Genomic DNA, 109979 nt, shown 5'->3' on the forward strand with positions numbered 1-109979 from the left:
AGTTTGTGATGCAGTGTGCAGTGTGCTGTGCAGTGTGTGCTCAGTGTGTGGTGCAGTGTGTGCTCAGTGTGTGGTCAGTGTGTGATGCAGTGTGTGCTCAGTGTGTGGTGAAGTGTGCAGTGTGTGCTCAATGTGTGGTGCAGTGTGCAGGGTGTGCTCAGTGTGTGATGCAGTGTGTGCTCAGTGTGTGGTGCAGTGTGCAGTGTGTGCTCAGTGTGTGATGCAGTGTGTGCTCAGTGTGTGGTGCAGTGTGCAGGGTGTGCTCAGTGTGTGATGCAGTGTGTGCTCAGTGTGTGGTGCAGTGTGCAGTGTGTGCTCAGTGTGTGATGCAGTGTGCAGTGTGTGCTCAGTGTGTGATGCAGTGTGTGCTCAGTATGTGGTGCAGTGTGCAGTGTGTGCTCAGTGTGTGATGCAGTGTGTGCTCAGTGTGTGGTGCAGTGTGCAGTGTGTGCTCAGTGTGTGATGCAGTGTGTGCTCAGTGTGTGGTGCAGTGTGCAGGGTGTGCTCAGTGTGTGATGCAGTGTGTGCTCAGTGTGTGGTGCAGTGTGCAGTGTGTTCTCAGTATGTGATGCAGTGTGCAGTGTGTGCTCAGTGTGTGATGCAGTGTGTGCTCAGTGTGTGGTGCAGTGTGCAGTGTGTGCTCAATGTGTGGTGCAGTGTGCAGGGTGTGCTCAGTGTGTGATGCAGTGTGTGCTCAGTGTGTGGTGCAGTGTGCAGTGTGTGCTCAGTGTGTGATGCAGTGTGCAGTGTGTGCTCAGTGTGTGATGCAGTGTGTGCTCAGTGTGTGGTGCAGTGTGCAGGGTGTGCTCAGTGTGTGATGCAGTGTGTGCTCAGTGTGTGGTGCAGTGTGCAGTGTGTGCTCAGTGTGTGATGCAGTGTGTGCTCAATGTGTGGTGCAGTGTGCAGTGTGTGATCAGTGTGTGATGCAGTGTGCAGTGTGTGCTCAGTGTGTGATGCAGTGTGCAGTGTGTGCTCAGTGTGTGATGCAGTGTGTGCTCAGTGTGTGGTGCAGTGTGCAGTGTGTGCTCAGTGTGTGATGCAGTGTGCAGTGTGTGCTCAGTGTGTGATGCAGTGTGTGCTCAGTGTGTGGTGCAGTGTGCAGGGTGTGCTCAGTGTGTGATGCAGTGTGTGCTCAGTGTGTGGTGCAGTGTGCAGTGTGTGCTCAGTGTGTGATGCAGTGTGTGCTCAATGTGTGGTGCAGTGTGCAGTGTGTGATCAGTGTGTGATGCAGTGTGCAGTGTGTGCTCAGTGTGTGCTTGTAGTACTCGTGATAACTCAGACATGTATTTTTGGTTTCGACAGCCCAGCCTGAGACACAGTTCAGTTCTGGAACCCCAGCGGCCGGCGGTCATGGCGGAGACGCCCCATGTTGCCTGTCACAGCCTGTGCCTGGTCTCCTGGTCCAGGGCGAGGGACAGGAGGGAGCAGGAAAGAGGCTGCAGTGGGCCCTGCTGGAGCGCCCTTCATCTCCCTGTGCTGCTCCTGGTTCCTCACTTGTGTCCCTCCCTTCTTATCCCACCTCCCCCCGTCTCTTTCCTCTCCTCCTCCCTTTCCCCCTCTCCTCTCCTTCCTCTCTCCTCCCCCTCTCTCCTCTCCCCCTCTCTCTCCTTTCTCCTCACACCTCGCTCTCCTCTATCTCCTCACTCCTCTCTCCCCCTAACCTCTCTCTCCTCTCTCCCCCTCTCCTCTCTCTCCTCACTCCCCTCTCCCCCTTTCCTCTTTCTCCTCTCTCTCTCCTCTCTCCTCTCCTCACTCCTCTCTCCCCCTTTCCTCTCTCCTCTCTCTCCTCTCTCTCTCTCCTCTCCTCTCTCCTCTCTCTCCTCTCTCTCTCTCCTCTCTCTCCTCTCTCTCACAAGCACTGGTGCAGAGTCTGTGTGCTGGTGCAGTTCAGGCAGCTCACATGGCAGCACCAGTGGAAGGTGCAGTTGCACCGCTCAGTGACCCGCTCGGTTCTGGTCCGGTACCCCCGGCCGCAGCACAGCAGCTCGCACCCATCCAGCGCCGGGGACGAGCTGTTGCAGTTCCTCCCGACGGTGCCGGGCGTGCCTGTCTTCCCGTTGTAGGAGCAGAAGTTGGGTGACTTCTCGAAGTAGACCAGGTCGCGGACGGACGGCGGCTTGTGCGCGGGGTTCTCGGGCTCCAGGTGGCGGGGGTCCGCCCTCCGCGAGGCCCGGTTGCTGCCCTTGTTGCTGTAGACGACGCGCGAGGCCCCGTCGAAGCGGTCCTTCAGGAAGTCGCCCACCGCGCGGAAACTGGGCAGCCGCATCCAGCAGGTCCGCACGGTGCAGGAGCCCGACATGCCGTGACACTTGCACTCCTGCCTCATCTCCGAAAACACCGTCTGGGAGGGAGAGATGGGATCGTTACGGATTCGCTGGAAGACCAGGGGACAGGGGGCGGAGACGGGGAAAAGGGAGATGCGGGGCGGACAGCATGGTGGCGCAGTGGTCGGCATTGCTGCCTCGCAGAGCTGGGGCGCCGTCTGTGTGGAGTTTGCACGTTCTCTCTGTGTTTGTGTTGGTTTCCTCCCACAGTCCAGAGACATGCTAGCGGGTTAATTGGCTTCTGAGAAAACTGGCCCTGGTGTGAGTGTATCTGTGTGTGTCTGTGTGCCCTGTGATGGACTGGCGTCCTGTCCAGAGTGTACCCTGCCTTGTGCCCGTTGCTTGCTGGGATAGCTCCCCGCGAGCCTGAATTGGAAGGAGTGAGGAAGCAGGCGGAAGAGGGAGAGGAGGGGAGGGGACAGCTGCTCACCGTCCTGCCGGCCTCGTTGTTGTGCAGGTTGATGAGGAAGCGCAGGTCGCGCCCCCTCTCGCTGGAGTCCACGAATTCGCGCCCGAAGGCGCGCCCGAAGTCGATGTTGTCGCTGCAGCCCCCCCAGTGCCAGTCGGGCCCCCCGGGGCCGCGCCGGCGGTAGTCGCAGGTGCACGACTCGATGGAGCCCTCGGAGCAGGAGCGCGCCACCGCGTGGGTGACCCCCGCGCTCGTGATGGCGAAAACGAAGGCCGTCTCCCGGCAGCCTGCGGACAGCCACGCATGTTAATGAGTCCTGTTCAAGTCCTGTTCGTTTTTAAACCTCGAGCTACTGGCTGCCGATGAGAATACACTGAGGAAACTGGGGTTTGTTCTAGATATGAAACAATCGAGAAAGTGTGATAAAGTCTTATATTAAAGATCTCACTTTCATCTTTTGCATTTCAGCTATTTAACTCAGGTCCTTTTCATACTTTTTACACAGTGACATGCAACCCATATTTTAATTGATTTAATTCATTGACATGGGGCTTTGCATAAGTCAGTCAGTGGAGGCACTTTGAAATGAAAAACTGTCTCACTGCAGTGTGGGGCCGGTGGTGCTGGAGAACTGGAGCTGCACACCTGCAGATCTGCAGGAAGACCCCCAGCACCAGAGCCAGGACCAGGGGGAGGACCAGCACGCTCTGGCTGAGAGCATCGCAGGTGCTCAGGCCCCTGTTGTCAGGTTCTGACGTGTGTGCGTGTGTGAGGGGTAGTTACACAGCATAAAGCCTACATCTTGATGAATTCTCTGCATGTGAAACCTGTCGTGGGGAATATTTGCAGAAAACCAGAAAGTGCAGAAACAGAAAGTGACGTTTCAGAGCTACTTTAAGATGAGGACATGCCTTTGTACCCTGTATGGTAATATTTATGTTGGCCTTAAATGTTAAACTGAAATATATACTGCTCCTAAAATGTGTGCTCGATAAGCTTCCCGATAACTGACATTTATGGTAACAGAGAGCTGCTGTTAAAAGTCTACCTCCAGAGCAGGTAGGGAGAGATAATTGTACATCTCTGTTTCCTCTGGTCTCCAAAGAGTCATTGACATAACAGCTTCAAACTGCCCCCTTCAAACCTTCACTGAGCTGCGCTGGGACGTTTTGCAGGCCTGCACTACCCAGTCCAGCCACTGGTGGGCACAGCTGCACAGCAAGCCCAGATCGAATGATTGGCTGCAGACCCCCTCCCGCCCCCCTCCCGTTACTGAACTGGCGCTCTCCCAGGCGGCCCCGTGACCCGGCAGCGGGTCCCGAGCCCTGCTCCGGACACGCACCGCGGTTGACGATCTTGCCGAAGACGTTGGGGCTCTGCGTGGTGGGGCAGTTCCAGCGCCGGCTGCGGAACTGCCACTTGCACTCTTTGATGGCGGCGTGCAGCCCCCCCGCGATGGCGTGCAGCACCCCGGGGTTCTGGCGGATCAGGCGCCGTTGCCGCCGGCTCAGCAGCTGCAGGCTGGGGTCCAGGACCAGCTGCACGTTCCGGGAGTCCGTCAGCAGGTTGGCCGAAGAGGCCACGTTCACGATCCCCCTGTCAGCACGAGTACAGCAGAGCCCCGGGTCAACCAGGGGGAGAGGGAGGGAGAGAGGGGGAGAGTGAGTGTGAGGGAGTGTGAGAGTGGGAGTGGGAGTGTGAGAGTGGGAGTGTGAGAGTGAGTGTGGGAGTGGGTGGGGAGTGTGAAAGTGTGAAGGGGAGTGTGTAAGTGTGAGGAGGAGAGTGGGAGTGTGAGAGTGTGAGGGGGAGTGTAAGTGGGAGTGGGAGTGTGTGGGAGTGAGTGTGAGGGAGAGTGAGAGTATGAGGGGGGGTGTGGGAGTGTGAGGGAGTGTGAGGGAGAGTGTCAAACGGAGTGTGAGGGAGTGTGAGAGTGTGAGGGAGTGTGAGGGGGAGTGTGGGAGTGTGAGGGAGAGTGTCAGGGGGAGTGTGGGAGTGTGAGAGTGTCAGGGGGAGTGTCAAGGGGAGTGTGGGAGTGTGAGAGTGTCAGGGGGAGTGTGGGAGTGTGAGGGAGAGTGTCAAGGGGAGAGTGGGAGTGTGAGAGTGTGAGGGGGAGTGTCAGGGGTGTGTGGGAGTGTGAGAGTGTCAGGGGGAGTGTCAAGGGGAGTGTGGGAGTGTGAGAGTGTGAGGGAGAGTGTGGGAGTGTGAGGGAGAGTGTCAAGGGGAGAGTGGGAGTGTGAGAGTGTGAGGGGGAGTGTCAGGGGTGTGTGGGAGTGTGAGAGTGTGAGGGAGAGTGTCAGGGGGAGTGTGGGAGTGTGAGAGTGTGAGGGAGAGTGTCAGGGGGAGTGTGGGAGTGTGAGAGTGTGAGGGAGAGTGTCAGGGGGAGTGTGGGAGTGTGAGGGGGAGTGTGGGAGTGTGAGGAGGAGTGTGGGAGTGTGAGGGAGAGTGTCAAGGGGAGAGTGGGAGTGTGAGAGTGTGAGGGGGAGTGTGGGAGTGTCAGGGGGAGTGTGGGAGTGTAGGAATGTGAGGGAGAGTGTCAAGGGGAGAGTGGGAGTGTGAGGGAGAGTGTGAGGGGGAGTGCAGGAGTGTGAGGGAGAGTGTGAGGGGGAGTGTGGGAGTGTGAGAGTGTCAGGGGGAGTGTGGGAGTGTCAGAGTGTGAGGGGGAGTGTGGGAGTGTGAGGGGGAGTGTCAGGGGGAGTGTGGGAGTGTGAGGGTGAGTGTCAGGGGGAGTGTGGGAGTGTGGGAGTGTGAGGGAGAGTGTGAGGGGGAGTGTGGGAGTGTCAGAGTGTGAGGGGGAGTGTGGGAGTGTGAGGGAGAGTGTGAGGGGGAGTGTAGGAGTGTGAGGGAGAGTGTGAGTGGGAGTGTGGGAGTGTGAGAGTGTGAGGGGGAGTGTGGGAGTGTGGGAGTGTGAGGGAGAGTGTGAGGGGGAGTGTAGGAGTGTGAGGGAGAGTGTGAGTGGGAGTGTGGGAGTGTGAGAGTGTGAGGGGGAGTGTGGGAGTGTGAGAGTGTGAGGGGGAGTGTGGGAGTGTGAGAGTGTGAGGGGGAGTGTGGGAGTGTGAGGGGGAGTGTGACAAACTGTAATATTTAATCTGCCCCCTGTATGAAAGCCCCCAGCCCGGTAGCAGGCGTGCTGGCCTGGCTGTGCAGCAGCAGCGCTGGTAGCGAGGTCTCAGGAGACAAACATTAATAATTATCCACTCTTTTTCGGCGGCTCCTGCCAGCCCTGGCTTTCTGGGAACTTTTTCTTCTTTTTCTTGGCCATGGTGGCGGGAGTAAATGAGTCTCGCATGTCAGCTCCCTGAGCAAGTGGAAGAGTTTTAACCAGCGAGGGGCTGGGACCCTAAACTCCCAGTTATGGCACACTCTCCCTGCCAGATTAAAATGAGCACCCCCTCCGAAAACAAATTCCGAACAGTGAGCCGTTACAATTTTCATGCTGCCCAGCACCGACGCAGAGCATAGGAACTCAGCTGCTCTCCTGTTTTCTCCTGTTTTTCCTCCGTGGCCGTTGATTTTAACCTCTAATCAGTTTATCGTGGTTAATTGTGCAACGGTCTCTCGCTTCTTGTAACTTTGAATTAGTAAAAGTACCCCCGAATATGATCGGTTTACAAGCGGCGTTGTACTGAATAACCACGGCACAGCCTACGAAAAATCGAGTACAGTACTGAGCAGGCGATTTGGGTCACTGGCGCAGTTTGTCACCACCTGACCACGTTCCGTCACCCCTGCGGTGGGCTTCCTGTCGCGCGCCGCCACTGTCCCTGCAAGTCGGCAAATCGCAGGTTCTGACGCCCACATTTAGTGCGGAGGGAAGAACTTAAAACGAGTGCAATGCAATCCATCAAATAGACATACGTATACACGTGCATACACACATACTGTACTGTAGATAGGCAGACCTCCTTTGGTTTTACACAGGGCAATCAGGCTCTCACAGTGTGCAATTAAATAGGCACCGAATTCCAGAAAGCCCCGGATAAGCATAGTTTTCGTTACACAGAATTTAGATTAAGTCAAAGTGCGCAGGCATTATAACTTCATCTAAGCTGTAACGTTACGCAGTTTCACCATCCGCATAACCCCGCGAGCGACCTCGAATGGAATTGCGTTCAGCCATAAAATAAATCCGCATTTAATTTATCCCACATTGGACTGAAAAATGCTGTCCCGTGTTCAAGCCGCACTGTCGAAAGGCTGGGGCGGGGTAGGGGGGTGGGGGACAGGCGCGGCCCTTGAGCCTCACTGCACAGCTGCTGTAAATAAACACGGCTCGCGCAGGCAGACACACTCCCGTTTCCACGTGTACTACTGCCCTGCCACGCGCAACCCACTACCGCTACTATCTCTCAGAATTAGAATTGTATTACGAATCAGGCCACTTTTCGTTATTTGCTCTTTTAAAGACACCTTATATATTTATTTTTCAGCAATTTGCTATAGATAGCCGAGGGACTCCCTGATACGCGTTAAACGTCTTTTGGAATTGTCTCGATAAGTGAGAAATGCCACCGGTGTCATTATGATCGAAATGTCTTGAATGAATATTTCTCATCTGAATTTAAATACACGGCAGATTATTTTTTTTGCGGAAACAAGAGTTGAATTCGGCGCCGTAAGACCGGCTTTAACGAGGTGAAGAGGGTCTCGCCCTAGCGCGCGGCTCCGCTTGCGTCTAACCAGCGCTCCCATCGGTCCTGGTGTCCTCGCGCAGAACAGCCGCGAGGCTGCAGTTCGGTTCTGCTCAAAGCGCAGCTCGCGGCCCTCGGCGACCCTCACGCGGTGCGGCCGCGGGCGAGTCGAGACCGCTCAGCCCAGCCCGAGTCCAGCGCTGTACAAGTGCTCTACCGAGCCTAGTAGTTTCAGGCGCACTGTGTGCGTGAGGCTTTTCGCTAAGACACAGTGCCAGTGAAACAGCACAGAGATCTGCTGCCCCGAGCGCACGGGCAGGTAACGCGAGTTATTCTAAGGCACTAGCGTGGGACCTCCGAGTGAGGAAATGACCCCACTCTTGAACAAGATTCCGCGCTTCGAACAGCCTCTTAATGTGCAAATAATGGATTTGAGAAACTTCTTCAAATCAGTGGCGAACTAAAATCTTCTTTCCATTTCTTGGTCTCTTTCGTTGACCTGGGTTCCGATTAATCTTGACTTAAAACAGTGTCACTGTATTTAGTCCTAGGTGTAACTGTTACAGTAATAATAAGGTATATTAAAAAATAATTGACCATTTAATTAATGATTTGATTGTAACGCACACATAATGTCGAAATTGAGACAATTTTTTGGACAAATCAAGAGAATAAAAAATGCACTTAAGATAAATAAAATAAACACATTGCTGTTTTGTAAATTAATTTCCGCACTAATACGCTACTGTCCGCGACTAAACACAAATAGTTCTGCATTTAATACAGTTCATTTTTAAAGGGCCGGGTGCCTGAATACATACATACGTCTGCAGACAGATTATCTCCATTTCGTAAACTATACATGTGGATCTTTCCAACGGGGTGTGTTTGTGCATTAATGACTAAACCGGAGAAATAATGAAGCTCGTGACCCACTCACCACCAGCGCCCGCTGTTGTTGACCGCCTCCGTGCCGGACAGCGAGGAGACCAGGAGCGCGCACACTGCCCGCACCGCCGCGAGCAGGGCGAGCACCCGCATCGTGTCGCGGTGACCAAAAAGCTGCTCGTCGCTTTTCTCCCTTGGAAAAGGCAAGCCCAGTACAGCCTTATGATAAAGGACGGGCCACTTCTCAACAGAGAACAGCCCAGTGCCGCGCTCACAAAGTCTACAAAGTGACAGAGTCTGTGATTAAATTGGATGTTCTTCTCTTCTTCTATGATTTGTTGCTTGCTTCGAGGCTAAATGGTGCTGTTAGTCTTTGGGAAATAATGTCCATATGCTTAGTAATTTATTTTAAAGAGTTGGTTTCTCCGTTCATTGAAAACAATCGGCGTGAACAGGAGACACCCGACAGTCTCCTGACGCGTCCCAGAAAGACCTTCTCCTCCTTTCTCCCTTCCCCGGTGCTCGGTAAGGGACAGGCTCAGTCCGGAGCGACACTTGTTATGGCGAGATTCTACACCAAGGTGTCAACGCGAGCCGCAGCACCGACAGAAAGAGACACGGCTCGTCCTCCCGGTCACAGAACCTGTGTCTCTGAGCAGGTAGTTACATGCTCCGTCTGTACAGGGGGCTCTCGCGTCGCGTATTAAAATCAGCAAAAACCTCTCTGAAAAGTTTATTTCTTTTTTCACAAAAATGTTTTTTCCCCCTTTTGTTTTTTTTTTTAAATGACTTTGCGCGACGGAAAAACCCAGAGCCGGAGAAAGACTGAAGTGTCCACGGCGCGAGCGTCAGCTCGTCAGTGTCCTGCCTCGAGCGCGGACGTGCTCTCCTCGAGCGCGCTGCCTCTCTGCTGGGGTGCCTCTTTGCAGACGAGCACAATAAGCGCGTGGGACAGGCGCTCAGACTTGATCCCAGCAGTGAGTGATAGGCGACACATTCTTCACTTATTGAGCGCAACGCGGGGACTCGGTGAAAAAAAAAAGGGATTTGCTACAGCTTGCTGTCCTCTGCCTTTTTGTTCGCTCTGTTGAGTGGTAGGAGGGACAGGTTAATTCCCTTCAGAGACCGCAATAAGGACTGGAGCGGAAAGAGAGGAGCGACAGATAGGCGGAAGGTAGGAAGAGAGGCTGGGAGGAAAGAACCAGGAAAGCGGGAATGAAAAGAGCCGCTTTGCGCCAATCCTACACGTGTTCCACGGTATTTTTAGGCTGGAGGCACCACATCCAAACCGCCCTGAGGTTCTTCTCCTGTTTGCGAGGCTGCCTGCGTTACGCGCGCGCGACTCCCTCTGTCCTCTCCGTGTCCCTCGCACGCTCCTGCTCTACCTTACAGCGAATAGCAGGGGCTCCCTGAGCGTGCAGGTGGCAGATCGGGTCCGCACTGTAGCAATGGGAGTGCATTCACCCCCCACACACACACACACCCCTCCAGCCTAGAAATCTACTGTACCTCGCGCCCGGAGCGCAGCGCGCTAATCTGGAACTCCGAGCGCTGCGCTGCCTATCCAAGCGCTTCAGTCTTCCTCTAACCCCCCACCTCTTCGTACTTCGATCTCCATCGCACACAATTTACGTTCTTTCCTCCTTCTGACTCCCTGGATCTTTGCCGCGGTCCTTGAACGCGTCAGGGGCCGCGCCCGTGTGGGTCTGCCCGGGGCCGCTCAGGTGTGCTTGCTGTTAGTGTGCGCGCACACAGGTGCACGCGGGGGCACACGGCCAGATTCACACTCACTGGCATTCAAATACACGCGTGTGCACTCACATGCACACTCGTCCCTCCGTATCCCCCCACACCCAGAAGCCAAAATGTGAAAATATGACCCCGCCACACAAACCCCTCATTTGCACTGCAGTTACTGTAAACTGTACTGATGCAACTGATGCTAATTCTGCTCCTGCAAGAACCATTGCTGCTGTTGATGCTACGAGGGCTCTATTTCTGCTGATTCAACAGCTACTGCTACCACTCCTACTGCTGCCATTACTACTACTGCTACTATTTCTGCCGACTCTACTACAACTACTGCTTTACCAATACTACTTCTGCTCTGCCACTACTATTGCTCTATTTCTGCTGATTGTACTACAACTACTGCTCCACTAATACTCCTGCTACCACTACAATCACTGCTACTACTGCTGCAGCTGCCACTACTACATCCACTGCTACTGCATCTGCTGTCACCACTACTACTAGTACTGTTAGTACAACTCGTACTTTTCTGCACTACAGCTACTTTTCTATGACTGCAGCTATTAACAATGTATTATTATTAGTAATTAGTGATTAGTTATTATTAGTAGCTGGAGGTGTAGCTACTGATGCCACAGCTGCTGATACTAGTGGACCTGCTAGTGCTTTTGGACCGGTCCCGCTACAAGTTCTGCTGCTACAGGAAAAGTTCAAGCGCTGCTACTGCCCTGTTACAACTACTATTGTAACTGCCATTACTATGGCTGATACCGGCACAGTTACTGCTGCTGTTACTGCTAGTATTGCTGTTACTACAACAACTACTGATACAACTGTAATAACCAGCCATTCCAATGAACTTCTCACCCTCTTTTGAAATCAGCAAGCACACGACTTCTTAATTAGCTAAGTGATGACTTGAAACGACAAGGAGACATTTTTTCGCGGTGTGAGAAACTTGAGACGCAACATTCTGGCAAGAAAATGAATAAATTGTGCTGTTTAAATATTTTTTTAAAAAAAGCCTTCGGCACATCTGGATCACAGGCCTCCTCCCCGCCACATCTGGCCAGTGGTGCAGCAGCCCGCGCGCCAGACCGCTCCCCTCTCTTCGCGCGCCACTGTTTATTCTGCGCTTTGGAGAGCTACCCGAGCCCGCCGCGCGGACACGGACTGACAGACGGACGGACGGACAGATGGAAATGGCAACGTGGAAATTTTCCATGCAGATTCCAAACGGTCAGTCCTGTAGGAGGGCAACCAAGGTCTAACCTCAGTTACAGGTGTTTTTCTGCGGGAACTGTGATCGCTCTCAGAAATAATAATAATAATAATAATAATAATAATAATAATAATGGTGGTGGTGGTGCAGATGACGCACTTATTCAAATGACGCACGGTGCGTGACTTATTGCCTTAAATGAACTAATGATGCGCAACTCTTTATTTCGGACAGAGAGAGAAATCCGAAGCTCAAACTCACAATGTTCTCAAGAAGATTAAGGCCCACCGACCCACGGAGAGAAGGAAGTCTCGTCTTTGTCTCCCTGTTTCATGGCGGCTCTCACGGCTGCTCGCTCCTCAGTGTATCGGTTTGCAAACGGTTTTGCCGGCGCATTCATGCGGTAAGGAGCAGATTAGCCGCCAATCCTGTTAAAGGCGCCTTTTATATACAAATCAACTCCAAATCACTTTTTAAGCCACTTAGTTCTACACGCCTAGGCAGAATGCTAATGCCGTGCAGCGGGGAATGAGAGCTGAAGCGAGCAGAATTGGTTGTCAGTGTGTGTAAAGCCCTGTGAGCGGAGTGTCTTTAAACTTCATTTAATTACACATCCGCTTGGAACAGAAGCCTTGGAACATGTGTATTCATATAGTGCCCGTCTGTCTCCCTCTGTGCATCTTTCTATATCAGCGTGTCTTCTCGCTTCTCTGGTCTCCTGATTGACTGGAATTCACGGTTATTGTGTTCAATAAGGTAACATGTACGTAATACAGGTTCTGTGTCAATCGAGCGTTCTGCAAGGTTGTTCGACATTTTTAGTAACTTTCTGCTCTACTACTGCAGGCCTGCTTCGCAGAACATTGCAGCCATGCCAGATTGAAGTAGGCGCCTTCTCCCCCTAGCCCTTGACTAATATTTCAGCAGGACTTCCTCGCCCACGCTACACACTACCAGCCCACAGCATGAGCGTCTGTGTCAGGCCTTGCGCAAGGCACGGGCTTCCAGCAGTAGCGCACGGGCGCGCGCTGGCATGCCCTCAGGCGTTGTTGTGCGCTTCGTGGACACCTGTCGGTCGCGCGACAGGCCTGTCCGCTGGTTTCCTCCTGTCTGCGGGTTTCTCCTCAGACCTGCCCTGGAAGATCACCGCGCAGGACGCAACGCTCGCTTCGCCGCCCTGCTCTGAGGTTTTCGCCCTCCCGGCGATATCCGTGCGCTGTGGCCAGTTCTCCAGCTGCTGCGCTCCGCCTTTGCCGGGTTAGAGCACGGCACGGGGAAGAGGGGGCTCTCCAGTTTGTGTGGGGATTTTTTCTGGGAGTGGTGCGTGTGTGTCAGAGCCGCCTGCAGGGCGAGAAGGGGCAGCCCAGCCTAGCAAGTCCCGACACAACAGGAATTCACCCCGCCTGGGGGTCAGCCACCGAGAAAGGGGGAGAGGGAGAGGGAAGGAGCGGGACAGGTAAGCTGAGTGGGGGAGGAGAGGGGCAGAGAAGGTAAGGAAGACCTGGAGTTCGAGGGCACGGGGAATGAGGGAAGGACAGAGGTAAAATCGCGGTCGCTCAAAGCTCTGTGCACAGGTGTTCCTCCGGCTCCCTCTAGTGGCAGAACGCTGCAAACGCCAGGTCTCCCCCGTGCTCTTCAGGTCGGTTATTCTGAAGCACTTCCAATTAGGGGCTCCATGAGAAACGTCCGACTGACAGACTGACTAAAATCGTTTATTTCCTTCCTGGTTGGAGAGTGCCTTTGTGAATCCCAGACCTGGTAAGCGCATGTATGACTGGAATGCACAGATATCTTTATCTAGCAGTAGGACTGATGCTGTGTTGGTGTATCCTCCATTCTGTGCATGTTGATGTGTCACAGTTGCATCGACTCTATGCCCAGGTTGTGTTCTGGCATGCCTGTCTGAATACCTGTTGGGGCCTTTTTGGATATATAGTATTACATGTATAGATACACGTCTGTTTCACTGGTCAAAGTGACACAGTCTGTAGCTGCTAGCTGTGACTCTATGTCCTTGAGGAGGAATTAAGGCACAACGGCAGACGGTTCTGTTCTCCAGCCCTGTGAAGACATGGGAGCTAACCAACGTTCACATGTGCATAATTCGCAGCAACTGCTTGTTCTTGAAAGACACCATAACCCCGAAGTTGTAAGAGAGATATATATAATTAATGGGGTTTGTTATTGAGCCAAGAGAAACACAAGGTAAGTCCCCACCTGTGCTGCTGACTCCAGGAGAGCTACGCTGATGATTAATGTCTCCCTCGTGCTGCAGGTGAGCTGAGGTGTGGCTGGTAAGTACGCAGCCTGTCACTGCCAAGCAATTTTCATCACCGCTTGGTTCCTGCCCCGGTCTGTGGTTTCAGCTGCGCTGCTTGCACACCACTGGGATGCTAGCCAGGGTGACGGGTCCCTGCAGGTCAGGTCTGGATGGGCCATGCACTCCTGTACCCCCCTCTGGCCACTTTATTAGGACCTCTACGGAATTCTAGCACAGGTGCAAAGGTGGGTGTAGAGGAGAGGATGGAGGCTACAGGTACCTTCTAAACGATGCTGTGATTTCAGCAGACAGTTTACTGTGGAGTGCAGGGTATCAGGCACAGGGCAGCACAGGGAAAATATAGTACAGTCCATACAGCACAGGGCAGACACAGTACAGTCCAGACACAACACAGGGCAGACACAGTACCGTCCATACACAGCGCAGGGCAGACACAGTACCGTCCATACACAGCACAGGGCAGAAACAGTACAGTCCATACAGCACAGGGCAGACACAGTACAGTCCAGACACAACACAGGGCAGACACAGTACCGTCCATACACAGCACAGGGCAGACACAGTACAGTCCAGACACAACATAGGGCAGACACAGTACCGTCCATACACAGCACAGGGCAGACACAGTACAGTCCATACAGCACAGGGCAGACACAGTACGATCCATACACAGCACAGGGAATATACAGTACAGTCCATACACAGCACAGAGCAGACGCAGTACAATCCATACACAGCACAGAGCAGATACAGTACAGTCCATATAGCACAGGGCAGACACAATACAGTCCATACACAGCACAGGGCTGATACAGTATAGTTCATACATAACACAAGACAGACTCAATACAGCACAGACCAGAAACATTATAATCCATATCTTGAAAAGAAGAGGCGCAGCACATAATTATTACTTCACAGCCAAATAATTTGTACTGAAGTGTTTCTGTTATTCCGAGACTTGTTTCCAATGAGACCACTGAACTTTCACACCCTTCCACGCGCCAATATGACAGACCATTTAAATAAAACCTTAAACAGAAACTTACCACGGTAAGAATCTAAGATTCTTACTTCAAAAGCCCAGTAACGCGTCAAACCTCAGCAAAAAGAGGAAGCGAACGAGAAACCCGTGATTTTTCTCTTCTCATCTCGGCCCGAGTCCGAACTGTTCGCTGCGGCCGCGGACCTCGCGACCGCGCCCTCGTGCTGCTGGCGCTCTGCGGGCGCGGGGCTCGCGCTCGCGCAGGTGGCCCCTGTTCGCCTTCCCGCCCTCACGAGACACCCCGACGACTTGCGCCAAAGCCGGCTAAAGAGACAGAGACGAGAAACCGGAGGCTGTTAGGATTCTGTCGTATGTTTGCGTAGCTACAAGACTGCATACGTGCTGCCCCGTCTGGTACAGGCTTTATCCTCCAGAGTCCTTCACTGTGTCCACTAACTCGGTTGTTTTGAGGGGTGTTGCTGGCCAGTGCCGCAGTCCCAGCTGTATTGGGACGGAGTGGCATGACGGTTTGGTCGGAAAATTCTGGACTTGTAATAAAAATGGGCGGCTGTTTTGCGACAGCAGCGAAACCTTGTTCCCCGCCGGATCTCAGAGGCTCGGCAAGACCGGGCCGGGGCAGTACCGAGATGCGAGACCTCTGAGGCTTGTAGCTGCAAGTGGTGGTGAGCCTGTAGGTGACGCTCTTCACTCTGGTCCAGAATTTCTGTGCTGTAGGAGGCGCTGTCCTTCAGATGACACATTAACCTGGGGTCCTGACTCCCTGCTCTCTGAAGATCCCAGGACCCTGCTTGTAAGAGTGGGGGTGTCACCCCTGTGTCCTGGATAAACCCCACTCTGCTCCTGCACAGTCTGTCCTCCCTTCACCCCCTGGAGCAGCAGTGTCTCTCTCCTGCCCTGAGCTGCTGTGCAGTGGGGCTGCAGTGTGTCTCCCAGGAGGGGCTGCTCTTCACTGGGGAGGAACTGGGTCCCCTCCTGTGTGAGAAGGGCTGGGAGACCGTTGGGATGAAACAGGCTTTGTAAATTTTAAGTAATTATTATAATCAATAATGACAGCAACAATATAATATTAACAACACGAGGCTAATACAGCAGCTCGGTACGAAGTTTGAGCAGAATGAGTGAGACGGACGTTCTTGGCTCCCTGGCAGGTTTGTTATCGCGACGTTAGAACGTTCCCGGGATGTTTTCCACTTCCTAGTCTCGGAAAGACGAATAGTCATTATTCGATACATAAAAATCGAAAAGTGAACATACCAGACATTCAAATCGCAAGAACAAGAGAATTGGAAGTCATCGCTTTGATCTTTAACGCCTCCCAGCGTATAAAAATGAGTGTTATATTGTAACGTGCGACCTAAGAACTGACTTGCGATTTTTAGTCGTGATGACAGATTGTCAGTTCCCTTGGAAGAAGAATAAATGAATTAACCAGAATAAAGGCAGGTTAAATGAAAGGATTGTTTGTTTGGTGTGTTGGGTGGTGGTGGGGGGGGTGTGGGTAACAGATGACCACGCGCCTAGACTTGGGTATTGTTCCAGCACCGCGAGGAGACCCGCGCGCCTGCCTGCTGCTGCCTCCCTGTCGTCCACCAAGAGCTCGCGGGAGCGTCTCTCTCGTGCTGTCGCTACCTTTGTTCACCCGCGCGATCGATCCATCCCTCAGCCGTCCCTCCGTCCGGCTCATCTGTTTCCTCGTGACCCCCGGTAACTGTCCGGAGTGACTGATTGCTGCGGAGACAGTGGAGGGGGACGGGTGCACCGGGGGGTCATTATTTGTGTGTGTTGCCTTGTTCAGGAAAAAAGGTTTCTCACACGTGGATTTTACCATTTGAATATAGAATTTGTTCATTATTTTAATCCCCTGTTTACGGAATTCATCATTTGCACACAAAATCATTTCGGGGGAAACCCGTTTACTTGTTTACCAGTCTTTTTGAAGCGACGAATTAATTGCCAAGAGCTTTTTTTTTTTCCATCTCAGCAACTTTAACAACAACCGCCTGTGGTTCTGATGTCTCTCCTCCCTCTCCCTCCCCCCTCGCTCCCTCTCTCTCTCCTGTGGAAGAGTCGTCCCGTCCTACGCAGATTTGTTCTCGCTCTCTACTTCTTTCCTGAAGCCCTCGACTTACCACAAGTGTGAGCGCACGCCTGCTCCGACACACACGTCGCTGCGCTGCCAGCCCGACCCGCTGTCTTACATGTCGCGCCGGGACAGACGCCTGGGACATGGGAATACCACACGGGCTCTCCTGGGGACGCGTCCTGATCCTCGCGGGGCTGCTGCGGTCACCTGCCTGCACGTAAGTGTGTGCCAGACGCGCGCTCCGCAGCGACCCGCGAGACAGGCTGAGGCGCAGGAGGACGAGCAGTGAGGGAGGGCGGGAGAAGACGGGTGCCGTTTCGTGTCGCTCTGATCTTTGCCCCGCGGTGGGTGTGAGGAACGCGGCTACTCCCCCGCACGCGCGGAGAAGGGACCAGTGGCCGCGGACGTTCGTGTTCACTCCTGCACCCCTCCACACGCGCGCACAGTCGTGTTCGTACATGCGCACGTATGTGCACGTCCACACGGCCACACACTAACGCGTTCACACATGTGCACACGCCATCAAGCGCTAACGCTCGCCGCACACGCATGGGCGCGCATGGACGCTCGCTGGCTAGTTTACACGCGCGTGTAAAACTACACAGTCTGCGATACAGCTGGCGTGCGCTTTGGAACGACTGCGTGCTTCGTAACTCACAAAATGACCACAGGGAAAACAGCAAATTAACTGTAATGGGAATATACCACTACTAATTAAACAGTAATGACAAGGAAATGTAATTAGCGTCATCACAGAGCTTACAGATCAATTCGCTCACCAACAAATAATGAATCGATAACACCTGTTGTGATACTGCAGCCCACGAGACAATCTGACACTGTGCTCGCGCTCCGCCTCAGGAAGACCAGTCCTGCAGGGGGGAATGAGGGCCGGTTCTTAAGGGGGCAGGACAGGGTGCCCGGTTCTGAAGGTGGGGGGGCTGGCTGACAGCCCGGTTCTGAAGGGGGTAACTGAGGGCCCGGTTCTGAAGGGGGAGGACTGAGTAAGCGGTTCTGAAGGGGGGTGAACTGAGGACCCGGTTCTGAAGGGGGTGACTGAGAGCCCAGTTCTGAAGGGGGAGGACTGAGAGCCGGTTTTGAAGGGGAGTGACTGAGAGCCGGTTCTAAAGGGGAGTGACTGAGAGCCCGGTTCTGAAGGGGGAGGACTGAGAGCCGGTTTTGAAGGGGAGGGACTGAGAGCCCAGTTCTGAAGGGGGTGACTGAGGGCCCGGTTCTGAAGGGGGTGACTGATTCAGCGGTTCTGAAGGGGGGTGAACTGAGGACCCGGTTCTGAAGGGGGTGACTGAGAGCCGGTTCTGAAGGGGGAGGACTGAGAGCCGGTTCTGAAGGGGAGTGACTGAGAGCCCAGTTCTGAAGGGGGTGACTGAGAGCCGGTTCTGAAGGGGGTGACTGAGAGCCGGTTCTGAAGGGGGAGGACTGAGAGCCGGTTCTGAAGTGGGTGACTGAGAGCCGGTTCTGAAGGGGGAGGACTGAGAGCCCGGTTCTGAAGGGGGGGGGGCTGAGTGCCCGGTTCTGAAGGGGAGGGAGGGTCCTGATTGAGCAATCGGGACATCACAGCGGAACCAAGCAGGAGTCCGTCTGAGAATCTGTCAGCCCTGTCCGTCTGGGTGAAGAAAGCGTCTAAAAGCGATCAGATTGAGCGCAGATGTTACTCCCGATTACGCCGAACGGACGGAACACAACGATAAACTGTATGCGGATTTTTTAAAAGGTCATTTCGCAGCGATGCCAGAAGCAATTTCCGCTAGATTGAGCGGTTCCGATTAGCGCCATGGATCAACGGAGAAACGCCGAGCGCGGACTGCGGCTCTGGGATCTGCCCGAACCGGGTTCGACCCCCTGACCCAGTCCCTCTGTGACCAACCTCCTCTTCTTATATTCGCATCGGCCCCCAGGTTCGGTTCCTGAAGGACCGAGTCCAGATTCGCTCCTGGGCTGTCTGGTGGTGATGGGGGGGAGTTCTGGCGTTCACAAGTTCAAACATTTCTCCACAGCCTTTGGATTAGAGAGGCGCGGGCTGGTGTCAAGCGCAGCCCCGGCAGGAAGAGACGGTTTCGACTTTGGGAACGAGTTACTGTGTGGCTGTCAATCGGCGTCTGCGCAAAATGGTGTTGCTTTACTCCAGATGCGTTATTCAACATAATCCTCGCCTCCCCCACCCCACTGAATCATAGCTTGGGAAGGCAGAATTTCCCCCAGCAGTAGGCTCTATGGGAGAAACGCTGGTCAGTCGTGCGGTCAGCCGTGTGGACCTAGCGCCGGGTCCGGTCACGGGGGTGGGAGGGAGGGAGCTTCAGTCGATCCTGCCGTCCTGGATGTGGAACCACGCCGGCACGTGAAATCTGACGCGAACAACAGAGCAGAACAAAGGGAAAAGACTGACGCGAGGATTCCCGCAGGACACGAGCCAGCACGGGGCTCGCACACGGCCAGGCTGACACTCGATAGAGAGGGTGCTGACACCCGGGGAAGGCTCCACAGCCGGAACGTTGTGTTTCCTTTCTTCTCTTTTCAGTCTGGAATAAACCTATTACTTCTTCCTTTGCATTCAATAAAGATGTCACCTGGACCTCGCTTATAGGATACAAAAGATGGCATTAACAGAAACATAGACCGAAATCCCAGATAGTCACGGGCATATGAATAAGTTGTATGTCAGGAACTGTTTCATTTTAAAGTGGCATAACCTATAAAGCAATTTGTAAGGCAAAGACGATGTTTCGTTTACAATACAGGGGGTGTTCAGTTTTGATCCATGATTCTGCGAATAAGGAGTGAAATGAACAGGTAACACCTGTACCTGCATTAGAGCTGTTTTGCAAATCCAGACATTTCACCTAAGTACCGCACAGGAACATACCGAGAGCCCCAAGGCTCTGCCAGGACGAAGAGAACATGCTGAGGGCTCTCGTGTCATTATTGGCCACTGGGACGCCGACGCCAGACTCTTCAGAAACCGCCCTGGCAGCCTGAAGCGACTGCAGAGCGAACGCGAGGATTCCCTGCTTCCCCGGGGCGGGGGCGCGCGCGCGCGTGCACACCCCGCGCCGGCCGGAGCTGCGCGCGCGCGCACGCCCCGCGCGGTGTTAGTATTCCGCCGGGGTCCGCGCGCAGGCGGCGGGGCTCATTCCTGCGCGGCTCGCGCCCAGACAGCTGGCGCTGAGCGGCGGTCGGTAATGTCTCACAGCCCGGCCGTCCTGCCTAGTGGCCTCAGTCCGACGTCGCGTTGCAGGAATAACATCCCCAGTAGTTGGTGGGGAGGACAAAGTGGGCAAGTTCCCACCGTTCTGAGCCCCAGGCCTGGGGGCAACTTGGACTGGCAACTGTTTTCATTTCATAACGGGGTTTCTGGCGCATCTGGGGCCGAAATGAAGGCCATTGCAACCGAGTCCCGGCACAACGCGCTACCAGGATCATCGTTTTTGTAACACAAGTAGCCGACTAAAACGTCTTTACAGTCATAAAACCTTGTTTAAAAGTAAATGGAGGCAAAAACCCTACCCAAAAGCGAAGAGTGACGCCATCATTCCCTTCCGACGAGGTGCGGTGAGGAGCACGGACAGAGCCGTCACTCACGCTCCCGGGAGGTATCTATTATTTACACGCAGCTTGCAAAGAGCGGGCCGACCTTCTAGATCCCGTCTCCGGGGCCTGGCGGGGGCATTGAAGTGCCTGCCAAGCCTCAATGTGATTTGCAATTCAGTAACCAAAGCTGGAGATCTAACTCTCCGCGCTGCGACCTCGATCTCACTGTCGCCGCCGGTACTGTACAGTTTACAGGCTGCACAAGATAACAGCGGTGATTCATTCACCACCGCGGCAATTCTTAATGCGATTCACAGGGGTTATTGATGATACAGATAGGAATAATCGCCCATTTACTGTTCCCAGACTATATTGTTTTTGGAGATTGGTACTGCTATTGATACATTGATACATTGTAAATACATGCTATCGATACATCATGAAGAGAGCACGCACTAGGGGCCACAGGTGGAAACCGCGGGAAAGTGCATTTAAAACCGAGGACAGGAGGCAGCACTTTACACAAAGACTGGTGTGGGGGGTGGAACAAAGCCACCCACTCATTTAGCTGAAACCAATTCCCCGGCGTCTTTCAAGAAACAGTTGGCTGCTCAGATCAATTAGCCAATAACTACCAATCGGGCCTCCTTTCGCAGCCCTTCTCGTGCTCTGGTCTTCCAATACGGACCCGTTCGCGCGCGTGTCCTGTCGTCGAGGATGAGGATGAAGCTCGCGCTCGCTGCTCGCAGGAGTCTGGGGCCTCGAGCGCTGCCGACACCATACCAGACAGAAAGCCCATGCTCACCTAGTTTGGAGACAAAGGAACAAGTTCAGGTTTATTCCCCGCTGAAAAGAGAAGAACAGAAACACAACGTTTTGGCTGTGGAGCCTGTTCGGGTGTGATCAAGTCTGAAACGTTGTGTCTCTTCTTGTCTTTTACTTTCAGCATGGAATATACCTTTATCTGTTCCTTTGCAGCCTACGCATGCTGACGCAGCTCCCTGTACAGTATAATCCGTGCGTATACAGCAAATATTCTCGAGCAAAGCGTGAGTCTCCAGGTGACCCGGCCGGGCTCAGGCTGCGAGGAGCGAGTCGCCGTGAGCACTGTGGAAGCCTGTAGCCGGCAGCTCGGCGGCGGTGTGGATTTGGCTGGGTGTCAGGGCTCCTGTATGTGGTGTGTCTGGCGTGATGACGGCAGATAAGTTTATACAGAGCGCGTGGGGCGAGCTGCACAGACCTGCCTCGCAATCAGCTGCCAAATCATTGTAGCTAATCAAAGAAACAACGTCGAATGCACGTCCTCGCAGGCAGGAGACGCTACACTGCAGCGGTCTAGGTGTGTCAGGTGTCGATGAGGTGCGATCTGCTATTATCCGATCTGTACACGGCGAAGCACTGCGTCGCCCGTAGCAGGTGAGCGAGTGTCGTCAGAATCCAGTGCGAGAACACGCTGGGATAATAATTCAGACCAAACCTACAAGGAAACTGTTCAGAAAGTTGAATTCTCCAGATGAGTCTTTCAAACATGCTGGACACGTTCGGTCTGTGCACATCACGTCTGTGTAACTCCCCGTGAAACGCCCTCCACAATTTCAAGACGCTGTACAGAGTGAAAATGATAATGAGCTGACTGTGCTTGGATTTGCAGTTCTGACCCGGACGCGCGGTACTAACTCGTGCAGTCCGAGAAATCGCTCGAGCCACTGAGTGACGCATTGCGCGCCTCTTCTCCCCAGGGTGCTAGGCAACGACATCCTGGGCCTGAAGGTTCCGCGCGACCCGGTCCTGACGCCCAACACGGTGTGCCTGGCGCTGCCGGGCCTCAGCAAGCGGCAGATGAGCCTCTGCGTGCGCAGCCCTGACGTCACCGCCTCCGCGCTGCAGGGCATCCGGATCGCGCTGCACGAGTGCCGGCACCAGCTGCGCGACCAGCGCTGGAACTGCTCCTCCCTGGAGAGCCAGGGCAAGCTGCCCCACCAGAGCGCCATCCTCCGGCGGGGTGAGCAGCGCCGCCTTCTCCGCCTGGGCGTGGTGGGGGTGGAGAGGGGCTGGAGATGTGCACCTGCTGTGGGGTACATTCAGGAGGGAGAGAGGGGCAATGGGAAGGCTTGCTGCGGGGTGAGTCATGGGGGTATTAAAAAGGGTTTGGGGTAATAGAAGGGCTTCTGGCCTAGTGATGAGGAGGAGGCAGTGAGGCAATCAGGGGGAAGGGCAGGGAAGCGTGATGATGAAAGCATCCATTCATCCATTCATCCATTCATCCTTTCATCCTTCCATTCCTCCATGCATACATTCATCCATTCATCCTTTCATCCTTCCATTCCTCCATCCATCCATTCATCCTTCCATTCCTCCATCCATCCATTCATCCTTTCATCCTTTCATTCCTCCATCCATCCATTCATCCTTCCATCCTTCCATTTCTCCATCCATACATCCATCCATTCATCCTTTAATCCTTGCATTCCTCCATCTATCTGTCCATCCATTCCTCCATCATTCCTCCATTCAGCCATCCAGCCGTGTTCAGTATCTGCCTAGACCTGGACAGGGTTGTGTCCAGAGGCTAACCTGGCTGACAGCAATGGTCGCAAGGCAGTAGGCACCATGCTCCATCACCTAGTGCACACACACAGTCACACACGCGCACACGCACACACATGCACACTCATGCATGCAGGGGTCAGTTTAGAGACGCCATTTAAATCACCCTCCAGGTTCTGTGTCAGCAGTGTGACAGGCTGGAGATGACCGAACAGGCTCTCTCACGGTTTTATTGCCCGTTTCATTACAGTGGGGCGTGCTGATCACACAGGCAGAGAGAGAAAGGGCAGGCATCCACTACACACCGAGGAGGGATTCATGTTGTTTATTTTAGCTGATTACTTTAAGTCTGTGACCACTGTTATGTGTTCAGTCAATGTTATTTTAATTAACTTAAAGCCAATGCATTAGTACTTTAATTGCCATATAAGGCTATATACCATAGCACATTATGTGACTGTATAGGGGTGGACTTGGTCATATGTGAAAGTGATTATTGGTGACGGTTCTCTGCACTGAACCCTCGTGAATGTCGAGCCCCTCCAGTACTGATTGACCTAACAGCCGAGGGGAACAGCAGGGGGCAGTAGAGAGCTCCAGAGAGAAGGGGGCAGAGCAAGACAGGCATGTTTCTCACAGAGTGTCCCCCGGCGTCGCAGGCTTCAGAGAGAGCGCCTTCACCCTGTCCCTGCTGGCGGCAGGCGTGGCGCACTCGGTGGCCTCGGCCTGCAGCCTGGGGAAGCTGCGCGGCTGCGGGTGCGAGGCCAAGCGGCGGCTGGACGACGACAAGATCCGCCTCAAGCTGACGCAGCTGCAGCTGCAGACGCTGCAGAGGACGCCGGGCCTGCGCGGGCCGCAGCCGGCCTCCCACGTGCCCCTGCACCCCTCCGCTCTCCTCAGCCCGCTCCCGGAGGACGCCCCCTCCCTGCAGGACACCTGGGAGTGGGGGGGGTGCAGCCACGACACCCGCTTCGGCGAGCGCTTCTCCCGGGACTGGCTGGACTCGCGGGAGTCTCCGCGCGACATTCACGCCCGCATGAAGATCCACAACAACAGGGTGGGCCGGCAGGTGAGTGGCCCTGAGGAGCTCGGGGCACTGCTGTACCGGAGCGGTGCAGAGTGGACAGTAGGAAAGCACAAAGTATGCAGTGTGTAGTATAGTACAGAGCCCAGTGTGTAATGTATAGTGTGTAGCAAAGTACACACTATGTAGTATAATGTACACCATAGTGTTAGTATAGTGTATAGTATGCAGTGTGTAGTATAGTACAGAGTATATTGTGTAATGTATAGTGTGTAATATAGTACAGAGCCCAGTGTATAATGTATAGTAGTAGTATAGAAGTAGTATAGTGTATAGTATGTGGTGTAGTACAGAGTACAGTGTGTAGTATACTGTATTGTGTGTATTGTATAGTATAGTGTGTAGTACAGTGTATAGTGTGTAGTACAATGTGTAGTGTGTAGTACAGTGTGTTGTGTGTAGTATAGTGTGTAGTGTGTAGTACAGAGTACAGTGTGTAGTATACTGTATTGTGTGTATTGTATAGTATAGTGTGTAGTACAGTGTATAGTGTGTAGTACAATGTGTAGTGTGCAGTACAGTGTATAGTGTGTAGTGACTGCGGACTGGCTTGTAATTCATGCAGTCTGTGACGCAGGCTCATGGACTGGCTTACTGCCAATGGGCCAGGAGTGTCTGGACTGGGCTGCGGTCTGGGTCACTGTGCTGCTCAGAGCGAGTGGTATCCCCTGCGGTAATAACCCAGCCCTGCGCCTGTCGTCCCCTGCGGAGGGGTGCTGACACTGCTCCCCGCTTCTGTCTCGCCTGGCCGCACAGGTCGTCACGGACAACATGAAGAGGAAGTGCAAGTGCCACGGCACGTCGGGCAGCTGCCAGTTCAAGACCTGCTGGTACGTCACGCCCGAGTTCCGCCTGGTGGGGGCGCTGCTGCGCGAGAAGTTCCACTCGGCCGTCTTCATCAACTCGCAGAACAAGAACACGGGGGTGTTCAACCCGTGGGCGCGGGGCGCGGGGGGCCGGCGGCGCGTCTCCCGCGAGCTGGTGTACTTCGAGAAGTCGCCGGATTTCTGCGAGCGCGAGCCGGCGCTGGACTCCCTGGGCACGCAGGGGCGCATCTGCAACAAGAGCAGCGGCGGCATGGACAGCTGCAGCTCGCTGTGCTGCGGCCGCGGCCACAACATCCTGAAGCAGACGCGCAGCGAGCGCTGCCACTGCCGCTTCCACTGGTGCTGCTACGTCATGTGCGAGGAGTGCCGCGTCACCGAGTGGGTCAACGTCTGCAAGTGACCTCTGACCCCTGACCTCACTATGACCCCGGGCCCCATTGCCACCTTGTTCCGCTTCCCTTCCCAGCTTGCACCAATCCTTCCCCCACTTCCGTCGTCTTTTCCCAATCCCTTCAACCATCCCTTCCCTCTTTCTCCGGTTTTCCCAGGCTGGCCTGAGCCACCGTCGTTCCCCAACTCCATTTCCTCAGCACGTCTCACTCTGGGGTGCCACTTGCCCTCTTGTCCTTCCTCAGTCCTGGACATTTGCCTTCCCTCCATACTGAAAGTGATGGAGTGACACTATAAAGCAGACACTGGAAAGTCTTGGAAGGCAGAGGGCATTTAGCTGAATGATTTCTCTATTGCTCGGGTGACCCATCCCTTCCCAGACGTATGATGCCGTTTTCGTTCCTCTGATTTTTGGATTGTCACGATGTTGGTTCTTTCATGTGTGAGAATGCCATCCTGTCGCTCTACAGAATGAACAACAACAACTGCTAACAGCTCCTGCAGGAAAGACAAGAAAGAGGAACGAGCTGGTAACTCAGACACAGAGCCCTCTGTACTGTGGACATGTTATTGTGATAACTCAGACACAGAGCGTTCTGTACTGTGGACATGTTATTGTGATAACTCAGACACAGAGCCCCTATGTAGTGTGAACATGTTATTGTGATAACTCAGACACAGAGCCCTCTGTACTGTGGACATGTTATTGTGATAACTCAGACACAGAGCGTTCTGTCCTGTGGACATGTTATTGTGATAACTCAGACACAGAGCCCCTATGTAGTGTGAACATGTTATTGTGATAACTCAGACACAGAGCCCTCTGTACTGTGGACATGTTATTGTGATCACTCAGACACAGAGCCCTCTGTACTGTGGACATGTTATTGTGATAACTCAGACACAGAGCCCTCTGTACTGTGGACATGTTATTGTGATAACTCAGACACAGAGCCCTCTGTACTGTGGACATGTTAATGTGATAACTCAGACACAGAGCCCTCTGTACCGTGGACATGTTATTGTGATAACTCAGACACAGAGCCCTCTGTACTGTGGACATGTTAATGTGATAACTCAGACACAGAGCCCTCTGTACTGTGGACATGTTATTGTGATCACTCAGACACAGAGCCCTCTGTACTGTGGACATGCCATTGTGATAACTCAGACACAGAGCCCTCTGTACTGTGGACATGTTATTGTGATAACTCAGACACAGAGCCCTCTGTACTGTGAACATGTTATTGTGATCACTCAGACACAGAGCCCCTTTCTACTGTGGACATGTTATTGTGATAACTCAGACACAGAGCCCTCTGTACTGTGGGCATGTTATTGTGATAACTCAGACACAGAGCCCTCTGTACTGTGGACATGTTATTGTGATAACTCAGACACAGAGCCCTCTGTACTGTGGACATGTTAATGTGATAACTCAGACACAGAGCCCTCTGTACTGTGGACATGTTATTGTGATCACTGAGACACAGAGCCTCTTTCTACTGTGGACATGTTATTGTGATAACTCAGACACAGAGCCCTCTGTACTGTGGACATGCCATTGTGATAACTCAGACACAGAGCCCTCTGTACAGTGGACATGTTAATGTGATAACTCAGACACAGAGCCCTCTGTACTGTGGACATGTTAATGTGATAACTCAGACACAGAGCCCTCTGTACCGTGGACATGTTATTGTGATAACTCAGACACAGAGCCCTCTGTACTGTGGACATGTTATTGTGATAACTCAGACACAGAGCCCTCTGTACCGTGGACATGTTATTGTGATAACTCAGACACAGAGCCCTCTGTACTGTGGACATGTTAATGTGATAACTCAGACACAGAGCCCTCTGTACTGTGGACATGTTATTGTGATCACTGAGACACAGAGCCTCTTTCTACTGTGGACATGTTATTGTGATAACTCAGACACAGAGCCCTCTGTACTGTGGACATGCCATTGTGATAACTCAGACACAGAGCCCTCTGTACTGTGGACATGTTATTGTGATAACTCAGACACAGAGCCCTCTGTACTGTGAACATGTTATTGTGATCACTCAGACACAGAGCCCCTTTCTACTGTGGACATGTTATTGTGATAACTCAGACACAGAGCCCTCTGTACTGTGGGCATGTTATTGTGATCACTCAGACACAGAGCCCCTATGTAGTGTGAACATGTTATTGTGATCACTCAGACACAGAGCCCTCTGTACCGTGGACATGTTATTGTGATCACTCAGACACAGAGCCCTCTGTACTGTGGACATGTCATTGTGATAACTCAGACACAGAGCCCTCTGTACTGTGGACATGTTATTATGATAACTCAGACACAGAGCCCTCTGTACCGTGGACATGTTATTGTGATCACTCAGACACAGAGCCCTCTGTACCGTGGACATGTCATTGTGATCACTCAGACACAGAGCCCTCTGTACTGTGGACATGTTATTGTGATAACTCAGACACAGAGCCCTCTGTACTGTGGGCATGTTATTGTGATCACTCAGACACAGAGCCCCTATGTAGTGTGAACATGTTATTGTGATCACTCAGACACAGAGCCCCTTTCTACTGTGGACATGTTATTGTGATCACTCAGACACAGAGCCCCTCTATACATGTGGTCACTGTTTTTTCAATTTTTTTATGTTGCAGTTTCTTCCTGGCTCTCATGGTGCTTTGCATTCCATGACTGGATTGCCCTCCCACCCCCTCAGTCTTCCCATTTGAAATTGCCAAAATTTGGAAAATGTTTTAGGGATCGTGCTGTGGGATTATCGTTGGACAAAACCAGCATTTCCGAACTGCGTGTAACTTCAGAACAACTTGCTCCTCCTCATCCTCGGATACTGTACATCCTTCCAGTCTATCTCACTGTGCTGTGGACGCTGTCAGAACCAGCTGTGTAACAGTCAGAAAGAGAAGAATACACCAGGCTGCTTCATCACTGCCTGATAATCAAATGCTGCAAATAAACAAAATGACTGAAGATTAAAAAAAAAGAAGATCAGGGCCATTAAAGAAGGCTTTGGGACAATCTGAATGGGGTTTTGTCAGAATTGAAACCATCAAGTGTGAGTAAAGGGAGCCACGCTCTCTGCAGATTGTACAGAACTGCACATACGATTCCAGGGTCAGAGGTCAGGCTCTGCGTGAACTTGCATGAAAGGAACTTCTTTCCAGAAAGAAAGAGAAAGAGGAGGAGAAAGTGCAGGATTTGTAACTGGTGTTGTGGATGTTGGTTCTTTGAGACCTTTTAAAGAACTTCTGAAGCTCTGACCTCCCAGTTCAGTTATGTATCAGATGATTGGAGCCCCTGTCTGGGTTGAACCTAGCGTCATCTCGGTCTCTGACATTCCTCAGGCTCAGTGCTGTCTGGAAGAGCGAATGATGACTCCCTGAGGTGTTACCGTAGAAATACAAAGGACAAACATTGTCATTGTTATTGTAAATGTGATTTTGGTGAGTTGCAAGTGTGTGTGGGACATTTTTTGACACATATTTGAGCTGGACATATAGTTGCATTGCTGTGTCAACATGTAACATCTGTATGTGACTTACTCTCCCATATCCCACTTTACCACCACTCATTTGGTCTTTATTTATCTGTGTCTGATATGTGGTCCGTACCACATGCAATAATAAAATAACACTATATGACCTGTTATTAGCACTGGGGTTTTGTAGCATGGGTCAGCCTGGGCAGTCCGTGGTCTGGTGTCAAGGCTGAGGTGTTCTGGGGTGACAGGCTGAGTCTGTGTTCGATCCTCTGAACGGTCCTGATGTGTGCAGGATCTGCGTATAAATCTGTTCTTCAGCTGTAGCTATAGGAGAGTAGGCAGACGCACATGTGCAGAACAGATTGGATCCTCACTGCTGATGGTGGTCAGTCCAGAGCAGGCAGAAACCTGCTGACAAACCCTGTGAGGTACCACACGGAGGAGGCCAGGAAGAGCCACAGCACAGGAGAGCTCTGACAAGAGTTACGGCACCTTTCAGTGCATTTTTCCTCCTATGCAAACATAGCCCCCTTGTGCTTATTCTGAAATCCAAATAAACTAATTAAGTAAATTCGGGTTTGGAGTTAAATATAATTTCCTGTTACGGTTGCAGGACTTAGGTAGCCACATTTAGACTGGCACAAATCAGCCATCCAGCCAACAGGCATACCTGCTGTGAGGCTCCAGCATTACAGAACTATGGCTACCTCAAACACCGAGCCTAAAACAGAGCAGGCACAAACACACACTGTCTCCGGGATCTGAATCCAGCCGCAGATGGGCTCTCAGGGGACTGGTGTCTATGCCCCAGGTGGGGAATGTGACAGGGCTCTGGGCGCAGATGTGTACACGTGTCTGGAGGTGTCACTGGAGTCAAGCTTCAGTGTGTGATGCGATTTCCCCCGAGTGTCCTGGGTGCAAAAGGAGGTCTTGCTTGTTCACCTGCCCAGTCGGTCGGGATTTGCCCGGTGCTGGAGGGCATGTCACCTGGCGGGGGGCAGTGGGGGAATGGCCTTACAGGTGTGTGTTGGTGCTCTCTGTCACAGACTCCAGAATTCACGCCGTGCCTTCACCGCCCCACAGCGCTGCTTTCCGAGGTTCTCGTGACCTCATTCCTTTCTTTCTTGTTCTGCTCTGTCTGCTGCCTGCAGCGACGGCGAGGGGAATTTCCTGTAACTTGTGTCACACAGGCCGCGCGGGCTCGCGGCGGACTGCTGTGTCACTGCCGCCTGCGCACGCTCGCTCGCGCACAGCGCCTAATGAGGACCAGACCCTGCGCCGAGAGGGGGAGGGGGGGGGCGCAGAGGCAGGGAGAAGGTGAGAGGAAAGGGAGAACAGGGCAGAGGGGAAGAGAGATTTGTGCGGCTCCCGTCCCTCTTGGCCAGACAGACGGCGAGGCGCTCTGGCGCGCTCCGGACTCGTGTGACACGCAGGGCGTCGCGATCCGCCAGCTCCTGGCAGAAAGAACGGAGAAGTGGGAGAAAAAAAAAATTGCACAAACACAAAACATGAAACAACATCTGTACAAACAAACAGCTGGAAACATCTGCTCACAGCCACCTCCCTGCCTTCTCCACCCCCCCCCCCTCCCTCCCCACAATTTTCTGTCCCTCTCCCCATCTCCCCAGTGATGTGGGAGAGAGGGAGATTGCTAGCAGCTAGCTACCCAGAACATCAAAGCTCTCTTCCCAACATGGAAGCCCTCATTAGTTCTGCAGCTTGAAACCACAGGCTCGTGTTTCTGCATCACTGGGGCGCAGCTTGGCAGTGACTTCAGAGCAGGGCTTCTTTCAATTAGAAACCACCCCAGCACCCCCCTCCTTCCTCCCCCAAGGCCCAAACACGGCGCTCTCTTGCTCCCGGTCAGCCCTCTGGCCCCAGCTCTGCTCCGCACCTTCCCAGAGGCCCACGTCTGCCCCCCACACCCTGCCTCAGCTCCCACACACACAGCCCTGCATGGGCACAGAGCAGGGGCAGGAGAGCGATGGAGGATACAGAGCAGGGGCAGGAGAGCGATGGAGGGCAAAGAGCAGGGGCAGGAGATCGATGGAGGATACAGAGGAGGGGCAGGAGAGCGATGGAGGGCAAAGAGCAGGGGCAGGAGCGATGGAGGGCACACAGAGAGCAGGGGCAGGAGAGCGATAGAGGGCACAGAGAGCAGGGGCAGGAGCGATGGAGGGCACAGAGAGCAGGGGCATGAGAGCAATGGAGGGCACAGAGAGCAGGGGCAGGAGAGCAATGGAGGGCACAGAGAGCAGGGGCAGGAGAGCGATAGAGGGCACAGAGAGCAGGGGCAGGAGAGCGATGGAGGGCACAGAGAGCAGGGGTAGGAGAGATGGAGGGCACAGAGAGCAGGGGCAGGAGAGCGATGGAGGGCACAGAGAGCAGGGGCAGGAGAGCGATGGAGGGCACAGAGAGCAGGGGCAGGAGAGCGATGGAGGGCACAGAGAGCAGGGGCAGGAGAGCAATGGAGGGCACAGAGAGCAGGGGCAGGAAAGCGATGGAGGGCACAGAGAGAGCAGGGGCAGGAGAGCGATGGAGGGCACAGAGAGCAGGGGCAGGAGTGATGGAGGGCACAGAGAGCAGGGGCAGGAGAGCGATGGAGGGCACAGAGAGCAGGGGCAGGAGAGCAATGGAGGGCACAGAGAGCAGGGGCAGGAAAGCGATGGAGGGCACAGAGAGCAGGGGCAGGAGAGCGATGGAGGGCACAGAGAGCAGGGGCAGGAGTGATGGAGGGCACAGAGAGCAGGGGCAGGAGAGCGATGGAGGGCACAGAGAGCAGGGGCAGGAGCGATGGAGGGCACAGAGAGCAGGGGCAGGAGAGCAATGGAGGGCACAGAGAGCAGGGGCAGGAAAGCGATGGAGGGCACAGAGAGAGCAGGGGCAGGAGAGCGATGGAGGGCACAGAGAGCAGGGACAGGAGAGCGATGGAGGGCACAGAGAGCAGGGGCAGGAGAGCGATGGAGGGCACAGAGAGCAGGGGCAGGAAAGCGATGGAGGGCACAGAGAGAGCAGGGACAGGAGAGCGATGGAGGGCACAGAGCGCAGGGGCAGGAGAGCAATGGATGATTCAGGGTGCAGAGAGAGAAAGAGGACAATGAGTGAGGGAGCGATGGAGGCTGAGAGACAGAGGCTGTCCAGGAGTCACAGAGGGAGAGAGAGGGACTCAGCAGTCTGTTGTTCCTGAAGCAGCTCCCGCTGCAGCCGGCCCAGTAAATGAGTTCCAGACCGTGTTTTAAGTGGCTTTCCGCAGGAAGACGTCCCATTTGGAGATCTGTCACTGCACCGCTGTCATCCGGGGCTGCTGCCCTGTGATGTGGGCTGGCTGGGACGGTGGAGGGGCGGGTGGGGGTGGCAGCTGGATGGAATGGGACTCCTGTCAGGCCGGATGAAGGGAATGTGACTCCCGGGCGGAGGGAGAGAGAGAGAGAGAACCTGCATGGCCGGTGAGTCACGCAGAGAGAGAAGCCCAGGGACGAGAGGGAGGCCAAGGCCTGCAGATGGAGCCACTTAGTCTCGAAAGCGGACGAGCAGCTGGGGAATGTGGGGGGGCGGCTCATCTGAGCTCCTGTAGGGGCTGATTCACCACGAACGCAGTCCTGGAGTCCGGAGAGCTCAGCAGAAATAGAGAGCTCACACACAGCAAGGTCTCACGGCCTCGTGCTCGGGTTTGTGTGAGGAATAGGGTTAGGCTGAGGGCTGGACGCCTAAATTACTTTTGTTTCCAAAGGATGTCAAAGCTCTTCACACACAGGAGGGGACCCAGCTCCTCCCCAGTGAAGAGCAGCCCCTCCTGGGAGACACACTGCAGCCCCACTGCACAGCAGCTCAGGGCAGGAGAGAGACACTGCTGCTCCAGGGGGTGAAGGGAGGTCACTGGTGTTAACACACCTGCTCTGACAGTGTCATTGGATCTTTAATAATCCAAATAGACCTTTGTTTAATGTCTCATCTGAAGGAAGGTACTTCTTACAGCACAGTGTCCCTGGCCGTCACACTGGGGTATTGATTTAGAAATTCTGGTTTTGGTGAAACAGTGCCCCCTTCTGGTTCACCAACAGCTTCCATAGCATTAGCCATCTGGTTTCCTCAGTCTCTCCTGCCAGTACTGACCTCGCTTCGCTTCTGAGATCTGGCCAGACTGAAAGGTGAGAAGCCAGCTTATGTGTACAGTAAACTCACCGCAACATACAGTCAGACAATATCGAAGAGGGTGGAATGGACTCAGTTTCCAGAGAGAGGGACAAGAAAGGGGAAGTCTTGAGACAGTAAAGGAACAATAAGGAGGATCTTGTTTCTTAAGTTCCAGCTCCACTGTGAAGACATTTTTTTATAAATCCTGTGTCTTGAAAATTATTAAATTACCAAAATAATTATTCACAGGTTGTGCTGGGTCTGATCTGCAGCAGTTTGTTTAAATCCTAACAAACATGAGAGAGAGGGTATACTGTATGCAGCTCACCTGGTTGAGGAAATACAGCACCTTGCAAAAGTATTCACCCCCCCTTGGACTTTTTCACAGTTTATTGTGTTACAGCATGGAACTATGACCTATTTAACTGGATTTCTTTTTTCACTTTGACATTATAGAGTACTTTGTGTTGATGAGTGGCAAAATGTATCAGTTAAATACATCACGGTTCCATGCTGTAACTCAATAAAATGTAAAAAAGTCCAAGGGGGGTGAATACTTTTGCAAGGCCCTATAAGCAGTCTCATCAGAAGGACCGGGCTGCTCAGACCCCTCTCAGATCACGAGGATTGAGCCAGGGAGCTGCTGCAGGGGTGGTGGGAGGAGTACGAGAGAGATGCACTATGGGAGTGCCCCTAGGTACGAGACTAATGTACACAGGCGAGCGGAAGTGTGCGAGATGAGGGTCCAGCCTTCGTCTCAAAGTTTTCTTATAACTTTGCTATAATTCAATGTGTGACAATGGTATGTTTTTGTTGAATTGTAATTTGCAATTGCAATCCACCCATTTTCCAACCCCTTCTTCCAATACAGGGTTGCAGGAGTCTGTCCCAGCAAGCCATAGGTGCAAGGCAGGGTACATCCTGGGCAGGACGCCAGTCCGTTGTAGGGCAGACAGACACAAACACACACTTGCACCACCCAGTTTTCCCAGAAGCCAATTAACCCACCAGCATGTCTTTGGACTGTGGGCAGAAAGCGGAGCACCTGGAGGAAACCCACACAAACATGGGGAGAGCATGCAAACTCCACACAGACAGCACCCCAGGAACTGAACCCAGGACCCCACAACTGCAAGGTAGCAATGCTGACCACTGCGCCACTCGCAATGTTATAATTTCATAGAACTGCCATTTTCAATACAACCTAAAGTTTTCAAACAATTTTTGATTCTCAAAAACAATTTATAGTACTGTCTTGAGGCAAAATAGGGTTTATGACCTCTATCCTGCCACAGTGACAGACAGTGAACTGGGAATAATCAGCATGCAGCAGACAGAACACTGTCACTTTGTTCTGTATAGCACAGCATTATATTAGAGACAGGCCAATAACTGCAAGGTGTCAGAGTACAAAAGATCCGCTTACCAACACAGAGAACAATATTTTAATTAAACTCACCAGGGCAATAAAATCAATCAATTGCACTGAAATGGCAATACAAGTCTTTTATTTTATACATACATTGTCTTGACCCCCAAGAAATTAACCGAAAAGTTTCTAGAGAGAACTGGGGCATTTCTAAGGAAATACAAAATAGGCCATCGCTAGGTTATTTTTGTCATGGGATTCTGGTACTAGTACTAAGAGAATTAATCTTGCATGCTAGTTTTTATAATAAGGCATATTTATAATTTACAAGCACTTCAGCAACATATGTTCAAAACAGATAGGGATAGCTCTCGAGAGCAACTCATCTCTGTAGAAAGATAAGCAGGAAAGAGGTTGAGGACCTGGTAGTATGGTGCCAGGACAACAACCTCTCCCTCAACATCACCAAAACTCAGGAGCTGGTTGTTGACTTCAGGAAGCAGGGAGGAGGCCGCGCCCCTGTCTGCATCCATGGGGCCGCTGTGGAGATGGTCAGGAGCTTCAGGTTCACATCACCAACAGCCTGACCTGGTCCCATCTCACGGGCGGAGAGTCATAAACCAGCGCCTCAGGAGAATCAGGAGATTCGGCATGTCTTCACGTACACTCGGGAATGTCTACGGATGCATTATAGAATGCATTCTCACTGGATGCATTGCAGTCTGGTATGGCAGTTGCCCAGCTCATGAATGGAAATGGCCATCACTGGTGCAGAACCCCCTTCCATCCAGACCAGCCTCACCACACACTGCCCCAGAACAGCGAATAATACAATCAGGGATCATACTGCCCTGGGAATGCACGTTTCTCTCTTCTTCCTCCTGGCAGAAGATATAGGAGTATAAAAGCTTGGACCTCTAGGTTCAAAGAAAGCTTCGCCCGCACAACTGTAGGACTCCTGGACTCCACCTCTAAAATCCTCCACCCACCCACTTAGACCCAGACCCCAGAGGACTACAGAGTTGTCTAAGACTGCAAAACCCGTTTACAATACAACACTATGGAATCTCTTGAAAAAGAAGTAAACTGCTGCACAGACGAGTAAGCAGAAGACTCCTCTTTTGAAGAAGACGGCAGCAGCTGATGACAGAAAACCTCACCCTGCCGCCACACAAGAGGTCAAAGCTTACTGCACGCTTAACCAGGGAGTCGATCAGGAAGAAGGGGGAAATTCGGAACTGGTCAAGTCAGTCTCCTGATCCGAATGCTATTGAGCACACATTTTAGTAGTTGAAAAAGGAAACTAAAGTCAGAAAACCCCACAAAAAGCAAGAACTGTAAGAAGATGCAGTTAAGGCTGGGCTCAGCATCTCAGCGGAACATATGAACATTCGGGTGGTGCTGTTGGACCGCAGGCTTGAAGCAGCCATTGTATGTAAGGAGTATGCATCCAAATACTCTTTACACTGGGCGAATATGCTTGAAGGCAATTTGTCCAGGTACTCACCTGAAATAGGGGATTAAACACAACAAACGACTGCATTCTAACATGGCTAAACAGGTGTGCAAAATAATGCCCAGAAATAAAAGCTGAAATTCTATACGTTTTCCTCATATTAACATTTGAGCTGAAATACAAATTTGTATCAGCGCACAGCAAAAATGTTCAATTATCTTCACTGTTCCAGATACTTCGGTTTTTGACTGTAGATGATATACTATTCACCACATCATTATCACGGCAACAAATAATAAATATGTTCGAACATTTTTTGATTATTCTCTAAACCCTGATAGCTGTAGCACGGTGAGCTACAGAGCAATGTGTTGAGCTACGCTAAAAAGCAATCACAGCGCACCGAACACCACTGTGCTGACAGCCGGGGGCGGCCGGTAGAAGCCGTATTGCTGAACAGCCCAGAGGGGCATCACGTGACAGGAAAAAGCGCTGTCAGGCGATTGAGCTGTTTTCTGTGTTCGCCCTTACCCGGAGTTTTTTATATTAATAATTAACTCGTGGCCATGTGGCCCATAGTTGGGAGCGGTTTTTACATTTTTAAACGGGTTTTCTTGTGTTAGCTCCAGGGAAAAAAGGGGATTTATTTTCTAGGCCATATGGGTACTAGAGGAACAGACAGCGATAACAAGGCAGGGAATTTTGTTCCTAAGATGAAAACCACAAACAAAAACAGACACACACAGAGCGCACTGATGTATACGTGCCTTAAAGAACCGAAATGAGAGCTTTTATTCTCATAAATATTATTAAGACGGTCGTCGTCCGTGCTGCTAGTCTCGCGAGATCTCGGCATGCCTCCTCCCTCTCCCAATCGACAGGGCTGTCCAAGTCTCGCGAGAGTGCGTCTCCCTGCCTGATTTCGGCTGCTGTCACCGTCGGAGGTAAGTGCGGCTCTGCGCAAAGGGATTGAATTAAACAAAGCGAAAAATATGCCCATATTGTCAAAAGCGAGGGACAGAAAATAACAGACCGCACCCTCAGACTACCAACTTTTTTGCGTCGGCGTCCGAAAACCGAGACGGTTGTCGTGACACGGAAAAGAGCGAAGGGTTTTCACTGATCCTGTGTCGTGACTGGCGAGAGAGGAGCAGGGGAGCGGAGGGAGTTCAAGAAAATAACAATAAAAAAAAACGAACGCGGTCGGGAGAATATTTGCTTCTCATAATATCAGGTATACCAGGGTCCAGATTTTTTTTTGCACGCGTATTAGAAATATGTTGTGCATTTGCCTGCGACATACGCGGTAGGTGTGAAAACCATTCATTTATCCCCCGGTAAGACAATAACGCAGCCGGAGCTCACGGAGACGCGACAAAGGCGCACAGCTGCCAGCCCGTGGCCGTGCACACGCGTGTTCACTGCACGGCGGGGACCCGGAGCCCGGGAGCCGCTCCACCTGCGCGGTACGGCGCACCCGCCTCACGGTGCCGCTTCGGGCACGGCAGCGGAGAACAGAGGCGAACGGCGGCGTCCGTCTCCATGGCGGGAGGTTCTGACGAGCAGGGGGGTCGTGTGTAGCCTGAAGTGACAGGGGCTTTCGGAGCCTGTGCTTGGCGCACCTCACTTTCCCAGCGGGGGAGTCGGGAGCCGGGGACAGGTTTAGGCGATCCGCGGCCCGGAAGTGTTGAGTAATCCCGCAGTCTGGAGAGGTGTGAAGCTGCGCTAATGGAGACGGACGGCGCCTCGGCGTCCTGCCCGCCCGCTTCATGAAATCTTCGCAGCCTTGTTTCGGCTGGACCCGCATCCGGCGCAGGGCCTGACGCAGATGCTCGCACATAAGGGTGATGGGTGTCGGTTGTGGCGTGAGAGAAAACAACGGGACGGTGCTCCCTTTCTAGTGGGTGTGAGGCAGGAGCAGTCAGTACCCAGTTGAAAATGCCTTCACTCTCCCTTGTATGGTGGAAGGTGTGAAGACTGGGGTGGTGTGTCTGGAGCGCAGAGTGGCCCAGTCGAGCCCCGGTGTGAGAGGGCGGGGTGTGGGCCTGCGAGACCTCTGATGGGTGAGCCATCGCGGCTCGGGGGGCCGCGGGGCAGGAAGTACACTTCCTGCCGAAGAGCACTTGGGGCCGTTTCTGGTTTTACAGAAGCACGGGGCTGAGGGTAGGGGCCGTGGGTAGTGCATGCCACAGTGGGGGCTCCATTCCCGCTGGAACTGGTACGGGGTGCCTTTAAAGAAAAGGTGACCCAACTCTGTTGCATGCTGGGACGCCGAGCCTACCTGTGCCGTGACAGGCAGGGCCGTTCAGACCCCGTGAAGAACCTGAAGTGGACAACACTGCTGTGGAACAGGGGCCTCATGTCCAGCTCCGGCTCCGTTATTGATGTTTGACTCCAGGCAGAAAACGCAACGGCCGTTTGTAAGAGCTGTCCAGTTCCGGGGAGCAGGCTGGACATCGCAGGGTGGTCCATTTGTCTGCGCTAGTATTTTTCTTTGTGCTCGTATGTCAGCCACTGCCCTGCTAGGTTAGGCACGTGCAGTAAGACTGCGAATTGGTTCCTGTGCCGGTCCAGCACAGCCAGCTGGACCCCTGTGGGGCCAAGCAGCGCCAGTCAGCCAGCAGGAAGTCCCCAGCGAGCTGCACTGTAGCCCTCACTCGTTCCTGCTGCAGGGTCAGGCATTGCGTCTTCAAGGGGAGTCCAGACAGGCCCCCTGCAGCCATGCCCCCCCCGGAGGAGCCCGGCGCTGGGACTCTGTCCTCTCCGAGAGGGACTCTTCTAGAGCCACGTCTCCCCTAGAGCTCTGCGGTGCTGAGTGTGTCTCCTGCACCTCGGGGTCCAGTGTCCGGGATCCAGGTCGCTCCCCGACAGCGGGACGATCCCCTCTGTTCTCCCTGGGGGGGCGGTGGGGGCTCCCCTGAGGTCCAAGAGGTGTTCCGGGAGAGGCTTGGGAATCTTCCTTCCGGGCTCCGGACCCGGCCCTCGTGGTGGCAGAAGCCGAGAGGGCACACGGGGGCACCGTGTTGAGCAAACGAGATGCCTCCCTCCCCCAGCAGTGACTGACCCTAAATAAGGCCCTCTAATACGGTAGATGGCAAGAGCTCTCGGTTCTCTTCAGGGCCTGGTGCTACACTGAAAGTTTGATCCACTCACAAGTTGCAAAATACAGTCATAGTGCCCGGCGATCAGTGTCTGTTTGACAGAGACTGATTGGTTCTGTGTTGCCGGATCCTGTTACTAAGTGCCACATGTCATTTCTGAATCCCTGCAGAGATCTATGCCCAGACTTGACGTGTCATTATACACACAGCAGACGAGTGAGATTCAGCGATAGTGCTCTTTCTAACTGGCCTGGTTCTGTCTCCCCCAAAGTCTGCGATCCCACTGGACGAGCCAGGCGCCGCTGTGAACCAGTCACTCATCCAGGAGCTGCCAGTGCCCACTGCTACCAGCACCGCCTGCTGAGGGAAGGACAGCCGCCATGGGGAATATTTTCGGGAACCTGCTGAAGAGCCTGATTGGGAAGAAGGAGATGCGAATCCTGATGGTGGGGCTGGACGCGGCCGGCAAGACGACCATCCTGTACAAGCTGAAGCTCGGCGAGATCGTCACCACCATCCCCACCATTGGTACAGCACGCTGTTCTCACCCACTTCCAGCCTGCCTGGGTGTAAACCACAGTCCCTCTCGTCAGATTGTTATCCGGGTTGGCTTCCTCTGTAGACCTCAGCATGTGGTTATGTGTTTTTCAGGCTTTGTTCAGTCCTAGAAGCTCGCTTCAGCCTTATTATTCTGCTTGTATTTGCTTCTGGCGTAATACAAAAGGTGGATTGTGGGTGACCGGCAGGGCTGGCAGTGTGGAGCTGTTCACCCATTGTAGCACCGGTTGCGCCCACCTCTGTGCAGATAAATGAGCTGTGATCCAGCAAGGTTAGAGCTGGGAGCTGTCACTGCGTGGGCTGAAGGGAATAAGTAGAGGTTCCAAGGTTTCTTTTTACTGTGCAGCGAGGAATTGACTTCGGCTTGTCACCTGAAGGGAGCAGAGTCTGTGCATGGTGTTTGCAGTGTGGTGACAATTTACAGTGCTCAGTGTCAGTGCTGACGCATCGGTGGTGCCCGGTGTCGGGGGAGAGGGCTGGCGTGTCGGGGGAGAGGGCTGGCGTGTCGGGGGAGAGGGCTGGCGTGTCGGTGGTGGCGTGTCGGGGGAGAGGGCTGGCGTGTCGGTGGTGCCCGGTGTCGGGGGAGAGGGCTGGCGTGTCGGTGGTGGCGTGTCGGTGGTGGCGTGTCGGGGGAGAGGGCTGGCGTGTCGGTGGTGCCTGGTGTCGGGGGAGAGGGCTGGCGTGTCGGTGGTGGTGTGTCGGGGGAGAGGGCTGGCGTGTCGGTGGTGGTGTGTCGGGGGAGAGGGCTGGCGTGTCGGTGGTGTCGTGTCGGGGGAGAGGGCTGGCGTGTCGGTGGTGGCGTGTCGGGGGAGAGGGCTGGCGTGTCGGTGGTGGCGTGTCGGGGGAGAGGGCTGGCGTGTCGGTGGTGCCCGGTGTCGGGGGAGAGGGCTGGCGTGTCGGTGGTGTCGTGTCGGGGGAGAGGGCTGGCGTGTCGGTGGTGTCGTGTCAGGGGAGAGGGCTGGCGTGTCGGTGGTGGCGTGTCGGGGGAGAGGGCTGGCGTGTCGGTGGTGGCGTGTCGGGGGAGAGGGCTGGCGTGTCGGTGGTGCCCGGTGTCGGGGGAGAGGGCTGGCGTGTCGGTGGTGCCCGGTGTCGGGGGAGAGGGCTGGCGTGTCGGTGGTGGCGTGTCGGTGGTGCCCGGTGTCGGGGGAGAGGGCTGGCGTGTCGGTGGTGGCGTGTCGGGGGAGAGGGCTGGCGTGTCGGTGGTGGCGTGTTGGGGGAGAGGGCTGGCGTGTCGGTGGTGCCCGGTGTCGGGGGAGAGGGCTGGCGTGTCGGTGGTGGCGTGTCGGGGGAGAGGGCTGGCGTGTCGGTGGTGCCCGGTGTCGGGGGAGAGGGCTGGCGTGTCGGTGGTGGCGTGTCGGTGGTGTCGTGTCGGGGGAGAGGGCTGGCGTGTCGGTGGTGTCGTGTCGGGGGAGAGGGCTGGCGTGTCGGTGGTGGCGTGTCGGGGGAGAGGGCTGGCGTGTCGGTGGTGGCGTGTCGGGGGAGAGGGCTGGCGTGTCGGTGGTGCCCGGTGTCGGGGGAGAGGGCTGGCGTGTCGGTGGTGGCGTGTCGGTGGTGTCGTGTCGGGGGAGAGGGCTGGCGTGTCGGTGGTGTCGTGTCGGGGGAGAGGGCTGGCGTGTCGGTGGTGGCGTGTCGGGGGAGAGGGCTGGCGTGTCGGTGGTGCCCGGTGTCGGGGGAGATGGCTGGCGTGTCGGTGGTGGCGTGTCGGGGGAGAGGGCTGGCGTGTCGGTGGTGTCGTGTCGGGGGAGAGGGCTGGCGTGTCGGTGGTGTCGTGTCGGGGGAGAGGGCTGGCGTGTCGGTGGTGGCGTGTCGGGGGAGAGGGCTGGCGTGTCGGTGGTGTCGTGTCGGGGGAGAGGGCTGGCGTGTCGGTGGTGTCGTGTCGGGGGAGAGGGCTGGCGTGTCGGTGGTGGCGTGTCGGGGGAGAGGGCTGGCGTGTCGGTGGTGGCGTGTCGGGGGAGAGGGCTGGCGTGTCGGTGGTGCCCGGTGTCGGAGTGTCATTTAAGTGTGTGTTTCACTGTTATGCAGTTTATAGAATCATGATTTTTTGTGGTTGGGTGGAGAATTAGTATAAAAAATCGCATTTAATAATCACTGTCAATTGTTCATGTGTTGACTGAGTTACCAGTTGCTGTTTGAATTGGGACAACCAAACCATGACTGAGGAGTTAATATTACAGACTAATATATGGGGTATCCAGATATTTCTTGTGTTACTTGATGTAAGTCAGTCAGTAATCATATCCATGTTGGAGTATTTCAGCTCCATTCGGTATTTCGGCTGTGTGCCGAGTCATGCTGAGAGTGTGGTTGCTGGAGGCTGGTGCCGAGTCGTGCCGGAGGTGTTGGGAGAAGTCGTGTGCAGCGGCTCAGGCCTGTTCTCTCCTCCTTCGCAGGGTTCAACGTGGAGACTGTGGAATACAAGAACATCAGCTTCACGGTTTGGGACGTCGGCGGGCAGGACAAGATCAGACCCCTCTGGAGACATTACTTCCAGAACACGCAAGGTGAGGCTCCGTGTTTCCCTGGATGAGGGTAAGATACCATCTGAGGCGCCAGGTGTATGTTTGAGACGGCAGGACTGAGCGCCCGTGACGAGAGAGTGACCGATACTGTCTGCTCCCGCTGCCCAGGGCTGATCTTCGTGGTGGACAGCAATGACCGGGAGCGGGTGAACGAGGCGAGGGAGGAGCTGATGAGGATGCTGGCAGAGGATGAGCTGAGGGACGCTGTTCTCCTGGTCTTTGCAAACAAGCAGGTGATCCCCCTCTTCCCCCCCGGCCCCTCGCTCTCTCACTGAGCCGGAGCTTGAAGTATTCTTTCGCTAATACTCTTTTCCTTATATCTCTCCTCCTCCTCTCCCCCCCCCGTCCTCCTCTCTTCTCTCCTCCCTCTCTCTCTCCTCTCCCTCCTCCTCTCTCCTCTGTCTCTCTCTCTCCTCCCTCCTCCCCCTCCTCTCTCCTCCATCTCTCTCTCCCTCCTTGTCTAACCTCCCTCTCTCTCCTCACCCTCCTCCTCTCTCCTCCATCTCTCTCTCCCTCCTTGTCTAACCTTCCTCTCTCTCCCCCCCTCTGTCCTTCTCTCTTCTCTCCTCCCTCCTCCCTCTCTCTCTCCTCCATCTCTCTCTCTCCCCCCTTGTCTAACCTCCCTCTCTCTCTCCTCTCTCTCTCGTCCCCCCTCCTCTCTCTCTCTGTCTCCAGGACCTGCCCAACGCGATGAACGCGGCGGAGATCACCGACAAGCTGGGCTTGCACTCGCTCCGCCACCGGAACTGGTACATCCAGGCCACCTGCGCCACCAGCGGCGACGGGCTGTACGAGGGGCTGGACTGGCTGGCCAACCAGCTCAAGAACAAGAAATGAGAGGGCGTTGTCTGGTGTGGGGGGGAGGTTGAGGGGGTTTGGAAGCATCACCGCTTCAGACCCCATCACCCCTGCCCCCGACTCCTGCCCCTCCGCCTCTCCCTCCTCGCGCTCGGCTGTCGGTATCTGTACTCAGCCCCCCTTCTGCAGCACGGTTCTCATCTGGCCACGCAGTTGTCCCTCGGCTCCCCCTTCTCACTGAATTCGAATCGGTAACTTGGTGTGCGTGCTTGATGGGTTGTGTCTCATCCCTTCCCCCAAACCTGTAAAAACCAAGTCAGTGCTCCCGCATCGGGGATCCCCGATCTCCCATCTCTTTCCCCCCTGAGCTCCGAGGAGATGGGGGCTCCCTGTGTTGAAGTGCTTTGAAAGAGAACACAGCCTGTGCTCTGTTTGAGTGGTGTGACTACGCAGCCTTGCAAGCCAAGCTGTGTCAATCTGCTCTGCTTTCTGCCCACCCCGAGACAAGAATTAGGCTTGTATGTGATGTCAGTGCTGCACACTGGGGAGGGGGTGAGTACAGACACTGGTCTTGAAAAGAATCAACAGCAAGAGAAATCCTCTCTTTCCACAGTCTGGGTGCAACAGGCCCAGCTTTCCTCCCCTCTTCACTTACAGGTCTTATAGTTACCCAGTTAACCCAACTACCACGTTAATTGTTACTTATGTCACTGTTTCACAGTTTGCTTTCCTCTCCCTTGTGGTTAATTGTGTGTGTGTTTCGGTATTCTGGAGCTCTGCCTCTGAACGCTTTGAGTGTAGGGGACAGAGTTGTGAGCCGGCAGAATCCATGAAGCTGGAGCTCCCAGATTTGTCGTTTTGTCTCTAGGCTGACCTGACTCGAGGGCATTTCTGGGCGTGGTTATGGATCTCGCAGAACTGAGCTCCTTAAACTGCAAAATACACACAGACGCCAAGGGCAAGGAGACACAATTTCAGACGTGAAGTGTTGGCCTATCTGTGTCGGAAACGAGCTCATTCACGCGATCAGCTTCACGACCCCTTACAGAAAATCACACAAGTTTAATCGCTTCGCGAATGACCTTGTTTCAGATACGTGGTGCTAATTCTTAGGTCTGCATCTGTAAGTAAGGTTGTATATATTTTGTCTTTTCGGTAGCACGCAAGTTTAATTCAGTCATTCCCAGCCTGTGTGGAAGAGTTGCGAAAATTGTGCAATTTGTCAGGAATGCGTAGTTCCTCCTCCTGCGCTGACACCCCGTAAGAATTCCTGCCCGCCTTGCAACAGGCCCGCAGCAGGAGACTGAGCCATTCCGACCCCTGGAGTCACACAAAAGAGCCGATCTCTTTTGCGGTAGTCCACAGCATCCCGCAGCGCCTCTGAGTCACAAACTGCAGCACCTCCGTGCTGCAGCAGACCAGGACTGGGAGGGCGTTTTCTGGGAGGCCTGCTGAAGCACCGGTTCTGAGGGAACAAGTAGATTCACCATTTCTGTTTTCTTGTACACCCTGTGACTTAATGGACCGTGACCACATTCACTGCAGTTCGGCATTGAAGACGTATCGGAATGGGTGACATGCAGCCAGGGGTGTATCCCGCCTTGTGCCTGTTGCTTGCTGGGATAGGCTCTGGCTCCCCCGTGACCCTGGACTGGATGAAGAGGGATGGATTCATTGGAATAGCCTCTCCCTAACGCAGGAATTTCGGTGTATCCATGTCTCCCACAATGACTGGTTCCTGTAGCCTCCCAGTAAACGAAGCTCCGGTCCTGCGTCGTGCGGCTCTGCTGCCCTGTTACTGTCTCTGTGGATTCGGGATCAAGCGTGCTGCAGTGTCCGTATCGAGGCTGTCCCTGGGGCTGTGCCTGGATTTGAACGGCACGGATAGTCTTGTCATAGGAAGAGGGACCATTCTGGATTTAAGCTCAACTAATGTCATAACGGGAAAAACAAAATCCCGATTCTCGAATAGAGAATTTTACCTGTTTGACAGGGAAAGAGTGTCGAGTGTGTTGCTCATGAGATGGGGCTAGACACTCCTTAAATCTCGCTGCATTGTGAAATCTGGGTGTGAGATCGAGCCTCAGCCCTGAAGCTGAGGAGTGTTTGTCATTGTGATGCAAGCTTTTTTCAACACAATGCCCGCATTAGATTCCATTTAAAAACATCTTTAACTGACGGACATACGGTTTCCGATAGAAAAGTCTTTGCTTCAGTTGTAGTCACTGTGTGCCAAAATGAGCTACAAAGATGCCACACTAGAATTAAACAATTTCTTTGGATTTGCTAGTAGTATATTCCATGTTGATGCTATATTGAAGAGCAGGTTTGGCTGTAATTTCCGATTTCCATTAGGACAGGAAGCAGAGCTATGGAGCTGGAATCAGGCTGTTCCTGTCTCGAGTCAAGTGCTCTGCTTAGCCGACCTGTCCAATGAATTCTTCTCCATTTGTTTCCTGGGAGTGCTTTTTGTTGCGGGCAGCAGTGTGAGGTGATTCCCAAGGACGACGTTCCTTCCTCATGTCCAGGAAAATGCTTGGAGAGCGATTCCCGAATTTCCCCAGAAAGGACCTGATGGTTACGTTGAGCATCAGCCATTAGGTGGGCTTTTTTCCCCCATATTTGATTGTAAATATTTTTCACTATGAGGCTCTACTTAGCTGATGTACTTTTTGTTACTGTTCTTTATTGATTATTGATAATTGATTTGCTGCACTGGGTCTGTTGGACAGTTATAGTCTGTAATCTTATGTCTCAAAGGCAGGGTATTTTGTTTTTTTTTTTGTCAAAGATGAAGTTGTTTATTTTATGAAATATTCCGCCCAAAAATCAAAGAAGATTTTTTATTCCACTCGTTCCACTAGCTGTCCATGGGTGTTCATGGACTCTCTCACACCACCACAGTTGTCACAGCTCTACACGAGATGTGGGTAGTGGGTCAGCAGCTTTTTTTGTGGCCTGATCGGACTTCCTCTGGGTGTTTTTTTTTTATTTGCCAACCACTGCTTGTGATCCCCGGATGCTGCCTGAGCTAACACATTAGCCGGGTCTGCTGTTGCCTTCGGGAGCGCACCAGTGTCACTTGGCCACAGCCATGCTATTTGTCAGGTCATATTCCCATAGCATGGCACACTGAAGAAAAAGCCTGGTTTTGCGCTCCTGTACACTCTGCAGGAATCATGGGACAAACCAAGTGCTTGGTTGTTCCTGCTGCTCTGGAGGGAACGAGTCAGTTCTATGAAACATGTCATTCTGTAGAGTTCTGCAAGGCTGAGGAAGATAAAGTGGGCTACGGTTTCTTTAGCACACTCTCTTTGGGCTTGTCCGATCCAGAGCCTGTTTTCAGCAGATCGTTTAAATGAGTGTGCCTGGTGAGAATAGGAATGGCAGACTTCTAAGGGGAAAATGTAGGTGGCATTGGTGAACCAGTAGGTGGTGCTCTTCCATCTGGACTACAATTTACAAAATGTCCCTGTGTGATTGCAATGGAAAAGGTGCTGTCCTTTGGAAGTGATACTTAACAAAGGTCCTGGAGATGTGAGATCCCAGGACACTCTTTGTAAGAGTAGGATTGCCACCCCATGTGAGTTGGCTGGATTCCACTCTGGCCTACCTACCATTTCCCCTTTAATTTGATCACTTCTCCCCTGATCTGCAGTGTCGTGGGCCTGCTGTGGGTCACGAAGGGGGGTGGACTAAGTGGGACCCCTCCTGTATGTAAAATGCTTTAGTATCCTTTTGGATGGAAAGTGCTGAATACATCCAACAGCAATAACAGGACTGCTCCCGAGTCTGCGCTCATCTCTCTGTCGATCAGGGGCGGAGGGGATGGAAGGCCCCTATTGCTCTGGCATGGGAAGAGTGGAGGGAGTGCTTTCGGGACTGGGGGTTTGGGAAGGCCCTGTGCTGGACTGGCGTCCCGGCCAGGGTGAACCCTGCCTTGCACCTGTTGCTTGCAGGGATAGGCTCTGGCTCCCTTGCAACCCTGAACTGGCATCTCCCAGTAAAGAGGGAGAGACGAGCGCAGACTCGATGAATGGGTCCCGGTGCGACAACAGAGGCCAAGCCTACTGGCCAGGGCTGCACAATGCAATCGTGTTGCTTCTTCTCTGCAGACATTTTGCACTGGTAACATGAAGAGTAGCTGCATGTACATTATGCACACATGATAATTCCTGGGTGTACTTCCTCATGCTTTGCGAGTAACAGCCTTGAAAAGAGAGGTGAAGAATGGGCCTCTGGTCACATGACACGGCTGTTCACCCGTTGCCACGGTTACTGCCACAGACAGGGAAGCGGTTACCTGTACATAAATCACCCAGCCGAACTGTCACCTGGAATTGTTGGGGTCTAAAACTCGCCTGCGATTTTACATTGACACTTGTACTTTGAGCCATTTATTTGTGTGGCCTTATAGCAATTTTGTTGATGGTATCAGTGTTTTAAGAATTTCAGCTTCTGTTTTTTTTAAAGTTGGTTTAAATGTGAATTATTAATGAAAAGGGATGTAGTTTCATATTTATCTCTCTGTTCACTTCTAGGTTTTTATGACATTTTTGTCCTTTTGGTCGGCTGTTTTATTTATTCTTTTCTTTCTTCGGCTCCTGTGTTTTTTTCCGGGAATGTGCTTGATTATTTTGTAGTAGGGTTAGTGTTTCCAGTCAGTTTTTCAATGGATAGTGTAATATTAATGCTACGTGGAGATCTGGAAGTCACAGTTTCCCCTGTGTCGGGGTGCACTCAGTTTGTGGCTGTACGTCCTGAACGTGATCAGAATAAACCTGTTTTGCGTATGAACTGTCCCACTGCCTCAGTCTTCACTCTGTCCCCCTCCTGTCTAATTACTGACGTCTCCAGGCCGCCTCCGGTTTGGATTTCTCACCTGAGGAGCCCGCTGGGGCTGTCGGTGTCCATCACAGCAGAGGAGAGTTGCCGTCAGGTAATGCGCTCGAGCACTGGGCGAAGTATTGGGAACCCCCCAGTCTACTGACCCTACTCTCCCAGTGGGGGTGCTGGAGAGAGTCTCCCATCACCTTCCCTGGCCAGAATAGTCCCCTGACCTCACTCCCGCTGGGAACCAGTGGACCTGTCCAGTTCTGTCCCCACACACCACCACCCTCCTCACAACCCCAGCTGAAGGCCATCCTGCTGAAAGTAACGGTGTCCTGTTATTAGCAGCCCTTCTGCCTTTAACAGCACCAGATCTGCTCTTGCTGGCCAAAATACTAGGAACCCCCATCCAATGAACAGATCCCTCCAGTAGCAGACGGTGTGTGTGTGGTTGGGCTAGGAGAGCAGGAAACAGACTTCTATCGCCTTCCCTGGCCAGAACAATCTCCAGGCCTCACTCCTGCTGGGAACCAGTTGGACCAGTGGATCTGTGCTGTCAGGCTAAAGGTTAACACTAACGAGGTTGTGTGAGGCAGACAGGCAGCAAGTGTAGGTGATACTGCTCCAGCACATGGTGCCCTCAAGTGATGGTGGGCAGATGAGAGCAATTGGGATACAAGTGCAGCATCCATCCAGAGCCCTGCCCCCTACTGCTGAGACGGTGCTGGCTTCATCTTTAAAGATGGAAAAGATTTTTCAGGGTTTCAGAATGGGTATTTTAAGTGTTTGATAAGGAAGCAAATAAGGGCATTAAAATAGGTCCTGCATGGAACTGACATTATTGTATTATTCTTGACTGTTGACTGTAACCAACAGCTGACATACAGCATCTTGACAGTAAATGCTTTATTCTAAAAAAGATACACAATGTGAACAAATCGATTAACCCACGCTTACTATCAAAGAAAACACTTCAGAAATAATTTAAAAACTCTCCTTCCATACCACCTCCATTAATAAATGGCAATTACTGTATGTACCCTTACAAAGCCTGAAGTAAATGTTAATTGATTGCAGATAAGAAGTTGATCCATCAGTGTTCAGCCATGTTTAGAACTATAAGAATGAGAAAATACTTGCATTAACACCAGGAGGAAGACAGGTTCTTCTGAAGTTCTGGTCCTGTTTGTAGATCACTGGTTTTCAGCCCTTATCTTGCTGATCCCCAATATTGAGTCACCCTAAATCGCTAATTTGATTCTAAATGCTTGGCAGTTATTGATCACGTAATGTGTTAAATGTGTTAAAAACTCTGGTCTTAAAGAGCTTAAGGGAATTCTGACAATGTTCACCAATGAGTAATAAATAACCAGCTGGAATGCTAAGAATCTCTTTCGTACTATTTAAAGAATATATTGGTTTTATGTTAGCGTAGTTAATTTCATACAAAGTACCACTGAAACTGGGGAGAATTACACAGCACTGAAATAACTGAGAAATCTACAATTTCTCACTGCAATGTGTGCAGTGTCAGGTTGGTCACGCAGTACAGAAATAGCAGTGAGAATTATACACTGTGTGCGACGTCAGGTCACAGAGTACAGGAATAGTGAGAATTATACAGTGTGTGTGCAGTCAAAGGTCTAGTCACTAGTAATAGTCTCACCAGAAACACAAAACCTCACTCGAGGCTAACATTGAACTAATTTACGCCCCTGCACAGTGCAGCAGCTGCTCCTAATTCAGAGATCTACACAGCCTGCTGCCAGAATGGAGCGGATAAGGAACGCTGGCCTTGGCTTCACGGATCCGGTTCTGTTTCAGGCAGGTTAAGGCATTCCCATTATCCAGGGACAGGCCAGAACGTGTTCTCCCAAAAGAGGAGTCCATATTGGACTGAACCTGCAGGATTGGGAGTTTCCAGACCAGGTGGATGAATCTGCAAGTTTCAGAAGAGGCTGGGAAAAAAAAACTGGAAAAAGATAAAGGCATCTTTTTGGAACAAGGATTGCCAAAGGAGGAAAATAAGCAACAGTGAACACTGGAATTTAAATCAAAGTGATTCGTGTTGGTTTATGGCTCAGAAATGTATTGCCAAGGACTGCTTGTTAGAAAATGCAAAATGTACTGTTGTTAACCAGTGGGGTCCAGTCCTGGTCCTGGGGTGTCAGTGTGTCTGCGGGGTGTCCAGTCCTGGTCCTGGGGGGTCAGTGTGTCTGCAGGGTGTCCAGTCCTGGTCCTGGGGGGTCAGTGTGTCTGCAGGGTGTCCAGTCCTGGTCCTGGGGTGTCAGTGTGTCTGCGGGGTGTCCAGTCCCGGTCCTGGGGGGTCAGTGTGTCTGTACGGTGTCCAGTCCCGGTCCTGGGGGGGGGTCAGTGTGTCTGCAGGGTGTCCAGTCCTGGTCCTGGGGGTGGTCAGTGTATCTGCCATGCTGGGAGAAGCAGATAAACTGGTCCATTTAATCCGGTAACCAGCTGGTTTAGCTCCGTAAGGGCTGTGATGTAATGAAAACACATCAGCCCTGCAGGACCTGGATTGTTCCCTACTGGTGTAAACAAAAGTTTAAATTGTTTCAGAGACGTTACAGCTTCGATAAGGTATATTTATAAAAGAACATCATGATCTGTGTGTGGCTGAGCCTAGGTTCAGGGGTATATTAACAGTACGAGCCTGTTAATCCTGAACCATGAATAGGGTTAGAGTGCCACCTAGTGGCACAGCTGCAGATCAAACTATGAGTAAAGACCTACAGATGTCCGAGTCCACATCAAACTTTCTGACCTACCGATATCTCTTAAAGGTGATACTCGGAAACAAAATGACTGAAATATGACTAAATTAGTATAATTCATGTCATAAATAATTAATTTAATCTGCTTTTGCATACTTTTTAATAGAAAGTGTGTTGTGTCTTCAGATCTGCTCCAATGGCTGGTGAATTTGACAATTTTTGTGTACCCTTTTAATTACTTTGCACCCTAATTGCAAGTTTTTCCAAGTTTTTATTTTCTAAATTTAGTGGGACATAATTTCAGTAAGGTGAAACTGTAAGTCGAGAGACGAGTGCAGCTACAAATCATGGATATTGGTGAATTGGATAAAATGACAATCAGGCAACAGAGGCAGGATGTTCTGTGCACAGGCTGTGCTGAGCACAACAAGCCCCGAGTTTCCAGGTCCTGCTGATCCCAGTGACGCCTGGGTTTTTATTCCCCCGGAGCCCTTGGTTTAACTCATTATTTACCAATTAGAAATTGCTAATTGTTTTTACATCTTTAAATTCACCCATGAGTAATTGGAAGTAAACTGAAAACTGCAACTTGTTTTTTGGTCTAACCAGACACTGTTTAATTTCAGTGAGTGGCTGAGTTAAGACCCCGTGTGATCACACAGAGGGAACATGAGGTCCAAGATGCCCTCACCTGAGGGGACTGAGCTCAAGGAGGGGGAGTCTGTGGAGCACAGGACCTAGTGTCGGGAATCAGGTGCACACTGGCAGCTTGCCCCTGAAGTAAAGAATGACGCCATATTGATGCATCTTTGCCCATAATTAGTGTCTTCAGGTTCAACACCCCGTTAGGAGCAGGCGGGAATATCACTCCTTTAGTGTACAAATCTGGAATAGAGGAATGGAGTTTGTCCTACAAAAGCTCCCCTGTGTTGATTTACAACAATGGATTTCCACAGATGCAGTTCATTTTTCCAAGTTTCTTTCCTCTTACTATTCTGAACACCACAGCTTGCACCGGAGCTCCAAAGTAACTTGATCTGTAAGTCTGACTTCACCCAGAGGACTGATAATTGCTAATTGGTTACATGTATATAGCGCTTTTCTGAACACTCCACTCAAAGCACTTTACAGGTAATGGGGACCCCCCTCCACCACCAGAACTCTCACCACATATCACCTATCAGTGGGGAGGAGAACAGAGTGATGAAGCCTGCTCAGAGATGGGGATTATTAGGAGGCCATGGTTGGTAAAGGCCAATGGGAAATTTGGCCAAGAAGCCGCGGTTACACCCCTACTGTTTTTGAGAAACGCCCTGGGATTTTTAATGACCACAGAGAGTCAGGACCTCGGTTTTACATCTCATCCGAAGGACGGCGCCTATTTACAGTATAGTGTCCCCGTCACTATACAGGTGCATTCGGAACCACACAGACCGCAGGGTGAGCGCCCCCTGCTGGCCCCACAAACACCTATTCCAGCAGCAACCTTAGTTTTTCCCAGGAGGTCTCCCATCCAGGTACTGACCCGGCTCACACCTGCTGAGCTGCAGTGTGTTGTCAGTTATGAGTTGCAGGGTGATGTAGCTGCTGGCGAACATGTGGACTGTCTCCCCTCATCCCACTGTGAGAACTGTCCCACTGTGCACACCGTCTCCCGTTGTCTGTCCATGAGCTCTGTCCCACTGTGGACACATATCCCTCTGTCCCAGTGTGGAGAGTATCTCGGGTCTCTTCAGAAGGTCCAGTCCTCAGTAAGTGCAAGTTAGATGGAGTATAGAAGGACAGGAGAAAAGAGGGAACTACAGTATCCCCTCACACTCGCCCTCTCTCACTTCCTCCCTGAACGCTCTTTAGTGCCAGCAGACTCACATTTCAGATGCTGTGGCTTGTCCCTGTGCTCTCCAGCATGGTCCAGGCTGTAAGAAAACAAAAGCACACAGCTCAAAATATAAATATGCTGCAAAGAGGCACACAGAAACTCAGGAATGCCGACCACCAGTGTGGACAGCAGAAAAAAAGTCTGTTTGTATTTCAGAACCTGGGGTTCTCTGAAACAGCCCTCTGGAAATCTGGTGCTCTTGGGCTCCAAATTAAGTGTGCTGTTTTCAATGTTTAGCCAGCATCAAGTGCAATAGGTGCTTAGTTTATCAATGAACTGATAGGATCAGGATACAAGGATTCGCTGTGGTCAGATCAAGAAGATAAACTGGCATAGCAAATGCATCCAAAGCTGTCATTGGAGACACAGGCAGGGTTCATCACTGGAAAGACACTGGGACAAAGCACACAGGGGAATCCACAAAAAAGGGTCAAAGTAACAAAGCAAAGTTAACGCAAGCCAGATCAAGTCCAGGAATAAACAACAAGCAGAGGGCGCTGAGGTAAGAGGATGGAAATCTGTCGTCTAAGCGAGAATGTGACGTAGCCTGGTGTTACATATCTGTTCCTAATGAGGCAAGGGAGGTGATTAATTATGCGCAGGTGGAACTGATCTTCCATCAGATCACGTAGTAACAGCAACCAGCTGATTGACAGGACAAGTAGAGACTCTGCCAGTTGTTTTGGAGTTTCTTGTGCAGTGCTCCGATAGGAGTGAGTGTGACAATGAGGATTGTCCTGCTGGAATGTTGTCACTTGGACGAGCACGTAGAAAGAGCAGTAAGTCAGATTCCAGAACTTGATCCATGTAGCACGAAGCTGTCAGGTTGCCTTCGGTAGCTACAAGTGGAGCTCTGGAGCAATCAGATACTCTGCCCAGTCCATCACACTTGGGCCTCCTCATCAACTGGCCTGTTGTGCGCAACAGTTAGAGTATGGGTCTGCACTTCTGCAGTGCACTTGCTGATACCCGTTAGAGTGGTCGACACAAAACCTCGACTCACTGGGCTCCAGGCTGAGTGACAGTGCCCTGACCAGTGCAGAGCCCCAGAGACAGGGGGCACAGAGGCATCATTCTCTGGATAAACTCAGCATTTTGGTATTCTGTATTTTTCTTTCTTGAATTTTACTGCGCTTGACATTGTCTTGCGCTCTTTATTTGAACTGCAGGGAAAATCCAAAATCAAAGCTATCTTCATGCTCTAACTGCATTTCGTCAGTGTCCTCTGTTGGCCTGTGACTGTCTCTGAATGGGATTAACTGCTGTTCGGACATCATCTGTTCTTCCCGAGCTATTTTAACATTCGCTGCTGCTTTCTGTGTCCTCATCAGCAGTTCTGCTGTTACTCATCACTGCAGCTCCATCTAAAGATGAAGACAAAATGCACAAATCAGGAATCCCAGGAAGAAGCTGAAACCCCTCTATTAATGGCAGTGTGGAGCAGTGTGTGTGTGTGGGGTTCTGGTCTTATAACTGGAAGGTTGTGGGTTTGAATTCCTGGTTTGACCCTCCTGTTGTAGAACCACTAGAGAAAGTCAAGGGGCTTTTCAAGCAGAGTGGATATTATCAGAATTGCAAGAAGAATTTTATACCACAGTCAATAACAGTATTACCATTTAATAGCTATCACGACAAAACAGGGTACTGCAGTGTTTTAGCTGCAGTTGTGTTGTGAGGGGTAGTCTCTGTAAAACAAGAGCTTTAAAATGTGCCTTTAAGCATACAGAAGCGGCATGAAATAAACTGGTAAATTAGAATCATGTCAGTGGGATAGAACGAGGCATGCTGAGTGTTACTGGACAGCACTCTAATGCCTTTTGGCAGGCAGATCTACAGGGACAGGTGTTTCAACCCAAAACATAGCTAGGTACTGTCTACATATTTTCTCATGAGGTGACTTGACTGCTTGAGGGAAAGGGACTCATTTTCTCTAAAAACGAATGTCACCCAGGTATATCTACTTGTAGTGTAAGTGTTACAGCTCTTCCTTGATCTGTGCACAAGAGCGTGTGTGTGCACAAGAGCGTGTGTGTGGAAGTGAATGGAAATGCAGAAAGTACAGTCATTCTTGCTCGTATACTCGGACTATACCCAAACCACAAGTCGTCACAAACGTGAGTGACGCAGCTATGATAAAGGGATCTGAAACTGCCACAGGGTGGTGATCACAGGCCTGTCTCTTCCAGTTGGTCGAGCTCAGTGTTCAGCTGTGTGGGTCAGACATCAAGCTCTCTAGCTGCATCAGCAGGAGGAGTGTTGGTGAACTCTCACCAGACACTTAAATGAGCAGCAATAAAAGTGTACAGTATAATTTTCTGAAAAAAATCAAAACATTGACGTGAGGTAATAATAAAGGATTGTTAATTTTAAAAAGTCTACAAAAACTGGTCGTTTTCATGGGTTGTCAGTGATAAATCTCCGCATTATCTGCAATGAATCATTGTTCACGTGCTGTGTAGGAAAGTATTAGGAAAAATGACTTAGTGAAACCGTTTTCTTCAAATACTCACCAGTTTTGTGACTAGACTACAGGTGTTGAGCATTGGTTTTCATTTTGCTTTGTATGAAAGTGTTAGATTTCAAAATCTCTGTTTCTGGAAATGCAGCTCCTGGTTTTGAATCTGAATAGAGAACCGCCTGAGTGGAGTTGCACGTTCTCTCCATTAAGTAAATCAGAACATATCTGCTTGCTGTTCTCTGGGTTGATTCCAATCTTCTCTGGATTGATTCCAGAGAATATCATGCTGTATAATACAGATAATTATAAAATACTCTACCTCATATTTTGATCAAGATAAAAGTTCAGAATTGAACTTTAAGTAGTCCTTCAATCACGTCAGAAAATTTTTATCCTACAGTCTGTAAAAACCAGCTATTGTTAAATGCTATTTATCATAGATCGAGCAAGGATTGTTCTCTGTCTTACTTAAAAAGAGAAGAGGCATGTTTTTATACCATTCTGGGCTGCAAGCCCTTTTTTCAAAAACGTAGAGTATCACTATTTATTTCTGATATTTCTGATCTGATTGATTTGCAGTGCATTTCAGGTCAAAGTTGTTACGCCTCAGCTGTACATGAAGCAGAACTGCTGTGGGGTTAGGTCAGAACCCAAGGGCAAGAGACCTGACCGAGGGAGGAGAGAGCATTCTGGAACACCAGAGGGAAGGTGATGAGGAAATTGAGATTGAAGTGAATTAATTGATCTCTGGTTGGTGGTGCTTAGATTGCCCCAGCTGGACATCATGGAATACAGGGAGCGTGGCACTGGAGCCGACAGACTGGGCGCTCAGCGTCGAGATACATAATGAGCAGTGGGCACTCGGGTCGAGTGCAGGGCCCCCAGGAAAACGAAGGTGAAAAGGAGAGAGTCACCCAGGCCTGGAGCTGGGTGCAGGCAGTCCAGGGAGAGCTCCAGGACTGCGCAGGGTGACAGGTGAGTCAGGAGCTGGGTGCAGGCAGTCCAGGGAGAGCTCTAGGACTGCGCAGGGTGACAGGTGAGTCAGGAGCTGGGTGCAGGCAGTCCAGGGAGAGCTCTAGGACTGCGCAGGGTGACAGGTGAGTCAGGAGCTGGGTGCAGGCAGTCCAGGGAGAGCTCTAGGACTGCGCAGGGTGACAGGTGAGTCAGGAGCTGGGTGCAGGCAGTCCAGGGAGAGCTCTAGGACTGCCCAGGGTGACAGGTGAGTCAGGAGCTGGGTGCAGGCAGTCCAGGGAGAGCTCCAGGACTGCGCAGGGTGACAGGTGAGTCAGGAGCTGGGTGCAGGCAGTCCAGGGAGAGCTCTAGGACTGCGCAGGGTGACAGGTGAGTCAGCAGCTGGGTGCAGGCAGTCCAGGGAGAGCTCCAGGACTGCGCAGGGTGACGGGTGAGTCAGGAGCTGGGTGCAGGCAGTCCAGGGAGAGCTCCAGGACTGCGCAGGGTGACAGGTGAGTCAGGAGCTGGGTGCAGGCAGTCCAGGGAGAGCTCTAGGACTGCGCAGGGTGACAGGTGAGTCAGGAGCTGGGTGCAGGCAGTCCAGGGAGAGCTCTAGGACTGCGCAGGGTGACAGGTGAGTCAGGAGCTGGGTGCAGGCAGTCCAGGGAGAGCTCTAGGACTGTGCAGAGTTCCTAGATTCTTCTCATAATCATCCTCCTTGGCACTTTGGCTTTCCAGTTTAGCAAGGAGACTCTCGCTTCCTTCCTTTATCTTCTGCTATCAGCACAAAAAAATGGGTTAGCAGTTAAAGCTCTGATTTTACCTGAGTCTGACCACAACAAAAGAAATTTGGTTTTAATGCATGGTGAAATAATGATAAAATGTATTTATATATTAAGTATCAAAACCATTTATAATATAGAAATAATTCATAGCTCCCAAAAATTCACAGGGTTATGAGGAAATGAAATAATTGCAGCATGGACACTGAGATTTTATTGAACACATATGACTTGTAAATTCACTCTGCTGCTCAGTATTTATAACTACCTGGGCTGATCAATAGGGGGCGCTCTATGAAAGTCAAAGGTGTGTGGTGTATGTGTAGCCACAACAGGAAGAAATGCAGGCTGTACCCCTGTGACATCAGTGATTTTAGTGTGATTCTGTCCCATTCCTCTCTCAGAGCGTGGACAAGCTTGTGACTGATCTCTGGTCTCTGAGCCCAAGATGTCACATGTTTGTATAACATCTGACATGAACAAAGAAATTAAAGAACAGTTATTGCTGAAGTACTTCAATGTGCTTTACTGCTCTCAACAATCTCTTTTAAGAACAGAAGAAACGTCCTGAATAACAAATGGCCATTCAGCCCACTGGTCTTTATTGAGAACTAAATCACAGCAGAAATTCCCATCCCAATGTTAAAGATGCCTGAATTGAGTGTGATCAGAAATCTTACTCATTAAAAGTAAGCACGCAGCATGAACAGTTTACTTCAACACGCAGACTCTCCTCACACACAGGAAAACACAAGGCACCATTGTCAGAAGAGAAAGAAAGAGTTCCAGAGCCTGGACACCACGTTATTGTGGGAATTCATTTTAATACTTTAGTGCCATGTCAACAGCTGATTGGAATTAACCCACTTTAAAACAGCTGCCCAGATAGAAACCACAAGAACAAGAAAAACACATATCACACTTACACATACAACATATTGAGGTGCCTAATGGTCTCTGGACAGGTGCTATTTTGGAACCGAGCAGGACCACAATTGATGCTTTGAAACTCCCCAAAAGGAGAAGTATAAAAAAGAAGCTGGAAGGATGGAAGGGGTCTTGGACAACAGAGTGAAACCCATCTCGAAAAACTTCACCTGATACTGAACACAGGTACAGTACCAGCAGTACAGTGGGCAGATACCTGATCTTACAACTTACCTCCACATGTGTCTCTTATGTGTGGGTTTCTCCATCTCCACATGCGACCTTCGCAGATCCAGACTGCTCTGACCTTTTATCAGTGCAATGCTCTAACCTCTAGTTTTCTCCAAACCCTGAGCACATGGGCAAACTACAATACGAAATTACTGTGCCAGGAAATTTTATTTGAGAAAGTTTTTCTCTGTAAACCAAAAGAACCACCTACAGTACATTAACAACCCAACACCAACTCTCACCATGAGTCCTTTTACATATTGGCAGATTAATGGGTTTCTAGGAAAACTGGCCCTGGTGTGACTGTGTGTCTGGGTTTATGTCTGTCTGCTCTGCGGTCTGTGATGGACTGGTGTCCTGTCCAGGGTGTACCCTGCCTTGCGCCTGTTGCTTGCTGGGATAGACACCAGCTCTGCCATGATCCTGTCTTGGATAACAACTTGTTAAGATGTTTACCTTTGTGTTCCACCAAACTGCTCAGATTAAGATAGATTCTCACATGACCCAGAGTCAGTGTGAATACTTTTTTAAAAGCATTTTTCAGCAGTTAAAGTGTTGGCTCATTGTTGTCCAATTTGATTTTTTTGTGGTGTGCATGTCCGTTTCCTGAGTTGCACCACATTCATAGCAGAAATACTAAAGTCGCACACATCAAGCTCGACAGCTGAATCACTTCCTCTCCCTCCAGTATAATTCATAGGTGACGTGACACAAGTTGACATCAGTCCTGTCTTTCTCTGAGCTCTTGGCGCCTCTTTCAGAGGTGGCCAGTGACTGAAGTTCTGCTGGGTTTATAGAGCTGTCTGTGGCCCAGAGTGACTGGAATAGAGTTTGTGCTTCTGGTTCTGACTGGCTGTGAGTTCGTAACATAATAACCAGTGAACTTCCAGACAGAACAAAGGACTCACTAGGACACATGAAGGGAACTGAGTCTTTTTAGTCCATATTTTTTTACAGCCTCAGAAGTACTGTCCAGGTCATTCTGGGGGTACCTGAACTTTGATTCTGATTTTGAACTCGTGATATGATGTCCTGAGACATCCAAGCTTAGAGTTGCAGCATGTTTATTTATCAGTCTCAGCCAATAAAAGCTCTCTGAAATTGCAATGACTACAGTATGTATGCAGGAACACACAGCTTCATTTTATTTCCGGTGTGTGATGTTGTGAAATCTGTGCAAGAGCCCTACTGTTGTTTTGTGTGAATCATGTTAGGTGGGTAGTTAATAAATGCATTGTAACATTTATCTTACCTTGTGCAATACAGAACTCATGTCCAAATTGCTTCTTTAGTCCTGCCTTTCTCTGTGCCTGAGGGAGCTCCATCCATCTGTGCTGGAAATTTCTCTATAGCAAGGGCTAATGTAGTCTTTCTAACATAATAATAATAATAATAATAATAATAATAATAATAATAATAATAATTGCTTATACTTATATAGCGTTTTTCTGGACACTCCACTCAAAATGCTTTACAGGTAATGGGGACTCCCCTCCACCACCACCAATGTTGCAGAGTGATATGACTGCTGGCTAAAATTAAAACCCATAAGATTTGAAATAAGGAAAAGGTTAACTTCTTTATTACATTCTTGCTATTATGTGGTGTCCTCTGCTGTTTCATAATGGAGCTGCTAGCTGTGTTTACTCAGTCATGTTTCCACTCTGGATGCTCTGACAGCAATGTCATATACAGCACCTATTATATCATCAGCTCAAGGTAGTGTTTTCATTAAAAGCAGTGTTAAAGGCTGGAGAAAAAATGATGGCACACATCTCTGTTTCAGAGCACAGAAACAAGAAGAACTCTTCTCGTGGCTCATCAGACTTTCTCGCAGTCTCCCAGTCAACTTCCGATTCCATATGGCTTGCTTGTCTCTACCTCTCATCTATCAGCTCCACAGATAGCTTCAGTTTAAGGCTGCTTGGCTCTCCCACTGAGCCCCTGTATGTACATTTGCTTCCTCAGCTTCTACCTCCACATTCCTACTAGAAAGAGCAGTAGATCTGTACAGAGAAAGCTGTAGTAGCCACCTTTCGAGGTAATAACTTATAGCAGCTGAGGTCTCTCAGGCAAATACTAACTGTCAGCCTGTCACACACAGGCTCCTGTCTATAGTCTATGGTCATCAAACATTACTTCAAGCACTTCAAAACACTTCATCTATTTTTAACAGTCGGGCTTTGTTTTAAAATGCCAAGTTCATTGCAATGCTGACTTCCCCGAGCAGCCATCTTCAGCATCTTCTCTCTGAGCCCTCTGAATACTTACTACTCTTTGAGATTCTATTCACCCAAATTCTAATCCACATTATCCCGTACAGGGCTGTGGGGGGGCTGGAGCCTAACCCAGCCAGCAACAGGCACAGAGGGGTCATGCCCTGGACAGGATGTGTCTTCAAGAGTGATTGTGATTGTCATGTGTAATAAGGTAGACCATGACAAACGTTGTAGTCAGTGGGTGTTTAACCCAGATGTTATTCATTCTTACCCCTGTAATCCCCAAGTGAACGATCAACTATTTGTCAGATTGAGTCAAATATTTTATTACTGTTGTTAGTTTGCTGTGCGTATTTTAGTTTGTATATTCTGAAGCAGTGTGCAGTAACTTCTAGTTATAGTATTCCATCCAGTTGATTCCTAACAGCCATCAAAAATCTTGCAATTTACTAAATGTTTCAGTAAATTAAAACTCTCACATTACTTATGTGTAAATATGTAAAATATCTAAAAAAAAGAATTCACACACGATGAGGTCCTACCCTCAGTCACTCAGTGACATCAGAAATCCATGCTCATCAGTGGGTTGTGGCTCCTCTGAGAGACTCTAGAAGGAAATGAGAGAGGCTGCAGCTATCGAGTGACCCTGAAGCCACAGAAGCAGAAAGGTGGTTTAGTTTGAACGCGAAACAGAGAAAGTCTGCTTACAGTTCATCACTTCAGAGCAGCAGTAGAGCTTGGAAACGGTAACAACTTTGTTTGTGTTGTATACAGCGGAAAGAGCTTATATTTTCAAAGTGGTTTAAGTAAGAAACCAGCTTAGGTCTGCAACTAAAGATAAAAATGACTACATCAAAATCAATTAGGGCTCAGAAGTGATCTAATCACTATTTTGTTTAATTTCCAATCTAGTATGCATAGTTTTGGACAGGTCGGGTGCAGTTTGCCTTGAAGATTAAGAAGACACAGAGGGCACCAGTATTCCTGCTTCCAGAGCCCAGGTAAGCTCTTCCTCGCGTGTGCTGTGACAGAGGAACTGTAGAGCGACTGCACAGTTCAACGGACAGACATAGTTCCAGTTTCCTCTTAACTTTCAAAACACATTTTAGATGAGAAAAGTTAAAATAATTAAGAATCCTGTTATTGTTTTCCTCTCAAGAAATACACATTTTAAAATGGTATATGGTGGAACTATAAGACTCTATGGTTTATTTGGGAGTATTTTACTTCTCTTTATAGACCTGCATTGATTCGAGTCAGGAATTTGATTAAGACTTCTTTTTTTCACCTTAGAAATAATGCCCGCATTGGGCAATTTCTCTCAATGTCTGATGCTGAGTGCCTGATTCATGTATTTATAATATCAAGGCTTGATTTCTGCAGCTCTTTACTCTGTGGGCTCCCCAACACTCCTCTCAGTTAATGTGACCTTATCTTGTTTGTGTCTGTGCTGCTCCTTGACAATCATTAGACCCCAGTTTACCTAGGTACACTAAGGGAAACTTTATAATTTTCCCACCAGACCTCAGCAAACATCCTGTCTGCTTTGAAGCTACAGTTGAAGTGTTTATTCCATGCAAATGTAGTCAGTGTGCTTGTTTCGTGTCCTATATATTTAATCTGGTTTAGTAATACCAGTCCTCCCTGCAGATTTGCATTCCTTATCATTATACCAACAGCAGCAGAGAAAACATTCCCGCTTCTCTTATTCATAGGAGCAACAATGGAAAACACACACTCCTTGGTTACACAAGAGCGTATATTCCTGCTGAGCAACAGTTGAAAGTTTCAGTTTCGTTTTGTCTCAGAAGAGATGAGTTTCAACAGCATCCAAAGTTACAGCAAGTTCACATGTCATGACACTTCTTTTTCAAATTGGCTTGACTGTGGACTTTCCCCCATCAGCTGATGATCATGAGATAAAACTCAGAAGAAAAGGGAATTCACCACAGGCTAGAATACATGGGGAGAAGGGAAAAAGTCCACTAGCAATGACAGTTTTCTTGTGCTCCTAAAATCCAGCTTATTCAATATAATGTAGTATGTAGAGCGATTACACAGCTAGAAGCCTTCTGCATGGGCTTAACATTCAGTGCAGTGCTCGTGCTGTAGTGTACTACAGTATGTCCGTGCCTTGTGTTATTGCACACTAATCATTCAGGTTTGGAAAACAGCGGCTGTATCATGCCAATCTCACCAGCTGCTTGTTTAATTGGAGATCTTTAATTTATTTACTGATCCTTTAACTTCTGTCACTTACTGTACAACAGCAAGAAAAGTGGCGATGTTACTGACTTGTAAGCACAGGTTAACCAGTGACTATTTTCTTTTGTAAGACATACAGTACCAATGAGCATAGGATATGTCCCATCACTGTTCTCCAGACTGATACTAGAGCAGCAGTATTTTTAGTGGTGCACATTCTGGGGTCCAAATTTTGTACATTCTTTAAATGAGATCTTACTAGTGCATTGCACTATTTAACATAGTATTCCCTTCATTTAAACTGTATATATTCTAACATTTTGCTGTCTGTTTAGACTTCCTCCAGGACAGGAGTCTCCAGCCCTGGTCCTGGAGATTCCACTGTCTTGTAAATCTCCTGCGATTGGCTCTTTCAAAAGACCATTTGTTTAAGGGAATTCCAGCACTTTAAGGCTGAAAGATCTTCACATTTTGATTCAATTGACCTCGTAATTATGTCATAAATTCCAAGTTTTGTCATTTAGTCATAGTGGCATCTCTGTGGTAGACTAGGTCTGTTTCATACCGGTATACAATACAAACATGCTTTTGATTTTTTCACATGTATCAAGACTAATATAAAGTGGATTTGTAGTAAAAACCCCTCTGGATAAATTGATACTATTCTATCTGAATAGGCATATGCAAGAATAATTAAGAACTGTGTAGATCCAACAGGCTTCTGGCTTATCATGAATGACTGTTATTCCGGGTCTTGGGAGTAGAGTAAGGGTTGCTAAAGTAAAAATGGAAAAGCCGGACTCAAGTAAAGTAAAACTCACGTACTGGATAACAAATCCATTGGTTCATTTGGTTTGAGAGTTTGGGGGAAAATGACCAAATCCTGTCACAGCGGAAGGCTTGGGTGCAGAGATGGTAGATTACCTGGCAAAATCCAAAGGAAGTCAGAGACACAGGGTTTCTGGAGTTAGACCATGTAATACTATTCCCCGGGCTGCAGGATCACGACGGCAGCCATAGTGCGCCAGAACGCTCCCCACACACCAGCTTTCAGGTGGGAGGAGAGCAGAGTGTTGACGCCAGTTCAAAGAAGGGAACTATTAGGAGGCAATGATTAGTAAAGACCCAATGGGAAATTTGGTCTGGACACCAGGGTAATACCCCTACTCTTTTCGAGAAACACCATGGGATTTTTAATGACCACAGAGAGTCAGGACCTCGTTTTTACGTCTCATCCGAAGGACGGCGTCTGTTTATAGTACAGTGTCCCCGTCACTATACTGGGGCATTAGGACCCACATGGACCGCAAGGTGAGCGCCCCCTGCTGGCCCCACTAACTCTTCCAGCAGCAACCTTAGTTTTTCCCAGGAGGTCTCCCATCCAGGTACTGACCAGGCTCACACCTGCTGAGCTGCAGAGGGCTGCCAGTTGTGAGTTGCAGGGTGATATGGCTGCGTATTGTTTAATTTATCTCTGATTATTTCAGCACTTTGCTATTGGACGTCTCCAGATGTTCCTCCTGAAGGCAGTCAGGTTCCTGGTGGTGTCCCCACAAAAATGTTCTGTGTTGGTGAATCTTGCTTCCAGACCTTTTTCCTGTCCTCTGTGTACATCATCTGCCAAGAAGATTACGCAATCTGACAATGGTGAGCAAATAATCATAACCCCCCAATTTGAAAAGATTTTCCCGAGAATGTACCCGAGTGGTTGGTATAATTAGAGGGACGTGAATTCTCTGGCACAGCTTTGATGAAAAAAGTAATAATTCAGGCACACTTGGTTAAACAGATATTAATTAACAATGGCCATGCACACACTAAACTACACACAACATAAATGTACAACACACAAGTTTCCATATGTGCAAGTTTACAAACAAGGTGTTTCAGAGACCTGCCTCTACTGTAGATCACTCCAAAATCCCCAGACTGCTATCAAGTATTTGACTGTTAAATAATGCCTACAGAGGCCAAAAGAAGACAGAAGCTTAACTTAACTAAGTAGAATACAACCTACAATTAAATATCAAGCTAACCCACTAAACAGGAGAGGCTGTTTTAAACCGAGGGATTCTTCACTCAGAAACTTTGAGTTCCCTAAAAGCCACAGAATAACAAGTTCACTTAGCAAGGTCTAAATACTTAGATCCAGTGGGTTATTTTTGGATGATCTTGAACAAGGACCTCTCACCTGGAACGCGCTTCAGGTTCTCTCCTCCTGTCTCCCTCTCTTTCCTATGGTAGTGTTTCCCCCTTGTTCTGTCCTCTGTCTTTTATCCTACACTTGGTGCTCTTAATCATGTACCCAGAGCTTAATTAACTACGGTAAAGCAGACGATTCTTTTGATCAGTCTGTCTCACACCCAGCACAACTAAGTAAACGCCCCTTTGTTTGAAGCTCTAGGAAGTGGAAATGTTGATACTAGTTAGGTGTTCCCATTGCATCCTGATTCCTAGAGACCCCTTTATTGCCAATTACCTCAGCGTGTAACTTTAATACATTTTAAAGTTACATATTTGAATACATTTCTTCATTGGTAAATTGAGGCCAGTTTCTATACACCGTAAATATATTTGATTACAACTCATGTGCATGGAAGCAAACTTGTTAAAGTAGAGAACAAGAGCACTTCTTTACACAAAGAGTTGTGGGTGTCTGAAACAAGCTACCCAGCCATGCTGTTGAAGCAGACACCTTGGCTTCTCTCAAGAAACAGCTGGATGAAATCCTGAGATCAGTTATCCACTAACTCCTAGAAGAGCTAGATAGTCCCTCATTTGTAACCATGCTCTATAATTTATGCATTTAATATTTTATTAGTAGAAACCTGTCATCTAATTTTTAAGAATACTGTATATTTAACATGTCTGCACATCTTCTTTCTTCATGGGTGTAATTTCAGCTATGGTCCGCATTGCCAGAGCTAGTGGGAAGTATCAGAACTGTCTGGAGAATTTATCACAGCTGTCACCCACCAGAGTCACACACCTTCTGCAAGACAACATGACCAAAAGTAAGAAAAGAAGGATTTCTGAATACAGTATCATTTTAATCATTTTAAAGGGAAATGCTTCTGGAACATTCCAAGTTAAATTTGAAAAAAATATTTGAAGACCTTATCTCAAACTCTCTTTTTTACACATGACTGTGAAAAGCTATTTATAAAGCTTGTTTTTTTTTACAACGGCTATCACATTTCTTTTAATCTCATTTTGCGTTGCAGAACGTCCTACCTTCAACTATGACAAATTCTTTCAAAAGAAGGTTGAGGATAAGAAGAGTGAGCACACGTACCGGGTGTTCAGGACGGTGAACAGGAGAGCACAGGCCTTCCCCCTGGCTGATGAGCTCTCCGGCCTGCAGACCCCGGAGAGAGAGATTTCCGTCTGGTGCAGCAGTGACTGCTTGGGCATGAGCTGCCACCCCCAGGTTCTTCGCTCGATCTCGTACGTGCTTTAGTTCTCTACTCTATGTGTTTCCAGATGTCCAGAACGTATCATAATTCAAACCAAAGGGATGCAAGAAGTCCCAGCACAGTTCAGTGACTCTGTTACAGGAGCGCCTCTCTGGAGACTGGTCTCTCCCTCTCTGGTCTACATGCAATGCTCACAAGCAACGTCCATCCACCCAGTTTCAAACCACTTCCTCCGAAACACCCAGAGGAAAACCACAACAACACGGAGAGAACATACAAACTCCACACGGATAGCACTTCGGGACCAGAATTGAATCCAGGGTCCCAGCACTGCAAATCAGCAATGCTAACAACGGTACCACCACGCAAGTAACTTATATGCTGTAAAATATCTCCATCAATTGCCGCAAATGTTAGAGAACACACATTTCAGGACTGTTCATTTAGAATGAGGGCGGCGTCAGCATGGCTGTCTCGCAGTACTGGAAAGCTGAGTGTGATTCCTGGAGTGCTGTCTGTGTGCAGTCTGTATGTTCTCCTCATGTTGTGGTTTCATCCCAGAGCTCAAAGACATACTGGTAGGATAATTGGCTCTGGTGTGAGCATGTGTGTCTGTGTCTGTGACGGACTGGTGTCCTGTCCAGGGTGAATCCTGTCTTATGCCTGTTGCTTGCTGGTACAGGCTCCGGCTCCCCTGCAACCCTGTACTGGATAAAGTGGTTTAGGAAGTGGATGGACCTTTAGAGTTAATCTTTGATCGTTTGCAGAGATTTCCCTATGTGAGACAACAGTACGCCTTACTCAACTTAACTGTCACAGAAGGTCTTTGTGAATACAGTACAACAGGTGTTTGTCTCTTAGCTCATGCACAGCATTTTCGCACCACTCAAAAAATTCCTAACACAAAAAAGTGTTATTTCTGTCCTCAGGGATGCTCTATGGCAGCACGGAGCGGGATCGGGAGGCTCACGGAACATCTCCGGGACAAGCAGGTTCCACGTGGATCTGGAGCAGGAGCTGGCCGATCTCCACCGCAAAGATGCGGCTCTGCTTTTCTCCTCCTGTTTTGTGGCCAACGATTCCACACTTTTTACACTGGCCAAGATGCTGCCAGGTAGAACATTCAGCCTGAGCCGGCAGACCCTCCCATCCTTATTCGCCGCAGGACGGGAGCTTACACTCCGCTGAGTTGTTTGTGTTTTAAATCAAAAGGCTGTGAGATTTACTCAGACGCTGGGAATCACGCCTCCATGATCCAAGGGATCAGGAACAGCGGCGTGCCCAAGTTCATCTTTCGCCACAACGATGTTAATCACCTTCGAGACCTGCTGCGGAAGTCCCACCCCACCACTCCCAAGATCGTGGCCTTTGAAACCGTTCACTCCATGGATGGTAGGCGGCCATCTTCTTCTTTCAAGCCATTGCCTGCGCTCGGTCTCCTGCTGTGTAGTGACCAAGCTCCTTGTTCCGAACCCTAACCCACCTGGCTGTGAGGATGAGGAGGCTGGGACCCCCATGCAGAATGAGGATTGACCAAGGGGGAGTGTTACTGTATGTTGGCACAGTGTGAGTTTGCAGTTCCAACACCATTGTGTTAATGTCGATGAAACAGTGTTATTACACTAGGGAGTCTTGGCAGCTCGTGTCCATTTTCTGGTAGTTCTGTGAAGTGAATAACAAAGGGCAGACAGGTGCCATAGGTGTCCACTGCAGTCCCTGCCTTTTCTGTGATACAACAGGGAGCTGCTCGGGTGCCAGTGGGGTGGAGAAGGAAGGCAGAAGAGGAAAGCAGTAGGAGAGAAGTGGCTTATGTGAAGCAATTTTAGTTTTTCCAGATTTCCAGAAACAACGTCGGGAATGATTACAAGTGAGAGATGAGGCGAATGGAACTTGGCTGGCTGTCAGCTCTCCTGAACTGTCAACGTGCCCTCCAGTTAGCCTCGAAGAAATTCAAGAGCGAAACTTTGACCAATGTCCACGTCCGAGCTTTACCAATGCCATCTCTGTTCCCGTTTCTCTGTGATATTTGAGGTCTCAAGTGGGAGGGTGTCTTCCCATGCAGGTGCTGTGTGTCCGCTGGAAGAAATGTGCGATGTTGCCCATGAATTTGGAGCCATCACGTTCGCTGATGAGGTCCACGCGGTTGGGTTGTATGGACCTCGAGGTGGAGGAATAGGTGACCGAGAAGGAGTCATGCATAAGACAGACATCATCTCTGGGACACTTGGTAAGGATTCCTTGCTGTAACGAAAAGTCCAAGTGGCTTTAGATCCCTTACAGTATTATTACACAGGCAACAAGGGTGGACTTCTTCATGAACTTATTCTAGGGCACAATAACCATGCTGTCAGTTAGTAGGGCTTAAAGGGGAACTGCAGTCCCATTTTCACAGACCGGTTATTAAATCTTGAAACTGTAGAGTCTCCAATTTTTTGCAAACCACTGGTTTTGCCACCAGGACAGGAGCGAGAGATTGCGTAAATTGCGATCTGAAGAGGCCTTTCCTGCTCACTAGTCACTGTAATGACTAAAGTAATGCAGTGTATAAGCGAATAAATACAGGTTGTGCAAGAGACCGCAGAAGTGTTCCAACGTGATCTGCATGCAGAGTTAACAAGTAGGTAGTATTTGTCTTGAAGTCGAGAGTAGTATTTCTATTGGATTAAAAGAGAATTATTCACAAGCCTGCTTGTTTACAATGTCATAGAGCCGCTAAACCTCACTGGAAGTTTTGTTGCCTCGTTCTGAATCACAGACACTGAATAGTGACGCTGCACATACGTGGAAATTACTTCTATTTTACGATGTAAATTGGAGGTTTTACACATTACTGTCTACATTTTACTTTCATTGTGGTCTGAAACGCACTCATCAATGCCGATTCTTTCAAACCCCGAAATATCGAAATAGCGTTACACCTCCCCTTTTTAATGGCATTACTGGACCCCTAGCTACTGTAGGCTAATAACCTGAAACTGCACCCCATCCTCCTCATCCGTGGTTTCACATACTCGAGGCGTCGGCCCCGTCCTGGCCTGAGAGGCATTCCTGAAGCTTCTAGAACATTCTCAGAGGTTCCAACTGTCTTAGAAGCTCAATTCAAGATTCACATACCCAGTGTTTCCTCCTTGCTCCCCACCGCATCTCTCCTGCTTCCTCGCGTCCCTCACCTCTTGCCGGCTGCTTGCTGTCATTTCCTTCCTTTTGTTCGCATTTTTTGGGGGCGTTCTTGAATTCTCCGACACTTACCATGAACACATCGCCAGGTATATTTTTGCACACTATTGTAGTTTCATCACAGAATTCCGAAACATGCAACATTCCTTTTCAACTGTTAAATTATTTTTGTAGTTGTATATTCTTTGCTGCCGTTCAGGCATTTTTATGAGGTCAGTAATGTTAAAACTTGGATTTCTATGTCAAATTAGATGCAGTTTATCAAGGAAATTGATAAACATATATACTGTATATTTTGATTAAGAAAGAATGTTGGTAATTAGAGATGGGAAAATAACTAATGTGTCCACTAATTTAATTAATTTAGTCAGACTCCTGTGAAAAGCCTGATCATAACATTTCCTTTATAGCTGATTATTTGGTTTTGACAGATGAGCAATAGTCAGTGTTGTGACTCATGCCAAGCTATAACTAAAATATGTTTTTTAATGGCTATAATAATGGTTTTTCATTTTTATTTCATAAATGTGACTAATTTTCATTTGAAAAGGATATTTCTAGACATTTTCTTTTTTTTTAAGAGTTGTATTATTAAGCTCTAGTCATGATACTGTATGTCCTTGTGTGGAGTTTACCCATTTTTCCATAATTGAAATGATGGCAATTGGAATATTTATTTATATCAACAACCTATTGTCAGAACTACCACAAAAAAAGAAAAATGTGCAAATTATCCTTTTTTAAGTGTGGTTTAGATTTTCTCACTTTTAATAAGAGCCCCCGAATCTGAATTTACCACACTGAACTTTTGAGGTCTTGATGTTCCCCTTGTGACTGCAATAATATCCAAAAGAGAATAAACCATCAAAATGTTGCAAAACATTCTATTGTTGATGTTACTGGGCTGGAAAGAGAAAATTAATACAGCTCATTTGTAATGGCAGATATTTATCTTAATCTTTTTCTGAAGAAGGTGGGTTTATGCTTCAACATCATTTCAAGAAATAGGCCTTTATAATACTTGACTTAATCTTAATCTTAGTTCCACTTACAATGATCTCTTTTTAGGTAAAGCCTTTGGCTGTTTTGGAGGTTATATAGCCAGTACTGCCACCCTTGTGGACACAGTACGCTCCTACGCAGCTGGCTTCATCTTCACCATTTCCTTGCCACCGATGCTCTTAGCCGGTGCCAGGAAATCCGTTCAGATACTCAAGAGCGAGGAGGGACGTACTCTGAGGCAGAAGCACCAAGAAAATGTCCAACTGCTCACACAGATGCTCATGAAGGCTGGTCTGCCTGTGGGACACTGCCCGACTCACATCATTCCAGTCAGGGTAAGTCAGAGAAATCCTGCCCCGTCCATACAAACCTGCCTAACCGCTTCGTTCATGTTACTGGTTTCTGCAGTTCATGTTACTGGTTTCTGAAATTACACACAGAGAATAGGACACTAAATGTATGCCAACTTAACAAAACTGTACAGTTCAAATGGCCCATAAAAGTTTCCAATGACTGACAATTTGTGGGAAATGAATAAGAGTTGTACCCATGTCTAAACTGTCTTCAACGCTACAGCATGCGCATGTCCAACTATCCTCATCACTACAGCGTGCTCATGTCCGACTGTCCTCATCACTACAGCGTGCTCGTGTCGGACTGTCCTCATCACTACAGCGTGCTCGTGTCGGACTGTCCTCATCACTACAGCGTGCTCGTGTCGGACTGTCCTCATCACTACAGTGTGCTCATGTGTGACTGTCCTCATCACTACAGCGTGCTCATGTCCGACTGTCCTCATCACTACAGCGTGCTCATGTGTGACTGTCCTTATCACTACAGCGTGCTCATGTCCGACTGTCCTCATCACTACAGCGTGCTGATGTCTGACTGTCCTCATCACTACAGTGTGCTCATGTGTGACTGTCCTCATCACTACAGCTTGCTCATGTCTGACTGTCTCCATCACTACAGCGTGCTCGTGTCCGACTGTCCTCATCACTACAGTACCTGTCTCTCATGGACCAACCTGAATAGCAGAAAATACCATTTAACAGTTCCAGTTGTCAAACCGAGTTATAAGAAAATTATAAGTTTTTTTTTTTAGGAGAAAAAACAGAATAACCTGTAGTAAAGACACACATTTGCAGATACGAAAATTATAGAACGTTGAAAAAGCTCTTTACATATTAATGCCATGTATTCTTATCTTATTCAAATCAACTCTTTGTCTCAATTAAGGTGGCAGATGCAGCAAAAACCAATGAAGTGTGTGACATGATGATGAGGAGGCACGGTGCCTACGTGCAGGCCATTAATTACCCCACTGTCCCACTGGGGGGAGAGCTCCTCCGAATCATCCCCACCCCTCGTCACACCCCACAGATGATGAGCGACTTCACTGGTGAGACACAAAATGCAAAAGAGCTCAAATGCCGCATCTTCTCTCTATTACTTTTACCCCAGCAACGTTGACCGTTCTGTCATGTGAGGATCTTTTCTGCAATGACACTAATATCAGCTCCTGCGTATCAAATCACTTTTCGTTTGGGAATCTGACACATTAAATAGCTCTGCACATGTTGTTTGGGGGCACAGTGGTACAGTGGTCAGCATTGCTGTCTCGCAGTTCTGGTGGCCCCTGGGCTTAATTCCTGGGGTGCTGTCTGTGTGGAGTTTGGATGTTCTCCCTGTGTTTGCATGGATTTCCTCCTTGCTCTCCAGTTTCCCCCCACAGTCCAGAGCCATTGGCTGGTTAATTGGCTTTTTGGAAACTTGGCCCTGGTGTGATTGTGTTTGTGTGTGTGTGCCCTGCGATGGACTGACGTCTTGCGCCCGTTGCATGCTGGGATAAGTTCTGATTCCTCCGTGACCCTGTACTGAATAGAGCAGTTTAGAAAATGCATTGCTGTTGTTTGGTTTGAATCAATGTTTATAGAAGATGTTGTACTATGAAGAAAATTGTTTTTCATTCTGCCCACAGAACAACTGGTGGAGATCTGGAAAGAGATTGGTCTGGACCTCCACTCTACATCTCTGTAACATTCATATGCAACTTCATGGATTAATAAGACAGAGAAAAACTGACTTTATCCGAGCAATTGGATACTTCCCAGTCCTGGACATTCTCATATTTCCCATTGTCTGTCTCCTCTCTTCACTTCTGATCGTGTTAATAATAATAAGTAAAACTTTGAATCATTCTAAAATTCAGAAGACAGAAGTATAACATTATTAGATTTTTGACATTATCTGTAAATCATGCTGCTATATACTTTTTTGTTTCAGTGGGGGTATGATTTAGTCATGAGACTCTGAGGGCACTGTAAGTACTTTAGCTCAACGTGGCACTCTTGGTACTGTAGTTGTAGTTCTTAAACAATGAATAAAATGTATTTAGTTTTAAAAGTTACATTTTAGAGAAAATTCAGTTGTTTTAGCTGGTTGATATATAAAGTCAGAAAACTCACAATATATGAAGCTTAAAGATATAAAGTTTACATTAGCTCACAATCTAATTGCACATCTCAAGGCCGCTCTCAGAACGTGTGCAACAGTGAATATCACCTGAAGGGCTTGTCCAGCTGCAGCTGAGCTAAGGTACACACTAATGAACAAAAGGGACTTCTTGTGGTTTACTCTGGTTAACTAAATAAAGGATAAACTCTCAACAAGGATAAAATACAGCACAAACACAGAGAGAGGACAGGCCAGTAGGGAGAAACAGAGACAGAGATGCACTTCCTACTGCACTGTGACAAATACTCTGGGATTAGTCAAACAACAACTCCAATCCCAGAATTCCCACTCCTGCCAGATCAGAACTGTTTCTAATCCTACTGGGGGTGGAAACTCAACACAGCTGCAGCCCAGTATGAGATCTTCTGTCACAGCCTGAGAGACAGAGACTGAACTTCTCTCTCAATATTATTTTATACTCTATGTTTCTTTTGTGATACTTTTGGGCATCCATGTCATAGGAAGGGAGATTTAGTTCTGTTCAGGATCTGTTTATGATGCAGTTTTTTTTTCTCTTAAGGAACACAGTGTTTTCAGATTACAGAGTCGGAATTGTGGGTTTCTAGGTCTATAGGAAATAGGCCTCTGAAATGCGTTTTTACTTATAGTGTTACTGTGTCGCATTATGTAATTGTCTTAAATATGTATTAACAAAAATTGTCTATCATGTTTGACTACTCTGTCACCAGAACTGTGCTAGAGAATAAAGGGAACTCGTGTCATTTCTCACAGGGCTCACGTTTTTACCTAACACTTGGTTCATTTTACTTAATCACTCTCCCAGTTTGTAACAATATTATAAATAAGCCCCGGTTGGGATGTATCCCGCTTTGCGGCCGTTGCTTGCCGGGATATGCTCCAGTTCCCCCGTGACTCTGTATTGGATTGAGCTTTTTGCAACATATCACAAACTGAGTAATGTTCTATGAAGAAACATTAACGTTTCGGGATGGAATAGTTGTGACCTGTAGATCTGCGAGTATTTGTCTCACTGCGAGGGAAAAAGTTGTACCGGTTCCCCCATTGTGGAAAAACTATTCACGACCAAACACAGCCGTCAGAACTTGGCACGTTTTCTGTGAAAACGTCCTTAAGTTTTACGAAAAGACTAGATAATAACTACCCTGGTCCGACAGCAAGCGTATGCTAAATATATTCGTTACAGGCTGGTGATAATGGGAACGCAACTGGGATGGATAGGAAAACGGCACAGTAACGCCTCATTTATTCTGTTCTTAAACAGAATACAAAACGGACACTTAACAGTTCGTCCAGAACTCTCAGTCCGGAGTCCCTGTATTTCTCTCGGTCAGTGGAAGTTCTTTCAGATACTGCAGATTCGCGGTGTGTCCGCTGTACCTCTCCTGGCTCTCTCACACACAGGCTGGCCAGAGGCGCTCACCTCCACAATGAGCTCGCGTTTCACCAGGAACACGACGACTGACACCTGGCTCCTGTCAGGCAGGAACTCACGCTGACTGTACTAAAAAAGTCAACTGTTGATTCTGAATTTTAAACACCATCCACGAATCTGAGTTCGGGAGAGACTAATACTAATGAAGGCCAAATATTCATCATAATTTTACCAAAAAAACCCACACAATTATGGTAACCGAGGTGATGATGTTAAATGAAATTATCTCTAACGTACTTATATTTAAAAACGAGGCACATTATGTAGAACAATTTTAGAAATGCAGTAATTATATTTTATGATAGGCAACCGCAGCCTGTACTTCTTGAATGAATGATCATCTTAGTTGTGCCTTCACAGCAGACACGGGTCTAAATAAATTACAGTAAAATTATAATATATACTTTGGTAATATATTTTATTTATAAATATATAAATATGATTATTTTCAGTGTCAAAAATTCGTGGGCATTTATTTAAATCTATATTAAAATAACAGAAGAGATTTTTAAATGCGTGATTTTATTGCTCAACAATAAATTAAGTTTGTTCTTTCAAACTTAATTTGTAAAAAGACAGCTTGGATAAAGCATGCAAACCCCTCCGTGTTGCTGTTAGAGAGGGGCAGTAACACACACACAAGGTCTGACTCTCCCCGCTTGCTCCGCTGCTGAAATCTGGGGTGAAAATTACAGTCCTGCGCCGATTCACGGGCGTCTACCGGGCTCTTCAAAGGAAGCGTCACAAACCGAGATAAAGGAGGAGGTTCTCCAATATATTTAAAGCAAATAGTGACCCACAAAACCGTAAAAGATTTTTTTTCCTCCGACATTCTCCGGAAACACAGTTTTGTGGTGATGACTGATTATCTTAATTTTTCATCATCAGAGGGTGTTTTCGGCCTCTGGTGTAGAAGTGTCGGGTGAGTACATACCCATGGAAAAACGTATTGTTAAAAATATACAGTAATAAAACAGTATAATAGACTTATTACTGCCATATACTGTATATGTTTTAAATATGTATCGTTGCATAGCAACAAAATCAGTACACATCCTGGCCATATGGATATATCCAAAACATTGCGTTAAAAAGTCAGGACGGACCATTAAAAATACCGGGCTAGATTAGATTAATACAATTTACACAAGAGAAGAGAGCTTCAATTTTTCACCTTAATCTCAACCGCCCTCTTTTTAACAGGTGGTATCACCGATTTTGTTACAACACTTGTTTAATGATCGATATTTGCGAGTTTTTAAGACCAGAGCTGAGTTTTCTGGGGATCTACTGTACGCTAATTCGCCAGCAGCTACATCAACCTGCAACTCCCAATTGGCAGCCCACTAAAGCTCAGCAGTGTGAGCCTGGTCAGTACCTGGATGGGAGACTCCTGGGAAAACTAAGGGTGCTGCTGGAAGAGGTGTTAGTGGGACCAGTAAGGTGCGCTCACCCTGCGGTCCATGTGAGTCCTAATGCCCCAGTATAGTGACGGGGACACTAAACTGTTAAAAGGCGCCGTCCTTCGGATGACACGTTAAACCGAGATCCTGATTCTCTGTGGTCATTAAAAATCCCAGGGAGTTCTTCGAAAAGACTATGGGTGTCACCCCGGTGTCCTGGCTGAATTTCCCCCTGGCCTTTACCAATCAAGGCCTCCTTCATTACTCTTTAAATTGCAGAAATAAATTACAGAAATTGTTGGGTAAAAACAATAGGAGAACAAGAGAAGTAGCTCAAGTCTCCTCACGGGCACACCCATAGCTCCGCACTCCCCAGCACCAGGTGCACAGCGAAGCGCGAGTCAGAGCCGGCGCGCCTCGCGATCACGAGCCGGTTGTTCATGCAGAAGGAAGTGCAAGACCCTGCGGGCTGCAGCGAGCCCGAGACGCAAAGGGTGGTTTGAACTCAGAACGGGGAAATTGGCTAATAGTTCTCCACTTCAGAGCGCCAGAAGACCTTGGAAACGGTAACAAATTCGTGCCGTATGGAAATAGTTTACATTTTCAAGTAGGTTTAAATCAGAAACCATCTTAGGTCTGAAACTAAATATAAGAATTACAACACAACAATACATTTATGTTTCGTTTCGAAACCGATTGCGCATAGTTTTGGACACCTGGGGGGCTGTTTGCCTTGAAGATTAAGACCCAGAGGATAGAAGCATTCCTGCCTCCAGAGTCCAGGTAAACTCTTCCTCATGTTCTTCCTTTGAGCTACGATAGACCCTCAGAGTTACCGAACAGTTACGGACACCGATATCTACGGAGGTTCTGAATTGGAACCCCCATAAAACACGTTTTGTTCAGTGCAGTAAAAAAGATAAAATAATTCTTTATAACCTAATCATCGTCTTCCGGAGAAATATAAAGTAGAAAACGCCTGTGGAAGAATTCTGGATTGAAAACGGTGCATTTGTTTAAAAATAAAAGCAAATCTAGTATAAATGTACTTGTTTTACAATGTCTTGTACTACACAAAATAATATTTAATTTGGTTTCATATCTCCAGGCCTCCCGGCAAAACATTTTATTAACACGAACTGTAGAGAAAACGCCCCCCCCGCCACCCCGATATTATTCATCAGAGCAACACTGGAAAACCCTGACTCCGTCGTTGCACAAGCGCTGACGAAAGAAAAAAACCAACACGTTTCAGCCAGTGTCCGTCGTGGTTAAGACGAGGTAATTTCAGGAGCTGAATCCAAGCATGAACTCTGTCAAGTCGCCCAGCCGGCTGAATCCGTCTATCCTCTAAACGTTTGCTAAAGGTTTTGTCCCAGTTCCAGCCGAAGAGCGGATCCACTGTTAATTAGTTGGTAATTAGTAATTCTCCTAGTTCTGGTTGAAGAACAGTTTCATTGCTAACTTCTGTTTGTCCCCAGTGCCCCGGAAGTGGACAAATCTTTTTTTTTTTTTACCATAGGACAAGAGTAGTATACTGTAAATAGCCTACTATAAAAAGGGTGTCCTTTTTTATCTCTTCTGTGTAAAACGGGACTTCAGTGCATAACCCCCCTGTGAGGTGATTGGTGCAAATGCAAAATTATTTTCTTTTCTTTTCTGGGGGGAACAAAATCCTGGAAAAAGAAAAAGGAGTTTTTTTTTAATTCTCTAGAACAATAAAGGCATCTTATTTCTCTGCTGAGAAAGTGGAAGCTGTTTTTTTGTTACTTTTGCAGTTTCTTTCGCTTCCCTTATTCACTGGTGTAGAGAGAGTGGAGCAGGTGCTACAACAGGTCACCCGGATGTCCCTGACCCAGCACGAGGGTATCGGAGTCCAGCAGGAAGCCACAGGAGTCCAAGAGGGAGCGATCTGGCTACATCTGGAAGATCAGCACCTCAGCCAGCAGCCAATGTGGACTGAACTGCAAAGGCTGAGCGTAGTGCTGCCAAACTTCTTAAAATAATAGCTGAAATCCATTTACGTGAACTGACTACACTTTAATGTTCGCTTCATTCCTAAATGGAGGGCTGAACACCTGCTCTAAACCTGTGAATTGTGAAGGTATTTTCAGTGATTGCTTGTTGTCTTTGACAGTGACATGGGCAGATTCCTGAAGAGGCTGTGTCTTTTCTTCCTCAGTTTCCTACCAGTCATTCTGACACAAACAGGTGAGAGAACTGCTGGTGATTATTGGTGGCATAGTGGTGCAGTAGTGAGGATTGCTGGGGTGCTGGGGCCCTGGGTCCATTCCAGTCCTTGGGTGCTATCTGTGTGGAGTGTGTATGTTCTCACATTCACATGGGTTTGCTCTAGTTTCCTCCTGCAGTCCAAAAACACGCTAGTGGGATAATTAGCTTCTGGGAAGACAGGCCCTGGTGTGAGTGTGTGTGCTCTGCAATGGACTGGCCTTCTGTCCAGGGAGAATCTTGCCTTGTGCTCGTTGCTTGCTGGTGTAGGGATGTGAGGGTTTTAATTCACCGTGACAATTAGAACTTGGAACAGTAAATTGTGAGAGTTTTTGACAACTGTGAGAAATCAAATCTAATCATTGACGCTCTCACACACAGTATACACACAGTATTGACACAACCCAAAAACCATGGTCTTTGAACTGAGAACCGCTGAGATGGTGGAGCTGCCTGGGCTGGTCCCTGGTCCGACCTGGCAGCTGCTTGCTCTGTGCTGGGAGTGTCCCAGGCAGAGAGAAGACAGAACACAGACTAGTGTTGCTGAGGACCACTCTGCTAGAAGTCACTGTCACTGTATTTTGGTTTTTAAAAGCAGTTAGGCTCATTCCAGCTATAACGTTTGCTAAATATACTTGGATATTCAGGATTTTGACAAAAAAAGAGCCCAGCTGTCTTATTTCTTTGATCAGGCAAAAATAACAGTGGGTTTGCAAACACAAGGTTTCTTGTGCATAAAAAAATGTCTTGGTTAGGATTCGGCTTTTTACTGACTCTCTGTCTCAGCCTGGCGTCTTGGAGAGCAGTTTAAGTCCTGACTCGGACTTCTTGCAGTCACATGGTTGGAAAAGGCAGATCGCAAGTTCAGATGGAGAGAGACAAGGAGCAATGAGTTGAGGTGGGTGTTAGCTTTTAGGTGCGATGGGTCAGGATGCTATCATGTATAGTCCTGGTACCCACCCTGCTGGTCACTCGTTGGTGGATCTTCCTCTGGTTGATGTACAGTGACCTTTGGCCCATTTTCTTGGGGAGAGACGGACTACAGACTCAATGGAGCCCATCTGTGCTTTGTATCATTAGATGGTTTAGTATTGGACACAGAGTTTCAAGGTCTCTTATAGGAGGGTCCTGTTAGCCTCATTCCTTTAAATTTACACAGAGTTCCTAGCTACCACGTCAAGAACGGAACGATTTTTAGAAATCTTAATACTTAATTCTAAGTGAATAATGTGACTTGCTGCTACAGTAGAATAGGCTCCAGCTCCCCTGCGACTCTGAATTGGATGAAGCAGATAGAAAATGGATGTGTGTATTGATATGATTGTTTATTGATCCCTGATGCCCATAAGCAAATGTCCATTTACAAACCTGAACTCCAGCTTTGCACAGAACATTGTACTGAATCCTTTCTGGGCATTTTCAGAATTTAAGAAATATTTGATGGAAAATAAAACCATTGCTATGTCAGAGTGTACTGTTGCATGTGCACAGTGCCTTTTTCGAAGGTACTGTATTCAATCCCTTCTAATGATCTCGTATTCTAATTGCAAATGAAGTGCTCACTTTTGTATAGTGAATATTTGTAATTACATTCTCGAATGCTTAATATTTTTATGAGTTGCAGAACTCAAATGTCAGCGAAAACTAAAAAATACAGTTTTTCAGATGCATAAGGTACAAGTATATAAAGGTAAATGAGTGGCATCTTACAGAGAAAGCTGTAATACTGATAGAAATACAGGAAAATAAAAATATAACAGGAAAATTACATGAGACCAAATGGCCAGATGTTAAAATATATCGGAGATAAACATGACTTCTAATAATTTTAATTTAGTCTCGTTGTATAATAAATATATTATTTGTCCTTGCTCTTTCTGTGCAGAGACATTGCTACTGTATAAGATGAGAACAGTCTGTATGTCAGAGGGGACCATTTAGCCTTTCTTGCACATTGGTAGTTTAGCAGTTAAATCAGAGTTAAAATTTCATTCCAGAGTTTAGGCTTCAAGCACCTAGCTGGGAGGCCTGTACCAGACACCCACCCCTCTTTGAGCAAAGAAGTGTTTCCTATTCTCGGCTCTGTTTCTTTCAGTCAAGAGAGTTGTCATCGGCTCTAAACAGCCCCTGGTTGCCTTTCCTGGTGGTGACGTCACCCTGCCCTGTCACATCTACCCCAGAGCCAGTGCTGTGGACATGGAGGTGAGGTGGTACCGACAGGTCATCCAGACTCCTGTCCACCTGTACGAGGATGGAAGAGACCGTACTGACGTTCAGGATAGGGATTACAGGAGTCGGACATATCTTGATAGAGCTGGGCTGCACGATGGGGATCTGTCTCTTAAACTGAACAACCTCCAGGTCTCTGACAATGGGCTCTATAACTGCCTAGCAACTGATGGACTGTGGTATGGAAGAGGACAGGCTGAACTGGTTGTAAGAGGTCAGTATTGCCTTGATGACAATTAAAATCCAACCCGCTGGCACCCAGATGTGTGTCAATAAGTGGCAGATTAAAAAAAACGTGTGTGTCCTGCAGCTCTGGGCTCCCAGCCCACAGTGACTCTGAACGGGACTGAAGCGGAGCAGACCCGCCTCCTGTGCCGATCCGAGGGCTGGTACCCTCCGCCCGCGCTGACCTGGGCAGACGGCCACGGAAACGATGTGACGGCGCTGTCCAGCACCGCAGTGGAACGGGACAGCCGGGGGCTCCTCCGGGTCAGCAGCCACATCCCAGTCAGACCGCAGTCCGGCGTCTTCGCCTGTGTGCTGAGAAGCACAGCCCCCGAGTCTGACGGGGAGACCCAGGTCCGTGTATCCAGTGAGTACTGAACAAGCTGAAATTCTGGGCAGTGACATGTACTTTACAATCCGATCATAGGTTTCTAGTTTGTTTATTTCATAAGAACAACAAATGTACATTTAAACACCAGAATCCATGTTATATTTGAACAATGTGTTATATTTGAAAAGCAGCCCTCTGTTATTAATTTGCATTTTTGTTTGTAGCACTACGATCTAAAGTTGGACCCCTGAATCCTCGAGATGTATATGGAAGTAGAGGAAGGAATGTGATAGTCGTCCAAAATATCTTGAAACAAAAGGACCATGCATGTTTGGTAGTTTACTGGATTAGCATGGTCGGGAAGCCTACTTTAGACTTTCACAACTCTTTGTATAATCTTTTTCTGTTCTCTTTCCTCAATTTAATTTCAGTTTCCATTTGTGGTCCTGTGTTGTTGTTACACCACCTGGTGAACTAGCCCCCTCTGCAGACCCTAGATACAACCCTTATATTATAGGATTTTATATACTTAAATCACAGATTAATTTGTGAAATTATGAATATAAGCAAAAGAAGAAGTGGTTTTGGTGGGAGACTTCAATTTTCCACACACAGACTGGGAAATATCAGTAGCAGAAAACGAAACGGTAGATGGTTAATGATAGCTTTCTTTAATTAATAGTTCATTGGCAGTATCTGCTTTGCTCATCATACATGTGGTGGTAACGTAATTTACACTAAGGATAAGCCCACCTGAGGAAAACCGTTAACATTGCAAGATAATAAGCCAAAGAATTGCATGTTATCAGTAGGTACTCAAGACATCCCTCACACAATATCATTCTAAATATGAAATTTATTATTTTTGTCTAAGTACAGTGAAATGCACATTGATGCCAAAGTCCAGTGTGTTTGCATTAGTTGGGCCAAGAGGAAGAAGGGAGACAGTCCTGTCCTTAGGAGACATACAGTATGGACAGCAGGCCAAATCCCAATGCCAATCCGACTTAAGGCATCACAAAGCTGATTCCCCTAAATGCATCCTTCAGCACTCTTACTGAAAAGCCCAACTGTACCACTGCGAGTCAGGAACTGTCAAAACCCTAAAACCCTGGAGTGCTTTGCCTGTTTAGCCCTCTAAAATTATGGTAGAACCAATGTTCAATGTTTTAAACGTGCAATGTGAACTTATTTGTAAGTTATCCTGTCTCTCCTTGATTTGTAATGAGCCGGATCACAGATCAGGAAATCCAGTGACGGGAGGTTTCTTTCTCTGTGATTTTCCAGAAGATTTTTTCCCTGCAGTCTCAGGATGGGCGGTGACTCTGTTCATAATGCTGGGTCTTGCTGTGGCAGCACTCCCCCTTCTGGTGATCCAGTGGAGAAGGATGAACAGTATGTGAACCGTTTATGTCCACGTATATGGCCATACCACCCAGTCCTGCAGGTCCAATCTCGTCTAGTATTAACAGAGTACATCATGGTTTAGAATTGTGCTACTCTGTGGTCAGAACAGTTCAGAGTACATACAGTACTAAGCGCCCTGCATACTAATAATATATGAAAGTGGCTTTGCCTTAGAACTGGAAAATCAAGAGATTTCACTTGTCGGTATGACTTGTGTCTCCTGCCCTCTCACTGTAGCAGTTGAATACTTTGATGTTCAGGGTTCAAGTAAACTCTTTGCCTCCATTAGTGAAGCAGCAGTCCTCAGCCATGCAGCTGCTACGATTTGGTTTCCATCAGGCAAATCCACAGGGTGACTTTTGACATAGACTGTTGTCACTATTCTTCACCATCATACTTCATAATTATAAGTCACCCTGATATATCTGAACTAATGTCATTAAGATGTTGGGGACACAACTTGAGCAAGTTTGGAAAAAGTGTTGTACTTGGCGTTTCGTGCACATGGAGGTGAGCATCAGCGCTGAGGCCTTTTTATGATATTTTATCTTTGCATCTGTTCAATAACTGCATTAACAATCGAGCACAACTCATCCTCTCCTCAGGGGAAGATCAAATCAGCAAGTGTCTGATTAAGATGAGAATGTTGAAAATGTTGATTAAAATGACAGTATCTTTAAAGATTGGTAAGTTGAGATAAAAGTAGGTGTAAGGATAGAGTACAAATAGGCAGGCCCAGGAAAACAGACACACGAACACAGCAGTGAGGTACAAAACCCTGTGAAACCCGTACTCTTTATTTACAGTGCAGGGAAACACAAACAAAACAAAAGCCCTAAGCTCCTTTTAAAACTCCTGACTGACCTCTACAGTTTCCTAACCAGCCCACCGGGCATCTAAGTGCTTACCAGCCTCAAAACAAAACACGTTTTAAACTGCAGTCTCTCCCTCAGACTCTTCACAAAAACCCCCCAGTCTCTCCCTGAGGCTCCCTCGTCCCCCAGACAGCAAATCGAAGCTGAGGGCTTGTGAGGCCTCTGGGGTCTGGGTGAGAGAGGCTTATGGAGGCTAGGAGCTCCAGACAGGCCTGTGAGTGAAACTACTCATTGTGTGCTGAGGGAGATACTTTAAGTATCTACTCTGGGCAGAAGCTAAAGTGTGATTGAGAAATAAAACTGGGGGCTATTGAGGAGTTTATTCTAAATTCCCTCCTGAGTCCCATCTCAAGTCACGTGAAACCATATGAATTTCTTTTATATGATTTTCTAATCATTGGCACGTTACTATGCTGAATAATATAAGTATTAAACCACACACCACTGTGATACCACTATTAATAATTGCTCACGCTTGTATACAGTAGCACTTTTCTGGGCACTCCACTTGAAGCACTTTACAGGTAGCAGGGCCTCCCCTCCACATCTGCAGGGCATACAGAATTCACTTGTAAAAGTGTAAGTGAAAATGGATGGATGGAATGGGACAGGAGATGTGGTTCGTTTTTTGAGAACAAAAATGTAAATAGAAAACTAAAATGTGTACTGATGCTTGGCTATTTTTTTCTTTCAGAGCTGGAGAAAATTTGTGAAAGAAATGGTAAGTCAGTCAATAATAAAATTCTGAGGTTGTCTCTGAATTTTGAATGTCAAATGTCAGACATATTCATGGAAATTATTCCAGGCTTCTGTTCAAACCTTAAATACGTTTTTGAGCTCATTTAGAAAGGCTGTGTAAAACAAACGCAGTGAAATTACAGGTCCATGTGTCACAGGTGTTACTAAAAATACTGAAGATGACTAAAGATATAGATGTAGATTCACTTTTTGAGAAATGGAGAAAAAGGCTGCCTGCAGTTGAAAGATGTTGTAGTTGGAGAATGGGGAATGCTGAAATAACATGTTTATTCATGTTGAAAGTTGACTTCTTTCTAGGGTCATATAATGTATTTTGCAACATATGTAGTCTTAACATAAAATTTAACATGATGGCCTAGTGGTACAGTGGTCAGTATTGCTGACCTGCATTCAATTCTAGGCCTGGGGTGCTGTCTGTGTGGAGTTTGTATGATCATTATGCTATCTGTCAATCACGTTTTTTATTCAGTTAATCACCATAATTGTGCTGGAAAATAAAAATAACTCGTTTTCCTTTTCATTTTACTGAACCACTCTTTCAGCTTTGACACTATTTTCAAAATTAACCAAATTTATAATCATAAGAAATACAAGTAAAGAAGACCTTGAATTTTTTTAAAAACACAATACCCACCTACTGTACATTATAACAAAGTCTTGTAAGACATTTGTATCCTATTCTTCCTGTTGGTCTGTAAGACTGGGAACTAAACTTAATGTTTTATTTTCAAAAACTGTGTGTTAATGTTGTGTGTTATAATATCACACTGGGGCAGCCTATTGGCGCAGTGGTTAGTATTGCTGTGTGGAGTTTGCGTGTTCTCCCTGTGTTCACGTGGGTTTCCTCCTACAGCCAAAGACTGGTGGGTTAATTGGCTTCTGGGAAAATTGGCCCTGGTCTGAGTGTCTGTGTGCTCTGTGATGGACTGAAGTCCTGTCCAGGGTGTACCCTGCCTTGTGCCCTTTGCTAGCAGGATAGGGTGTGGCTTGCCCATGACCCTGTATTAGATCAAACTCTTTTCATGCATTACTGATGACTTTTTCCTGTTGATACAGTTCTGATCTTTCATGATCTGTCCTGTAGTGACCAGCAGTCATACGATATATGAAATGTAAGCAGGGTGATGAATACAGCATTCAGCTGGGACTTGTTGGAGAAATTGTTCCGCTTCCCCTTAAAAGAGTCATTTTTTATTTTTATCTGTCATGCTTCCCTGTGCTTATCCGATTGGCAGCATTCCAGCATCACACATAGCTTCCTCTTCCCTATTTGCCAAAGATAATGTCTTTTAACACCATTGGTTACTTAGTTTCGTAGCCATAGCATTCCTACTGTATATAACAGAGTATAGAATTTCATAGAAGTCCTTGTGTCCAGCATTCTTCCGTTCCAGTGCAAACCATCTGTAAAATACTGCAGTGTCAGCAGAAAAACTGTGTACAAAGTTCACAAAGACCCTCAGAACATGTCTGTGGCTTCACACAACTGAGTGTTTCGTCATCACGTGAATGCATGTCTGGTACCCAGCTGTGTTCATTGAGCACCTTTCACCAGCCGTGTTCAGCATACAGTATGCTAAAGCAATTATTTTTAAAAACAAGGGAGTAACACCGCAGCCTCCATTTTCCTTTTTAGATTTTGAATGTCTTTATTTATGGTTGCATTAAAAACTGTCTTAACACGTTTGGTTATTGCAGCCATGCATGCAGCCATTTTTATACTTCAGAAAGAACAGGGTAAGTGTTTTTTTAATGATTTTATTAATAATAATAATCTTTATTTTATATAGCGCCTTTAAAGGTGGCTTCTCAAAGTGCTTTGCAGAATGACAACAACAACAATAAATAAAACGAATACACAAGATAAAACACAATTACAATACACAGAGGAGACTGGGGATGGTGGTACTACAATAAGTAAAGTAGAAGCAGAGGGGTAAAGAATGGAACCAGTTAAGTAAAGGCTCTTCTAAAGAAGAAGTCTGGATTTGAAGGAGTTTTAGAGAAGGTATCCTCTGATATCCTTGGGCAGAAAGTTCCAGAGCTTGGGGGCATAACAGGAGAAGGCCCTGTCACCCATACAATGTAGATGGGCTTGGGGGACAGTTAGGAGACCAGAATTAGAAGAGCGAAGGTTGCGAGGTGGGGAGTAGGGCGATAATAGTTCAGACAGGTACAGTACTGAGGTGCCCAGCCATGCAGAGCCTTATAGGTGAACATGAGGATTTTAAAGTCCGCACGGAATTTGACAGGAAGCCAGTGCAAGGACTCCAGGATAGGAGTAATGTGAGCACTTGCACTAGACCTGGTCAGGATTCTGGCTGCCGAATTTTGGACATATTGGAGTTTGTTCAATGTAGATTTAGATACCCCAGTGAGCAGAGCTTTACAGTAGTCAATTTGAGAGAACACAAATGTGTTGATCAGCTTTTCAGCCACAGTTAGTGATATTTCTGAGGTGAAAAAAAGGTGTTTTGACAATATGCTACACATGTGGGTCGAATGTTAAACCAGAATCGAATATCACCCCAAGGTTTTTTAATTTAGACTGAAGCTCAAGTACAGAACCATCTACAGATAGGGTTACAGGACTGGCTTTACGAAGTTGATGGGAGGTGCCAATAAGAATTACTTCAGTGTTGTCACAGTTAAGATGAAGGAAATTTTGAGTCATCCAAGTTTTTATGTCAGTGATGCAATTGGATAGAATAGAGACAGCCACATCAGTGTCAGGTTTAGTATGGATGTATATTTGAGTATTATCAGCATAGGATTGATAGCTGAGGTCATGTGATCTTAAAAGCTGATCAAGTGGAATCAAGTGGGTGGTCTATATTAAAGTCCGCTAGAATAAGGATCCTTTTTAACTTAAGGCATAAAAATGAGAGTAAATCCGCAAACCCACCTAAAAAGGCTTCGCTGGGTTTGGGTGGTCTATAAATTATGGCAAAGATAGTAGATTGGGGGATAGAGATATTTATAACAAGGCACTCAAAAGAAGAGGGTGGAGGTATAGTAATAGGACTTAAATTGTAAAAAAAAAGTTTGTAAATAACGCCCCCACCTCTGCCTGAGAGACGCCAAAGATCAAACAAGCCATACCCAGGAGGGACTAGTTGGTTAAATAGCAGTCCATCGTTTTGTGCTTTACTTCCACTCTAAAGTGGGAAAAATAGTTTTGGGGACAAACAAAATATTGAGTTTGAAGTCAGTTATTTAACAGAGGTCTTTTACATTGTTTTGTACAGTATGGGCACTAGTTTTTATAGAGCTCATCCTTCAAAACTGCAGGAATCAGTTCCTGTCAGTGGACTTTGGTTTACAGTATATAAGTAATGAGTATTACAGGAGGCAGAGAGGCAGGGAGACAAAGCAGTACAGAGAGAAAGGTTTGAAAAAAAATGATAATTTAGTGAAGAAAGCTGAAGTTGGAAAATATAGGAATAGAACGGAAAATTGTGTGCTACTATGAACTGTTAGTTTGTAACTGCTTAGTAGTTTTTAAAAAGCTCAGGTAATGATGCTTTACTTTCAATTTTACAGATGCAGTTAGACATACTCTTACATCAGGTAAGTAGACTGTGTGGGAAACGCAGCCACTGATAAAGACTAATATTTGCCATCTTATTGAGAAGCACTGAGTGCTGTGAGTTTAAACTGTCCTTCTCTCTGTTCCAGAGTGGCAGTGGCTGAGCAGTGCAGCAGGTAGGACTGTTTCCTACCTCGATGATGATGATGATGAAGACAGACATTGCTGGTCAATTGTGGCACACGGGGGCGTTTTCAAAGCTGGGGGTTCTGGGATTATAGAGGGCATTGTTGTGCAAGAGCTGTGTTCTAATGAAATCTGTAGTTCAGATCCACAAATATGAGACAGGAGTATAGAATCTCAGCTCATGTCATTGGGTATTCTTTTACATCCATGTTTAGCCATGTTAAACAATGTCATTTATTGAGTCCAATCCTCTCATTTCAGTTGTGCATAAATGCATAGGTGCTTTTCAGTTAAACATCTTAAGCTTTTACAAGATTAGCCAGGTTAAGACAAGTGAAATTCTTTTCATCATGATGAAGTTCTTGGAGTTCCACCTGACTTTGTTGTGGATTCCATGCTTTGATTTGTCTGGCCTAGCAATCTTGGAGGAGAAACTGCAATATTTACAAATTATCACTTACATAACTCAGAGACTCTGATGTGTTGAGCTCAGTTTAACCCTTAATGCACAGTTCTGCATCTTTAACTACTCTGGGCTTTTTCACAAAGCAGGTTTAACTAATTCAGGATTTCCTCAAGTTATCTGGGGAGAATTAACCCAACAACTGAGCTCAGGTTAACTCAGGTTTAAGTTATCCGATTCAAGCAACAAAGGTTTAAATAATCCGACTAACTGTGCCTTTACGCCCTACTTTAGTAAACAGGGTGGGTTGAGTATCAAATCCTTCACCTGTGCCAAAGAACCTGCCTCTTAACCCAACGATCATGGAAATTAGGAAGATATCTTGTAATAGTAAGGAGCTATAGTCTAATCACTGCCGAAGCCAGAGAAGACTTCTGGCAAACAATCACGGATCAGTTGGATGTCTAAGTTAAGGATGTTAATGGTGGATGGAGGGAAGGCTGGCTGGATGAACGGCTCTTGAGCGCTGGTGTTTAGTGTCTGATGTTTCCTGGTTTTGCTCCCCACAGCTGCTGTGACTCTGGACCCCGACACAGCGCACGGCGAGCTGACCCTGTCTGAAGACGGGATGAAAATGAGAGTGGGCGGGTGGCACAGTGTCCCCGACAGTCCACGCAGGTTTGATTACTGGGACTGTGCTGTGAGCAGGGAGGGCTTCACCTCGGGGAGGCACTACTGGGAGGTGGAGAGCAACGGCATGTGGACCATGGGAGTCAGTCGAGAATCTGCCGAGAGGAAAGGGATGTTCAGCTTTACTCCCCGGGAGGGTTACTGGGGTCTTGAGACGGATTCTTCTTCTTTCTGCGCTCTGACTGCCCCTCAAACCCCCCTCCCCCTCCGGCTGCTGCCCCAAACTCTGGGGGTCTGTGTAGACATGGAAGAGAGGCAGGTCTCATTTTACAAGGTGGAGTCCAGAGCTCATATCTACACCTTCACCGCCATGGACCTGAGAGAGGGGGAGAAAATCTATCCGTTTTTCCGGACCCTGGATTGGAACAAAGACCTCGTGTTACTGTCTCCTCAGCTCTGCACATCGGACAGCTCACTGACTCCTGAGGCAGCGAGGGCCGATAATGACAAAACACTGAAAGAATAGGTATCATTTAAGTAAGCAAGTGCAATTTATTATAAAATGGAGTTTTACAATACTGTAAGTTGCGTTCTGGCGCACTGTGGCTGCCGTCGCATCATCCAGGTGGATGCTGCACATTGGTGGTGGTGGAGGGGAGTCCCCATTACCTGTAAAGCGCTTTGAGTGGTGTGTCCAGAAAAGCGCTATATAAGTGTACGCAATTATTAGTATTATTAAAAACCTGCACGTGGATATTGTAACAGAAAGAAATATAGTCTTGTTTTAACAAGGCCTCCCTCTAAACAGATGACTCCCGAGGCTCGAACACATGAAAATCGCAATGCACAGCAAAGATATTGTGCCAAGAGGCTTTATTCAGACAAAAGCATTTTTTCCTAACAGAGAAATAGGTTTATTCCATGCTGAAAAGAGAAGAGAGAAAACACAACGTTTCGGATGTGGAGTCACACTGGCACCCTTCCAGCCACAGGCGCAGTTTCTTAGCCACAGAGACACTGCACCGCCCCGTTACGTACAGTATTACTTAAATTGAAGCAAATAGGAGATTCACCCCGTATGACTAACATGTAACATTCTCAAACTGTGTATAGCAAAATCAAAGTCTTGTCAGAATGCAAGCTTTGCAGAATGCCATTGAAAACCATTTCTGATTTACTTGTCATATGTCGAACACAGTTTCAAAAACCCGCTTTTGTGAAATTGAGAAGCAGATGTCATAAGGTCATGCAGAAGTACGGAAAAGTAACACTGATCCTTTAGAAAAAGATTGATATTATGTTAATACCACAAAGGAAACAAACTGTGCTGTGACGGCAGTGGCTTTAGTGACTTTCCATGGAAAAAATACAGTTTGACTTCAAATCAATAGCAAAAGAACAATAACTATCTTCACAGAATTTTGTATCTGAAAAGTCAGAAATGTAAAGGTGAGCTACTGTACTGGCCTCAAAGGTAAACAAAACTTGTTACTATGTGTTTTTAAAGTGAAAATATGAATAAAAGTTAGGAGATGTGGGAAGAAAAAGAGAAATTTAAGTAGTTCTTTGTGTAGCAGATTGCCCTAATTAAGAAGTGTAATGACTATTGAGCTGTAACCAGAGGCTGTCAAACCGATAACACAGCAGCAGCACAGCACTGGCAGTATCGTTGCTCACTGTGTGGGTAGTCTCAGTGTACTCACTGGGCTTCTGTAGGAATGTGTGGCTGTTGCACTGGGGGCTGTTGGTAGGTTGAGGTGGTGATATCCACTGTGTGTGTGCACCTGGGTGTGTGTGCTTCTGTGTGGTGAATGTGGTGGGATCAGCAGTAGTATGTTACTTAGTGCCTATGTTTTATTTTTGTTCTTCATTTAAAACTTTAATAAAGACAGGATCTCCTCCTGGTCCTTTTGTCTTTATCAACTGTGTGTCATGCCCCTGCCGCCAGCAATATTCTCACGAGCACTCGACCTGCCACTCAAACTAGATCAGGGCGCCTGCCAATCAGACCAAGACGTTTTCAGTCAGGCTCCCAGGCGCGACACACGGTCGGTCTAATTAGGCTCTGTGTTTAACAGTTCAGCACGCGGTGGCTTTATTCCACCGATAGAGCCCCTAGCTCTTGTGCTGCGTTTGCTTCACTTTCGGCCAGTAATTCAAACTTCTGTCCGTTTCCCCTTATTTTTTCTGCAAGCAGCGACCCAGCTGAATCCTCTCTGGTTTCATTTTTTTCCTTTGATTTCTTTACATTATTATTTTTTTTTTCTGAATTGTTTTTACCGGGCTGGCCGGCCAACCATACCTGTTTTTTCGGTTTCGACTAGGAGCTTTGCTTTTCTAAGACAGTTCCTTACTACCTGCCCACATCACATCTCCCTCTGATCCCCTGATCTAGCAGCAGTTTGCTGTAGTATTAGAAGCACTAGCAGTAGCTCTAACAGTTTGCTGGCCATTACAAATAACCCTTTTAATGATGTGACAGGGTGGCACTGTCTGATATCTGCAGTCATGTCAGTCCAGAGGCATTTCTTAATCAAATCTGCATTCAGAGATGCTCTTATACCAGTTAGGAATGATATTACTCTCACAGCCTCAGACTTAAAGCAGTACTGTTTCAGTTTGTATAGAATAAGATCAGCATGAAGCCATAAAAGTAATATTAAAAGCGTTCACTGTTGTAGCAGGCGGGACTTTCGAGGTATTGTAATAACACCACTCTGCCACTAGAGGCCCTCAAAACGCCTCTATTACTTCTAAAAGCAGATGAGTTATTGCTGAAGGGGTTACTTTTCCCATTTGTATATTTTAAAAAAACTAATTAAATCTACCAGGACCCATGAGCATGATTCAAGGATTCTGAGTAGCTACTTTAGTTGGCAAATTCACTAATAAATCGAAGACATTCCTTTAGCTTGGTGTTGTGTGCTCGAACCTTACTTTGCACATTGCCCAGGAAACAGATAGGCATTGGGCCACTTTGTGAGGCCTTTCAGGAGTTAGAATTTTTGCATCAAGTCCCATTGTAGTCTTCTCTGCTCACAGCTTTTCTCTGGCCTAATTCCAGAGCAGTAATACCTTTTCTCTAACATGACAATCAAACGGTACACATTATTCTAAATACAGCCTTTAGAGTGCATTATACAATTATACCATTACATCCCTCGATTTAAATTCTACACTTCTGACTAGCAGCATACTTAGTCTGCCTTTTTTTATCAGGTTGTTTCAGAAGTAGTCTTCTTGAAAACGACTGAATGGCCTCTGTCCTAGTAGTGGTTCACATGATTTCTGAGTAAATACCCCTTCAGTATCTTTGTAAGTTCCCTCCATCGAGTGGTCAAGGTGTATTTCAAACAGACATTCAACCATGAAGACCAAGGATCTTTCAAAACAAAAGCAAACAGTCTGTCCTCCTCAGCTTTAATCAAATGGTTTGATCATTGATTTCCTGTAGTTTTCAATGATCTCACTATGCTTTACTATTGTACATTGAATAGTCTATATGACAGCCTATGACAGTCTGTACCTTCAGAAACCTGATGTATTACGATGTTACAGGTTGTGAATCTTGTGTAGTGCTATTATTGGTCAGAATATTTCAGATTTCACAGATTGTTGTACGTGTGAAATGTTTCACATGTGGATGTTTGCCTATTATGCCACCTTACGGCATGTAGGGGCACCAACATCCTGTTGCTGTTTCCATTACATTAGTTTTTTACAGGACAGGGTTGTTGGCCTTGTGCCCAGCCTCCAACATGGAGGACCTGGTGCCCGATGTGGGACACGAACCCTCTACCCTGAGATTATGAGTCTCAGGCTCTACCAACGGAGCTAGTGGGGGCTCATTATTTCACATGTACAATGTTTAAAAAGTAGTTGCACACAAGCATCTCACGGAAATGGCAAAGCTGTTACAGCCTTGTTTTAAAGTTAAAGCTTTATTTAAACAGAGGAAGAAAATACAACAGCTAGTTGAAGTTAAAAAAGTTTTCAAAGAAGAGCAAAAAAACAAAATAGCTGAACTCAGGTAGATCAGAAAGAAAGACTATGCAACTATTTTAATTGTTTATAGAGGAGCGGTATACAGGCTTACCAGGTCCAGGTAAGTGATTGAGCTCATCAAGGTCATAAATTTCCTAGGAGAATGGTAGAAATAGTACAATGCTCGTACTATTGGGGGATAGCTGATAATCTTACGGTTTCCGGTATCACCTCACCTCTTTTTAACCAAGAACCGAGCGAGGCAATTACCAATAAGAGAGGGATTACAATGATGATCAATGTAAATTCTCTAGATCGGCTATTTCTTTCTGAAAGAAAAAAAAAGTCAGTCATTCTCATGTTGAGCAACTCTTAAAAATATTTTGTTGATGTATGGCATATATTTGTTTACATGCTACTTACCTTGGCTGCTTTTTGTCTCCTGAGTTTTATTATCTGAAGGCTGACCGTCACCTGCCAGTAGATCAAATCAGTTACAACTGCAGGACCTCAAGTGTTTGAGAGAAAAGTGAGCTTTGCAACACTGTGGGTCATATGTGTGGGATCACAAAACCCATATTATATAACATAAATACCACACATTTTTTGCAACATTTGATCATTTCACCCGAATTAAAAGGACCAATGAAGGGGGAGTAATGAGATAAACCTAAGACTGATCACAGTCAGTCTTACTGTGTTTGTTAATTTTTGAAATATGAATAAAAAAAATACTTATAAGTTCAACAGTTTTCAACTTAAGATATTGCACAATATCAGTCTAAATCCCTTTATTTATGTATTTTTCTTAATTACCCCACCTCATGCATGTTCAAAATAAGTATGAATGATTATATAATGAGTAAGATGGCATGAAATATCTTGCCAAATGATTTGATGTTTATTTCCTTCATTGATAAGCCAAAGACATTTTGTTCCCTCTAAATGAGGAGTATTTCACTGACAAGGTTCAGGGCAAAGCTGCTTAAAATTGAGTTTGCTGGAGCATTTTGGGATAAAATCCCAAGATGACCCCTCAGTTACTTCATCCCTTTGCTGGTACTACAAGATCAGTTATCAGGAAGCCTTAATGAAAATGATTACACTTACCTGACAATGAAAGAAGGAAAAGGAAGGTAAAGTGCATACAGGGACAAAGATTTCATACAGACAAATGTTGAGTTCTTAGGTGTGTATATATACACATTTAAATTTCAATATAAGTAGACATCATTTTCTAATTATTAGGTCTCTCTTAGATCTCAAATTTGTTTGAAGAAATGGCCAGAGATCCTACTCATTAGATACAAATAAATGGACATTTTTATGTTACAATGGCATTTTATGAACTGACCCACGACCCACAGTGTTATCACACCAACAATACAAGGTTTTTTGAAATACAGGGGGATCTCACCTTCCACAGTGAGTGACACAGTGTTGATTGCCTTCTGACTGTCAGAGCACTTCACTGTGTAGTTCCCTTGGTCATTTGGCTTGACTTTGTGTAGTGTCAAGGTCTTATCCATCATGGTGAAACGCGTATTATACGGGTTAGTGCACAGATTCACCCGGTTTGTCACATTACATATGAGATTGTAGCTGAAAAACACATTGACGTCGTCTCCTGTGAACAGATTCACAGTCAAGTCGCCTCCGCTTGGTATCTTATGGTGTTCAGATCGACCTGAAATTGAGTTAAAAGGATTAATTAAGATATGTTTAATAATTAGTATATGAGGTTTAATTATTTTAAAATTAAAATGCAGTGAGCAACTTGCTAACATTACTTAAAGGGGAACTGCAGTTCTAGTTTCTCAGACCGGTTATTAAATCTCAGTAACAAAATAAACAAATTCTGAATTAAGCACAAAATTGTGAACTTTGTGAATGTACTGCATAGTCACCATTTTGTCGCAAAGTACTATGTAGTTGTGCGAGCACGAGTTCCCATGAATTGCGACGTGACGTGGCCCTTCCTGCTCGCTAGTCACCGTAATGACTAATGTTATGCAATGTACGAGCTCATAAGTACAGCAATGTTATTTCACAGTATTTCTATTGGATTAAAAGAGATGTATTCACAGGCCTGCTTGTTTACAATGTCATAGAGCCACTAAACCTCACCCAACGTATTGTATCACACATAAGGCACTGTGCTTACCTGGAGGTTTTGTCTTATTTTGTGATGTAAATTGGAGGTTTTACACATTACTGTGTACATTTGACTTTTCTTGTGGTTTGAAAATCATTAATACTGATTCTTTCTAACCCCAATGTATAAAAACAGCGTTGCAGTTCCCCTTCAATATAGAAGTTTGCGGTCTGCTGTTTTTGAGGACATTCACTTCAAGCAGTGGAATGGAGTCATAAAACAAATCAACTTTGTGGAGTAAAGCCTTTTTTATATTGAGATAAAGCATTAACACTAATACTATTAGTCTGCACATTTTCATTCGCCCTTACAAAAACTCCTCTGGGGACAGCATGAGCTAGCAATTGAACACACTACAATATATAGTTTCAGAAGGAACCTATCACTTATAAGCATAACAAATTCACAAGGTTATTAGCAAGAATATGATGAAAATGTATGAATCTCCTATTGCTGTCATGTTCACACAAAGTTGAGGACGAAAGAAATCCCAGGCAAGTCTGTGGCCCTTGATGACTGTAGAGTGATGCTTATAGACTGATGTGTCTTACTTGGATCTCCTCACTTCTGTATTCAAGTTAATAGACCAAAGTGCTCAGTATGAGTTCTGTGTCTGAGACTCCTGATACCTTACAGCCTCATCACTGCCATGTACAAATACAGAGATTAGGTTACTCTGTGCCTACCTTGGACAGTCAGTCTGATACTTGCACATTTCTTCATGTTCTCTGCTTCTGTTCTTTGTACGGAGCACTCATAGTTGCCTTCGTCAGAAAACTGGACTGACTCGATGGTCACGGAAAAGTTTCCTTTCCTAAGATGTTCTTCTCCAAAGGTCAGGTTTCTTTTATTCTTGATGACCCTTCCATTATAGAACGTAAAAACCTCCTCGCCACGATATTTCCATAAACTATATACATCGTGCGAGGGTTGTTCTGCATCACATAACAGGGTGGCTGACTCTCCAAATTTCACTGCCGTTGTTGTGCCATCTGGCTCCGAGGAGGCTACAACACAAAACAGAGACTGCAAGACAAGATAGACAGATCCTTCTCGCAAGAGAATTAAACATTTTATGGAGTGTGTAACGAACCTTTGGAAGGGATGACAACAAGTTCAATCAGCCTCAGCTGTCAGTAATTAGCAACACTCCTAACGTCATTTCCTCTCCTACAACACCATCAACACTGTACATGATCCCCTTCTGTCCCTCGCATCCCATCCACGTCTTTACATCCAGCCCATCTCCATTTGTAAGTGCCCCTTGGGCACTCCTCACTCTGCAGGGGCGTCTGGAGGTTATTCAGGCACTCCAAACACTCCCTAATCCTTTCAGTACACTTAATTCCTGGGTGTTGTTATTCCTACTGAACATATATACATTCCATACAGCATACTGTATGTGTAAGACTGATAACTCAGCCTGAATTACTCTACTAAAACATTGGATTTTTTAAGAGATTGGGAATCTCGCGAAATTGTGAATTCTGCCGAGTAATTAAACACAGTGTGGACACCAGGTTCACCAGCACTTCAACTTTTAAGAACTGACATCCACTGTTGTGCTAAACTGATGCCTAACTAGCAAAAACTGACTGCATTACTAGCATATCCTACTGCCTGGAGAAGAAACAAAATAACAAACCCTGGATTCCCATTTGATTTGAAACAAGTGACAGAAACATGTAACGGCAAAAAGCAAAGCTATATTAATATCCAATTTCAATATCTGAGCCACCTCAGCTTAGTTGACTCTGGTTCCCATGGCGATAAGAGACCATGTGACTGCTCCCCCCTGGATGGGATACTGGTTCATTGTAGCGATGTTGGGCCCTATTTATACAGGTGGGTGGACTGGAGCAAGTGGGGTAAAGTATCTCACTCAAGGTACACCTGCAGTGTCTTCAGCTGGAACTCGAACCCACAACCAAGCCAGAGACTTACCCACCACACTATAGCACACCTCTGTTAGCATTAACACTCAATGCTAATATTAAAGAAATCACATTCCAGTTATCCAGATTCCAAAGTATACTTTGTGAGCCAAACTGTGGCGAACAGTAACTTTAATTTTAAGATGATCATTTCAGGGTTTGTCAATATTTACCTGAAAAAATGAAGCTCAGCAAGATCCAGGCTAGCATTGTCCCGAAAACATCTAAAGACAAAAGAATAATAATGGTCACCACTCTATAGAACAGATCTGAATTGGAATCTGTACAGAGAAGAGCAACCAGATACATTCCAGGGTTGATAGGAATGTCCCACACTGACAGGCTGAAGGAACTGAGTCTCTTTAGTCTGAAGGGAGTGTCCCACACTGACAGGCTAATATTGCATACTACACTGACAGGCTGAAGGAACTGAAACATTTTAGTCTTGAACAGAGATAATTGAGTTTCACGTATATAAGTATTACAAATCCTCAAAGTCATTGACAAAGTCAACCCAGTGGATTTCTTCAAAATGAACACTGAAACACAAACCAGAGGGCACAAGTGGAAACTACTGTATATGGAAGTGCTTTAAAATGAGAGAGGCGGCTCTTCTTTACACAAAAGGTTGTGGGAGTGTGGAGCAAGCTACCCAGCCATGTTCTTGAAGCCTGTGCTGTGGTTTCTTTCAAGAAACAGGATGAGATCCTGGAATCAATTAGTTACTAAGTACCAAATGTGTAAGATGGGCCACATGGTTCCTCTTGTTTGTCACCTTTATTTTCTAAATCTGGAAAAAGCTGTTTTGGTAGCTTAACTCATTTCACACTTGTGTTAGTATTTAAAGAAATAATAGAAAGATCTGTTTACAAATGCACCACATGTAATCAATTTTCGAGAGATGAAGTGATTTACACTTGATTTACTTTCTGTCCGTTATTGCTGTGTACTTTATTATTCAGTCTCACTTCTTCCTAGACAACTTCTATCTGGAGTCATATTGTATGCAAAAATATGTTAACTTGTGAAGCAGGAAATTTAACGAATTCTCCATCAGGTAATAAAAGTGGCCAAAAGTGCCAAGAACACTGAATTAGTTGGCACAGCACAGGAGAGCTCAGTTACCCCAGGCATGTGCTCAGAAATGACAATACTCTGCTATTTTCATGAAGTTGGAGAATGTTGCAACTTGTTTTCTAAAAAAGAATCAACCCACAGGTACAACTGGTGAATTGGAGAGAAAAAGAACATTCTCCTGCAGAAGGAATTAACACCATGGGTCAGAAATGTAACATGCCTCAGGAATTCATGAACAGCAGTGGTAGGTTCAAAGTGGGATGTAGATTTCGTATTTGAACAGCTCCAGCAGGGACCTGGGAACAAGTCTCCACTCAGGATCAGATGGGGAGACAGTCTCGTATACTGTATGTATTAACCAGAATCACCGGCTTATTCAGTGGTGTGAACATCAGTATGATCAAATGGCCTTTAGCATCAGAAAGGTTGTGGTTAGTTCAGGAACAATGTGCACGAGGAGTGTTGCTCCTTTCACTTTAGAAAAGAAGAATGGAACTGCAGCCCCACGATTACAACTTATACAAGATGAAAAGAGAAGAAAAGAAGCACAACGTTTCGGCTGTGGAGTCTTCTTCGGGTGTGCGGGACGGAACGCTGGTTTGGTTAGAGAATAGCCCAGGGAGGAGGAGGAGGAATGAGGAAGAGATCTAGAGAAAGATTTAGCAGACGGCATAGCGAGTTGAAACAGAAGTGGGTTGAAGTAGTTCAGGTGGGTAATTGTGTCAGCATGCGTAGGCTGTCAAGGACCAAGTAAAGGTTTTTTCCATGCTGAAAAAAGAACGTTCTTCAGGTATCACTGCTGCATATCTGAATTGTTGTGTCTCTTTTCTTCTCTTTTCAGCATGGAATAAACCTTTACTTGCTACCTACTTGAACTACTGATACAAGATCTCTGCTTCATGCATGTGGGCCTCCTGCAAATGGACAATATGAATTTTCCGTCCATTTTTAACTATCAACAGAGTTGCAGGGCATACAGAGCCTATTCAGACAGGCAACAGGCGCAAGATGGGTCACACCCTGGGTGGGATGCCAGTCCATCTCAAAGGCACACACACCAGAGCCAGTTTCCCCAGAAGCAAATTAACCCACCAGCATGTCTTTGGACTGTGGGATGAAATCGGAGCACCCAGAGGAAACCCACATGATCACTGGGAGAACATATAAACTCCACACACATATTTGGAATTGAACCCAGGGCCCTGAACGGGGAAGATTACTAAACAAATTGGCTTGCATACGCAGATACCGGGGAAAAAACAGGAAACAGGTCCAAGCACTCAGTTTCAGCTTCTGATGTTCTTACCCTGCCAACTGGATAGTATTCCTCGACACCATTGCCCAAACCTTCACCTCAGCAGGGGAGGCTGGCTGGATTCTGCAGCACCTAAGGAGCACAAGAAAACCCACAGATGTAATGAGAGCTGTGCAATACAAAGTAGTCAAGAAACAGCAAAAGTCTGGTAAGCCAGTACGCAATTTTCCATTGGACATGAGAACATGAAAAGCTGGCAGGAGTCCGCCTTCCTTCCAGGGAACTTACGAATGTTTCCCAGCCTCTTATATAACCTCCTCTCCCAGAAGGCCACTCTCCCTTAAAAGAAACTTGCCCCTTTGTGCAATAGCAGCCAAACAAACCATCCAAATATAGCAAGGTGCTGAAGCAATTAATATTTAGCATCATTTTTGACAATGCAAATGAAGTATTAATTATATATGTCCTAGCAGTACCCTTTCAGCTTATGGTCAGCAGCCATTTCATCACTGCTGATGTGGCAATTTCAGTGTCCTTAAACTCTGACAGGTTATTAGGTTACTGGCAGCCATCTTAGATTCTCCACCTGGACTCAACTGGGAGACAAAACCTTTGTCTCCGGCACGGCATAAAACTTCAAGGATAAAGGGAACATGGCAATGATTTGTGGAAAAAGGAAAAGGTAGCACCCATATGTCATACGTATCTCATACACGCATACAAAATTAAAGGAAGGACACAGGAAAAGCCTTGAATCTCATAACAGAGAGAAGGTACATTGTCACAAGGCCTTTCAGGAAACTACATAAACATTCACATTCTTCCCATGTGTAGCTTCCATGCTCATGCAATATGTACAGTATATCTTTCTAATACCAACATACAAAGTCACAAAGTCACAAAGTCAAAGTCACACACCTGAAGATGGCTCCACAACCAAAACGTTGTGTTTCTATTCTTCTCTTTTCAGCCTGGAATACACCTGAACTTGTTCCTTTGCTGCCTACGCATGCTGACGCAGCTCCCTGCTTGAACTTCCACAAAGTCATTTAACACTTATCAGTTTTAAATTGCCAATGTCAGCCCCGTCCATGATGCTTTCCGAGTCTCTTTGCATCTCCCGTGATGCTTGTTTCTGTTTGCCTCTCCCCATTTTTTATCTTCTGCGAATTCACCTAGTTCACTTACTGTAACAGAATTTAAATCAGAAGAAAAGACCGAGTAACATCCTTATAACGGACTCCTGCAGATCCCCTGCTTATATCCACCCATTCAGAGGCTATGCCCCTTCCAATAAGGATCAGTTGACTATTTGCTGACCAGTTCTCATGTAGCACGAGTGTATGTACAGTCTTTCTGCCCTGGGTTGAAAGACTTTATTGGAAGATGGCGGTACAGTACGTTGAGGTGTAAATTCTCTTCACTCCCTCCTACAGGACTTCTGTCCTGGCCTGAGCTGGCAGTGTGCTGAGCATTACTGTGTTTATCACCCTGATTTCAACCGTTCTGATCTGCACCCCCGTCTGGTCCTCCCACACTGAGCTCTCCCTCATTTCCCCTGCGCAGCCAGAGAGGATTCACAGCCACAGCAGTTTGTTATTATAATAAGGGGCAGCACGGAGGCGCAGGGGTCAGCTTTGCTGGGGCCCTGGGATCAACTGCAGACTTGGGGTGCTGTGTGTGTAGAGTTTGTATGTTCTCTCTGTGTTTGGGCGGGTTCTCTCCCAGTCTATACTGACAGGTTAATGTGGTGTGAGTATGTCTGCCCTGTGATGGACTGGCATCCCATCCAGGGTGTACCCTACCTTGCTCCCTTTGCTTAGAGAGACTTCAAGTGATTAGGAAATGAATGAATGAATGTAGAATCCTATTACTCATAATAATAATAATTCTTCAAATGACTTTTTCCATCTCATTAACACGAACATCACAAAATATGATTAACCATATTGTTACAGTACCATTTTTTGAAACCACTGTCGTTATATTACCTGTGACTCAGGTACAGAATTTGCTAATCATTGATAACATGATTTGACAGACATGCCATTAGCTGCTAATAATCATATGAGCAGAAAATACAGAATAGACTCCTTTCGTTTTTTTGTGCTTCATGTATTCTTATTATTAAACAGTGCAAATGTTATCTTCAGGTTTCGAGTTCATATAACATGTTTATACAAATTCTTGCTTAAAGATAAATATGTTGAATGTAAATAAATCAATATCAGCTTTTCTATTACCGATGTAAAACAAATATTGCGGTTCTTGAAGTTATTTTTTTAATCCGGCTATTTTCATTATTTCTAATATGTTTTCTTCATCCTTGGCGATTCCCCCCACCCCATGAAAATCTAATTTTTTCCACTTTTATGCTACTTGGTACACAAACCAATATTATTTTAATAAAATAGTTCGTCGGTTCTTTGTGACACGAACGCGTTAGTTCGAAGAAAGATTGATGTCTTTCTTTTTAAAGAGAAGTGAAGCTAAAGCTCAAATTATTCTGTTTTATCATTCTTCTCCTGAAGTCCTTTCTAGAAAGTCCAGTATGCGCTTACTACGGCAAAACATTTTAATACATAAGTCATTTGCCCCCACACTGATTCATCTACTTTCTTTTTCAAAAGGGAGCGGTCAATGCCTTCACATAACTTTAACTGTCCACAAAATAACATTTTTAAAAATAGTACATCGTAAAATGATAAACCGCGCTCAATCTGGATATACCATGTCACGTTAAACATATTTTGGCAAATCTGATCTTTGTTGGCGTTTCACGTATGGCGAAAATAAAATAACGTGCTGTACCTTTAGGAGAAACTACAACGCTACCCAAAAGTTTAAAAGTTTTCTTAATTCATGAATTTATCTAAATATTTCATTCATTTCGCAGCCCACGCTGAAAACTAGATATCTTACATAGCATACTCTCCTCTCACTCAAAAACAAAACGTTAAATTCAAACCCATACCGATTTCCCCATCTCTCGTCCTTGGACAGTACGTCCGGAAAAATACAGTAAATTGTATTCTTTATAAGACTTCCATCCGGCTTTATCCTAATAAGATTTATCCTATTTCTTCTGTTTTACACTTGTATTATGCTTTCGCCTTCTCCTGAGTATTTGTAAGCAGCCAGCGATGTTGTAAAAGGAAGTAGAGATGTAAAAAATGACGAACGTATTTTTTTTAGACGTGAGTCATTTGCAGTCTTGACTATTGAACACAACGTTAAACATTGTTATATACATAATACTATATGCCAAATATAATTTCAGTTCTGAAACAGGACACATTTCGCAGAGCGAAAAAATGCTTTCGTTGAAATTAAATATATTAGGGTTAAAATAAGAGGGTAAAACGAACAGGAACGGCAGCTGCTGTAAATTGGAGTAAAAAAATAGAAATCGGGAAGCATACTGCGCTGTGATTGATGTCTTTCTTTTTAAAGAGAATTGAAGCTAAATCACCACTGATTCTGCATTAGTTACACGTACAGTAAGCGAAGCTTAAAATAAATGTATTAACCCAGGTGACAGGTAACCAAGCACAGTGGTTAGCCCATCTTCTCTCATCTCAAGCATTGAACTCCGTATCTCTTTCAACGTCAGCCTTGGCCTCACACTGACATCAATCACTAGATTCCTCCTTACCAGGTGCTCTGGTAGGAGAGACAGACTGATATAGTGTACAGTACAGTAGACTGTCTCTGGGTGCCTTCTAGTTCTTATTGATTTACATCATCATGCCCAGAGATATATTCTTTGTCTTTGAAGTATTTCTACACCCTTCTCCTTATACAACTTTATCCCAGAGTTATTTTGACAGATCCTTTGTCTTCATGGTTCAATCTCTGTTTGAGATTCACCATCTAACTGAGACACCTTACAGAGACCTATACAGAGTGTAACAACAATACACCATTATCTACTTATCTACAAATTGTGCGAACAACTACTATGACAGGGCATTAACTAAATGTGTCAACTCATTGCGTGACTCATTAAAGTAATTTTGTGCTAATGAAGGTTACCCTTAGCAAAGGTGCTGAATACTTATGCAATCAGCCTGTTTTAGTTTTTGATTTACTTTGCAGTTTCTGCTGACATGTAACTTCTTTCACCCATAACTGGTCAGGTTTTGATGGCAATATTCACTTCACAAATGTGTGTGCTTTTGAAATACAGCAAAAATAAGAGATCATTGACAGAGGGTGAATACTTTTACAAAGCACTGGGAATCACCGTTAGCAGTGATGAGTGACACTCAAAACATGATTAAAACAACTTTACAAACGAAGTAAGTCTTGTTCTTCAAACTATCAGAATGTTGTGGTTTGTGAGGAATTTTAAAACCTCACAGTACCTCTTAAAACCTCACATATGCTTTTTTGAAATTCTTCTAGAGAGCACTTTACATAGGATGCAATGTATTTCAAGAGTGTAGCAATCTACTGTAAATGTGGGGATGGGTGTCTGAGATTCTTTGTAGGACCTCAAGTGACTAATGTACTGTAGGAACTCTAGAGGGTGCTACATAGTAGTCTCTTTGTTGCTAAAGGTACAGATATTTACAATAGTTTCTTTAATTGGATTTAATTGGGTTTGGTTTTGTACTTTTAAAACATAAGGACAATTGAAAGGTTGAAGTAAATGATTTGCTTTGAACTATCAAGTCCCTGTTGGTTTGATAACAGCTCAAAGAGAAAAACGCTAATATTCAGCATATTTTACACGTTTTGGTTTATGAGTGGTTGTGTAGTGATCAAATGAAGAGGACTTTAAATGGCATTATTCCGAACGGAAACTTAACGTGCTCTTCCTGTTTGTCATTGAAATAATCTGCAGTAATAGAGCAGATTTGATTTCATATGCGCAACCAACCGATATGTTGGTAATGAAACAGTTGCACATTTTTCGCCCTATCAGCCCACCTCCTCACATTCGCTCAGTACCAGTGTCAGCACCTACTGCACCTGCCCCCTGTTAAATTCGAAAGCGGAGCTTCTCTTAGTCGGAAATGAAGATAGTGCTTCTTCTCTTCGTGTTTTGTAAGTTTAGTATTTTATTACGACCTTGCTTCAATATATTTCTTCGCGAAATGTTGCTTAAACTATAATAATGGATGTAAACGATTTACGGAGACCACATCTTTTTGTAAAATTCAAGATACTTTGAGAAAATATGGAGTTTCTAGATCTCCCTTGATATGAAAGAAAGGAACGCGTAAAACGCTACAAATTTGCCAAAACAAAAATACCGTATCAAGTGCGGCCAATGAGAGTCAGGCTGCTGCTACGAGCGAATTGAATTTCCCTGGGACAGATTAAATGACTAAATGACCAGCAGATCGAAATGTCTAACGTGTTCAGAAGGGAATTCCAAAGCACTCTAAAAACGGAAATGAAGTGTTTGTTTTTTTCTCTCCAATAATACATATACTGTATATACAGTGTACAGGTTAGACCCCTTTTGCGTTTGTTCAGTAGTAAATAAAAACTAACAAATATACCATTTATCAACAGTATGGTTGATTTATTCTTCTCGTGTGCTGTGCAATACGATTAACTCGATACCTTGGTTATAATTATTTTCAAAAAAAAAATCTCTGGGGATTTATTGACTTTAGGAGTTCCTCAAATTAATTTAAATTAGTTGATCATTCAGAATGTACGGTACTACTTTCACAATAGAGCAAAGGTTATCGTGGGATGATAAACACAGTACAAGTGAAATTCACAAGGAACCTCAAATGTAGGCACTGCTTCCCAGACAACACTTAGTTACCTCCGGATTTTATCAACATAGTAATGTCTTTTACATATAATAATAATAATTCATGCAAATATTACTATCAAATACCGCCCAAAGGTACTGTAAGTATAACATGCAAACAGTATTCCCTGGGAGCTCCCATCCAAGTCCAGCAGGTTTTGAGTAACACTATTTAATCCCCCATTACTAAATATCTGGAACAGGTTTATTGTAATTGAACAAGCGGGTGATTTGTTAATGTAAGGTTTGTAAAGATCATTTGCAATTACAAAGCGAGCGCTGTTCAGTCCTCTAATTTCTTAATTAAACAAAAGTCAGTAACAGTTGTTTTCAGTCCTTAGGAGCAGGTGATCAATAGGACTAATGAAATTGGGGCTCTCAAAGACCAGGGCTAGGGGATCCCCTGTGCTGAAGGGTTTCCAGTGAGTAATAATATTATTTTAATCAAGGGTTTTCTGACAATCCAATGTAGAAATAATTAACAAATAATAAAGGGTACTTGGAGATGGAATCAGCTGGCCAGCCATGTTGGTGAAGCCGTTACATGGCTTCTTTCAGGAAATGGCTGGATAAGATTCTTAGAATAATTCGCTTCAACAACCAAACAGGCTAAAAAAGTTAGAGATGAGGGGAGGCCGTTTGGCCTCTTATGGGAGGTGGGCCAAACCGCAGGCAGGATGCTCATCTGTCACTGGGTAAGTACAGTATATATTACTAGGAGTTCACCCAGACAGCATGCCTTTGGAATGTGAGAGGAAGAATTGAGAGAAAACCTGTGTGGACTTTGGCAGAACAGGTAAACTCCACACAGAATCAGACCCAGGGCCCAGGATTGGAGAAGCATTAACACCCATGCCTTTGTGATGATTCATGAAAGATTATTGAGGTTTTTAAACATATACTGTACACGGTGGTGCCATATGTAACATTACTAAATTAAGCGGTAATTACAAAATGACCACAAAACTAAACTAGAATTGTGCAACATACTGGCATGATCTGTCTTTCAGACTCTTTCAGGATTCTAGGTCTTTCACGCCAGTCCCCTTCAAGAGAAAGCTTCATGATCATCTTCCTTCTCAGTTGCTTTTACAATTTTTGATTCAACACTTTCACTGTCATGTTTGCTGAGTTACAGCTGCCTTCTCATGCAGAAGAGTATAACTCCTATCAGTAGGCAATGGATAATTAACTTCATGTCACAATTGCAATATTCATGAAAACAACTAAGCACAGAGACCCTATGGCACTGTAGGCATTAAGGATAAAGTAGTTTTCCAATCTTAACATTGTTCACTACAACGGGACTTTTGTTATTCACAGAGTATCACCACTAGTTTCACGCAGTAACAACGTCTGGCTGATCATGTTTGGCCAGGAACACTGCTCTTTAATCAGACATGCTTCACTGACTGCAGCAGCCAGTTCTCTCTAATTACACATTTTAAGAGTGTGACCGTAGCGGTTCTGCATGGTCTCATGGCCTCCCTGCTGCACCCCGCCAGCTTGTCTCGCAACACCTGGGCGCGAACCCAGGTCTCCAGTGTAACACAACAGGGAACCAGCTGAGTGAGCTAAAGGAGACCTCACTCAACCCAGCCAGCTGAGGCCCCTGCTAGGCGCAGGGTGGGCGATGACGTCACCATGCTCAAACTAGCTCCTCCACATGAGCACCTGTTAATTTCGGGGATATTCAGGATTCAATCTCTTTTAGACTCCTACCAACAGTCACTTAAGAGAGGACCATACACTGCCACATGCATATAGCATAGTCCAATTACTGTACTTCAGGTCTAACATCTTGTTGTGTCATATCAGCTTCACCCTTCACCCTTCAGCCTTCAGCCTCATACCAGCCTCTACCCAACAGCCAGCTATCTGGCTCTGGCTGCTCTCAGAAGCCTCTTCATGAGCCCAAGCTGTCACTAATTCCACACAGAGCCTATCCGATCAGCTCCTTTTCCCTCATGTGGAAAGTCCCTCCCTCTGAGCTCTTATTACTCAAGCCGGTGACCAGGTGTTCCTGATTCCACATGGTAATCCCATTACCGGGTTGCTCCCTTATTTCTTGTATTTGCTGATATTTATGCAGCATCATACAGGCTCCACTGACACACTAGAAGAATACCGGGTCATTAGAGCCGCCAAGGGGGCTGTATAGATCCCGGTTTAGCATCATGTCTTTCCTGGGGTGGTGAGAGTGCTCTGTATAGTCTACCATCACATTAAAACACAATACAACCATACTTATGTGTTTGGAAGGAAACCAAATTTTTGAAAGTGAAGTTCTGAAACCATCAGGAGCATTTACTCATTATAACATTATTGTTAGGTCAGTTATGTTTCAGCAACATTGTATATCATTTATCATTTTAAAAACATGAAGTGTTCTTATGTAACAGATCACGTTCACATGGTGTTTTTCCATGCTTTCATTTTTAATAAGGGCTGGGGTAATGTTTTTGCTCACTTCCCAATTTCTTGCAATGTGCCTTAATTGTCTCACACATAGTACTTGAAAGATATTAACCGTGTTTCTAGTTCAGCATTTCTCTTCTTGATGTCATAAAATGATCTAGAGAAAGCATGAAGAAAATTAAGGAACACAGTGTTTAAACTGCAAATTAAAATTCCTGATATGCAAATGTGCATGTTTTCATGAAAGAGAAGCACATCAATAGTGTTAGCCTATTTCTATTGATCCATCTTCCTTCTGATAGATTCTAAAATTTATTTGAACTAATGTCTTCAAATGCCACTCAGCACTTGAATGTGTCTTTTGCTGATACACAGAAAAGGCTAATAAAATTCAGCTAGAAATATGGAAAATGATCTAATTTTAAACAAAGCCACTACCTCACCTGCATGAGTTTTGCTGCTTCAGACTCCTATTTTAAAACAATTTGTGTAATACTTTTCATCAATCCAACATCCAAATAACTACAGAAATATTTTTACCTCATTTTTTTTCTTCAGTATTAATAGATATTATTATGGCAGATAAGAATTGAAAATGGTTTATATTAAAAGCAGTGTCTTTCAGGATTTTAAATGAACAAGAATTCACTTAAAGATATCTCTAAAAGGACTTCAGATAGATATCTTGTTTTAAAGAAATGTGTTTTAAGGAAATCTCTAAAAGGCTTTGAATAGATATCTTTGATGTAAAAACATCTTGAAAAATTTAAAGATGCCATTAAATTCATTTGGACATATCTGTGAGTGGTACAGTACTGTACTTTGGCTTGCAGTCTAAAACAACCACCAAGAATAACTCTAAACACTCAACAGTGTTCAATGTTTCCTACGTTCTCACTGTGTTCCTTCAGGTTCCAGTGTGAAGAAGGTCACTGGAGCAGAGAAGCTGAGGGTCCAGCCTGGGGACACTGTCACCTTAACCTGTAACAGGGAGTTCGATGAGACAATGTGGTTTAGTCATCAGTCAGACCAGACTCCCGTCCTCATTAGTATATCCAAAATTCCTTCGACAATACGGACTATCTACCGAAACGATGACTACAGGTCTCGGTTTACTCCTGTGCTGAATTCCTTGGCTCCAACCATTGACCTGAAAATTGAGAACATAACTGAACAAGACCTGCTGAAACTATATTACTGTGGTGGGATGAAGGACATCCAGATGTATTTTGGACAGAGTTTCAGGCTTTTTGCCACAGGTGAGAAATTTATCTCATTATTTCCCTTGTACAAAACAATCAGAGACATCTGAATATGAGGGATATTATGTAATTTTACTAAACAAAAATCAATTTGATCATTACATCCTCTAAGAAGTACAGAATCTTGCCAGCGAGCATACCATTGCGTTGCATATCATATGACATATTGTTGTTCGTGCATATTGTCACAAAACCTCCGTTTTCTTCTCACGCATTAAGCTGCCTCAGACTTGCCATCCACTGTACTGATTAAATGTCTCTCTTGGCAACTACTATCCTGATTAAATCGAATTAATGGAATTGCCTGATTTCATGGACAACCAAAACTGCTTCTGATTTCCCCCTCACAAGTCGCTGTGATAATTTTCTAAAGTGGGTCCGGAAATGTTTGGTGACATGTGGCCTTTTCTGTAAACTGTTCATGGTTAAGGCCAAGTGGCCATGTTATTCCACACATCATTTCAGTGTCGACACAGGGAACAAGTGGCGATTTAGGGGTTTCTGCGTAAACCACAATGGTGGCTTGTTGACCATGGTGCTCACAAGACCCAAACTACCATTGTCTTAGACCTGCTGCTGCTTCAGACCTGCTTCAGAATTGCACCTCCCACGTCACTGCAATACTTTATGGAGTTTATAGAGGAAGTTCGGGAGGAAGGTTCGATCCTAAGCTCACACACGTCTGCTCACCTATGAATATAATTCTTGCAGGACTTCCCTTTGTGTATTTCTTCCACATCTTCCCCGCCTCCCCATCTATACCCTTGAGGCAGCTCTCTAGCTCCTTCCTTTCAATAGTGAGGGGGGAGTTTGGGCAGTCTCATCCTGAGTCACATCAAATACCTTCCACACATTTCATCACCCTATCACATTCATTAGGATCCAACCCAACTCCTGAAAGGCAGGGATCCAAACATTCCACTCACCTCGTCCAATGCTGGCTGCCTGCTAACAGTGAAATCATTGATACAATTTAATATATAGTAGCTTCTGGGAATTCACTGGAAAACTTCTGTTCTCCTAGGTAACTTCCTGCTGCTTACAAAAAAAAGATGTTTGAGTGAGGGCAAAGGACAGCTCATAATTGTGGAATGTTATTATAGGGGATTGGGTTTGAATTGTATGACAAATCCAGAACTCCCATGGAACAGTAATCGGGATTCCTCAATGAGCACTGACGAATGTTGCACTGACTGAAGGAATGGCCAGAGGGAGTTCAGTGCCTTAGTTCAACTTCAAGGAGAGGTGTCAGAATCAGCACCATGTTACCCACTATCAATTTATCGAGTTTTCAATCGAAGTTCAAGAGGAAGTTCAGATTCTACTCTCACACACTTCTGCTCGCTTATGTATATAAATCTCACACTAAGGCATTTCCTTTCTCATCTCCCCTTGGCCTCCCTTTTACACTCTTGCAGCAGCTCCCTGGCTCATTCCTTGCAATAGCAGGATTGGGGGGCTGCCATTCCCTCAGCCTGGGGAGTCACTCCACCTACTCAGAGCATATTTCGCCTCTCTAGCAGTCTGCACGCTGATGCTACTCCTGCACCTAGGCAATACTTTCTATCCCCACGCCAGGTCGTCACACATGTGGGTGAATGTGCCCTGTGATGCTAGCTAGTTTATCATTCCACTGACAAGGCAGTTACAAAATGATTAAATAGGGACTGTGCTTCAACTCTAATGTTTGCCACCACTTGCCAATACTTGAATCATACCTCACCTGAGCACAAACTGCCTCCAAACTTGGCAGATGGCCTTCTACTGACATTACAGTGAACGTGTGGAGAATTGGGATTATTGCACGAAACCCATGGGGTTCAAATCACCTCGGCCTTGTAACAGCTGCACCAGTTGACCAACTGGCAGATTTAACATGGTCCTGCTTGAGAAACGCACCTCCCATGTCCCGTACGTCCACACTGGGCTATCACCTGCTTGCCAATAGCTGTACCACCATCTTCTCTTTTTCAAAACCTGTTTGGCCAATGAGCACTAAACCCAGTAGTAACATCTAGTTTCTACTTTCATTGCTTGCAGTTAACTTACACTCTATACGTATGTAAGGTTTTGTTTCCGTCAGTCATTTTTAGTATTCTAAAAAGTACATTGTACGCTTCGGCATGCATTGCAAATATGTACAGTATTATTCTTATTTAATTGTACAGTGTAACACTGGACAGTGTGAAAGGGTCTACATGTTCAACTAGTGGAGACCACAAGTTTTGTTTTAACTTAACACTCCGAAAACAGCCCACTGTGGAGTCCATCCACAGCCATGTCTAGGCTGAACTATTAAACTCATTTCACTTGTGAAATGAATCTACAGACCCAGGGCTCTAAAGCTAATGGACTTTTAAATGGGAAATAATTCTCTTGGTTTTCACAGTGTTTTAGAATTAAAATTGTTCTTTTTAATTTTCAGAGGAGCAGGATGGATCCCAGTGGTTCCCTCTCGTCATGTTTCTTCTGCCAAAAGTTGCTGTATTAGGCATCCTTCTCGTGGTCTTTGTATCCTACTTCTCCTGCATAAAATGTACGTATGCTGTTTTAAAGAGGGTCTCGCACATTGCTGTGAAAGCTCAAGGAAAGTACTGTGAATTCTCAGCTTGTCGCACTACTTTTATGAAAGAGTTACATAAAATTACATAAACTGCACTCCACCCACACATGACTTACAATTCTACATCCTGTGCTTGAGGTAGTTTTTGCATTTGATAAGTAACACACCTGT

General features: G+C 47.0%; 5 protein-coding genes and 1 long non-coding RNA gene across 12 annotated transcripts; 4 read left to right on the forward strand and 2 right to left on the reverse strand.

The window, feature by feature from the left end:
- Positions 1-1798: 1798 nt before the first annotated feature.
- wnt1 (wingless-type MMTV integration site family, member 1) lies at positions 1799-8483 on the reverse strand. The gene is made up of 4 exons (XM_006629423.3): positions 8302-8483; positions 4076-4329; positions 2755-3020; positions 1799-2341 (listed from the first exon to the last, which is right to left on the reverse strand). Exons 1-4 carry the CDS (start codon positions 8400-8402, stop codon positions 1850-1852), a joined length of 1113 nt encoding a protein of 370 aa, XP_006629486.1. The 5' UTR covers positions 8403-8483; the 3' UTR covers positions 1799-1849.
- Positions 8484-16585: 8102 nt separating this feature from the next.
- On the forward strand, positions 16586-25689 carry wnt10b (wingless-type MMTV integration site family, member 10b). The gene is made up of 4 exons (XM_006629424.3): positions 16586-16810; positions 21879-22141; positions 23346-23755; positions 24527-25689. The coding sequence occupies exons 1-4, from the start codon at positions 16737-16739 to the stop codon at positions 24995-24997; spliced, it is 1218 nt and encodes a 405-aa protein (XP_006629487.1). The 5' UTR covers positions 16586-16736; the 3' UTR covers positions 24998-25689.
- Positions 25690-36300: 10611 nt separating this feature from the next.
- On the forward strand, positions 36301-47243 carry arf3a (ADP-ribosylation factor 3a). Of its 3 annotated transcripts, none has more exons than XM_006629425.3 (5): positions 36301-36409; positions 38838-39094; positions 41515-41625; positions 41752-41876; positions 42319-47243. In XM_006629425.3, the coding sequence occupies exons 2-5, from the start codon at positions 38947-38949 to the stop codon at positions 42478-42480; spliced, it is 546 nt and encodes a 181-aa protein (XP_006629488.1). In that variant the 5' UTR covers positions 36301-36409; positions 38838-38946; the 3' UTR covers positions 42481-47243. The 3 variants fall into 3 exon arrangements, with proteins under 3 accessions (XP_006629488.1, XP_015199954.1, XP_069043631.1); XM_015344468.2 differs by lacking the exon at positions 36301-36409 and adding an exon at positions 36434-36699; XM_069187530.1 differs by lacking the exon at positions 36301-36409 and adding an exon at positions 38427-38552.
- A 12801-nt stretch (positions 47244-60044) lies between these two features.
- Positions 60045-72490, forward strand: LOC102685240 (5-aminolevulinate synthase, non-specific, mitochondrial-like). Its single transcript, XM_006629460.3, has 11 exons — positions 60045-60193; positions 60360-60448; positions 63140-63299; positions 64556-64666; positions 64877-65099; positions 65998-66182; positions 66281-66460; positions 67131-67295; positions 69314-69582; positions 70487-70649; positions 71229-72490. The coding sequence occupies exons 3-11, from the start codon at positions 63164-63166 to the stop codon at positions 71285-71287; spliced, it is 1491 nt and encodes a 496-aa protein (XP_006629523.2). The 5' UTR covers positions 60045-60193; positions 60360-60448; positions 63140-63163; the 3' UTR covers positions 71288-72490.
- Positions 72491-74945: 2455 nt separating this feature from the next.
- LOC102685441 (butyrophilin subfamily 2 member A1-like) lies at positions 74946-89289 on the forward strand. 5 transcript variants are annotated; one of them, XM_015344415.2, is made up of 11 exons: positions 74946-75364; positions 75690-75862; positions 76391-76792; positions 78906-79253; positions 79350-79631; positions 80883-80990; positions 82572-82598; positions 84335-84373; positions 86180-86206; positions 86315-86341; positions 87324-89289. In XM_015344415.2, exons 3-11 carry the CDS (start codon positions 76723-76725, stop codon positions 87908-87910), a joined length of 1515 nt encoding a protein of 504 aa, XP_015199901.2. In that variant the 5' UTR covers positions 74946-75364; positions 75690-75862; positions 76391-76722; the 3' UTR covers positions 87911-89289. The 5 variants fall into 5 exon arrangements, with proteins under 5 accessions (XP_015199901.2, XP_015199906.2, XP_015199903.2 ...); XM_015344420.2 differs by having other exon boundaries at positions 80886-80990; XM_015344416.2 differs by having other exon boundaries at positions 74947-75364; positions 76719-76792.
- LOC107077047 (uncharacterized) lies at positions 88241-100959 on the reverse strand. The gene is made up of 7 exons (XR_001478184.2): positions 100764-100959; positions 97841-97921; positions 95631-95681; positions 94210-94530; positions 92786-93055; positions 91792-91842; positions 88241-91697 (listed from the first exon to the last, which is right to left on the reverse strand). It is a non-coding gene; the product is annotated as an uncharacterized lncRNA (long non-coding RNA).
- Between the last annotated feature and the right edge of the window lie 9020 nt (positions 100960-109979).

This window comes from Lepisosteus oculatus, chromosome 1 (genome assembly GCF_040954835.1).
Source record: "Lepisosteus oculatus isolate fLepOcu1 chromosome 1, fLepOcu1.hap2, whole genome shotgun sequence".
In the NCBI taxonomy this organism is placed as follows: domain Eukaryota; kingdom Metazoa; phylum Chordata; class Actinopteri; order Semionotiformes; family Lepisosteidae; genus Lepisosteus; species Lepisosteus oculatus.

Bases quoted from the DNA above. Each gene is read 5' to 3' on its own strand.
- LOC102685240 (XM_006629460.3), top strand. From the start codon at position 63,164: ATGTTCCTCCTGAAGGCAGTCAGGTTCCTGGTGGTGTCCCCACAAAAA. The intron at 69,583-70,486 runs GTAAGTCAGAGA...GTCTCAATTAAG, and splicing joins CTCACATCATTCCAGTCAGG to GTGGCAGATGCAGCAAAAAC. The intron at 70,650-71,228 runs GTGAGACACAAA...TTCTGCCCACAG, and splicing joins GATGATGAGCGACTTCACTG to AACAACTGGTGGAGATCTGG.
- LOC102685441 (XM_015344415.2), top strand. From the start codon at position 76,723: ATGGGCAGATTCCTGAAGAGGCTGTGTCTTTTCTTCCTCAGTTTCCTA. The intron at 76,793-78,905 runs GTGAGAGAACTG...TGTTTCTTTCAG, and splicing joins AGTCATTCTGACACAAACAG to TCAAGAGAGTTGTCATCGGC. The intron at 84,374-86,179 runs GTAAGTGTTTTT...TCAATTTTACAG, and splicing joins TATACTTCAGAAAGAACAGG to ATGCAGTTAGACATACTCTT.
- wnt10b (XM_006629424.3), top strand. From the start codon at position 16,737: ATGGGAATACCACACGGGCTCTCCTGGGGACGCGTCCTGATCCTCGCG. The intron at 16,811-21,878 runs GTAAGTGTGTGC...TCTTCTCCCCAG, and splicing joins CTGCGGTCACCTGCCTGCAC to GGTGCTAGGCAACGACATCC. The intron at 22,142-23,345 runs GTGAGCAGCGCC...CCGGCGTCGCAG, and splicing joins GAGCGCCATCCTCCGGCGGG to GCTTCAGAGAGAGCGCCTTC.
- wnt1 (XM_006629423.3), bottom strand. From the start codon at position 8,402: ATGCGGGTGCTCGCCCTGCTCGCGGCGGTGCGGGCAGTGTGCGCGCTC. The intron at 4,330-8,301 runs GTGAGTGGGTCA...TCGTGCTGACAG, and splicing joins AACAACAGCGGGCGCTGGTG to GGGGATCGTGAACGTGGCCT. The intron at 2,342-2,754 runs GTGAGCAGCTGT...TCTCCCTCCCAG, and splicing joins ACAACGAGGCCGGCAGGACG to ACGGTGTTTTCGGAGATGAG.
- arf3a (XM_006629425.3), top strand. From the start codon at position 38,947: ATGGGGAATATTTTCGGGAACCTGCTGAAGAGCCTGATTGGGAAGAAG. The intron at 39,095-41,514 runs GTACAGCACGCT...CCTCCTTCGCAG, and splicing joins CACCACCATCCCCACCATTG to GGTTCAACGTGGAGACTGTG. The intron at 41,877-42,318 runs GTGATCCCCCTC...CTCTGTCTCCAG, and splicing joins TGGTCTTTGCAAACAAGCAG to GACCTGCCCAACGCGATGAA.